General features: G+C 39.8%; 3 protein-coding genes across 7 annotated transcripts; all 3 read right to left on the reverse strand.

Moving 5' to 3' along the window:
* Nucleotides 1–6,274: 6,274 nt before the first annotated feature.
* NRAS (NRAS proto-oncogene, GTPase) lies at nucleotides 6,275–15,310 on the reverse strand. Its single transcript, XM_044005579.1, has 7 exons — nucleotides 15,200–15,310; nucleotides 14,863–14,990; nucleotides 13,183–13,361; nucleotides 11,357–11,516; nucleotides 10,137–10,260; nucleotides 9,671–9,714; nucleotides 6,275–9,569 (listed from the first exon to the last, which is right to left on the reverse strand). The coding sequence occupies exons 2-5, from the start codon at nucleotides 14,971–14,973 to the stop codon at nucleotides 10,141–10,143; spliced, it is 570 nt and encodes a 189-aa protein (XP_043861514.1). The 5' UTR covers nucleotides 14,974–14,990; nucleotides 15,200–15,310; the 3' UTR covers nucleotides 6,275–9,569; nucleotides 9,671–9,714; nucleotides 10,137–10,140.
* Nucleotides 15,311–15,741: 431 nt separating this feature from the next.
* On the reverse strand, nucleotides 15,742–66,149 carry CSDE1 (cold shock domain containing E1). Of its 3 annotated transcripts, XM_044000202.1 has the most exons (21): nucleotides 66,012–66,149; nucleotides 53,638–54,048; nucleotides 45,073–45,222; nucleotides 42,816–43,014; nucleotides 41,971–42,080; nucleotides 41,511–41,603; nucleotides 40,829–40,926; nucleotides 39,862–39,943; nucleotides 38,764–38,892; nucleotides 38,543–38,668; nucleotides 37,447–37,659; nucleotides 32,693–32,833; nucleotides 32,432–32,596; nucleotides 27,216–27,323; nucleotides 26,025–26,200; nucleotides 25,635–25,747; nucleotides 24,112–24,231; nucleotides 21,409–21,587; nucleotides 21,017–21,180; nucleotides 17,196–17,328; nucleotides 15,742–16,779 (listed from the first exon to the last, which is right to left on the reverse strand). In XM_044000202.1, exons 3-21 carry the CDS (start codon nucleotides 45,211–45,213, stop codon nucleotides 16,732–16,734), a joined length of 2,538 nt encoding a protein of 845 aa, XP_043856137.1. In that variant the 5' UTR covers nucleotides 45,214–45,222; nucleotides 53,638–54,048; nucleotides 66,012–66,149; the 3' UTR covers nucleotides 15,742–16,731. The 3 variants fall into 3 exon arrangements, with proteins under 3 accessions (XP_043856137.1, XP_043856139.1, XP_043856138.1); XM_044000204.1 differs by lacking the exon at nucleotides 45,073–45,222; XM_044000203.1 differs by lacking the exon at nucleotides 41,511–41,603.
* An 11,861-nt stretch (nucleotides 66,150–78,010) lies between these two features.
* Nucleotides 78,011–101,349, reverse strand: SIKE1 (suppressor of IKBKE 1). 3 transcript variants are annotated; one of them, XM_044005610.1, is made up of 6 exons: nucleotides 101,092–101,349; nucleotides 100,825–100,930; nucleotides 100,073–100,215; nucleotides 98,982–99,095; nucleotides 91,108–91,166; nucleotides 78,011–80,123 (listed from the first exon to the last, which is right to left on the reverse strand). In XM_044005610.1, exons 1-5 carry the CDS (start codon nucleotides 101,248–101,250, stop codon nucleotides 91,131–91,133), a joined length of 558 nt encoding a protein of 185 aa, XP_043861545.1. In that variant the 5' UTR covers nucleotides 101,251–101,349; the 3' UTR covers nucleotides 78,011–80,123; nucleotides 91,108–91,130. The 3 variants fall into 3 exon arrangements, with proteins under 3 accessions (XP_043861545.1, XP_043861542.1, XP_043861544.1); XM_044005607.1 differs by lacking the exon at nucleotides 91,108–91,166 and having other exon boundaries at nucleotides 101,092–101,347; XM_044005609.1 differs by lacking the exons at nucleotides 78,011–80,123; nucleotides 91,108–91,166 and adding an exon at nucleotides 97,775–97,832.
* Nucleotides 101,350–108,075: the final 6,726 nt, after the last annotated feature.

The raw sequence follows: 108,075 nt of genomic DNA on the forward strand, positions 1-108,075 counted from the left end.
TAGCTTGGGCAATTCACTTAACTTGATCCTCAGTTTCTTCACCTGTAAAATGAGGGGGTTGGACTAGATGACTTCTAGGGTCCCATCTAACTTGAAAACTATAAAAATTGTATGATGTGGTGAGAAAGATGTCTTTTGTATTCAGGAAAGATATGGATGTGCACTATTGATGAATTTACAAAATTTTGAGGGATTTTACTATATTAATTCTTTCATTTTTCTTTCCTGTTAATCATTTCCAATAAACATTGGTGCCAGTCTCTCAAAACGCATCCTTTTCTCGTTAGATAAGTGATTTTATTTCCTGTTACCTGAACAGAATTGCATTTAGCGGAACAATCTAAGGTTGGATAATGTGAGATGTCAAAGTAGTTTCTGTGTTGCTAAGCAGAAGGTGCAGTTTGATTGATGTGTCCACATCGGGCACTTGTTTCTGGAGTGGGGTGGAGTGCTGGGCCAGAGATAAGAGGATGTGACCAGAGTGACCCCCTTGTTTGACTGGCTTCTTGCAGGACGTGCTGGGTGCTGTACAAATCAGTACAAGAAAGGCTGCAGCAGTGTCCGGTGAAGGGACACCCCAGCCTCAGGAGGGAGGACTTACTGGGTCCGGTCCCTGGCTGGAACATTGTTACTAAGCAAGTTTGTACCTCGGAGTAAACTGGTTTGATCAGAAGGGAAAATGACGACAGAATACGCCTGTTTGTCAGACCCCTAGGGAGTGGGAAGAGCTCTGACGTGGCTCCTGGGGGAGAGAGTACTACCAAGTCATAGGAGTCCAGGGGTGAAAGGCCACAGGTTCCCAACAGCTTCAGTTCACATACTATACTTCAAGTATTGCATTTCATCTTACTCTTTGTATAGTAAATGTCAAAGCTCCTCAAATTCCCACATAAACCAAGAATAACCTTCTCTAAGTTCTGAATCCGACTCAACAGCTTATTAAACTTAGTCTCAGCAAGAGACATCAGTACTGCTTATATAAAGGAAACCTCCGATGTAAACTTTTAAAATGTTGGGTGTTTAGCCATTTATAATTCTAATGAATCTCCCAGCTCTCAAGACTGGAACCAACATCTTACTGGATGGTTTTCGGTCTGGCTTTTAAAACTCTTCACTGTCTGGTCCCAACCCAGATTTACATCTAGGTGGCACATGTTTAGAATGTGGGATCTGGAGTCAGGATGACCTGAGTTCGAATATGATCCCAAATACTTGCTAGCAGTATGACCTTGCGCAAGTCACTTAACTTCTTGCCTGCTGCCATTTCTTACTCTCCTCCCAGGGCTCTTGAGGGGATCAAATGAGATATTTGTAAAGTGCTTAGCACAGTGTCTGGCAAACAGTAAATGCGTGCTTCCTTCCCCTCACTCAGTAGTTCAGCCACACAGGCCTTCCTCTGTCCCACTCAAAGTGTTCCATTCCTTGGCTATGTGCCCTTTCTTCTTTTTTTTAATCATAAAAGTATTTTATTATTTTCCAGTTATATGTAAAGATGGTTTTCAACATTTGTTTTCATACAATTTTTAGTTCCAAATTTTTCTCCCTTCCTCCCTTCCCAAGACAGAAAGCAATATGATATAGGTTATACATGTACAATCACATTAAACATATTTCTGCATTAGTCATGTTGTGAAAGAAGAATCAAAACACAAGGGAAAAACCTCAAAAAAGAAAAAAACAACAGCCAAAAAGTAGTAACGGTATGGTTCAGTCTGCATTCAGAATCCACTTTTCTTTTTTCTGGATGTGGAAAATATTTTCCATCATGAGTTCTTTGGAATTGTCATGGATCATTGCACTATTGAGAAAAACCAAGTCTATCACAGTTGATCATCACTACATGCCCTTTCATTGGACACTGAGCAGGCCTAGGAGGCCCGCTCCTCACTTCTACCTCAGAGAATTTGGAGAAAGCACCTACTTGTACAAGAAACCTTCCCCCATCCCTGTGACTCCCCGTGTCCTTCCCAACTACCCTCAATATAGTTTGTATTTATTCTGTATATAGTGATTCATGTACTTGGAGGTTCACATGACCCAGATTTACCCCACAGTCCAAATCCTAGTGGCCATTATTTATCTTTCTCAATGAATTGAGTGCCTGGATCACCGTCTTCCTCTCCACCACATCTCTTGTCCTTATACTAGAAAAGTTCAGGATATAGATTGATGCTCCCTTGACTACCCTTACCTTCCCAATTATCTGCCATGTCTTAATCCTATGTTCTACCTCAGCTATCCAGTAGAGATGGCCTTCCAATTGATCTTGACTTCTACTTCCACATTCATGAATGCTGGATTCCTTTACAGGACCACGGCCTTTTCCTTCCCTAGGTCTTATGACATCTAACCCTATCCTTTGTCTCCACCTCCATTCCTTTCCAGCCCATCACACAGCTCCACCCATACTTTCCTTCCTTCCCTATCTTGACCTGGTGGTGAACCAGTTCAACTTGACCAGCATCCTTTAGTCTTGAATACCTTGCCCCTCTGGGATATGGCCAGAAGATACTTTGCCAAATCCTTATGCTGAATTATTCCCACCATCTACTTCCTTCCCTCCTATTCATGTGCTGCTGAATGTAGGTGGAGAAAATCACAAAAATATGTTGATTTGGTCTGCTATCAATTTAGGCATTTTCATCTCAACTGGGCTCTCACCGCAGCAAAGCAGTCATTTTACTCATCCCTAAAAGCAATTTGCTTTATCCCAGTCTCTACAGTAGCTGTTTTATAATTCCCCAGCTCTCCTCGAGCGACTCACGACACATACTCCTTCACCCTCTACATGGTAGACCTTGCCTCAAACTTAGCTAAAATAACAAAACTGAAGGCTTTTTATGAGAGCTCCCTTTTGTCCCCTCCTCCTATCACCTTATCATATCAGTCTGACATCTTCCTGCCCCACCCCAACGTGACCCTTCTCCTTGCCAAACCTAAATCCCCTACTTGAACTCTTAATCTTTTCCTGTTTCATCTTGTCTTGCAGATTGCCCCACCATCACCCCAACTTTTTCTAATCTTCGGTCCCTATTTACTAGCTTCTTCTCGCCTGCCTATACATGTATCTATATCCTTCTCCTTCTCCATCCTTAAATATTTCTCACTTGATCCAATCATCCCCACTAGCTATTGTCTTTATCCATGTCACACCTATTAATGGTGAATGGCCCCCCAAAACTCTCTCCTGAGTCCTCTCACCTTTTCCCTCTGCTGTCTCATTTGGTTCAATTACCATCTTTATGCAGATCATTCCCAGATTCAATTATTCAGCCTTCATTTCTCTCCTGAGCTATAGTCTCACATCTTGTCCAGAGCAAAACTTTTCTTTGCCCTCCCTGAACCCACCCTGATTGCGTATTTTTGTTATCAGCAAGGACCCTACCATTTTCCTAGTCACCCAGGCTTATAACCTGTGTCATTCTTAACTTAAATAACCAATCTATTGCTAAATCTTGTTTCTACCTTCACAGCATGTTATAGACATAGCTTTCTTTTGACTTCAATAGCTTTCACCCTAATTCAGGCCTTTAGCCTGACTCTCATCCAGGCCCTTAATTGTAATAGATTTCTAATTGTCTCTCCCCACTCCAATCCATCTTGCATCATTCAGTTTGCGAAAGTGATTTTTCCTCAAGTGTAGTTCTTTGTTGTTGTTGTTGTTGTTGTTGTTGCCGGGCAATGAGGGTTAAGTGACTTGCCCAGAGTCACCCAGCTAGTAAGTGTCAAGTGTCTGAGGTCACATTTGAACTCAGGTCCTCCTGACTCCAGGGCCGGTGCCTTATCCCCTTCGCCACCTCAATGCCCCAAGTGTAGTTCTTTACAAATCACCTTCCTACTCTATAAACTTTAGTGGTTCCCTATTACCTCTAGGATCATATATCAATTTCTCAGTCCAGCATTTAGAGTTTTTCACAATCCGGTCCCTTCCTACTTTTCTGGTCTTATTGATACTTTGTTCGTCTCTGTGCACTCTACTCCAGTCCCACTTCATTCCTATTTATGCGCTGGACAGTGAGCCTGGAAACTGTCCCGACTCGATCCACTACAAACTTGTTACATTTCTTCAATCGAACCCTCACTGAAGCCAACAATCCTTTTATACTTTCTTAATGAGCTACTTCATTAACCACAGCAGATGGTTCAATCCTTTTCATCCCTCCACAAGCCTCCCACGGTAACCTCCCTGCCCGCCCCCCCCCCCCAGGTCCTTGTTTATATTTCACAGAAATCTGAAGTGATTCTTTTGACAACTTCCTCTTCTCCCAACACTTTTTCACCCCTGTCAAATGAAGGTGGCTCTTCTTATCAAAGCAAACCCTTCTCCACAGGCCCACAACTGTATTCATAAACGAAGGCTATCATCTTCTATCCTAGAATCTATGATTTTGGCTTTATTCTTAACTAGGAATCCCATGTACTAGATCATCGAAATACAAGGCCTGTAGATAAGAGGATTTCATTTTTTCCACTGGATTTGAAACAATTTCAGTTCAAGTGTGAAGGAAATTTTGTTAATGGCATTGTTTTCAAATAAAAATTGTTTTTTCCCCGCGCTATTTCTTATGGATTGGAATCAATACGGAGCCTGGTATGGGAGGGACCTGTTTCTGCACTACCTGTTGCATACATTTCAGATCCTTTCAAACTTCATCGGAGGAAATGTTAACTTTAGACGCCTCACTGAGGAGAATGGCGGTGGGGTGTGGGGCTTGTTGAAGGGAACCAGAAGCCTTTTTTAATAGATGATCTCTGAAAAGTTGTTTTTTCAATTTAGCTCAATTCCCGCTATTGCAAGAAAACCTTCAGGAGGGGAGAACTTGTTTCATGTTCTAGCCTGTAAAGTCAGTGGTTTCATCTGCTCTTGATCTTGGGCAATTTAACAAAAGGTTCGTAATAAGGGATTCTCTTCCCATGCATATTTATTCATGGCTGTATCAAATAACACGCAGCTGGGTTTGGCCTTTCTCAGGACCTGGAAGGCTGCACATTGGGAGAGCAGACAATCTAAGACACAAAAGGGGCTTTGGAGTTCTGGTCAAAACTAAACAAACTTCTTGAGCTGCATTTTTACCATTTGTTTCTCCAAGTCCAACTCCTAGTTTTCATTCAGGCAATCCGAATTTTCCTAAGCTTTTAGGAGAGCTGTGTATAAACTTCTGGAGATCAGGGAGGTTATCTAGATCAACTTCTTAAACTTTGGGTCTCAACCCCACATGGGATTACATAACTGAATGTAGGGATAGAGAAAAAACAGGCAACAGTAAAGTTACGTACACCTATTTTATATGCCTATATACCTGCAGTCATGTAAAACTTTCTTGGGTAAAAAAGGGTTGCCAGTGGAAAAAGCCCCGATTTAGATCAACTCATTCATTTTATGAATGAGGCAAGGGTAGCACAGGAATGTTAAGCTACTAGTCCAGGGTTTTATAGGTATAGGCACTTGGCATCAGAGGCAAGATTTAAACCCAAGTACTTAGATTACAGAATCAGTGAATGAATAGTAATCTAGTTATTGGATCTGGTTTATTTGATATGCATATAGAAAACCACATCCCCAAACTTAATTCTTCAACTCACATTACATTAACTTTCAATTTTAAAAGATTCCTATCTGCCGCTTTCTTTTTTTTACCAGTTCTCTCTAGAATCTGTGGAATTTATCATCTGTACTCAAAGTAAGCCTTTTCAGTTTGAAGATTGTCTCCATGTTTATAGGCACATTTGTTGAATTTAATTTACAGTCCAACTCAATGACGGAGTAAGCATTCAAGGACAGAAGACAGCCTTTGCTCACAAGCCTTCAGTTTTTGGGAGACTAAACATACTAACAAAAACTTGGTTGATTCTGGGCTCCTCCAGGGCAGGAACTGTGTCACTTTTTCTTTTTTAAGACCGTCTTTCCATCTTGTTCAGGCTGGAAGAGCAGGGCTACCCACTATGGATTGGAAGGGGAGATCTGACTTCTATTTCCTATCTGGGCTGGCATGCCTGTCTTCGGGCCACCTGCTTCCCCATCCCACAAGGGAGGGGAGATGCCATGTTGAAGCCAGGTTTAATGTGGATATCCAATCAGCATAGCCCACCGTAGTTTAGAACTCTGAAACCAAGAGATTCACGAGGCTTGGTTTCAGTCTCCAAAGAAACTGGGATCATTGGCATGCACCACCTTTGACCCAGACTCCTACCCCACTAAGTGGAAAATGCATGTAACAAGACCTATGATTATCCATAATAGTATGTTAGTAGAAAGAAAAAGATTAATAACCAATGAATTTCCAGTTTTATTTTTTAAAAAAATCACTTAACAAGAACAATAACCAACTTTAAATTCAAATGAACAAAAAAGTAGTTTTAAGATGGATTAATTTACAACAAAATCTTCAACTTAAAACATTAGCCCTTTTGGGTAGGACCAAGGACAATAAGCTCCAGTTTAAACAGCAGATTTGCACAATTAATATATTTTCCTGCATTTGGTGGCACAAAAATATATAGGTTATATAACTCCTAATGAGACAACACTCATCTAGGAATTATGAAAGAAGAGTCATAGGAAAGACCTAGGAAATCCCCCTTCCAAGGTCACTCTTGAATTCTGTCACCAGGGATTTGGAAATCTATGCGACAGATACTTTGACATGGAAAATACCACTTTGAAACCAAACGGTTCCTTTCAAAAACAAAATATGAAAAATGTTAGCCATGTGCTGGTAGAATCACAGACTGTTGGGACTGGAAAGGCCTCTGCAGCCTGATTCTATCCTCGCAGAGGCCCAGACGTTTAGTGACTTACTTAAGGTCACACAACTACATATAATTTAGTGGTAATTATGAAAGATAAATTAAAATGCTGTCAGTTCCAAACATAAACCACCAAAACTTAATGTTCACCCCAGTGAATGCCTCTTTCTTCTTGTGATTCTTTAATTCATATTATTAAGCTAAACTACCTCATTTTTTCACTTGTTTCTTATATTCCAGGAGCCAGACATGCTACATTTGGGTTTAAGGATTATGAAAGGTTCAGAGGAAAAGAAACCTTCCAAAGTTAAAATAAAATTAGATTCTTCTTACTGAAATTCAGGAGGGGGAGAAAGAATCTGAAATTTTCCCATGAATATGTTGAATTAAAAAAAAAATCACATCTCATGGGCAGCTAGGTGGCGCAGTGGATAGAGCACCGGCCCTGGATTCAGGAGGATCTGAGTTCAAATCCAGCCTCAGACACTTTACACTTACTAGCTGTGTGACCTTGGCCAAGTCACTTAACCCCAATTGCCTCTCACACACACACACACACACACACACACACACAAATCACATCTCATTAAGATTAAAGATGAAAGAACTCACAGCTTTAGGACAGCCTTTGGGATCCACTGAACAAGTAGGTGTAAATTCTTGTTCTCAATTCTACCTTTCACAAGCCCTGTGCTGTGACGCTTTGATTACCAAGATTCTACACTGAGCCATTTGAATATAAACAGCATTGCATAGAAACAACTTATGGAATAAACAGTGTAGCATCAGCCATACAGGATAATCTATCCTCATAATCTTGAACTCACAACCTTTAACAGCAAATATCAGCTGCAAAAGAATACAAAGTTTATGATAGCTGACTAAGCATTTCACTTGGGGGAAGCTGAACTCTCAGAATTCAAGGTAACTGAGGGGATGTCTCAGCATCCAGAATTATCCATAAGCCATATTTGAAGCCTGACTACCTTGGATGGCTTAACTTGTTCGTAACAGTTAGGTTTATCACCTCGTCCAGCCAGATATCACACCTAAGTTTAACAAGGATCTAATAGGAAAGAAACCATTTGTAAATCTGGATTTTGGCCCAGTTCAGACCAACTGTGCTTAGAACATATTGAAGAAAAACCTTGAAGAGTGAAAGACACACCAGGAGAATGAGACTATGAAACTTGTAAGTGGATGGCTCCCTATGGCACATGGATTGTTCAGTTTGTCTCACATTTTTAAGAGAAAGGCCAGAAGTAGCCTTTCTTACACAGCAGGCACATAGCAGATATTTAATAAATGATGGGCTGATACGCTATGCCTTAACCTAACTGTAGGCAATTCATACAGTAAAAACAACTTGTACACTGTCCAACAAAGGGAACACAGACCCACATAATCTCAGAGTTGCATATACTCAGATGATAAAATTGGCTGGAATTAGGAGTGGTAATGTGTGGCTCTGGCAGAGTTTCTCTTTGCATGGTAATAAATGGCTAGCATTATTATCAAACCCGTGAGCCTGGTCTCATTAGCACCATACTCTAGCCAAGTGAACTAATAACTAGCGAGCTCAAGATGGTAAGGCACACCCTGTCCCCCAAATAATATGTATAACAGTCAATAAAAGTCAGATGAATGTAGTGAGGTTGACAAAAATAAAATTTAGTTGCTTATTATTCATTCTGTTAATATATTGCATTTAACACTTGAAGATCATTGGTTGCACCTTTTGAAGAAAATTTCACCTAAATTATTATAAGGCCTATACAGCTGTAAATGCGCGGTCCAAATTAGCCTGTGATGGCTGGCTGTTTCTTAAGTACTAACTTTTTTTCTGTATAAGAAGAGAAGTTAAATAAAGGAAACACTAACTACAAATTGCACGTACAATTTGTAGGCAATAACTTGGGGTTGGGGTGGGGTGAAAAAGCGGAGACTGAGTAAAAAATAAGTGAAATGATTCTTAAGTATTTCTAGTTTCAGATTTCTCCCTGTAGGTTCTATAAACAGATCGCTGGGAAACCAGACACACCATCTCTGAGATGAAGATATCAGATATCACACAGGCCTGCCGGCCCATCCTATACAAGTGCACTGGCCAGAGACATCTTGTGATGTTCATCTTAATGTATAAAGGTCCTTTTAAAGGTTTCCTCACTGAATAAAACAGGAAAATTCTACAAATCACTTCTAAGAAAAAGGCACTTCATTAGGAAAGGTGTTTCTAATGACATAGAAGCAGAGGAGAACCAGAGTAGACACAAAATTCAGTATTAGCAACAGATACCAGAGCTGAGATTGGAGTAGGCTTTCGTATTTGTGACAGGAAGAGCAGATGACAGGTTAGCATATGTAGCAGATAACATCATAAACAAGACCAGACAGTGACTTCAACAAAAGTTATTCATAAAATTGCTCCAAATAGCAACACGGGTCCAAGTTCAACATCAAAAAAGAAAAATCACCAGCAGTTGGTGTTTTGGAGCTCAAAATGCTGTTTTCAACAGTATTTCAACAGTTTGGTTCTGTTTCAGAGCATGAATTTCTTTTCAAATGAAAAACCTAGAGAAGAAAAAAAAACCCAGCCCAGAGGGAAAAAAAGCCCAGGGAGAAGAAATACTGGTAAGGAGAGGTGCATTTCTCTGGTCAGACAACCAAGTGAGGAGGTAGTTGCTCTGAGAACTTCTCAGGTAGAGAACAGACAAGAGAACACTGTGCTGATCTACTACTGGCAGGGGGCTTCACAGGGAGACTGGAAGATGAGTATTTAATACTTCTCCTCCAGGTAAGTCAGGACCAGGGTGTCAGTGCAGCTGAAACAAAGGCAGAGTTTATGTAAGTGACAGAACTGTGGTCAAGGAGGAAAACATTTACATTTTGGTTACCAAATGACAAATTTCCAAATCTGTCCTACCTCAAAAAGTGGCTCTGTTCTGAGGATGAAATTCCAAACTCTATCTATTAGGGAAAAAACACAACAAAATGAAACAAAAACCGCAACAGGCTGCTTATCTATCATTCTGTAGTCAACAATTCTTTTAACTACTAGGCTGTCATACATGTATTCCTGATGTTAACACTGAAATCATTATTATCAAATACTCATATGTATGTCTTAAAAAGCTGCACTATACACAAGTTCATGCTTCAATGTTCTGGGAAAGGTCACTATTAAATAAAATGCTTCATAGCTTTAAAAGGCTTTTTAAAAAATGGATAGCTAAATAGCAACTTAGAGAAAATCCTAGGTGAAGGGGAAAAAGGAAAAATTTTAAAAAGAAGGCAAACCATAGATGATATGCCCAGATTTCCCATGGTCACTAAGGTAGTTCAGTAAGGCAAATAATCCAACTGCAAATCTTCAGAGAATTTTCACTTACTTGGTTACATGACTGCACATGAAAGACCCAGACAGCCTTGAGTCCCGTCATCGCTACTGTTGAGTTTTTTCATACGGTACTGGCGTATTTCTCTTACCAGTGTGTAAAAGGCATCTTCAACACCCTAAAAAAAGTCCTCATCAGTGATTCTTTCTTCCACACTCTATATCTACATTCTAGCAAGAAGGGAGCAGGGCTTCTCCCTCAATACTGACATAGAATTTCCATTGCTGTGGTGGTTCCTGGTAAAATAAAGTGCTCCAAAAGAGGAACCCTCGAGTGCTCTACACAGAGTAGGCATTTAATAAATATTTGTTGAACTGAACTGAAGATGGCCTGATATTTCAAAGTGTGCAAAGAGGATTTCTCAGGATGACAGGGTGATAACCAAACAAAGATTTCTGTAGCAAAAATAACCAAAAGGGAGGGAAGGGTCATTCTAGGAGTTAAAAAAAATCCCTCTTAATTATAAGATTCCATTCTGGTGGGTTGAAGTATTTCCACTACCATGCCTTTTCTACGCTCTGCAAGAAAATAAGTAACAATTGTTATAAGTGGAGAGGAAAAGACAATTATTTCACTGGTAGAGGGAACTCCCTTTACCCAGGCAGGTTGTTACCTACTCTACATTTTACAGTCCTAGAGAGTTGGAGAAAGCCTGACAGGGCTAGCAATCTTCTCAGGATGGAATGGCTAGAATATGTTGGGGACAGAACCTGAATCCAGGCCCTCCTAGCTTTGAGACTGCCTCTCTATCTGCCTGGCATATCAAAGCAATTGCTAACAGCTCTTTCTTTAAAGCAAAACTGCACTTCCATTTAATTTTAGTCACTGTTGTCATCCACGTCATGAATTAACTCCAGACCAAAAAGAAGTAAGACATAAAAGAAAAAAAACTAGTGGTGATGGAGATTGGGAGAAAGTGGCAATGGGGGAGGTGAGAGAGCCAGACCAGAGACTTGGAAATATAATTGGAATTTAGATTTCAGGTAAAGGTAATGAATTGTTACTAAAAGGAAGACCAACATGCAACCAGTAGTGAGAGAATGCTGCTATTAAACCTAATCAGACTATTCCATCGTTCAAACATCATTCAAAACCCAGAGCAGTAAACAAGGTTGTAATTCCCACTCCCTGTACCCCAAACACACCCCAGGTAATCCCCCTGTGCCATCCATTGTTTGTCCGGGTTATAGATGAAGAGAACAGCCCTACTGTACCTGTCTGGTCTTGGCTGAGGTTTCAATGAAGGGAATTCCATAGCTCTTGGCTAGTTCATGAGCCTGTTTTGTGTCAACCGTTCTTGTTGGCAAATCACACTTATTTCCCACGAGCACCATAGGCACATCATCTGAGTCTTTCACTCGTTTAATTTGTTCCCTAGATAAATGGAACAGGTTTTAGCAGAGTAAGAGCAATCAAGCCTCTACCAGAGAAAAAGCACAGCTTGGGCTACAGATTATATCTAGTTCAGTTTTGCTAAATATTAAGTCTTGCTTTCACCATTTCATCATTTGAAAAAATACCCTCAATAAACAAGTAAATAAAAATACTCATTTCCACTCCCACAACCTCTGCCAATCCAGTTTTCAACTCATCAGGATCCCTCCAGGAACACTTAACTCTTCTTGATATCCAAGTAACTGACTACCTAGCAGGCATCTCACATATAACTGATAGTGCCACAATGAATATAAGAAGCATAAAACAGAGGTCCTATTCTCAAGATTGGTAGAGGGGGAGTCAAGACTAAGGCATCATTTGAGAGTAACCACACGTACCTAAACTCCAAGTAACACGGCACTGTCTTAATACCAAAGGAGTTCAGAAAAAGGAAAGATGACTGGGTGGAGGGAGGTGTATTGAGACAGGCAGAGAAAGCTTCATGCAACAGGCCAGGAAGTATGGATCAAATTTGAAAAGACAGAGAGGAAGGGGGAAAGCATCCCAGATTAGGGGACATCATACAAACAATAGGCACATCCTGCTGTGGAGGGTCACATTACCTAGATACGGAAGGAGTGTGTACTGGGGATTGGTGAGGTGGGAGTCAATTTATGGAGGGTCCAGAAAATCAAGTAGAGTAATGTGTCCCTTTGTCCAGTTATTTCCTCCTACTAGCTATGGTAGGTGAGTGAGAGGCACTGGAAGGTATGAAGTAGGTAAGCAGCACACTGAAAAGAATATTTCTGAAGATGTATTCTAGCGGTGACCCACAGTATAAGATTCTACAAGTATTTCTGCAGGAGTGCCTACATAGCACTGCTAGGCACAAGGGGAAAGAGGTCAGGGCTGGAGGCAGATAGGAGGGGTGAGAAGACTGTCCTACTCGGCCTGCCTGGGATACTACCTTAGATATGTGAGCCTGGCCTAGTCACAGGGCCCTCTGTCCGCCTTAGTTTTTGTTACAGTAGAGAGCTGTAGATGATCTCTAAGGTATACAAAGATGCAGGCTCTCTTCCCCTTCCCCTTCTGCTTGACCTAAAACTATTCTAACAGGCTTTAAGCCCCATTCAAGGGAGGGTTTTATTTTAGTCTTTGTATCCCAAGTGCCGGGCACATGGTAAATACTTAAAAATGCGTGTTCATTTATCAGCTGTCCTAGTTTCATTTTGTTCTCGAATATCCTTTTAAAAATTCAATTTCTCAAAGAATGTTCCTCAGAAGTGGTGCCTATGGGTGAAATCTTGATGATACTCAGGTCTCCATCTCCCACTCTTCCCCAGCAGGCTTTGAGTTCAGGTCCTTTTCATGGGCTCTGTGTGCCCTGGCTCCACAATTCCTCCATTTATATATTAGCACACACTCTAGAGACAAAGGTCAAATCCTGGAACATTTCTACCATGAGCTAACTCCCCAAACTGCCTTCCAATACTTAGTATAAGCCTTAACAGTGCCACTATCTGTTTTCATTTATTCTTTTATGTACCATGAAGCCTAAAGCCATCTCTCTGCTCTAATTATAACACAGAAGAATCCTCTGGGTGCAGCCACAACATGCAACAGCTAAACGTTATCTCTCTAGAATAAGGAACGTTCCTAGTACCTGTAGAGGTTAATATCTGCAAATGATTTGCTATTGTTGATGGCAAAGACACAGAGGAAGCCTTCGCCCGTTCTCATATACTGGTCTCTCATGGCACTGTACTCTTCCTGTCCAGCTGTGTCCAGTATGTCCAACAAACAGGTTTCACCATCAATAACCACCTGCTTTCGATAGGAGTCCTAAGGGAAATAAGTTCAGTTTTTGTTTAAAAACAAAATGCCAGAGTAGAGTTAATGCTATTGCTAAATGAATCCTTACTTGTTTTTGTTTTGTTTTGAGCGGGGCAATGAGGGTTAAGTGACTTGCCCAGCGTGACAGTTAGTGTCAAGTGTCTAGGACCGGACCTGAATTCAGGTCCTCCTGAATCCAGGGCCTGCACTTCATCCACTGTGCCACCCAGCGGCTCCCTCCCTCCCTCCACTTGCTTGGTTTTAAAAAAGAATTCTTTTCTTTCTATCAGGCTTATTTCTTGCAAGCAGTTCACGTGCACCTATATCAAGGAGACAACTTTTAGTGTCAGTGCTAGTACCAAGCTAAAAATGTTACCTTTATGCTGTGACAAGACAAAGACACTCCTAAGGCCCAAGAGGCAGCTCTGCATAGTGTAAGGGGGAAAAGGTGAACTGAGTCCACAAAGCATTTTTCCTAATTAAATTCTGTCTATAACCTCAGACTGGATTTGCTCTTTAATTCCTCCTGTTCAGATAGCACATTTGTGTTTTTCATTCAAAACCACTATCAGTGTGACTCTGATCAAAGAAGGAAGGAGGATGTGGCCAAGAATGATTCTGGGAGGGTTGTCTTCTAGGTCCCGGGTATGGAGAATGTTTCTTCAACAGTGGCCCCAAAAGACACCAAATGAGGCAAGAAAATTTCTTTGTATAGCCATCTATTAATCTTCCCTTAAAGAGGAGACTAGATTTGTGTGCAGATGATAGAAAAATAACTTATAATTGACTGTATCTTAATATTTATGTTTGGAATAGGCGTGTCTCATTCTTGGAATTCAGTTCAAACAAAATAATAAATCACACTGTGAGGGTTTGACTCAGTAGTAAAAGTGAAATTCCCCCATCTTCTCTCCTGGGTCAATTTCACTTCATCCATTTCATCCTGGTTATCTCCAATTCTCTTTCAGGCAGCCTCTAGGGCAAGGAAGGTGGTCCCCTACTTGAACGCTAACACCGGGTACTCCTAGAAGATTTTGCGGTGGAGTGCCCACTCTGCCTATTTTTAACAGCGTCTCCGTCGGAGTCAGTTCGCAAAGCGAGAGGGCAGAGCACTGAGTGACCAGGGCACGGTCCAGCTATAGTGACGCTCGCTTTTCACTACATGCGAACACTCAACAAGCACAGGCTCCAGAACAGTTTGAACCACAAACGGGCAGGGATCGCGCCTCGGCCCCGGCGTCTTGTCCCTTCCAGCCCCCGCGCTGGGGGCTGCGGCTTCAACCCCCCGACCGAGCCCGCCCTTGCTCTCCGCGCGGATACCGCGGCACGCGAGGGGTCTTTACTCAGTTTCCTTTCGGCGGCGGCGGCTCCCGGACATTTCGGCACCGCGCGCCCGAAGCGCCAACGGCAACCGCCTTTGTGCCGCCTCCCTCCCGGCCCGGCCCCGGCCCGAGGCGCCGGGCCGGGGCCGGCCGTCACGCCCGGGGAGGGGGCCTGGGACAGGTCTTACCTCTATCGTGGGATCATATTCGTCCACGAAGTGGTTCTGGATGAGCTGGATGGTCAAGGCGCTTTTGCCCACACCGCCAGCTCCGACCACCACCAGTTTGTACTCGGTCATTTCACACCGGCGAACACCTGCGGGGCGACAGCGGCTTAGCGGGCGCGGGACTCCCCGGCACAGGCGGGCCCCGCGCGCTGCCCGCGACCCCGCCCGGTTCCCCGGCTCCCGGCCCTTGGTCTGTCTCCCGCCCGGCCCCGAGGCCTTTGTCCCGCGTGCCCCCTGAAGTTGGCCAGCCCTTCCCGGGGACGAGGCGGCTGTCGGGCGTCCGGTTCCCGAACCCCACCTCGAGCGCCGCCGCCTCAACTTCGGTCGGACTCAGCCCCACACCCGGTAAATGTGCCGGAGACCCCGGAACCGCCATGAACAGCCCCCACCCGGGGAGCGACACTTCCGGCCCCACCCTCAACGTCATCAGTCCGCACCGACTGAGCGGCAAGCCCCGCCCCAGACACGTGGGGCCGCAGCCGGCAGGTCACGTGAAAGCCCCACCCAGAGCCCCCCCCCCCTCCCCGGCGTGTCGATAATGAAAGCGCTTGGTGGCTCTAGGTTTTTTGTCTCAAAATCAGTAAAACTTTATTCTATTCCATTCTTTCGCCATTAACAGAAAATCGGAGAAAGCAAAAAGTGTTTCGTGTTTACAAAGATAAACGCGGCCTCGTCTCTCAGAGCAGATCATAACTTCAAAACGGAAGGAGGGAAGACAAGGGTGCGGGGCGCCCCTCACCCCCGCCGGCCGGGCCCAGTCGCCCCCGGGCCCGTCCCGCCTTCCCGGGCCCAGGGGGCAGCCGGAGGGGAGGGCACAGATCTGGGGCGCAGACCCCGGGAGCAACCAACTCCCTGGGGGCCTGTCAGACAGACCCATCAGGCCCGGGGTCAGCCTCTTACAAGGCCCTGGGCCCAGGGCGGCTGCTTATAAAGAAAACAGGATTCATTTCAGGCACAACTTTTTTTTTTTTATTTTTTTTTTGTTTTTGTTTTTTAATCAGTAAAAGAAACTGGGGTCTAGAAGCTGCAGTGTCCTAAGCAGCAAGTTTGTGCATCATCCTTTTGTTTTTTAAATATGTTTTAAATTACCACACTGATGGCACACCTCATCCAAATGAAATTCTGCACCATACATACTAATCATAGTAAAGTTATTTAAAAAAAAAAACCCTTAGATATACTCTGGAAGATACTTCTCACTGAAATCTAACAACTTCGCTAAGTGGACTGTGACAAGATTATAAATGAGATATGAAAAATAACATTTTAACATTTGGCCATCAACTTAAGGAAATGGTTTGAATGCTTACACAAATTTTTAATTTTTTAAAAAAGGTAATATAGTCTACCCTCATATGGTCCTCAGAATTAAAGCATAATGAACAGGAAATAACAAGGAAAAGAATGAACTGAGAGCTACGGCAGAACACCTTGCCAGAAGTAATGAAGGTAGAGTATACACAAAATACCAAGTGCAGAATTTCATAAGGTCGACCAGATAACTGTCTATATTTTTCATTTACACAGGCGAAGTAGTTTTGCAATTACCAGTTGCGTTAAATGCACCAAATAAAGCTTCTAAAATTGATACTATAAGGCGCCACCTTAAGTTCTCCAGGCTGCAACTGTGCATAATTTTAAAATGGTTTTCTTAAATTTATTTATTTTTTTTTAAACATAACATGAGGAAGGTGTTAAAACTGGTGTAATAGCTCCATAGAATAAGTATTCCAGATTTTGGGAGGGATGAAGAGGGAGATATTCAGAACCCTTCACCAGAACCCCCCCACTTGATCATATTTGATTAAGTGATGTGCTTTGTAGATGGGGTTAGTCAATGACACCAGCTTGACGGATCTTTCTTTCTGCACCAAATCCCTGTAAAAAAATAACCTTCGTGATTAACTGCAATTTGTAACAGTTCATGGCATTTAGAAAATTAATTTTATAACTAAACCCAGAAACCACCTGCATGCAAGTTCAGTTGAAAATTCAAAATATGAGATCTGTAGTTTTGGCAACTACTGAGTTCTTCCTAGGGGAGTCTGCACAAGAGCCTCTCACCTAACTATAAATTGTACTTTATAACAGAAGCCATAGTATGCTAAGCATATCTTTTATGAAAAACAAATTCCATTCAGAAGCACTGTAGGCCAGCAGTCCACACCCCACTGTGTTGGATGACCCTCCAACTTCATCGAGCAAGTCTTTATATAACCATGGTAGGAAACAGACACTTGGCCTATTGAGTGCTCTGCATCTAAGCTTCCCAAACCTTGATGTTGGCATCATACCATTGAGTTATCTGGTCCCCTTGGCTGACGAAGAACCATTAGGCGAGGAGCACTGGCATCATCTAGAGTGATGCTCTTCAAGCGATTGACCAATCGGTCAGGACGTGGAGCTGCAACAGCCTTAGGGCCTTCACTGAAATACATAGTCAAGAGATCAGAGGAAGCAAGGCCTGGTGAAAAAACAGCAAGTATACTTCTAGATGTACATGTTCTCCATCCTAGTTTGTGGGATTGTTCATTTTAATTATGGGGACCTCTAAATAATGTGGAAAAAATGAGCCAGACAAAAACAGTGAGACAAGACAGGACACATTTGTGGAACTACATGAATCACTAGACCAGGGATTCTTAAACTGGAGTCTGTTAACTTTTCTTTTTTAATATTTTGGTAACTACTTCAATGTAATTGGCTTCCTTTGTACTGCTATGTGTTTTGTTTTATTCATTTAAAATTATTCTGATGAGTGAGATGAGCAGAACCAGAAGAACATCGTACACAGTATCATCAACATTATGTGTTGATCAACTGTGATTGACTGGATTCTTCTCACCAATACAATGGTACAAGAAAGTTCCAAAGGACCCATGATGGAAAAGGCTCTCCAAATCCAGGGGAAAAAAAACAAAAAAACAACAACAAAAAACCCTGTGGAATATGGATGCTGGTTGAACCATACTATTTCTTTTGTTTTAGTGCTGTTGTGTTTCTTTTTTGAGGTTTTTCCTTTTTTGCTCTGATTCTTCTCTTATAACATGACTAATGCAGAAATATGTTTAATGTTATTACATATCCTATATCAGATTACCTGCTGTTTAGGGGGGGAAAGGGGGGAGAAAAATTTGAAATTGGAAATCTTATATAAACAAATGTTGAAAACTATCTCTACATGTAACTGGAAAATAATAAAATACTTTTATCAGGAAAAACAAACAAACAAAAAACCCCATTATTCTGAGATGGGATCTATGAACATTAAAAAAAAAAGATCTTAACCTTAATTGCTGCTCTGGATTGCAAGAAGGGAGACAAATTCCATAAAGGTATAAAAGAGGCAAGGGACAGCTAGGTGACCCAGCAGATAATGCTGGTGGGCCTGGAGTAAGGAAGACTCCTCTTCCTGAGTTCAAATCTGGCCTCAGATTTTTACTAGCTGTGTGACTCTGGGCAAGTCACTTAGCCGTCTTTGCCTCAGTTTCTTATCTGTAAAATGAGCTGGAGAAGGAAATGGCAAACCACTCCAGTATCTTTGCCAAGAAAACTCCAAATTCGGGGTGGGGGTGGGGGGTGGTGTCACAAAGAGTCAGACAGGACTGAAAAGATGGAACAAATAATAAGAGATAAAACAAGTGAAAATAGAAAAATATAAGGTATTTACTGTTAACAAAGGTAAACATAGCTCCATTTTTCAGAGTAGATTATAACCACAAATTGCCTCAGGTAGTTCTTCCTAAAATATGAATTTATCACTCTTTCCAAAGAGTACCTCCCCTAACAAAAAACTAGTATCAAATTCCTGTTTATATTGAGAAGATTCATGAAGCTATGACTATTGATTGAGTTGGCAATGGGGAAAGGGTAACTGGAGGCTAGAAACAAGAAATACAGGTGACATGCAATAAACAGTATATTCTTAAAATGTACTACAGAACTGTAAAGGATTAGAGAAACCTCAAGTGAGAGCTGGCAAAGACCTCATATCACCTAGTCCAATCCCCTCATTTTAATAATGAGGAAATCAGTGCCCAGAAGTGAAGTGACTTGTCCATGGCAATTTCAAAACAAGGTTTTGAACTCAGTTCCCCTAACAACAGGGAGAGAAGTGGAGGATACAGGTGATGCTGAACCCTATTAGGTATCACATGATTGTCTCTTGGGCCTTTCAGACCTGTCACACTCTACCTTTTCTGACTTATTTCACATGACTTCCCTACACACCAAACTTCAGCATAATTGGACAACTTCCTATTCCTCAAATCCTGTACCTGTCTCTCCCAGGCACTCTGCCCCCCCCCCCCCTTAACTTCACCTCCACCTCTACAGGCTGAGCTCAAGTGTCACCTTCTCCAGGAGGCTAAGTGCAGAGACTATTTTCCTTGTCTTTATATCCCCTGTACCCAGACTCAGTTTCCAGCGCATAGTGGGCACTTAATACTAACTGAATAGGCTTAATTCCCCCTAACTGTGGGTATACCCCAAGATTTTGTCCTGGGGCTCTCTTGCCTTTTCTCTATCTTCATTAGCTCCTTTGGGTACTATCATCTCCACGCAGATGACTCATAAATCTATACACCCAACCCAGGTCTCACTCCTGATCAGCAGCAACCCCACATCATTAATAAAGATTTTGAACTGGATTTCCCACGTGGCTATCTCAAATGACATGCTTAAAACAGGTCTAAACGTGGACTTTAAACCCAACCCTCTCCCAATTCTATCTATTTCTTGAGGACACCTCTCAGATCCATATCCTAGACTCCTCACTCTAGGCCAGCTCATATATCTTAGATATATGGCCTCTTGCCATGTCTATTTCTACAACACCCTCATGTCTGTCCTCATCTCTCTATTTACATCCAGGCCGCATCACCTTTTGCTTCGACTACTGCCAGCCTCCTCATTTGTCTTTCTGCCTGTCTTTTCCTTACTCTAATGCATCCTCCATGCAGTTGCCAAAGTAATTTCCATCAAAGAGGGATCTTGCCATGTCACTCCCCATACTCAATAAATTATATTGATTCCCTATTATCTCCAATATAAAATAAACTGTTTTTCATAAACCTGTCCCTTTCTATTGTTCTTACACTTCACTCTCCTCTATGTACTCTGATAGAGTGACAGACACTGGCCTCCCTGACACTCCATTTTCCTACTCTGTGCATTTTTAGTGGTTACCCTCCTGCCTCACCTCCTCCTCCCAGCTTCTCCAAGTCTCAACTAAAATTCCATCTTCTGCAAGAAGCCTCTCTTTAATGCTGGTGCCTCCCCCCTGTGTTAGTCTCCAGTTTATCCTGTATGTATGTATATATTTGGATGTGTGTGTGGGTATGTGTGTGAGGGCTGCATGCCATCTCTCCCCCACCCCCCCAATCAAATCGAGAGCTTCTTGAGGGCAGGGACCATTTTTGCTTTTCTTTGCATTCCCAACACATACACAGTGTATAAATAATATAAACAATAAGAGCTAACATGTACATAGCATTTAATATGTGCAAAGCACTTAATTATTATCTCATTTGATCCTCACAACAACCCTGTGGCAAACAGGTTAAGTGACTTACTCAGGGTCATAAAGCTAGTGTCTGAGGATGAATTTAAACTGAGGTATTTCTGACTCTAGGCCCAGTATTATATGCACTGTACCACTTAGCTGACTATAGTAGGTGCCCAATTAACTTGTTTGGCTCTAAAGCCCTTCACATCTTAGTCCTAACCTCTCTTCCCAATCTATTACAATCTTAGTATAATGACTTTCTGTTCCTTTACACATGGAACTGACTCCTGACACATGGAACTGACTCCTGACTCCTTTTGCACAACCATTCTTCTTGCCTAAACTGCACTCCCTTCCAATTTCCGCTTCATAGAATTCCTTACTTCTTTCAACATGTAGCTCAAGTGCTACCTTACATACCAAGCCTTTTCTGATTTCCCAAATGCTAATGCCCTAACTATACTTTGTATTCATTCGGAATAGATTTCTATAGGGATACATTGTCTCTGCCAATACACTTGAAGCTCGTTTTACTAAACACATTGCCTTGTACGAAGAACTTACTAAGTAGTAACTGAATCTAAAGACCTAAGCAAAGGAGACACTCACCAGACACGCCAGACATTGCAGGCACTGCATTTGCCAGTACGCTGATTGAGAATCACTGAGAATTCTACCTCATCTCCGGCCTGTAGCTCAATGCCATCCTGAACTTCCTTCACATGGAAAAAGAGTTTCTTGCTGTCTCCCACTTCATAGTTAATGAAGCCAAACTGAAACAGAAAGCACAAAACTATTAAGCACATAACCTCAGGGCAGAAGCAGTCCATCACACTTTGAATGAAATACCATGCTCCTTCCTTTCTTATGACTTAAAAAGGTCTCTAAGAAACTATGAGAGACCCAGAGCAAGGGACATAGCTTACTTCACAACTCAACTATCTTGTCAAATTAAATACCTCAAAATCTAGAGCAGAGTAGGATTGGGATTTAGATTTTACCTGATCCTTCACACACTCCACGGTGGCCCGGCGTAGGGGTGTGATGTTGTAAGCCATCGTTTGTGCATTCTGACCCAGGACACACAACTGGAATTTAACACTTTCCCCCTTCTGAAGGCAATCCCCTTTGTTAGCCATCCCGACAATGCCAAATGGATAGACCTCACCTTTCATGTCCCCTAGGAGAGAAACATTCAGAGTTCTGTGTCACTTGTCATTAATCTTATAACTTTTAGCATATTCATAAAAATTAAGTTTTCTAAATAATAAAACATCTAAGAATCTTTAGAATCTTACATACTGAAACTGAAATGAAAGCTAAGCCTGAATGTTAAATCCTTCCAAAAATGTAAGTAGATTTGATCATTGTCAGCATTTTACCAGCAAGGGTTAAAGAACCTTTTTAATACCTCAGTTTATTACTCTTATAACCCTAGATGGTCTTGCTAAGAAGGGTGAGTACACACACAAGGAAAAAAAATCTCTGCTCACTTTTTTGGGGGGTCTGCATGGAGATGAAAGAAAATTGAAATGCTTAGGATAAACTGAAGGAAACAGTTTAGTGTCCTAAATGTCTTCTGTTCTGCCCTGTCTAGCTTGAAACTGAGGAAACCTTAGAGGGTCCCTTATGAAAAAACAAAGCTAGAAAGATCCTAAATAAATGTGTGTGTGTGTGTGTGTGTGTGTGTGTGTGTGTGTGTGTGTGTGTGTGTGTGTGTGTGTGTGTGTGTGTGAAGGAAAAGGTATAGGGAGGGCATAACAAATGAGAAAAAGATCATTTGGCAGTATTAGTCCACTGGTTAGTTATGTTCAATTCATCACCCTCTGCTGTTAAGGCATCCAGTAGCCCTTGCTCTCTCCTCTACAAGTTAGCAGTCATTTTATTCTTTAAAACTTCAAAAGGGAAAAGGGCATGTGAAGAGGGTAATTCAGTATGAGAACACAGTTACAGTTATCTGAAGTCAGCTCAGTCTCCTTGGCAGCCTTCCTCCCAAAATTATAGGTTTAGTTCCAGGTTAATAGTTTGATATTCCTTAGAGACCCGGGCAATAACTGTTTTTTTGGAATACAAGGACATAACTATTGGTTTCCCTTCAAGATTCTCAGATCCCCCAGTCTTTTCTGGCAGTCTCCCATACCTCCCCCACTTCCACCCTTCCATGTTTACAAGGTTAGTTTGTAAACCACTGCCTCGTTTTAGAGGTCCTGCTGCCTCAAGGGCTCTTCAGCACATAAAGAGGAATCAAGCCAGGTTATGGGGTAGGCATCTGGCCACAGCGGCCTGTACCACTGAAGGACATGTCAGATGGCATGAATGGATCCAGATGGAAGAAAACTAAGGCAAATTGGAGGGAATGCTAGGGATCCCACAGCCGGGGGCCAGGGGCGGACACCCAAGAAATCTAGGCTGTCAACATTGAGGCTACTTAAAGATAATAGAAAAACCATGAAAATACGGCATAATTATAAAAACAAAGTGAACTGCTACTTGTAGTTACTCTATACATAAATCATGAATTTGCACCAATGTGTCACTTATTTTAATGTAGCATTAACTTTGTTCATGTGTGTGTAGTCTTGTAGTTTTTATAACAGTCTACTCACAACTTCTAGTAACTTTAAAGGTAGAAGAATTCTTAACGAAAAAAGGGAAGAGATCAAAAAATGAAAATAAGGTATTATGCTACACCAACAAAGAAGTGGTAAGTAGTCAAAGTACATGTAAAGTATAAATGACCACATGAAACCATTCTCCAAGTCACCAAGAGTAAGAAAAACACAAAACAGCCCTGATATGTAAAAAGACAACAAATGATACTGGATGGGGCTGTGGGAAGATGAGCACACTTAAGGCACTGCTGGTAGAGTTGTAAAAATGTCCAATTTTTTACATTTCAATTTGGAAAGTAACTATGCAACAAAAGTGGACTGAATTTGTGCATAACCTTTGACTGAGGAATTCCAGTACAAAACAGAAACAAAAGGGCAATATTTATCAAAACAATTACAGAAGCAAGGAACTGAAAACAAGGTGGACGTCCATCCACCAAATGGGAAATAGACAAAAGTCCTCTGTGAATATGATGGAACATTACCATGCTGTAAGACAAATATGGGAAGATGTGCATGAAGTGAAATGTAAATAGGACCAAGAGAGTATATGACAAAATCAAGAAAGGTGACTAAAAGGAAGGTGAATTCTGAGAAAAGGAAAGAGTCAGCTGAGATCCTGGAGAAACAAGAATGTTAAAGAACAGCCCCATCCTCCTCCAGGCAGAGAGCAACGGTCTAACCAAACAGAACTATTTCTGCCTGTATTTCTTAGTCACCAGGCAAATGTCAAGTGTAAAGGATCAGTATTTTTTAAATTATTTTGTTTATTTGGTTTTTTGTGAGGCAATTGGGGTTAAGTGACTTGCTCAGGGTCACACAGCTAGTATTAAGTGTCTGAGGCTGGATTTGAACTCAGGTCCTCCTGACTCCAGGGCCGGTGCTCTATCCACTGCGCCACCTAGCTGCCCCAAGGATCAGTATTAAAGATAACCTTGGTCCTAGTTTGTTCTGATCTTTCATTTCAGTGAGGTAACAAAAAATTAAGCAAGGCAGCAAGTGCTTTGTTCTTTTCAGCTCAGCACATGAAGAAATCTGAGATGGTTGAAATGAACATATACATGTGAAGGGTGCTGGCAGGGAAGCTCTTACCTTCCTCCACGATCTCAATCATGCCTTGGTATTCAGTCTGGGTTGGATCCACACTCCTCAAGGGGCGGATGACTTTACCCGAGTAGATGGTTGGATCAGCTTCCTCAGCCGTGCCATTAACTACAAAACAAACAGTCCTATCAGACCAGAAAGCTCCACAGACTTACTTCCCAATAAGTGGAGTTAATAAACATGGGAACAAATACCAATCAAGGACAGCAACCACTATTTGGGAAAGGAAGTTCTGAAGCATAAAGTTCCAATCCTGAAGTGACTACTTTAAAATTCAGACAATCTCAAGACATCTTAATCCTTTAAGACCTAATTCAATTGATGGATAAATTAACCTGACTTTAACTTAAAGTGAAAATTAATGATGTTATTGCCTTTGCATAAGAATAAGGGACTCAAAGTATAGTTTTAACTCATTTTAGAAACTGAGCATTAAAAACAATGGTGTTTGGCATTTCCCTTTGAAACTATCTTTACAATAGATTTTATCAAAAGGCAAAGGATTAGGGACAGCAGGTAAGGAAGACAAGGTTGCTTTTATAAATGCATGTGTAAGCATCACTGTATTGTAGTGAAGTGCTGGAGTTGGAAAGACCTCACTTCCAAGATTTTTGTAACAGTCTACTCACAACTTGAAATACATAAAAGATGCAGAACCAATGCTAAGGCATTTTAACAGTCAATGCCTCAGGCACTTGTCTAAAGACCAAATAAAAAGATGAGTTGCTGAAATGTTAAGAGTTACACATCTGCCCTGACAGAGGGAGTTTCCCATTTTGATGAAATTACAGATCTGCTTGTCAAGCACATAGTTTTCAAGAGCTGAATTCTCTGCTCTCAAAGGGTAATTTAATTTGTGTATTTTATCAAGTAACAAAAATTATAGCACAAGCTTTTCATGGGGGAACAATTTTGCTCTGGACATTACCCCCCCCCTTTTTTGCAGGTGTCAAACGTATCTGAGGTCAGATTTGAACTCAGGTCCTCCTGAATCCAGGGCCAGTGCTTTATCCACTGTGCCACCTAACTGTCCGTCCCCTCTGCACATTAATTTTTTTTTTTTGTGAGGCAATTGGGGTCAAGTGACTTGCCCAAGGTCACACAGCTAGTAAGTGTCAAGTGGCTGAGGCCGGATTTGAACTCAGGTCCTCCTGACTTCAGGGTTGGTGCTCTATCCACTGAGCCACCTACCTGCCTCCTGCACATTAACTTTTAAAAAGCACTTGCATGAAAAGGGAAACCAATAGTTATATGAAATGTCCTTGTATTCCAAAAAACAGTTATTGCCCAGGTCACTAAGGAATATCAAAGTATTAACCATGGAACTAAACCCATAATTTTCCAGAAGGAAGTTTCCCTTGATAGGGTGGGTTTGGGGATGTTTGTAAAAGAGTGAAAATGATCCATCCTAAAAGCCCCCACCCCACACTCCCTCCAACCAGAAATTAGTGTTCTTTGGTCTTTCCAATCTACCAAAACCAGTAGCTAAGCAACAGTCTCACAATCATTACCTGAGTGTGTTTTGTTCACCTTTTCCGCACTGACTTTGTTGCCTTTGCCTTTTGACAAGCTGTATTCGACCATGTCCCCCAGTTCCAGGCTATCGACATCACCAGAGAACTCACTGTTGGGGAGGAAGTGATATTCTGAATTAGTGTCAATCACAAACATCCCTCAAAGGAGGAGACAACATTTGTCTACCTGTAGCACCTCTCCAGCTCCACAAAGTCAGCACCTAACTCAATTGGACTGCTATGTTGTTGGCATTTATACAGTCCTTAAATTAAAGGATCTGATAATAAAAAATGCAATTCTTATTCCAAGGCAAAGAATCAGACATGGAGAACCACATAATCTCTAAGGCCTCTTTAATTTCTAACAAGATGAAAAAAATTGCTTACCTGTAATGGAAAAAGATTTCCTTATCATGATTGGCTGTTTCAATAAATCCAAAATTATCCTTCAGGGTTGCCACATAACCCAAGAGCCTCTTGGCATTGGAGTTACGACCTAAAAGTCGGACACAAATTGCTGTCTGCTGACCAGTCCTCTTTGCTTCACTTACACTAAATTCAACCTATGAAAAACAAGGATGTTCATGAATTGTGAACCGTTTTTGACACGCTCGAGATCCTTTGCATGTTCTAGAGGTTGTATTCACTATTATGTCACTATGCTGTCAAGGAAACTTCTCTCAAAATGAACATTCCTGTTTCTCTTAAAGCACAATCCTTCAGTTTTGTCCTAGTATATGATTTTCCTCTCTAACTTTAGATGTGATTTATTAAGGCCCCTGACCAAACACATCAATTTCATCCTATATGTATCTTCCCAGAGGAATGATCATCACTGGGCCTATCCTAGCTGAGCACACTGAGTATCATCGGATGTCTCTGTGCCTCTGAGGACCAAAGGATCCCTGAGATCCTTTACTTCCATACATGTCTTTAATGGCAGTTATGATTTCAAAGCATTGTGCTATTTACTCCTGGAAACCAAGAGTCCCAAGCACAGCTTTCAACTTAGGTTATTCCACCATATTATTAGAAGCCAGACTTTCAGTAACAGAGTTTGTGAAAGTAGGGAAACACTCATGCATGAAAAGCAGATGAGTAACGACTCCCAGAGAAAGGGAAGCTTATGATCAGCAAACTATAGGTGTGGCTCTCTCAGAGTACTTGGCTCTTAGCTCTTTATTTTGAAGCTAATCTGGTCTTTTACATTAAGTGTAGTTGGTTGGAATAAAACCAGTTTATCTTGACTTGCACTACAACCCCAGCTGCCTTCACACTCAGAGATACCTCTGCCCCTGCAGCCCCCTCTTCTAAATGGTGAGTTACTGCTGGAATCTCCATTTAAAGAAGTGTCCAAACCAGCCATGCTTACTTACATGTTTTGTAAGATGGCATCATCTACCAGCCTTTGGCAAGAAGTCTGGGAAATACATAGTTTTTACAATAAAACCAAATGAAAAAAAGAGACTACAAAAAAGGAACCTTTTCACTATCACAATGCTTCATGAGTAACAAGACAGTTTTAAAAAAGAGTCTTGGTACTGACTCCATCCCTTAAAAAAGTAAAGATGTCTTTGCCTTATCTCCTATCTGAGGCGGAGTGGAGCCTTCCAGGTCCTTGGCTTGATATGCAATGGTCAGTTTCACCCCACAGTCATCATACACAATAATTCCATCTTCAGCCTCCTAAAAAGAAAAGTGCCATGGTAAGGTTTGCAAGGTACCAGTGGGGGAAAAATTAGTGACAGGCTATGGGAAAATGAGAAGTCTGGCTCTAGATTACAAGTAAGGAGTCCTTTAGAAAAGGATTGGCATCCATCTGGGTAAGACATTTTATCTAAAAATAGGTTTATAGTATACTAAACCAATTCTTATGGGTTTTTTTTAGTAGGAGGATAGTCTATCTCACATTCTGCTATTTAGGAAGAAAATATTTTAAAAACCAAACATGCTCACACTGCCACTCTTACCTCCCCCCCCAAAACTGGAAAGCCCTTCCCATTCCTCTTCACCTAATGATCAGCATTCTTCACAAGGTAGTTCAAGTTGTAGTTTTCACACAAACTATTTGGAACTACCCATTTACAACATTTATTAGGCACCATGGGTAAGCACTGTGGAATAAACTTTGCAGTAGCTTAAACACAGAGACTAAGAAACATGCAAGTTAACACTTCATAGATCCATATCCACACATAAATAGGGCGCCCATCAGTACAAATGGCAACCCACCCAGGCCTTTTCATCCTATGCAATCATAGTTCATGTGTTTTCACAAGAGCTCCGTTGAAGGATCTACTAAAAATTTAGAAGCTTTTCTTCAAGGTCTTTTAGTATTTTTGTTAACATTAGTATAACATTTGGGTCATCTCTTATCCCTGATTCTTGCTACATAATTAGTCCATCTCCTTTTCTGTAAATACCTGTCATTGATAATGTATATTATACTAGTTCCCATATCAAAATACACTGTTTATACCTCTGGAAAGTATGATACTCCTTGGTAAAATTTTAGAACATATCATTAAAGGGATGATTAGTGAATATCCCCCCCCCCCAAAGCTAGTAACAATATTTTATGCCAGACAAACCCTGGATGTTTTTTTGTTTGTTTGTGAGGCAATTGGGGTTAAGTGACTTGCCCAGGGTCACACAGCCAGTAAGTGTCTGAGGTCTCCAGGGCCATCTCCAGTCATCCTGATATATATAAATCTTGGCATTGGATCCAGATGGCTCTGGAGGATAGTGTGCAGTTGACCATGTGCAGTTATCCCTCACTTAAATCCAATTCACTGTAAGTCATGACATCGCCCCGAAGTCATCATCCTCCAAGAATGAAGGACCAACAACCACCACCCCAGGGGAATGCCCACAAATGTCCCTGTGCTATTTAACATTTCTATCAGTGACTTGGATAAAGACATAGGCAACATGCTTATTGGATTTGCTGATGATATATAACTGGGATAACACACACAGATTGATAATCAATTTTTTAAAAGTGCCCAACAATCTAAAATCATGGGAACAAATTATTTAAGGTGGAATTTAATAGGGTTCAATGCAAAGTCTTTAATAATAGAGTCCCTCAAGAATCAACATTATCAACACCAATATGGGAGAATCATGACTGAATGGTTTTAATGGACTGCAAGATAAATTAGTCAACAGTATCACATGGTAGAAAAGATTCTGGTTCAGGTGTGGATTAGACTAGATGATCCCTTCCAACACTGAGATTCTTTCATTCTGTGATTCTGCAAGTCTTCCTTGGTAGTATACTAAAGTGTACAATTATTATCTTCATTATTCATCTTCCCATGGTCTTTGGGACACTTCCAGTTTTGATTCTTCTGAGATCATGGTATTCTAGGATCAACAGGCTTATAGCATTGCCAGGAGAGTGCTGTTAAAAAGTTGGGTTCAGGGAGCATCTTGGGATCATTGTGATATACAACTTCCTAAGTGTAATCCAGTTATTTTTAAATTCTGGGCCCAATTCTTCATCCAGCTGCACAGGCTGCTTAAGAAACAATAGACAACACTTTTCATCCCTTCTTTTTCCCTTGTGTAGTGGGTTGGGCAGTGACTCTCACTAAGGAGGTGATTCTAGTGGTCCAGATCTCAATGTTTTCTGTAAAAAGTATCTTGTTAAGTCTCTTTCTCAATAAAATCTTATGTCCATTTGAAGAGTGTGGAGAATGTCATCATACTGGCAAAACCCTTTAGGGACCACATGTCCTTGATTGATGCCTGGCTCTTGGCAGACATAGGCACAGCACTCCTGCTAACAACCCAGGAGAAGGTGCTCTATGGTCAGTGCAGAAATGCTGGTAAAGGCTCTCTGCTGTCTTTGCAATTTCACCAGTCTATGTTTTGGGGATAATATGGGATAACTGAGCTTCACATCAAATACTTTGTGGTCTTGTTGTTCTATCCACTTCTTGGCTTATTTTCCCATCATCTTCCTCTGAAATGTTCGGCAAATGAATTTATATTCTAAACTGATACTGTCTTTGTTAAATATAAATTTTCATAAAGAAGTCAGGTATTTAATAGTTTATGGTGTTTCAGAATTTTTTTGGCTGGTGACAAACACCAGTACAACTTTAAGAAATGGTTACCATAGGGCAGTTAGGTGGCACAGTAGATAAAGCACCAGCCCTGGATTCAGGAGGACATTTGACGCTTACTAGCTGTGTGACCCTGGGCAAGTCACTTAATTCTCATTGCCCCACAAAAAACCAAACAGAAATGGTTACCAAATCAATGTCTTTTATCCATTTTCAAGGATAAAAACCATAAATAGGTCACACTGGGACAACTATTATTGCACATAGTATCTTCTCATTTTTATCTTTATAATTTGACAGTGACCTGAACCTCTGGCTCTAACTAGTTAATGATGTAAATGCACACCGGCATTCAGAAATGAACTCTCACAATGATAATTTCCTGTCTACTGAAATGCTCAATTTCATTGGGGTAGGGGTGGTAAATGATGTTTAATGCTTGCTACATCTAGGAGCTTCCTGAAAGAAGTATTCATAATATACAGGTGTGAAGTATCTGAATAATGCACAAGCTGTTGGTTGTTCATTTACTCCACTGAGAAGTCCTAAGCCTTTTTTCCAACACATTTTTCACAGTCCTTTTCCTGTGTCAAACTCTTGAACTGAGAGAGTAGGGTTGCTGTATCAAGACACATGCTGGGGGCGGCTAGGTGGCGCAATGGATAAAGCACTGGCCCTGGATTCAGGAGGACCTGAGTTCAAATCCAGCCTCACACACTTGACACTTACTAGCTGTGTGACCTTGGGCAAGTCACTTAACCCCCATTGCCCCACCAAAAAAAAAAAAAAAAGACACCTGCTGACTGATATAGCTTGTAAGAAACTGTCAGGTTCTTATTAGAACATATGCTTTGCAAAGTTCTCCAATGCTATTTTCTTATTATAGTCAACATAAGAATTAAAAGCAAAGCTATCTTTAGGTACATTAGGAAGCCAACTTCACTATTCGCTTTACTTGCCTGGGGAGAACCCACTGGAGTACAATTTATGTCATTTATATTAAGAATGTCAACATGGCTAATTTCCTTATTCATATTTTAGCAAAAGTCTCATTTTTAGGTTACCAGATTGTTATTTGAAGATTAACTTCAAAAGTGCATGCATGATCTATACGGTGACTTATAATTAGACTGAAAGACTCTATCCCACTGAAGAGTCTAAAATAATGCAGCTCAATTTATATCACTACAGAACATTTTAAAACATTACCAAGGTTTAGAAATAATTAAAAGATTTGTCAGGATTTAAAAAATATTTTTGACATTGTCTTATATTCACATCACTCTAAAGAAATTTTGAAAATATGGAACAAAAATGAGCTGAAAAAGGAGCTGACAAAATTTTGATATTATTCTTATTAGTATACATTGCAAAATGCTATACTTACATATTGAAGAAGTCATAGTGTTCTAGCAAAAAGCAAACCTCTAAAGAGATTATCAATAATTCAACATTTTCAGTTTGTATAAAAATGTTAATTCCATTTGCCGAGAAGTATTATGATCTTGTAAATGTGGAAACAAGTCTAAATTTCATGAAATAATTATCTTTTCTATAACAATTTATAAATAAAATAGCCACTGCTAAGCAAAAAAGAAAAAAAGACGTGTATGATCTTTAGCATTATCTGTGCCCGTTTCTGCTACTCTAGTACCAACAAAGAAGAAAGGGTCCACAAAGTGCTGAGGACCATTTTATACTTTCCTGTTAGTTACAGATCACCACAAAATTCATTACTTAGGACTCAGGACTGAGTTGATAAGCCTTTCCCTACATAGCTGGGATGATGCTTCCATACGTCCAAGCAGCCTATATTCAAAACCTTTACAGCTAGGCAGAATGTCTGAGCTGGTGCTCTAATGCCACATCTAAGGCCAAGAGGCAATGCTAAAATATGACTTTTGTGGGTAAGTAAATTTATACAGCTTAGGATACTCACAGAAGAAAGATAAGGAAACCCATGGCAATCTCTCCTCTGAAAGAGAGCAATTACTGGTTGCACCACTCATTTACTTAATGCCTAGGCAATCTAAGCAAGGAAGCAATCATAATCTGCCTTATAATTTTAAAAGATATTTGTGGGGCAGCTAGGTGGTGCAGTGGATAGAGCACCGGCCCTGGAGTAAGAAGTACCTGAGTTCAAATCCGGCCTCAGACACTTAACACTTACTAGCTGTGTGACCCTGGGCAAGTCACTTAATCCCAATTGCCTCACTTAAAAAAAAAAAGATATTTGTAATAAAGTATTTTTATAATAACATGCATAACATAAAATACATAATATGCAATAAAATATATTTAATCTTGTCTCTCCCAAATAGTTCAAAAACTTCAAGAGCAAATGTATCAGATTCCTTTTGCTTTTCTATGGCACCCGGAGTGGTTTAAACTTAGAGTAAGTGCTCATAGAATTCACTAGATTAACATGCCCAAATTAAATGTCAGTGTTGGGAAACTTACTTAAAAATGTTTTCCTCAAGAATTACTTCATTTTGTCAGCTAGCTAAGAAATAAACAGATCTATATCAATACAAAAATTTGAAATTTCAGAACTCAAAAAAACCCTCCAAAGAGTAAATCGATAATGAACTGTTAAAAATATTCAATACTATATGTAGTACATCACACTGTTACTTTGTTTTACTTAATAAGATATTATTTTGAAAAGACGGGCATGCTTTCTTTATACAAATGTAAGAAAATCCCATCCAAGTGTATTACCTTTTCCTTGCCTTTATTTGGACTAGTGGTTTTGGGATTGGCAAAAGTGGCTTCTTTCTCTATGGTGCCAACAAAGCGGTGATCTGAATGGGTGTGGAATGAAACCGTGCCCTTGGGAAGCTTTTTAATCCGAATAGCATGATTTCTTTGGGCAGACAGCATATCCTACAAAAGAAGAAAGTTTTTTTGGCTCCTTTTGTTTAAATCACTTTTTAAGGTAAGTAAAAAAAAAAAAACAACACAAAAAACTGCATTACTAACAGGAACCACGGTAAACTCTACTTCATCCGAAATATGGAGCTGGTTCCCATCCAGAATTTCACTAAAGTGAAAGAACATGCGGGCATCACGATCCACACACTTGATAAACCCAAAACCATCTCTCATGGCAGCAATCACACCCTAGAACACAAAAACACAAGTCAGTGCCAGTAGGTGAACTTCAGTCAATAAGCTAGACAAAATAAAGTCACTGTCCTGTTTCTGTCAGAAGACATAAGGATGGGGCAGCTAGGTGGCAGGGCAGGCTAGGGCAGTGGATAAAGCACTGGCCCTGGAGCCAGGAAGACCCAAGTTCAAATTCGGCCTCAGACACTTAACACTTACTAGCTGTATGACCCTGGGCAAGTCACTTAACCCCAATTGCCTCACCCCCCCCTCCCAAAAGACATAAGGACAAAAAAGTACAAGGCAATTTTGGGAAGAAGGGGCTAACAGCTGGCAGTAGGGGATAAGGAAAAGCTTCATATAGGAGGTGACAACTGGGGCTGAACTTTGAAGGAAACTAAAAAGGCTAAAATGAAGAGGAAGTGCGTATCAGGAATAGGGATAACTTGTATAAAGGCACTGAGGGGAGAAATAGGATGCTATAAAAAAGGAAACAGCAAGAATACCAGTTTGGTTGGACTGAAGAATAATGTGTAATAAGCTTAGAAAGGTAGCCTGGGGGCAGCTAGATGGCTCAGTGGTTAAAGCACTGGCCCTGGATTCAGGAGAACCTGAGTTCAAACCTGGCCTCAGACACTTAACACTTACTAGCTGTGTGACCCTGGGCAAGTCACTTAACCCCCATTGCCCCACCAAAAAAAGAAAAAAAAGAAATGTAGCCTGAAGGGGAGCTTATGCTTGCAAAGACAGAGAAGTTTTGTATTTGATTTTGGATGTACTAAGGAATCACTAGAGTAACATGGTCAGACTTTTAGGAATATATTATTAAACTGGTAGCTATGTCAAAGATGGATTGGAGCTGGAATAGAATTGAGGCAGGAAGATCAATTAGGAAGCTATTTACAATAGTTCAGAAGAGAAGTGATACAGGCTTTAAGTATGATGTTAGCTGTGTGAATGTAGAGAAATGGAAGTATCTACAAAATATGAAGATAAACTTGAGACTTGGCAACTGATCTGACAGGATCATCTGAAGGATGAAAAAGAGTGAAGAGTCAAAGATGAATCCAATGTTGTGAACTGTAGTGCCTGGGAAATGACTGTACTCAGTAACGACACTCAGAAGAAGCTATTTGGGGGGTGGGAAGGGGTGGGGAAGGAGAGAGAAGAGAAAGGGCTTTATCATGAGCATGGGGAGTTTGAGATACCTCTAGGACACCTAGTTTATAATGCCCAATAAGCAAGCCCCAGAGAGGATAGGGCTGAATATACAGACCTGGGAGACAACTGTTCAGAGATCCTAACAACACAAGGGAGCTTAGGCGGCCTAAGAGAATGTAGTGATAAAAAAGAGCTTAGAACAGAGTGGTGGGGGCTCAGGCACAGTTAAAGGGTCATATGGATAATGATCTAGGGAATAAAAAGACTTATTAGTGGTCAGACTTCTGAAGGAGAACCAAGAGAGAAATTATCACAAAAACCCAGAATGGAGACATTGTTCAGGAGAAGGAGCTCCACGAAAGCTGATGAGGTTAAAAAACAAATTAAAAAAAGAAAAAAAAGATGCCATCACTTTGTAAATTAAGAGATCGTTGGGGGCAGCTAGGTGGCGCAGTGGATAAAGCACTGGCCCTGGATTCAGGAGTACCTGAGTTCAAATTCGGCCTCAGACACTTTGACACTTACTAGCTGTGTGACCCTGGGCAAGTCACTTAATCCCCATTGCCCCGCAAACTAAATAAACAAATAAAAGAGATCGTTGATGATTTTGTCAGGAGCCATTTCAGCTAAGAGATGAGGTTAAGGAAGCCACATTACAAAGGTGTGGGAAATGAGAAGTGGAGCTAACAAGTGTTTTCAGGAGTTTATTTATAAAAAGGAGAGATAAAAGATAACAGCTTAAGGGAAAGCAAAGGTCAAATCAGGGTTTAATAAGAGAGACCTGAGTGTCATTGTTAGCAGAAATGAATAAACCAGTAGATAGGAGGAGACTTAAAAATGGGGGTGGAAAGAGTGATGGTGGGGGCGCATCCCACCTGTCAGAGGAGACAGGCAAGATTTTGTAAAGGTGTAAGCACATGGTAAGGAGAGGGAGGGGGGGCACCAGTCAAAGTAAGGTGATGAAAACGACATCAAGGTCGCAAAAGCCTGAGAGACTGGGAGGGTGGCAACACCCTTGACACTAATAGAGGGACGTTTGGAAGGGAGGAGAGTTTTGAAGGTAGAGATAATAACTTTAGTTCTGGCCATGTTGAGTTTTAAGATGTCTAAAAGGCAGAGATAGAAGAATGGAAGTCAGCAGAGAGGTTAGAGCTGGACAAGATTTTTTTTTTTTGGTGAGGCAATTGGGGTTAAGTGACTTGCCCAGGGTCGTACAGCTAGTTAAGTGTCAAGTGTCTGAGCCCAGATTTGAACTCAGGTTCTCCTGACTCCAGGGGTGGTGCTCTATCCACTGCACCACCTAGCTGCCCCTAGACAAGTAGATCTTAAAGTCATCTGCATAGACCTGGTACTTTAAACCACACACTAACTAATGAGATCAAGTGAAATAGTACAGAGGAAAAGGCCCAAGACAGAACCTTGGGGGATCTCACTGTCAGAAGAGGGCCCAAGACAGAACACTGATGAGGCTGAGGCAAGGGGGCTTGAGGAGTGAGCAGAAAAGTAGGAGATCTAGGAGAGGGCAATCTCACAAGGACATCCAATTCGACATATCCAGGAGATGGAGATTTGAAACCAGAAGTCAAATTAGAGGTCAGAGCTGGATAAAAAGGTCTGAGAATATCCAGCACAGAGAGAGATGATAATTAAATACATGGGAGCTAATGAGATCACCAGGCAAAACATATATAGAAGAAGAGGGCTCAGGACAGAACCTTGAGGTACCCTCATGGTTAAGGAGCATGAAATGGATTAAGATCTTTCAAAGGAAACTGAGGATAGGTCGAACAGGAAATAGGATGGAACAGTGTCACAAAAACCTAGAAGAGAGTGACCAAGAGGAGAATGAGGGATTGGCACTTGGGTCTCTCATTCTTGTTTTTTTGTTTTTTGTTTTGGTGGGTTTTTTGCAGGGCAATGAGGGTTAAGTAACTTGCCCCGGGTCACACAGCTAGTTAAGTGTCAAGTGTCTGAGGCTGGATTTGAACTCAGGGAGTCCTGAATCCAGGACCAGCGTTTTATCCACTGTGCCACCTAGCTGCCCTCTCAGGTCTCTCATTCTTTCTTTTTCTTTTTTTAAAAATTAATTTATTGGGGGGGGGGGGTGAGAGGCAATTGGGGTTAAGTGACTTGCCCAGGGTCACACAGCTAGTACTTGTTAAGTGTCTGAGGTCAGATTTGAATTCAGGTCCTCCTGAATCCAGGGCCGGTGCTCTATCCACTGCGCCACCTAGCTGCCCCTCGGGTCTCTCATTCTTAAACCCTGATTTGAGAAAAGCCATTAGATCTGGCCATTAAGAGATCATTAGTAACTTTGGTGACAGCAATTTCATTTCAATGATGGTGTGTGGAAGTCACAAGTTAAGAAGAGACTGAAAGGAAAGGAGGTAGAGGCATCTCTAATTCGATGGCTTTCTCAAGGAGTTTAACCATAAAAGGGAGGAGAGATATGGGATGATAGCTAGCAGGGATGATAGATCAAGTGAAGGTTTTTTGAGAATGGGAGAGAAACGGGCACGTTCGTCAACAGTAGGGAAAAAGCATGCAGACAGGGAGTGATCAAAGATTATTGCTAAAAAGTAGGGATCAAAGAGGCAATCTGTTGTAGGAGACAGGATCAATTGTGCAGAGGTGTTTGCCAAAGAGGAAGGCAACCCCTTCATGCAAAATGAGAGGAGATAGTGGCAGAAATCATCTGAGCGAAGTGAGATAAGGAACAGGGGAGGAGGAGGAGCTCTCAATTTTATTCAGTGAAATATCTAGTGATTAAAGAGTTGGCCTTGGACTCAGGAAGACTTTGGAGCAACCATCTCTAACCCTCACTTAATCTCTCAGAGTCCTAGGAAACTAAGACAATAACTTATAAAGCAGATCAACATTTGCTTTAGTAGATTAAGTTTTCTCACATATTCCTTTTACCAAAGAAATGAAGTCTAGTTCCTGCCACATCCTTAAAAGTTTCTGCAATATAACCAAATCCCCAATAAACTAAAAAGAAGAATTAACAAATTTTGGGAAAAGTTACATTCTTCATGAAAACACGTTTCAGAGAAACAGTACCTGGGTCCAATCAATAAATAATAACTAGAGTAGAGTAACTTTACAATAACTTTCTACCACAGGAATTTGGATGCATTATTAAATCACATCTGAACAAAGATTTATAACTTAATTATTATTAACTTACTCAACTTCATTTTAACAGGTTGGGAAGCAAGTAATTAATCTTGTACTCATGAACCAGCACTGGAATAAAAGAAACTAAAAAGCTAGAAGGAACTTGCATCAACCCCAACTTTGGTTCTATTGTATTTGCAAGATACATCAAAGTCAAAAGTAATATTCCACAAAAAAACTTAATGTCACCATGAACAATTTCCAAGAACTGTTTTGATAACTAGTCTTGTTGGTATCATTTCCAAATTAAGCAGATAGTACTTGAAAATTAAAGAATAAATAAAACTTGCCATTTCTCTGGTTTCATTAGTGCACTGAAACGTATTGGTGAGAACTTCTATGTTGGTTGCTCGTTCTAATTTGTCACGTCGGTCTGTTGAAATATTAAACCTAACATGGTCACCTTCCAGCAGAGTCACCTTGGATTTTGTGTCTTTGTCTCCAAAAGGAAGTTCTTTAGGAATCACAAAATCTACTTTGATGCGTCCAGGCAATGGATCATTCTGATGAGAAAAAAAGTATTTTAAATTGCAGATTCTCTTTACCATTCTACTTCAAAGTCAAGCCAAAAGAGTGATGCAAAACAGAATAATTTGCCCCAAACTGCCATGTAATTTTGACTGCTTCTGGTGTGTAACCACAACACACTCACAAAACTTTACCATATACTTAAGTAAACATTTTCCTCAAACAATTTCAATTAGGCTCCTGTCCCCTATTTCTTAAATAAGTAATGTGACCTGGAACAGTACTGTTAATTAAACCAAATCAGTTTTCCAAGGAAGAGTTCTGTGACCATGGAATAAAAGCATGGAATAGCAGAAGATAAGAGAGCTAGATAAAAGCCAGAGAGAACTGCATTGGGATCCTTTGGATATTTACTAATTATGTAACTACTGGCAAGTCATAATCTTTCAGGGTCTGTTTCTTAATCTGCTAAATATGAAAAATAATATCACCTGAAAGAACTATCTCATGGAGCTGTGGTGAGGCATATAAATGTATATGTACATATATACCCTTCTACCATGCAAACATTCAAGTATTGTATGAACAACATTGTTACTAGTGTTTTTCCACCTCTCATTATTACCTAACTTTAAGGTAGAAAAAATCCAAATAATTCTTAAGCTAGCATCTAATTCCTCCTTTCTGACCAAATTAAATTGGTCTTAAATAGTCTGAATGGTTTTTCTACAAGTATCAAAAAATTATTGGTATAGTGCTAAATTGTATTCAACAATACATTTCCTCTAAGTTTTTATAGGATAGTATAACTGTACAGACATAGCAGGAGACTTTCAACCACTATTTTACTGAATTTAAAATGTCTGACATCAGGGGGCAGAGCAAAAAATGCAATACCTATTAGCAAAAACTGTTTACCTGGTTTTTATTAGGTACTTTTGGAATAACTTTGGTTACGGTTCCATCAAAATGTTCAATGCTGATATCTTCAAAAATAACTGTTCCTTGAGGCAGTAGTCTGACATCTGTTGCAACTTCTTTACCCTATAATTAGAAAAGAAAAGCCCACAATGTAAATATTTCCTAAGAAATAATGAGAATGACTGGCAAGAGGCTGAAATTTAAATGGATTGTCTTACATTTCTGTCTTTGATTGTGAATTCCACGTCATCTCCAGGCTGTAAGGCTTCTAGGTCACCCTTAAATTCACTATAGTGAAAGAATATCTCCTTTACAACATCACCCCTTTCAATAAAGCCAAATGCTTCCTAAAATGAAATACACAATAGTTAGCACTAACAAAGGAATATTATTTATTAAGAAACTCAGTTTTTTAGAATTTTATGTTGTTGGGGGCAGCTAGGGGGTGCAGTGGATAAAGCACCAGCCCTAGATTCAGAAGGACCTGAGTTTAAATCTGGCCTCAGACACTTGACACTTACTAGCTGTGTGAACCTGGGCAAGTCACTTAACCTTCATCTCCCCCCCCCCCACTAGAATAGAAATATTTAGCATTTTGGCATAAAATCTGATATAAGTGCTACCAATCAAATGGAGAATCAACTTAGGAATGGCCCATTTTCCAAGAAAGCAGCACCTAGTCGGCACTAATCTCCTTTTCATTTTTGCTTTTGCTAGATGGGATCTGTGTTAAACATGCAAGATGGAGGCTCTTCACCTTTTTTGCATCAAAGACCTGCTTTGGTACAATGGTGAAATAGATAGCTCTCAGACCTCCCCACCCTCCTGAAATTTTTAATGGAAGGAAATGCTACATTTTGTTTTAGTAATTAGAGGTTCAAATCAAATTCATGTACTCCATGAAATCTATCTGAGGACTCAAGAAAATGAAATCAGAAATATATGTTTTTATTATGTAACTGAGGAGCACTGAAGAAAGAACACTTAAGCTCCAATTTTGGTTATGTCAGTAGCTAGCTATCTGACTCTGAGTCAATCACAACCCTCCTTAGGTTTTAGTTTGTTCAGTTGTGTAACAAAGGGGTGTGTGTGTAGGGTGGGGGTGGGTGGATTGGATAGATTTTTAAGGTTCTCTTCAAACTCTAAAATAAAATTGCATTTCTTTTTTTATATTATACTTTCAAAATACTAATAAAAAGACATTTACAATTGGGGAGGAATAGAGGAAGATTTTTTTTTAAAGAATGAAAAACAAAGAAAATACAAGTAAACTTTCAAGATCAAAAGAGGTCTCCCAATTTTTCTACTATACTTACCTTCATGGCACAAACTACTCCCTGACAGCGAGCTTGCTTCTTTTTCAACAGCATAATATTACGAGCACTTACAGCACCAGTACTAGAGAGGAAGTAGGTGGGGGAAAAAAGAATAAAGGAGGAGCTAAAACATAGCATTACCTATAATTTACTAATAGCATGAAATAAGAGGAACGATGTAGAATAAAATCTCTGAGGTTTCAAAGAGGTTGACATATCAAAATAACGGCAAAGCTTTTAACAGCAAACCCCATATGTATTACTGCACCTAAGAAAAACTACTCCAAATTTCTAAGATTTAAATACTGGGCAGGTATAAGCCACATGGTCAACAGAAGAATCGCTAAACATGAATCTCATATTTTGCAAACATCTCTTTAAAATACGTCCCTCTTAGCTAATTTCTTCCAAGATAAGTTCTGAATTGGAGAGACAAACACATTTTAAAAAAGCAATAGGTAAGATTAATACAATTTTGAAAACCATTTGACTAAATACAAAAACTAACCAATGAGCTCAAGTTGGGAAAGGATGATTCCAGGAATGGGTCAGATTCATTTTCTTTTTATTTTATAGAGCAGAGAGCAGAAAACAGCTTTATCAATAACACACAGAATTTTATTGTTCTCCCTCTACCTGACAGCCCCTGTGTTGGTAGGGCTGTCAGACACTTGTAGAAAATGAGCAGGACAAGGTTAATCTCTTTTCTAGAGTTTTCCTAAGCCAGAACCAGAGTGATGAAACAGGTCACATGCTAAACATTATTTTCCAACAAGGTAGTATCACTTGAGGGAATCTGGCAATGACTTTTCACTTTATAAACTTAAAGGTCTGTTAAAGACAACTTAAGAGACTATTCTGGAGCTCTACATTAAAATGACAAAACATATTAATTTTTAGAAATTCTTCTTTGACGTAGAACTTAATAAAGTATTGCTTAATGGGAAAATATTCAAGAGGAACTTACTGTTTATTTGTGTCAATTATAAAATTTATCTTATCTCCGGTTTCCAGCTGAGCATTCCCTTCCACGTCTTCAGGGGTGTAAGTCAGATAAAACACTTCCTGTGAATGAACATACTTGCATGACCATATTTGCATGCTACAGATGCGCTGTACTTTCTTAAACACTTAAGACATTGGCATTTAAGCCAAATTTCTTTAGGTATGATGACAAAAAAAAAAAAAAAAAAAGCAAAGCGCTTTCTTCACATAAAAACACACTTGTCTCCAGGGTGTCAAAGGCTTTCTTGACTCTAAAGCTGAGCAGCAGTCAAACTCCAAAAAGATTAAACACATTTGGAAGCATTTGCCCGGAAAATAAGTGTAGTTAAAAAAGGAAAAAAATTTATGTAAGACAGACATACTATTACTGGAGTTAGTGGCTAATATGAATTGTGATTCAACATCAAAAAAATTTTGATTAGGAAGTATTTTGTAAGATTTTTGGAAGGGAACATTTGGGCAAATTAAGAGATTTTTGGAAGGTCTGTTTATTTCTGATTATCGCACTTGAAACCTTTCAGAAACAAAATTTAAAACTGATTTGAACAACTGCAGCTTAAATTTTCTACTTTGAATTTAAAAAATATGCTTATAGATCATATTGGTGGATCAAGCAAAAGTTTAAGAAAAATACACAAGATTACCCCATTACGTTCGTAGCATACACTCCCTGTTGGACTCTGACCCGGGGCAGCTGGAGATTTACTCTCTAAGTTGTGAGGAACAGCGCACACAACCTACCAGTCAAAAAAAAAAAAATTCCATTGCTAATCATTTCAGGAGCAGCACTGTGCAACACAAACGGAATCTTAATTGCCTCTACACTATATGCAGGGATGCATCTTAATATGATCCACAAGAGGATGTTATGCTGCAAAGTTTCAAGCTTACAGTTTGAGGGTTAAACAAAAACCCCAACTGAGCCTTAACGAAATTGGTTGGTTTTGTTTTGTTTTTTTGGCCAAACAGAGGTCAAGAAACCCAATGTTTTTGATAATTATACAGCTCTCTTGCATACAAAAGTGGGGGGTGGGGTGGGGTCCTTCCCTTTTCCATTAAGAAGGAAACACACACACACAACACACATAGAATCAAGCCACTAACTTGTCCATTAATTCGTTCTTCTGGTAGGATTTCTGGTTTAATCTTCACCAGTTTAACAGCAATAGGTTTTCCAGTCCGCCGATCAGATGATACTTCAAATTCAACATCATCTACAAAAAAAGAATGGTTTTCTTCAATTTTTTTTACTTTCAACATGAATGTCTCAGCTAAATGCAATTTTCTGAATAGCTTTTTTTTTTTCTTTTGTGGGGCAATGAGGATTAAGTGACTTGCCCAGGGTCACACAGCTAGTAAGTGTCAAGTGTCTGAGGCCAGATTTAAACTCAGGTCCTCCTGGATCCAGGGCCAGTGCTTTATCCACTGAGCCACCTAGCTGCCCCCAATTTTCTTAATATCTTAGAGAGAATAAAGATGCCTCATAGCATGTATTATTTTAATTTTTCTCAAAAGCAATTGTTTTGTAAAGTCAATTTTCTTCTTAATCCTAAAATGAGCCAAAGGCCTTAATTTATGAGTCATTTTTAGGAAATATCCAGGAAGGATGGAAGAACAATGAATTCATGCACAGGATAGGATGCTTATTTCATTTAAAATATTCCTTCTAAAAACACTTTTTAAAAAGAAATTTTCCAAAAAAAAAAAAAGCAATTTTCACTTTATAACCATTAAGGAATTAACTGTTAGAAAGGAAATGTCAACATATCTCCCAAGTAAATCTGAGTTCAACCATGTACTATGAAAGTTGAGCCTCCTTGTAGTTATAAACAGATCAAACCAAACCAAAAATCTGCCATAGCTCCTCAAACTCCTATACCAACAAGTGCTTAGGAAAATAGGAACTTAAAGTATTGTGAAGAGAATGTTTGTAAGAGTTGACAGATTACCTCCTACTTTTAGCTCCTGCAGGTTGCCATTGTACTGTGAACAGTGGAAGAAAAGTCTAGCTTGACGTTCTGAACACTGAATAAATCCATAAGAGGTCAGCAATTTTTCAATAACCCCAGTTTCACGCAGTGCTGCCGAAGTACCATTGGGGTACCCGTTGTGTCCATTGTTGTGGAGAAGGTTTGGATCAAAGCTCATCTGTTTCAAAGAGAGAGAGAGAAAAAAAATTCAATACAACCGATCTTAAATATTTCTTAATCTAGAAAGTACACTCAATTTAGAAGAACCTATCATTAAGAACCATAAACAGGCAAGAAAAGTTTGTTTTTGACTAAATTTAAAGTCTTTCATTTAACTGAAATGCCAGTTACATAAAAAAGGGATCAAAGATCACAAGCATTGATTTTAGTAGTATTAGCTAATAATGTGTTTCTGGTGATTAAGTTTTCAATCTCATTTCAGAAACATCTATTTTTATTAAATATGTTTTCATAGGATCCATTAAGATTTCTACAGTTCACAACATCTGAAAGAAAATTCTCAGTGTTATTTGTTTTGTTTTGGTTTTTTGGCAGGGCAATGAGATTTAAGTGACTTGCTCAGGGTCACACAGCTAGAGTCAAGTGTCTGAGGCTGGATTTGAACTCAGGTTCTCCTGAATCCAGGGCCAGTGTTTTATCTACTGAGCCACCTAGCTGCCCTCAGTGATGGTTTTTTTCCCCCCACATTTTTTTGGGTGGGGCAACGAGGGTTAAGTGACTTGCCCAGGGTCACACAACTAGTGTCAAGTGTCTGAGGCCAGATTTGAACTCAGGTGTTCCTGAATCCAGAGCCGGTGCTTTATCCACTGTACCACCTAGCTGCCCCCCACTGATGGTTTTTAAAAGGATATTAATATTAAATTACTGATGTAGCTAGCAGAACTGTCAAGAATGAAACAAGATGTGACAGCTCAAACTACTATTTTTTCCCATGAGATGTTTGTTCATGCCCATCAACAATATTCATATAGACTTTTGGAAATGCCCAACATAAATTCTGATTTCAAAGTTTAGTAATAATGCTAATAGCTAGTAAGACATGCAACTTAGGGGTAAGTATTGAAATTAGTAAAGAATGGATTGAATCTTTTACAGAAGACTTATTCCAAAACAGAAAATTAAAGGAAATGCATGCTTTGTAAGAAAAAAGAAAACTAAGGCATTTTCATCTACTTGTGTATCTGTTTCAGAAATAGCCTGAAAGTTTATTCTCCTTGTCATTTTTTTGCTTCTAACACAAGAAAAATAATCAATTTAAAGTCTTAATTCAACGAATCTTAATTCAATGGAATTTGAGGCCTAGTGCTCTACCTGTGAAGTCCTACAAAACAATTTCAAAGTATTTAAAAACCTGTCAATCAATTTTGCCTCATTTGTTCAAAATGTAGAATTGATTCTTTAGAAATTTAAGTAAAAATTCAAAGTGAAATGTAAGTCAACTGAATAGCTGTACCTTAAAAACACACAAAAAAACCTCCCAACCAATCTTGAATCCTTTTTTTAGTCACACTTTATGGATATGAGTCCATCATAACCAGGAAGTAGGATTCAAGTGAAAAGCTAAGCACTATTAATGGAAAAAAAAAGATTCAAACCAAGATTAAACAGAAAGATAAATACTGATCATAGGAACAAAAGGGAATTCTATCTCCTTTGTCTTGGTCCCTTCTCTAGGTGAGGGACTTCTGGAGTATGGAATATTGCATCCACTATCACACATGGTTTCTTTGTCACTTGTGCTTTGCTTTACTTATTTTTTTCCTGTTACCAGGGACAACTCAGGGAGAAAGGAATAATATTGGGAAGTGATTTTGATGTTAGAAAAAAACTAAGTTATTAACTGATGGGAGGAGGGAGTAAATCTTCTACTAGAAATAGTGTTTCAATTTGGAAATAAGAAAAGTCAAGCAGCGTGGAGAATGAAGAAATGATACAAATCATAACCATTAGATGCTAAGCTGCGGGTCTCCTTTCTCCCCAAAAGGGTTCAGGGGAGAACGATGACACAAGACTAATCCCTTTAATTAAAAAAAAAAAGTACTAAAAAGTAACTAAAGTAAAACTGAGTTCTAGTTCAATAAATGGAAAATTCAATCTTAGTGCGTAATGCTTAGGTGTTAGAAAGTGAGTTTGCTGAGATATTATACAAACAAAACGGTCCTAAAAATACATGCTACACACAGACTATGCTGAGAAAGCTACTTCCCTGACTTACAGATCTCTGATACAGGGGGGTCCTCTTCTGCTTTTTAGACCCCGAGGAGGTAGAAGATGAAGATAAAGGTAAAGGAAGAGAAGGACGGGGAGCTGCAGGTGGGGGGAGAGGATCTGATGACACAGTAAAAAGGCTCTCCATCTCAGACAGCTGTGATAACACAGTAGAGCGTTATAACTATAGCCAATATTAAAACAACCTGACATAGTTGACACTGATATCTTCCTGGATCTTCAATGAGGTCTCTGGCTAAAAACTTCCCACTCTTTTTAATGCAATATGAAAAGAAATGACTGTGTTGCTCTAATAATTCTCTTATTTGAAAGCTCTTAAAGAATAGTTTTCAGAACACATTCTTAACTATTTCTAATATAGTTTCCTATCTCAGTATAGTAAGAAAGAGTTGGGGAGTACAGAACCTCACAATGTCCAAAAGCTTTAAGATTTCCTTATACCTACCACTGGTAATATTTAAACCTTAACTTCCAAATTCCACATGGCTCTTCTGTGTGAAAATTGTGGTTAATCAAAGACCTCGAATATCAATGTTAGATTATAACTAAGATAATATACTGTTTAGTAGAGGTGACAGAGATACTACAGACACCATAGAGCTCCCATTTCTTTTCCTGACCACTGGGGAGGGAGGATCAGAAGACAGATGGTAGTAGACTCAGGTCCTAGCTATTTATTTATCAAGCTAGGCTTAATAAATTCCTTAGTTCTCCTTCACAAGTCTGGAGGGATAGGGGAGGACAGAAAAATAAATCCCCCTCTCCCATGAACTTTGCAAGGCCTTGATACTTGGTTAACAATTCTGTACAAAATCTTTATTCACTGCCAAATTCTCTCCCCCCTTAAAAAAGGAGGGGAGGTCCTAAGTTAAAGTAATTAAGTGTATACAAAAACTAAGTTAACTAAAATTACCGAAAACTTATAGTTGTACGATATAAGGCATGGTGGTGCACAGGTCTCTTTGTTAAATGTTATTAGCAAACAAAGTTTAGGTCTCTACTGTTGAGTACTATCAGCCTGACTTAACTAATGAAATATTTTCCATTTTTTCTGGAGAAGCCTAATTTAAAAATAATAGCTTGAGGGCCTGGCCTTTTACGAAGTGTCCAGTAGGATGCAAGCTTCTCAGGAGCAGGGACAGGGACTGTTGTTTTGGTCTTCCTAACCTCAGTATCTAGTACAGTGAAGGACATTTAATAAAATGCATGCTGAAATGTTCAACTGAATTGGGCCTTTCAGCTCTCAGAAAAATTAAAGAGAGTTGGGGTATATGGAGGGACAAGGTGGCATGGCCTGCCCCCTGAGCTTCTGGGAGAAAAGGAAAGAAACTCACCATAAAATAATCTTTCTCAAAGAAAAAGCAGTACAAGAGAAACTGGCTTCTAATGCTCTTACACGTGTATTTTTCAAACTGCAGAGTTCATAGATGCCCTTGTTATACCTTACTTTCGCATGGTAAGGACACTGAGTGCCTGGCTTGGAATCAGGAAGATAGTGACTTCAAATACTGTCTCTATCAGACACTTATTACTGGCGTTACTGGGCAAGTCACAACTTTTGTTTGCCTAAGTTTTCTCATCTGCAATATGGGGATAATAACACCTACCCACAGGGTTGTGAGGAAAAGAAAAAAGAAAACAAACATAGGAAAAGCAGTTGAAGCATTGCAGGATAACTAGCATGAAGAGAAGACTCAGAGGTACGCAATAAAGATCTCCAAATCTTTGCATAGTTGTCTTTAGGAAGAGAGGCCCAACCTTTTCTGCTTAGGTCATAAAGTGGGTAGGAAGAGAAAGATTGCAATATGGCCCACACTGACAGACATCAAGTGAAGAAAAATTGATTTTCCAGAATCAGACAAAGATAATTTCCATGTAACATATCTAATAGTTAAGGTTAATATCTACTACTGTTATGTTGCAACAAGCATTCGTAAAGAAAAGCTGAATAATGCTATCAAGAAAGCTGAAAGCCATTTAAAAATTAGTAGACCTTAAAGGGGTGTGAGAGGTCATCTGGTTCTACCTACAAGGAATTCTCTTATACTATCCCTGACAGATACATTCCCTAGCCTCTTTTAATCCTTAAATCAAGCCAACACCTGACTCCTTTTACACACTGGTCCTAGTTCTGCCTTCCAGAACAAGACAGACAGGTGTAATTCCTCCTTCCATGACCAGCTATTGAGATAGCTATCACACTTCGTGCCATCTCACCTTTAACTCTTAAGTTTTTTCTTCTTCAGGCTAAATATTCATAGTCTGCCTAAGTATTTGTCAAAGGATATGGTTTTTCAGATCCTCCTCATTGTCCTGGTTAGCCCTTCCATTTGTCAACAATCCTTTAAAAATGTGGTGTTGAGAACTAAAGAATTCTCCAGATATGGTCTGACTGGCTGATGCCATATCCCTAAGTAACACAGCTGAAACATGCAGCTAGCCACACGGTTGGCTCTTACTGATCTTGTCAACTAGTATGGTGTGGTGCAATTTGGAGCCATGAGACCTGGGTCTAAATCCTAGCTCTCTGATTTACTAGGTGTGTGTGACCTTTGGTAAATTACACTCTCTCTTCACTCATTTCCTAATCTGTAAAATTATGGAGATGGACAGTTCTCTATTTTATAATCTTCAAATCCTAGATCTGGACCCTTATTATGGCTCTGCCATGATTAACTATCATTTCTCATAGAAACTGTTCTAATCTTTTCCTTCTCTTTCTCAATATGCCTCCTATCTCCCTAGCGTCCACACTTCAAGCAGGTAAGCTATCTTCCCTATATTACAGGAAATACAGAGGTGATTCAATCTAAATTTAGACCTCTCCTTTTCTAATCTCTTCAGTGTCAACCCTCCTTCTTCTTTCTTCTAACCCAGCATCCTGACCAGAACTCTAGACATCATGCCCTAGAGGAGCTGTAGAATTCATATCCTAGGGCCAGACTGTGGAGATTGGGGAGACCACACTAAATAATCTGGGCAGCGCCAGACCAGACCCTATGCTCTTTCACTCAGGTTAGTTTCTGACTTTCCCAGAGTGTCTCCACAGGTCCCTCATACCTATTCCACCTTTCACTCAGGGGAGGGGGAGGAGGTACAAAAGATCAAAATAAACAATACAATTGCTTCTGTAAAAGGCTCTGGGTCAACTAACTAACCCGTTATTTTACTCAAAATCCTAGTGGATTTCCCAGACCAAAGCTTACGTAAAGTTTTTCCTTTATTAGAATGTAAACTTTTGTATCCCCAAGGCTGAGCACTTAAGGTGTCTTTTTTTTAATTCATTCATTCCCTCTTAGGACTTCCGTTCCCCAATGGTAAAATTAATTTGGTAGAGATATATAGTCCCTTCCAGCTGTTTTTCCCCCCAGTAACCCAAGACACTGTCTATTACTCACCACTAAAACTAACAGTCAATCCCTTAGGTCTCCTCCAGTAGCTGGACATAAACCTCTTTCAATTAATTCTCTCCCCCTGATCACTACTAGCTCCTTCTGCCTACGAACAAGCTCAGGGCAAGTGGCCCCAATTTGTAAAATGCCTTCTGTTGCCTCTTTTAACCCATCTAGCTGTTGTCCCATTTCCCCCTTTCACTGCCAAACTTCTAGAAAAAGTTATCAACGGACCTCTTTTTTCAGTACCTAGAGATCAGACCTTACCGGAAAGATTGCAAAACTCATCTAAGTTTAATCTACTTAATAATAATTTTAAAAAAAGGAACTAAGGCCTCCCAAAGTGAAATGACTTCTCCATAAGTCCATGCAAAAGTCTCACCCTAGCAACACTACTGAATCTGCTGTAAATCAGCGACCTATTTCCCAAATACAATGAAAGCCCCACCCCCCCAATCCCTTTACTAGATACTTCTCAGTATCAGAAAAGAAAGTACTCCCCTCCTCCCCAGATGGTTCAAGCAGGTCCTTAAACTGAGTAAGTCCCTTTTTAATCTTCCTTCTCCCTTATTTCTTATATGCAGGCCTACAATTCCACCTCCGTGGTAAAATGGGTAAGAGTGCTGGAGCTCAAATACAGCCTTAGATATTTACTGTGTGATGCTAGGCAAGTGACTTACAGATTAATCTTCCTTATGCTCTGGTTCATGTCACTCCTCTGCCATGTATAAATTATTCTAACAAATGGGAGTATTCTCTATTCTTAAACATAAACCAGGTTCTCAACACTTGAGCTTTTATTGTCAGTCTCCAACATCTAGATGCCCTCTCTCTTCATTTTCACCATTCTTTTTTTTTTTTGGCAAGGCAATGAGGGTTAAGTGACTTGCCCAGGGCCACGCAGCTAGTAAGTGTCAAGTGTCTGAGGCCAGATTTGAACTCAGGTCCTCCTGAATCCAAGGCTGGTGCTTTATCCACTGTGCCACCTAACTTCCCCCCATTTTCACCATTCTTAAAGAGTTCACTTCAAATGCTCCCCTCCTCCAAGAAGTTATCCCTATTAATGCTAATGATTTTTCTCAAGTCCCACAGAGCATTTTCTCTGGTAACTTTAATACACTTGGATAACACTCTGTATTTACTTGTATTCACTAGACCTTAAAATCTAGAGAAAATGTCTCAACTTCCTATCTCATAGTGTTTAGCAGTGCTCTGAACAAAATGGGTTCTTAGTAATGTTGTGTTTTAAGTAATAATTACTTTTAAAAATCTAAAGAGAGGACTCTGTAGTCCTATTAAATTATACCTTGTTGGCTTTGGCCTCAATTCCAGCCTGAGGTAATTCTGAATGTTTGATATTTAATCATCTCCCTGTACCTTATTATAGTTTTATCACTTGGATTGTCCCATAATACATGTAAGACTGCCATCCAGGCCGACACAAATCCTTCGGAGTAATGCTCTTTAGACAGGGTTGTTCAACCATCTATTTGCAAAGTCACCTTAATTATAGTATCATTCAACCCACACTTATCCATCTTCTACACAATCCTTTTAACCAGTACTTAAGATATACAACCCTCTACTACATTTCCCTGATTTAATAGGCTAGTAGAAATATTAAAAAAGGAAATGAGATTAGTTTAGCAATGATAACTTCTCAGTGAACTCATGTTTGTTCCCAGTGATCGGTCACTCCGTTTATGGGCTTGGATTACATTGTTGAAATTTCCAAACCGACCTTTCCCAATGATCACTTAGTTTCCAATCTAATTCCCGCCCCCCTAATTTTCTTAATTCCAATCTTTCTTGATCTCTCTGCAGTCTTTGACACTGTTGATCACCCCTTTCTCCTGCCACTGTCTTCTCCTTCTGGGTCATACCCGGCAATCCTGTGTGTCCCACAGGGCTCCACTCTAGACTTTCTTCTCTTTTATATTTCACTTGACAATCTCATCAGATTCTATGGTTTCAATTATCTCTCTCTGCAGATGGCTCAGATCTTCATGCTCAGTCCTAACCTCTCCCCTGATCTCTTGCTTTGCATCTCCAACTGCTTTCTAGGCACCTCAAAATGCATGTCCCTCAGATTCCTTAAAATTCAACGTGTTTAAAACACAACTCATTAGCATGCCCCCTAAACTCTCCTCTGTGCAACTTCCCAATTACTATAGAGGACACAAGTATCCTACCAGTCACTCAGACCTGCAATCTCAAGTGTTATCTTCGATTTTTTCCACCCTCATTCCAAATAACCAATCAGTTGCCATGTTTTGTCATTTTTATTCCCTATTCCAATTCATTCTCCACAAGTGAAAATAATCTTCCTTAAGTGCAGGTCTGACCATGTTACTCCCTTACTCAAACTGGTGTGTGTGTGTGTGTGTGTGTGTAATCCTATCATCTTCAGGATCAATTATAAAATCCTTTTCTGGGTCTTAAAACCCTTTACAATGTAGTACCTTCCCGCCTTTCCTCTCTTTTCACACTTTATTTTGTCTTTCATCTACTCTACACTGGCCTTGCTGCTCCTCCAACATGTCACTCTTTCTCCAAACCAGGCCTTTCCACTGTAGGCTGTCCTCCATGCCTGAGATGTTTCTCACCTCTGCCTCTCTGCTGCCTTTAAAACTCAGCTCAAACCCTACCTTCTGCAAGAGCACTTTCCTGTCTCTTTACTCATCACCCCAAGCACCCTCCCACTTACACTATGTCATATGTACACATCTGTTTACATACTGCATCCTCCATCACGTGCTCCTTGAAGTAGGCACTGTTTTTGCTTTTGCATCCAAGCTCTTGGCTTGGAACCTGGCATACACTAAGCATTTAATAAATGTTTGGTAACTAATACACTTGTGCTCAAAGATGACAAATAATGGCTCCAGAATCCTAACTCTAAGTTCTTTGAGGACCCTAGGATTTAATTTCTCTGGGCCTCAGGACTCAAATTAAGTAGCCAAGGAATTTCTAAAAATTTTCATTCCTATCTTAGGATTCAGTTGTCTGAATAAAATTTTGTCTTTATATGGCATTTAATACAAGTTTTCTCCTTAGTGATACACAACAGGAGTGGATTTATTCTACATAACACCTGGCTTTGAGCATTATGTAATTTTACCCAATTAGCAGGTCTGTGCCTTCCTTGTTCTCTTGACACCATTTAAAGGGAAAAAAAATCCCTTTCTATTTCTTTACCTTTTTTCTCCAGGCAGTGGCAAATCTAGAATTTGTCTTCCTTAAACCCTTGTACTTTTGTATTCGTCATGCTTCTCATTTGACTTTTGGTTTATGTTGTTGTTGTTTTTTAAAGATGTTTGTGTTTATTTCTAACAGAGTATAGGATATTTTAATACTGTTTCCTTTCTTCACACTCCCCAAATGCTTTCTGAGCAATCCAAATGCATACATTTGGCACTATTTTTAGTGTGCACAGCTCCTTGGGTATTTAAAAAGGAACAAAGGACTTAAGAACTTGGAAAGCAGCTATGAGGTCATATGTAGTCTACCTCCCGCCCCCTTTTATAGACAAGGAAATTGAAACCCACAGAGGCTAACTGATTTGTCCAAGGTCACACAAGTAGTAAGCAGGGAACTGAAATTTAAATGCGGGTTCTCGACCACATGGTCCCATCCCTATAGCTCGGTGTTCTAGTTAAGGTACAAGGTTAGATTATTAAAGAAAACAGAACTTTTTAGTTTGCAAAGACATGCAATCCATATACTATGTAAAGTCAGTTTCTAACCTCTCTCTTTTTCACCCTTTGAAGGTGAATGAATGAGCAACAAAACCAGCTAATATCAAACTTTCAATAAAAAAAAAAGAATTTTTTATTCTTAGTTAAATCAAATGTAGGCCAAGTGAAAAAAGTAAATGGTACTTAACAATTTCAGATAATTACCCAGGCTACTCTCCAATCTCCTCTTAAATTTTGGTACCAATGTGGCATATAAAATGATACCAACCCTCTAGCTATGGTCACATTTTTAAGACACTCTTTCTCTAAAGACAAACTACCTTAAAAAATCATTAACACTTAATAGCTACCAGTCAATTCTGGTCCTCAGCAAAACTGTCAACAATATAACACATCCTATAAATGAGGCCAAGGGGAGGGCCATCAAAAGTGGTTGTTGACATAGCAGTATGGTCTAAGTAAATAGAGGCAGCACGAAAGGGCTGCCCAGAGAAATAGCCCTCACTGGCTGCAAGGAACCTAGATTGGGGGAGGGGGACACTACAGCAACAGAAACAATAGCTGACAGGCCAGAACTATCACAGAGACGGCCATTTTCATCAAAATTTATTACCATGCATCAATGCAAAAAGTAACCTAAAGAACAGCAAAAATTGCTACCTGCTTACTGTCTCTGAAATCCTGAAAGAAGACCTCTTTCTAATGGGAAGCACATTTTAGAACTGGAATAGCAATGGAAACATCAATCACCACAGCACTGAGAGATCGCATTTGATGCCATCTTCTAGATCCTTTGCATTAAATCCAACATGTCAAATGAATGTCCTTTAAATCGATATCCTTCCTGGGCTTCTAAACAAGTAGACTTCCAAACCAGTTCAGGTATCCAAGTACCCACAAGGCTGATAAACTAATATCCATGGAAAAGACTAGAAGGCAGTCCCCTCCTCCGGATTCCCCAAGTTCTTTAAAGTAAAGTGAATTAGCAGTAATAATAGTGTAGATGGAGATACTGCTCCTGAGAGACTTGATGCATCAAAAGAGGTTAGTGTGCATTAATACTCAAAATGTTAATGTGCCATGCATCTAACACAGGTGTGGCCAGAAATGGTCTAACTGCAACTAAAACTGCTGGGGTGTGTGTGTGTGTGTGTGTGTGTGTGTGTGTGTGTGTGTGTGTGTGTGTGTGAGAGAGAGAGAGAGAGAGAGAGAGAGAGAGAGATCTGCAATCCACAGACAATTGAGAACTACAACAAAGTAGCTGAGAGTTTATCAAAGCAACCAAGTTTCAGGAGAATTTTGGAGATATAGTGATAATAATTATTTCATAGATAACCAGATAAAGGTTGAGTGTCATTATAGGAAGACAATGTTAAAGTTTATCTAGCACTAGATAATTTTCAAAATTAGCAATGAAACAGATTTTGGGAAGGTTAATGTAAGTGTTCTTTATGAACTTACCTCGCAGTGATAATCAAATATTGCACTTTCAGTAGTATTTGCTGATTCTTCTTTTTCAGCACACGTTTCAAAGGATGAAAATTTCTAGTATATTTTTAAAAAAAAAAAAAAGAGAGAGAGCGAGAGGAAATGATCTACCAAGCTAATAGAGATCCGACTGCTGCTGCAGCGGGCAATCAATCTCACAGTACAGCACTGAAGAAAACAAAGACTACTAGCAGCGTTGGGAAGTGCTCTTGTGAAGCTGTTGAGTAGGCACAAACTTCTTGTTTCAGATCAAGTGTTGTGTCTTCAGCTTAAGTTTACTCTTCTTTGGTCTTGTTGGTTGTTACAAACGAGGCGTGTTCCTTGCCTGATCTGAACTTGAAGCAGCAGTTTCAGGTGGTAAAGTCTGTTCTGTTACACTTCATACTGTGGAAAAAAGAAAGACATTTAGTATAATTTCATAATGGAATCAAGAACAGCAAAAATCCACACTAGACTGAGGCAACTTGGAAATAAATTCTTGATAGTTTCCAGATGTTTCTTAAGTGTTAATAAACAATTCCTTTTAGTATTACAAACAATATCTAATAAGTCACCCCTGGGATCCTGAAATCAGGGCTTTAACTTAGTTTGGTATAAGTCAGGGTCTTGTACATGATTCTAACATCATTCTATATGCAATTGAGAATACAACAGTGTAGCAGTCTCAGTCATTAAGACTTTCAACTTTAGTGAAATAGCACTTGAACAAACAGGTGAGGAACAGCATAAAGCAGAGAGGATACAAAAAGAAGCAAAAGACAGTCCCTGCCCCTCAAGGATCTTACAACCTAATAGGGGAAACATGCAAGTATATGCAATGCAAGCTATATACAGAATAAATAGGAAATAATTAGCAGAGAAGAGTTGAGAAAGGCTTCCAATAAAAGATAGTCTTTTAGTTCAGACCTAAAGGAACCTAAAAAGGTCAATAGGTGGTGAGAAGGGAGTGTTCCAAGCATGGGAGAAAGCCAGAGAGAATATGGCCACAGAGTGTCTTGTTCAGTGAACAACCAGGAGGCCAGTGCCACAGGAATGAAAAGTATGTGCCAAGGAATTAGGCAAGTCACTTAACCCTGTTTGCCTCAGTTTCCTCCTCTGTAAAATGAACCAGAGAAGGAAATGACAAACCACTCCTTTATCTTTGCCAAAAAAATCCCAAATGGAGCTCTGAAGAGTCAGACTCTGCTGAAATGACTGAGCAACAATGGATTGCAGGGAGGAAATGGTGGTAGGGGAACTAGTCTGGTCAGTTAAACATTTATTAAGTGTTTACCATGTGACAAGAACTATGTTGTTATATAAAGGCAAAAACATGGTTCCTGCCCTTGAGGAAACCACATTCTAAAGTGAGAGACACTTAAGTTATAAGCAGTTTAAATGGAAGGTAATCTCAGAAGGAATGGATTGCCAGTGCGGTGTGTGAATATCTGGTTAGACTTGAGCCAAGTTTTGAGGTATTTCAAGGAAGCCAGGAGGTAAGAGGCAAAGAGAGGGGCAGCTAGGTGGCGCAGTGGATTGAGCACCGGCCCTGGAGTCAGGAGTACCTGAGTTCAAATCCGGCCTCAGACACTTAATACACACTTACTAGCTGTGTGACCCTGGGCAAGTCACTTAACCCCAATTGCCTCACTAAAAAAAAAAAAAAAAAAAAAAAAGAGGCAAAGAGAGAAAGCCTCCAGTGTGGGAGACAACCAGTGAAAAGGCAGAGTTGGGGCAGCTAGGTGGCGCAGTGGATAGAGCACTGGCCCTGGATTCAGGAGTATCTGAGTTCAAATCAGACCTCAGACACTTAACACTTACTAGCTGTGTGACCCTGGGCAACTCGCTTAACCCCAATTGCCTCACTAAAAAACAAAAAAACAACAAAAAAACACAAAAACAAGAAAAGGCAAAGTTGAGAGGTGGAGTGTTGTGTGTGAAGAACAGCAAGGCCAGTGTTACACAGAAGCAAAGCAACGACTGTAGCTTAGTATTTAATAAATGCAAAGATCCAAATTAGTGGCTTTATAACTCATTCTTTGACAAAAATTAGTGGGGAAACTGGAAAGCAGTCTGGCAGACACAAAGTACAGACCATTATCTCACATCCTATACAAAAATAAGCTCCAAAATGATCCAGTACTGTAAGGGGAACATCATAAATAGGTTGGAGACAATGCAATGGTACAGAAGAGTTCCAGGGAACTCATGATAGAAGAGGATCTCCAAATCCAAGAAAAAAAAAAAAGAACTGTGGTGTATAGATGGTGAATGAACCATACTATTTCTTTTGTTTTTGGTGCTGTTGTTTTTTTTTTTCTATTTTGAAGTTTTTCATCATTGCTCTGATTTTTTCTCTTATAACAGGACTAACGCAGAAATAGGATTAATGTTATTATGTGTGTATAGATATAACCTATATGAGATTACCTGCTGTCTAGGGGAGGGAGGGAGAAAAATCTGAAATTGTAAAGCTTGTATAAAAAAAAGTTGAGAACTATCTTTACATGTAACGGAAAAAATAAAATACCTTATATGTAAAAAAAAAATAAATAGGTTGGAGAAACAAAGATATTATCTTGAAGAACTATGGATAGGGAGAAGATGTCAAGAAGGAAACAAGCTTTTATTAAGAGCTTAATAGGTGTCAGGCACTGTGTCAAGATACAACTAAGTGAGGGACAGAGAACCACAAAAGAGAAAACAGACAATGGTGATCACATAAAATTTAAGGATTCTCCCCCCCTCCTCAAACCAACCCAATGTACCTAAATTTAAAAAGCAGGTAACTGAACTGGTCCCTGTGGCCAGCCTGCCAATGCGTCTCTGCCTTGGTATTTTTAACTTTTTGGGGGGGGGGGGAGGGGAGAGAGAATGAGGGTTAAGTGACTTGCCCAGGGTCACACAGCTAGTAAGTGTCAAGTGCCTGAGGCCGGATTTGAACTCAGGTCCTCCTGACTCCAGGGCCAGTGCTCTATCCGCTGTGCCACCTAGCTGCCCTGCCTTAGTTTTTTAAAATATTTTAAAACTCCAAATGTCCAAATTATGGTAACTACTAAAATATCTTTTTAGATTCGATTTCGGAGGCTTGCAGATTAAGGGTAAATTCCAAAAACCTCTCTCACCTTCTAGGACAGTGTGAGGAAGGGGAATGGTCTCCTCTCAATAAGGATAAAACAGCAACCATTCAAATTACACTTCTCAGGACCTGTCTGAGGACAAAGGTTTCAATCCCCCTCCTTCCCCTCCAGCAAAGCAAGATCACATGGTTCAATTAGCCCTGAGCTGGTCTCAATAAGGTCCTCTCCTGGGCTGTGTCCATATAAGGGAAGACTGAAGAAATGTCCTTGTGTCACCTCCCCCATTGGCTAAGAACCCAAAGAATAATTATGGAAATTAGGGTTAGGAATACTGAGTTCTGTTTAGCTAGTTTTTGTGAGTAGATGGTAACCCTTGAGTAATCGACTAGTGATGAAAAATGGGAGGGTCCATTCACCTTAGGGACTAGGGGTTAAAACGAGGCCTGGGAACCTCCATTCCTTGCACCCACCAGCTGCACATTGGGTAACAATAAACGAACTTTTGACACATCACCGAGTTCCTCTCAGAGAGTGATAGAGGTATTACTGCATAAGGAAATGTGTACAAGGGAGATTCAGTAGAAAATTGAGAAATGAGTTGGACTTAATGAACAATCAAGAATGTAAAAAGGAATGTTCATTTCAAAGTTGGCAGGTGACATGGGGCTTAGGATAAATCAGAAGTTTCTCCAGTGAGAGGCAAAACCAAAGATGACCAGATAACAAGACGGACATCTTGAAGACTCAAGGGACTATTAAAGTTTAGATTGACCAACTAGATATCATGACAGAGACACCTAAAAAGGGGAGATAAATTTTGTAGCAGGAAAGTCAATTAGGTATGGCTACTACCTGAAGGAGCTAGGAGACAGAGATAACCCCAAAGGTCAGACCATTTCCAAAAAATCCCCCTAGACTCTCAGGAATACAAGCACCCAAGCTTGCCTCACCCCACCCCAAAAGGGAACTTTCCAGTTTTCCAGTGGAGCTTTTGCCTTCCTTCTGTTCAGGGAGGAGAATGTTTCTAAATCCTCTTTGGGGGTGGGGGGGTCTTAGACTTCTTAGACTACTCCCGTGACAGTAGGAAAAATTTGAGAGGTGTAAGTACGTAGAGATAGGAGAATGGATTTTTAAAAAAGTTTATTTTCTTTTGTAGTGATCGTGTTGAGTGACAAAGGGTTTGGAGTATGGAAAGGTGTTTGAGAAGGGCTTTATTATACTGAAATAAGGATTTGAGAGACTTTTAGAAAAACGCATTTTAGCTATTTAGGAGCGGGATTGGAATGTGAACCTGAACCCCAACCCCCTTGGGTTTCTCTGGGGTTCCCTGATGCCTCTTTGACAAGTGACAGCTGGATGGCACAGTGGATAGAGTAGAAGGCCTAGAGTCAAAAAACTAAATTTCCTGATTTCAAATCTGACCCACACTGTTTGACCCTGTATGAGTCACATAACCCTGTGTGCCTCAACTCCTCATCTGGAAAATGAGCCAGAAAATCCCAAATCTGGTCACTGGTCAGACAAGATTGAAAAGGACTGAACAATAAACAACAAAGAATGTTTTCTTCAGTACCAGCCTCCCCCGCCCCCCCCCAATCAATTTAAACTTACAAAAGAAAACTCAATTCCAGGTACTCACCCCCATCAATTTATCCTATTTTACAAGGCACTTAGTAGGAGCTAAACAAATGCCAATTAAACTTCGATAAAAAAGCCAGCTAAATAGTTATGCTAAAGGCCTTGGTAACAATTTAAGCACCCTCCCTTTCTTTTCCTTCCCAGGATTATGGGTAGAGAGAGTGCACTAGTCCACCCACTTGAAAGTATCCCAGTGAAGTTAGATTAAGAACACAAAAGAACTGATTTGACTTCAGAGAGGATTTTAAAGGAACAAAAAAATTTATGAAAAGGTTAAAGAGCTACCAAGAATCTGGGGAAATTAACTAATCGATATGAATGGTAAAAAAAGAAAAAAAATGCTGGTGACCAATGGCCCTTGGGAAACTTGAGATTTTGAATGTTACCATTAGTGATCATAAATCCAGATTTATCTTGATGGACATTTATTCTGAAACTAAATCATAATGTGGTCTCATTTAAAGTGAGACCTGTTCTCCTGCTAGTCCAACCAGCCTTATTCAGGTGACTTCCCTCCCCCTGAAACATTCTGTTTCTACCTTTTTTCTTTCTTAGTCCTATTCCAAAATTGAAAGGGGAAAAAAATGCCCCCCTGCAATTAAAGTATATTAGTTAGGAGTAAAAAAATCCCCAATTTGTCTGTGTCTGCCCTATTCTGTAGCATAGCTCAGCATTAGTCCTTTTGAATTGTGATGATTCAGAGTCCATAAGTCTTTCAGAACTGTTTTCCTTTAGGGTTATTGTAAAAGTTTTCCTAGTTTGGCTTACTTTACTCTGAATCAGTTCATAAAAGTCTTCCCAAGTTTCTATGAAATTGCCCCTTTGTTATTTTCTTTCTTTGTGCATGTGCTTCTTTCCTAGAGGTATTCCTTTGAGAGGACAGATTTTGAACTGGAAAAAACCTTGAGGGCCATCAAGTCCAACCATTCATTTCATTATATAAATGAGGAAACAGGTCCAGAGTTTTAAGTGACTTGTCCAAAGTCATATAGCAAATAAATGGAAGAACTTGGATCTGACCCCAGATCTGTTGATGATGCTAACATTTATACAGCACCCACTACATAGTAGGCACTGTGCTAAGTCCTTTGTAAACATCTCCTCTGAACAACCCAGTGAGTAAGATGCTGTTATCATCTCATTTTACAGATGAGGAAATTAAGGCAGAGGTAGATAACTTGTGTGTTTTGGGCTAAATTTGAATTCAGGTCTTCTGGACCCCAGGCCCAGGAGTCTATCTAAAGTTCCACCAAGCTGCCTTAAATACAGTGCTCTTTTCACTATAACCCCATCTATTCAAAACCATCAAGATCCAATCCACATAAGAGCTCCTCCTCTCCTCCGAACTATCAACATTCATTTTCTGTATTACTCATTTTGGTACTAAATTATATGATGCTTTGTACTGTTAATTAACCATTTCATGTTTACATCTTGTCTCTCTGGTCAGACCCCAAGCTCCTGAAAAGCAAGGCTCCTACTTTCTTTCCATCCATCCCTTTTAACTTCACACTGTACAATACAGTTCTATATACCTGGCAAGTATTTATATTCTTTTAAAAATAAACAAAACCAAAAAAGACATACATTTAGTATTTGTGAGTATGGTTACTCTTTCAAATGTAGAGAAGCTTCCTTCCTTAGGGTCTTAAATTCAAAAGGCTTCAGATACAGTAGCTTATTCTCTGAAGTTCACTTAAGTTTTAAAATAATTGATCATATCTCATCTTGCTATATTTAAATGGTGTATTGGTATAAAGGACAATATGGTATAATATTTAATATACAACTGCTACTGGGACAACTATAATCCATAGCCTGAAGTTTTAAGTTTGTTTACTATCTTTTTTTAAAGTTCACTCATTAACTTTTTTTCTGTATAACATCTTCATTATCTAATAATACAAGATAGGGGCAGCTAGGTGGCGCAGTAGATAGAGCACTGGCCCTGGAGTCAGGAGGACCTGAGTTCAAATTTGGCCTCAAACACTTGACACTTACTAGCTATGTGACCCCGGGCAAGTCACTTAATCCCAATTGCCTCACCAAAAAACAAAACAAACAAAAAAACCAAAAGGAAAAAAAATAATACAAGATAAACTCAGTATCTTTTTATATAACATTTTGATATTAACAGAATACCTTAATTTTAGGAATCAAAGACACTCAAAATTGCTCTAAGAGACAAAAAGCCCATTTAACAGCAAAATACTTGACAAAATTTCTCATGAAATCCTTTGTGGACAAGATGGAAGTATGTGGGCTACACAAAAAAAATTGCCCAGGAATCTAGTCTGTTCGTTATTAAAAAAAAAAAAAAATTGGGGGGGGGGCCCCCAGGGCCACACAGCTAATAAGTGTCTCTCCTGACTCCAGGGTCAGTACTCTATCCATTGTGCCACCTAGCTGCCCTGAACATTTTTATTTGCTTGAGCAAAGGCATAAATAGCCTGTTTTTCATTTCTGAAGACAATATAATGCTAGAACTAGAATGAACCTTGGAGGTCATTTAGACTAACTTTGTAGATAAGGAAACTGAGGCTCAGAGACAGGGAAATGTCACCTTCAGAGGGTCACAAGCAAGTCATAATTCCAGCCTGGGCTATTTCCAAAACACTCCATGGTGTATTGACAGAGGTAGGATCCAAAAAGATCAAGAGGCTAGAATAATTGGGAGGAGAAGGGAAACATTGAAGAAAATTACATTTAATATGAATAAATACAAAGTCACACACTGAGATCAAAACACCAGCTGTGCAAGTCCTGTTAAGAAAATGACCTGAAGGTTTTAAAGGATTGCAAACTCCAGAGTCCCCCAGTGTGATATGGTAGCCAAAGTGAACATGATCTTAGTCTATATGACCTAGTTGAAGGAGCTAGAGAGGTTCAGCTTGGGAAAGACAAGGGAAACTAGACAGCTGCCTTCAAAGATACAAAGGAAAAACTTTTTAACCGACAGCAGCACAGAATTTGAGACTGAAGGAAACTTAGAGGTCGTTTAGGCTAACACTGTAATTTTAGAGAATAGGAGTTGAGGTCTAGAGAAGTTAAATGACTTGCTTAAAATCACATGAGTAGTAAAGAGCCGAGATGGGATTTGAAACCAAGTTCCCTCATTTCATCCAGCACTCTCCCGGGAACATGTACCTTGGGGAGGTGCTATGTATGGTTCTTACTACGGGAGGTCTTAGTTGTAAAAGGGGTGGGGGAGCAGTAATCCCAGTTTAGTAAGGGTTAGTCTGGTAATTTGTTTAACTGCAACCTTGAATAATAATGCAACAGCAAAGGCCAAGACTGTATGATAGAAAATAACAATTGAAGGCCTGTTAAAATCCCACATAGCTTGAACAGGATTAATCCAATTTGGGGTGCTGTTATTTGAAAATTTCACACTTGTCAGTGACCATCCAAATGGAAATAAAGGACCTGAAACCCAAGGCCAAGATTAATACAGAACCAGTCTTGAGCATTAGTGAAACTTGTTTTGTCTCACTCATTAAAATTCACTAAGCAACAAATTCATCTCCATTTTACCAAGGAAATGGCTTAATGTTTTATAGCACCTTTATAGGAGATTTGACATTTTGTCTTCACTGGATACACATTTATGCCAATACAATAATATCAATCTTCATCTGCCACACATATTTCATTCTCAGTAGATTGTTTTTAAAAACTGGTTTTGAGTTCCAACACTGATTCTGAACATAAACTCACACAAAGAACATTATGCAAAATAATGAAAGACTATGTACCTAAGAAGTGTTTTACTAATAGCCATCAGCCCATTTTCCTCAATTAAAAAATGCTACCATTCTGGAAAACATTACCTCTAAAACTTTTCCCATTATTACCACTTTTTAAAGAAGTTACAGGTTAAATTACTTTACTTGAATCAAACCAAGATAAGCAAGAATCTTATTTTCTATTAAAAAGATGACATTTTAATTTCTTATTAAGCATAACCCCAGTTAATTTAACTCTGGATACTATTTGTATGGCAATCACTTAGGGAGAATTAATGAATCAGTCCACAATCTTCTCAGGCCTTTCACAGAAAGCAGTTTTTCCCCCTCCACTGATGGGGGAGGTTGGGGGGGGGTGTCAAGGAGAAAGACTCAAATGGGTAACAGCAATAGTTTTATCTAGTTTAGGAACCTGGATTTAGCCAAATGTAAAGCCAACACTCCATTTAAATGAAGAGCTGTTACCATGAAACACATCTACCCAGGCTATCAGTACAACTGCCTCTCACACTGTTTTGACAAGAAAGTTCACAAAAGAAAAGGGACACCTTGCATAGGGTAAGGTGATAACACTGAAAAGCTTTTCCATCCCCCTTCCCAATTTTAGAGACCATAAATCTGATACCCTCTATAAATACTAAATTAGTTGATTTTAGAAAGGCTCCTTTCACCCCAATGAAAAAATATTCCTTAAAAATGGGGTGGAGAAGAGAGAATTATAGAGTTAGATAAGGAGAAAAGCAGGGTAGTATATAATCAATAAACACTGGGTTTGGAAATCTGAGAGCTTGAATTCAAATCTTAAATCTGCTACTAAATATAAATGGCCCGAGCAGGTCACATAATAGGTTTTATATACCATTTTAAGGTTTACAATGCAATTCACGTGTTAACTCATTTGATCCTCACAAATCCCTGTGAAGTAGATTGCAAGTATTATTTTCATTTTATTATAAATGGGATAGTGAAGCTCCACTATGTAAAGTGACTTGTCCAGGGTCTCACGGCTACTAAGTAAGTGTCTTGGGCAGTGTCTGAACTTCTGTTTTCCTGACTTTAAGTCCATGCTGACTGTGCCACCTGGCTGCCTCTAAAGGCACTCTCAAGCACTAAGTTCACTGTTGGCTGTGAAAGCAAACTGAGGTACAGCGTGGAAATTTCTGGTCACAGACCAGATGTTTTTAAATCACACCAACAGTAATTCACCTTTGGACAGAAAGACTGATATTTCCTAAGTAAAAAGGATATATCATGGGCCCTCTAATTAAGATTAATCTAGAATATTCTACTTAATTTAAGGCTCATTATGAAATATGTAGACCTCTGGGAACTTCTGAGAATACTTCAAGAGAGGTGGGCAAGAATTAGGGGGATAAAAGTCAATTAAGCAGAAACTGGAAAAAACAGAAATAGCAAGAAGGGAGAAATTGTTTAGCCTTATTTTAAACAACCTAACAAGACAGAGAAATGTCTTTAAAGAAAGAAAAGAAAAAGGAACATGCTGAAGATAAAATGCTTTATCTCACTGTAGAAATTTCACCACTTAAAACATTTACACAGGGGCGGCTAGGTGGCGCAGTGGATAAAGCACCGGCCCTGGATTCAGGAGTACCTGAGTTCAAATCCGGCCTAAGACACTTGACACTTACTATCTGTGTGACCCTGGGCAAGTCACTTAACCCCCATTGCCCCGCAAAAAACAAAAACAAAAACAAAAAACATTTACACAGAAAGCAAGCACTTATGTATATGATAACATGAGGAGGGAGGAAGCCATAAGAGATGACACATGCTCTGGGAACAATGAAGGAATCTTTCAAAAAGGATTCTCCTCTTTGAAATCAGGTCCCTCAGATTTGGTGAACTTTGATGTTCAATTTTTATGTGAAGATAGGAAATAGGAGTGGATAATCAACTCTTTAAAATGTGCTTTTTAAAGAACACATATTAAAAACTTCATTTTATAATATACTTTCCAAAGAGTTAATACAAGAGGCATTAATCCAAAGGGCATTTTTCTATCTCAGTCTGGCCACTTAAAATTATGGCCTAAAGTTTTTTGGGGTGTGCGGTGAGGAAAGTGAGAGAAAACCACGGTAATCTTTTCTTCTCTTTCACTAAAATGTGGCTGCACTTTTAAACCACGCCTTTTAGAGGTCAAACTTAAGACAGTTAAAAAAGAAAAAAAGAAAACCTATCTTCTGGGTCTCAGTCAGATACTTTACTTTTTAACTCAGTTGCTATAAATATCCGTCCCAATGCTAAGCATCCAGAGCAGCTGCAAAACCAAATACTTAAGACCCAATCATCCATTTATTTCTGTAATCAGGCTCAAAGAAAGCAAAAAGAAAACAATGCTGTAATATAGGTTTTTCCGATGTGCTGACATTTAAATCTCTGGTTAGCTTCCAAAGACCACAACTATTGTACTTAAGTATTTTGTCGACAGCTTGTCTACACCCCAATAAATATAGAGACATATGTGTTCATATAGATATATTTTTGCCGATGAACGGAGTTTTAGTTGCTCGTTACCTTATTCAGAGGGCGTCGTTACCAGGAATGGGGCCAGCATTTAAACGGGCCGATCTTTAGTTTATTCCCACCAACTTCCATTCAGTAATTAGTAAATTCCAAGGTTCTCTGAAAAAATATTCCTCACGGTCCCAGGCCACAATTTGTCTCCTCTTAAATGGGGATGGGGGGTGGGGGATGCAAAGTCTTTTAAGATACACTGTTACAAGGTAATTAACTGCCAGAGATTTGTCAGGCTAGATTTGCCTAACTAAGACGTGGGGAATGGGAAAACGAAGTAAGGGAATGTCTTGGAGTACTTCCCAAGCCCAGAACGAGTTTTGCTAGGCAGGACCACCTCCGCGTTAGAGCAAGGATAGATATAAAAACAAGAACCGGAGGCATTAAGCCGATTTCCTGGTAAGACGGCCACTAGGGGAGGGACAGTCCAAACGCCGCCGGCCCCCGCGGAGTCGAAGCTCCGGGAGGCCCAGCTGCGGGAAGAATGACGAAGCTAGGCCGCTCTTGCACAACATGGGCCGCGCTCTTGGCACCACAGCGGCCGCGGCCAACCATAAGCCCCAAGCGGGAAGAATGCAGAAGCGCCCCCCGCACAGGTGACAGGGGCGGGGACCACGTGCCCGGGGAGTTCCGGTGAGCCGGCCTAGGGCCCCGGCCCGGCCCGGAAAGTGCTCCGGGGGAACGGGAAGCACACAGCCTCAGCCGCCTCGGCCTCCCCGGCTCACCGCAGGAGGGGGCGAGGTGGTAGCGGCCCCCTAGCTCGGGCGGGGGCTCCGCTGCCACACAAAGGGAAGGCACCGCCGCCGCACTGCGCTCTGGGACTCGTAGTTTGGTCCCCGGGTGGGTACAATGCTGGGACCAGCGGAGCCGGATCCAGTCCAGTACCGGGCCCCATCTCAGCTGCCGCTGCCGCTCCCAGTCACACAAAGGATCGCGCCGCTCCCCCCGCCCCCGCCCGCCGGGACTTGTAGTTCCAGTTCTTAGGCCAGGCCGCAGAGGGGGTTGGCAGCGGGACTACAGTTCCCAGCAGCCTCTGCGTCCGAGCCCCGCACCCTCTGCCTCCATCTTGGCTGCGGTCGGAGCCTCCATCTTCGCCCCCCACCCCCACTTATGCCGCCCCCTCCCCCCGCCCGACCCCGGTTCCCCAGCCGCAGCTCCCCAGCCCGGTGCGTGGTCCAGGCGGTTGGGCTCCGAGAGGGTGGTAAAGCCCCAGACACCGGGCTCGGAAAAACGGGAGGGGCCTCCCCCTTAGAGCTCTGGGGGGGTCCCCATTCTCGACCCAATAGTCCCTCCCCTGAGTCGTAGTTTGGTCCTCTGTCCCTAGCCCGGTACCCTCCCGCTCCCAACGGGGTCCCGAGGTCATACTCACCCCAACAGCTCAGCGCCCCCTCTCCAGCGCCGCCATAAGCAGCACGGCCCGGTACGTAGGAATAAATCTCGCTCCTCTCGCGAGAGTAGCGAGCTACGAGCGCGTGCACGGGGAGGTGGAGAGCCTTCATGCTACGCTTGCGCAAAGAAGCCGAGGGACGCCGACCTGTTTGTGTTTGCCCGTAGTTAAGATGGCTGCGGCGGACCTTCCCTTCCTGTCCCTCCCACGTGCTGCAGACGGCCACTTTTGTTTACTGATTCCACAGGGATGCTATAGGGGGTCTTTCGGCTTCCCCTGTCATCGCCTGCTACATGACATGTAGGGCTGAGAGATCAGGGGTAAGGCCATAGGCACGCCAGTTCTAAGGCAGACCCAGGAAGTTGATATTGACAGCCTCTGGCGTCCGCGCCGGGCCCGTGCGGCAACTGCCCGTGGGTGGCTAGGGGCCCCTCTCCTTGCAGCCCATTATAGTTCTCACTTAAGAGTTCCGTACCATACTGTTCACCTGGTTAGACAGTCAGGGACGGTGGTCGGGCAGGGAAGGACTAACTCTTAAAGGAAGGATTGGTTGGTGGCCTTGTTGAGTGAGACCAGAGCCCCCCGAAATGCACGGTTTGTCAAGGAAGGGCTAATTTTAAAAAGATTCCCTCCTGGATAAATAAAAAGAAAATGAATGGGCAGCCGCGTGTGCCATCCACAGACCTGACAATGCATCGCAAAACTGGGGACAATCGCGTATAGTTGAGAGGGAGGAGCGTCCCTATCAATAAAACAGACTCAGGCATGGAGGACTAAGAATGAAATGGGGGCCGCTAGGTGGCGCAGTGGATAGAGCACTGGCCCTGGAGTCAGGAGTACCTAAGTTCCAATATGGCCTCAGACACTTAATACTTACTAGCTGTGTGACCCTGGGCAAGTCACTTAACCCCAATTGCCTCATTTAAAAAAAAAAAGAATGAAATAGAGGCCAACTGTGTTTCACAGTTCTTTTCTGAGTGTCTGGCAAGAAGTTCAATAAGTGTGATACTGAGAAGGGATGTAAGGTAAAGCAGCAAAAAAAAAAAGAAGGAGCTATAAATATAGCAGGTTGTAACTGAATTAGGAAATAGGGCTAATGTCTATAATTTCCTTTCTTGTCTCCCAAAAATCACAAGTTTGAAAAAACATAACTGGCAGAGCCCAAATTAACAAACTTTAATCAAGTCAGGCTGGTGCTAATACCCATAGTAAATGTTTCACAGGCAATTTTAAACTATAGTTATTTTTTTATTTAAAATTTTTTTTACTCTTTTTTGGCCGGGCAATGGGGGTTAAGTGACTTGCCCAGGGTCACACAGCTAGTAAGTGTCAAGTGTCTGAGGCCGGATTTGAACTCAGGTACTCCTGAATCCAGGGTCGGTGCTTTATCCACTGTGCCACCTAGCTGCCCCCTAAACTATAGTTATTTAGCATTCAAAAAGTCTGAGATTTCTTCTGTCTATATAATATAGTTTCACAATTTAAAAAATCAGAATTCAACCTGAGACACAACAATGCCTCTTAACTGGAAAACTTTCATGCCCATCTTAATTTTAAAGAATATCCCTTGTGCAGCAATGTTAAGAGACATTTTATTATTTTTTTTTATTTTATTTTTTTTTTTAGTGAGGCAATTGGGGTTAAGTGACTTGCCCAGGGTCACCCAGCTAGTAAGTGTTAAGTGTCTGAGGCCGGATTTGAACCCAGGTACTCCTGACTCCAGGGCCGGTGCTCTATCCACTGCGCCACCTAGCTGCCCGTTAAGAGACATTTTAAAGGCTCTACTCTTTACGTACAATCAGGAAACAAGGCACTTTATTAAGTGCTGACTTTATGCTGGGCACTTTATTGGCCGGGCACTGGGGATACAAAAACAAAGAATTCCTCTTCAAGGAGCTTACATTCCAAAGGGAGAAACAAGTAAATGTCAGTCAGTGGAGGCTCATTTATAAGTGCTGACTTTGTGCCAAGTACGGAGTATACAAAGAAAAGAAGAAACAGTCCCTGCCCTCAAGGACCTAAACAACTATGTACAGACCATGTACAATATCAACTGGAGATAATCAACAGAGGGAAGGCACCAGAATAAGAGGTATTTGGGGAAAGCTTCCTATAGAAAGTGGGATTTTGGCTGGGACTTGAAGGAGGCCAGGGAAATCTGGAGGGTACATATGGGGACGGAAGGAACTGCAGGCATGGGGGACAGCCAGAGAAAATGCTGGGTGTCAAGATATGGAGTGTCTTGTACAAAGGACAGGAGGGAGGTCACTGTCACACGTGTATATCCATAGACTTAGAGGCACACATATCTATACATGCATACCTATATATGCTGAATACAAATGAGTTAAAATACAAAGAAAGGAGTTTGGGAGGAAGGCCAAGAACAGTTCCAGGTAGAAAGTAGTACTTGAGCATTTTGAAAAGGATTCCTGATGCAGAGAGGAGGGGAGTGCAACACACTCATAGGGAACAAGGTGTGCAAAGGTGCAGAGGCAGGAAATGAAATAATTAATGTACAACATTGGAAGACATGCTATGAAGGGCTTTGAAAGCCAAACAGAGTTTTTATTTTAGACTAGAAACAATAGGAAGTCACTGAGGTTTACCAGGAAGGGGAGGATGACAAAGTTAGATCTCCACTTAAGAAAAAATTACTTTGGTAGCAAGGTCAGGGATGTACTCTAGAAGGGACAGACTTGAGCCAAGAAGACCAGTTAGGAGGCTGGTGCAATAATCTAGGGGCCAGCTGATGAGGGTGGTAGCTTTGTAACTAGAGAGGAGTCAGGTTCAAGAGGTGATATGGAGGTAGAAGTGGCAAGATTTCAAATAAGACACATGGATTGGATATGTAGGGCAACAGAAAGTAAGTTATCAAGGATCGTGCTGAAGCTATGGCTTTGACAAAATAAAAAAGTTTGGAAGAGAGGCAAGGTTTTTGGGGGAAAGATTAATGTATTCTGTTTTGGACATCTTAAGTTTGAGAAGTCTCTGGGACATCAGCTTGAAATTTAAATGTGCAGAATGTAAACATGATTTCAAACCAGCTATTTTGGGCCCTTTGTGGAGTCCTTACATGGAGAACTTCACTTCTGATAGGTTTAATTCTGGACATTCCCATCTAACATTACAGAGACAACTGCCTTGGGCTCTTCCACTAGAAACAAGGTCATGTGAAGCTGGGCTAAAAGTAGAATCAGATCTGAGAGCATACATTCTCAAATATCACAACGTAACACATAGTAGTTCCAAACCAAATTCTTCCTATCTTTTTTTTTAAGAATTGTTTATAAAGAAGAAAAATCGTAACCTCTGATATCATCATCATTCTGAGGATACCTAATCCTCTTTCAAGGAGTTTAAAAGATATTTAGGTTGTTAAGCTACTTCAGGAAAGGCAGAGACAGCGTATATTTGAATTAAACCATAGATCAAGGGCTCATAAGGATCATTTAATCCAGCCTCTCATTTATAGACGAAGAAACAAGGGTCCCATGAGGCTCAGTGACTGACCAGCCAACCAAAGTCCCACAGTTCCTCCAGGCAAAGCCAATATTTAAACAGAGATCTCTGACTCTCAATCTGATGCCTTTCTATTGGGTTGTAGTTACTGTTTAATTGTATTTTCCCTAAAACTATGTTCTTAATGTAATTTTGCTATATGTTATCTTGACAACTCAGATATAAGTTTTCATTTTTTCTTAAAACAGATAAATCCCACATAATTTTAAACTAATGATTTGGGGAGATTTTATTCGGGTTAATTTTTAAAAAATGGAAAAATGTTACCTTATGCAGATAGTCACAAAATCACTGAAGGTGGATCATTTTTTAAAATTACAATGAACATTTTAACACTACTATATTAGGAAAACCAACATCATAAAAAAAATTTTAAAGCATTTTATTTAACTAAAACAATAAGCTCAAATTTTTAAAAAATGAATTATGGACATTTTCCTTCAAATTTTACAGAGGCAACTGGACTAATACTAATCAGGGTCTCAACTACACATATTGTACCCAAATTGAGAGTTTTTTGTTTGTTTTTTTCAGGGCTATGAGGTTTAAGTGACTTGCCCAGGGTCACACAGCTAGTAAGTGTCAAGTGTCTGAGGTCGAATTTGAACTCAGGTCCTCCTGAATCCAGGGCCAATGCTTTATCCACTACGCCACCTAGCTGCCCCAAATTGAGAGTTTTAAGGCACATATTTGGCCATATCACTTCTCTACTCAGGAAGCTTTAGTGCTTCCCATTAAATATAAATACAAATTATTCTGGCATTTTCAATCTACACAATCTGGCTCCAACATTTCTTTTAAAACATTCATTCCGCTCCATATTCTCCAACCAAACTGCTCTACTGCTGTTCTCAATATACAACATTCCAAAAGTTGCATGAGTTTTTTTAATGAAATCTTTTTTAGAAAATTGGTTTTTCAAAATTAGTTATTTACACTGAAGTAAGGAGGAAAAGAGGGAAATGTCATTATAGATAAAATGCAGAGAAAGTTTTAGAAAAATATGCTCCATGACAGCTCCTTTTCCTTCTTTGTAGCCATAGAACCCAGCTAGGTGGCACAGTAGATAAGAGCGCTGGTTCTGAAGTTGGGAGGACATGAGTTCAAATGTGACCTCAGACACTTACTAGCTGTGTGACCCTGGGCTAGTCACTGAACCCCAATAGCCTAAAACGTCTGAGGCCATCTCCAGTTGCCACAGGATCCAGATGGGTCCGGAGTAGAGCTTGAGACTGGTGACTCTGAACAGCCCTTTCTCACTTAATTCCAATTCACTGCAAGTCTTAATATCCGTCATGGTCTTCTTCAAGAATGAAGGACAAAAAACAGGCCCTAGAACCCGATATGGTGTTTGGTGCATAGTAGGTGCCTAATACAAGTCTGTTGAATTGAATTTTGAGCAGGAGGATAAAATAGGAACGTGACTAGATCAAGGAAAATTTCAGTTAAAGGGCAAGATTCAAATCAGGTTAGGCGGCTTCACTCTTGACCTCTCTAGTAACAGTTGAAAGCAAACAAGACACTGTATCAAGTCATTCATCCAGCAGTATCCCATGTCAATCCAAAGCCTCACAACTAGAAGGAGCCTCAGAAATAATCAAGCGCTGGGGATTTTTAGCCATTTTGGACAGTCTGGTGAAACCTACGGATGCCTTCTCAGAAGAATGTTTGTCTTCAGAATTGAAGACAATTTTAGTTCTGTGTTTAGCTTAGGGCCTGTGCACCCAAGATTAGCCCAACCCCTTCATTTTACAGATGGGCAAACAGGTCAATGAGGCAAAGTGAGACACTGTTCATTGTACTACTCTGATTGGCTGCGGTGACCACCTCAAAACAGGGAGGCAAGCCGCCTCAGGAAAGGGGAGGGGGAAGGGGCAATCTTTTCCTGGGGATGTCCTGGAGAGGAAGTCAGAAAAAGTTGATCATTAAGGAAAAGGAGATATTTATCAACTTGTCTTGCATTCGTTAAGTGCCTACTCTGTTCACTACTGTTTCATTACTACAGAAAAACATGTGAGTTGATAGAAATGGATAATGAAGGCCCAGAGCTGAACAGGAAGAAGAAAGTAGGCCTGGACTCCATTTTGGAAATTATATCGCATTTTCAATGACTAAATGAAACGATATGTAAAACCTTAAATGCTGTACAACGTGAGTTGTTTGAATTGTGATTTTTCAGTGACAAGCTTCTGTTGGAAATGTCTTTTTCTAGAGATGTTTTCCATATAATAGCAGCAGCTAGCCTTTCTATGGGAAGGAAAGGTTTGCAGAGTTCTTCCCAAATATGATCTCATTTGATCCTCACAACAACCCTGTGGGCAGGTGCTGTTACTATCCTCGTTCTATTGTTAAGGAAAGTGAGGGAGACAGAGGTTAAATGACTTGCCTATGTCTATGAATCATGGAATACCACTATTTTAGAGGAGTATACATTGGACATGGAGAATGGGGACTGGGCCTATAATTGGATTAGCATAGGGATCTCTATCAATGCAGATCGGCACCTTCTCTGCAATTTAGCAGTTTGAGGCACTGAGCAATGCTGTGACAGTCAGGATGTGAGAGGCAGGTCTTGTTGGCTCTTAGACCAGGTCCCTTTGCACTTAGACAAGTTGCACTTAAAAAGAGCTACACATAGGAGATTGTTAGTGAACTGTATGACTAGAAAAGGAGACGAGCTGTTCACATGGCCAGAGTGAGGGACGATATATGGACAGGACAAGGGCAAGAGTCACAAAGACAGAAGACTACACCGCTAAAGAACAGAACCCACATTGATAAGACTACCCTTCATTGACATAGGCACAAAGCACTGGGAATAAAACAACTAAAACAAAAAACCAACCCTGCTGTAAAAGAGCTTATATTCTTCTGTGGGGATACATGTGTACATACAAACAAATGCCAAGTTATTTGGGAATAAGGAAACACTAAAAATTGTGGGATAAAGAAAGGCTTCTTTGAAGAGACTTCTAAAAGGAAACGGTAATAATGATGACGAAATTTATAGTGTTGTAATATTTACAAAGTACTTGCAACACATTATTTCATTTGAGCTTCAAAATGTTAAGATAATGGATTTTGCTTTTTGTTTTTGCTTTTTTACTTTTGTTTCTTTTGCTTTCTTTTTAACTCAATTTTGTAAACTAAGTGACTTTTCAAAGACATTTTAAGTATATGTTGTGGGGCCATCGGGCCTCAGAAACTATCACAATTTTTTTTTTTTGAGAAAACCGTCAGTTTTTTTTTTTATGGGATTCTGTTTAAAAAAAAGGTTATTGAAACCTATTGCTTGGTTTATCAATGAACATATTGAATATTGAATCTTGATGATTGGAGTCTTATTTCTTTTTGATAAATTGTTTATCACTTTAAGTATCTGTTACTGTCATACTAGATAGAGAATTCATGTATAAGATAATGTGTTTACTTGCTCAGAGAGGATTATGTAATAATGTCTAATATTATCAGCTTTTACATTCATTTATCATTTATATGTCATTATACTCTGGGTATGGTTTGGAATTATTGTATCTATTACAAGTATATCCTCATTTATGCAGCATAACATGCATTTTTACCATCACACTGTCTTTGGTGAATATAAGATTTATGAATTATGGAAACTTATCATTTCAGAGACTAATTGCTCTTACAATGAGCTTGATGCAGGCCCTGGAGAGAATATATGTACAACAGGAAGAGAGACGGGTACACGTAAGTCCATGGTTTGCTTAAGCTGGCAACTATGTAGACCACAATTGCTGGACACAGTCCAGTTTCTTCCTCTCTCCCTCCTAAAATAACCTAGTTTAACTTAACTTGTTTTCTTTTTCTTTCACTCAGTCTGATGGCATGGTCAGAATCCATCCAACTATGGCCTAGCACAAACCATGAGATGTGGTATGATAACCTTTCCATAACATTTTCAGGTGTCATGAACACATTACTAAATTTGGCTTTGATCCAGACACATGGTGGTAAGAAGTGTTATAGATTTCATAACTACCTCAACCCTGTAGTATATAAAGGAGGGGAATGTAATGGAATGTAATTAATTTGATCATTGACAATGCTATGCTAAGGATTAGTAAAAATCCAGCAGTTCAACAGCTAAAGAAGTGGATCCAGCATTCCAGACCAGAGTCCATTTTGCTCCTGACACCTGACAACCACTCCAAGAAGACAAGAGCTCAGAGACTTTACATGAATAGTTTGGTTTTTTTTCTCCTTCTGTTATTATATACATCATCTGTAACATGTACTCTCCGCAGAGGCCCTCCCTTTGCAAGACCAACGTCAAAGTGTCTCATCCATAAGGGACCTCCCCTCTGGACAAAACTTTTCTCTCTTCCTTTTCTATATTGCTATTTACATGTTGTTTGTTAGCATAGGGTGTGTTTCATCAAGGAACACCCTGTTCCTACAAGAAACAAAGGGGGCAATGTGTTAAGATAATGGATTTAGCTGATACTTAGGGACCCACCTGGAGATTTAAACTGATTGAATTAGATAAGGCAACTGACTGTTGATTGCTTACTAGATTGTAAGCACTTCTAGCTGGTACTTAAGAAAGTAATTGTTCTCAGAAGTTAACAACTTTGAACTTTGACCACCTTCGGGCCCAGTGAACCATTCAGCTAGAAGAACCTCCCATTTCTCAGAGGGGAACAGCGGAGGCTGAACTCGGCCTCTTTGGCTGCAAGAGATCGTCATGGTGGCAGAGGATTTTAGAAGTGGAAGCTAGGAAAGTTTAATATCGCCAGGTTATAGGAACTCTGTTCTCAATCTTTCTCTTTCTTTTACTATATTTCAATAAACCCTTAAAAAACCTAAATTTGTTTATCAGTGATTTTAGTCAGTTTCCCCCCAAACTGGGGAGAAAGATTAGAACCCACATTTAGAATTTTAAAATACACAAAAACAACCCTATGAGGTAGGTATGTGATATATAACTTACAGATAAAAAAGTGGCTTAGAGATTGTGACTTTGTTCTTACTCTCACACCAAGGAGATGGCAAAGATGAGAGTGGACCTATATGAAACACCTACTCTGCAAAGTGTCATATAGAGAGAGCTGGTCTCAGTCAGAAAGATCTGGGTTCATGTTTTACCCTTGATGCAGGTGGGCTTTTGGAATCCAGTTACCTTGGACTTAACTACCTTGTATTTCTTTATATTATTACTTATATACCTATGCACTTCCTTGCTGTCTACCCTCTCCTTGCCCCTCGCGCCTGCCCCCCCCCCACCCGCCAATGTCAGCTTCTTTTCAAGGAGGACACATTTTATTATCTTTAGACATCCGGTGTTTTTGCTTTCTGTGTATCCCCAAGATACAGTGCCTAGTATACAGGAGGTGCTTAGTAAATTCCAATTATTCACACTGAAGTGAGGAGTGCAAGAGGAAATGGAGAAAATGTCATTATAAATGAAATGCAGACTTACTAGAACAATACTAATTATGCTCCACAACAGCTTTTTAAAAAAATCTGTTAAGGGCTAAAATTCTAGCTAAACTGTCTAAAATATCTAATGAGTGGTCGCCAATAAATTATAAGCTTTAGCAAGAGTTAGACTTTTAAGCATTTATTAAGGAGAATAAGAATTTGGTAAAGAGAGAGAGAAAGGCCTAGATTTCTATCTATTAAAGGGAGAGCACATTTTTAGCTCCCTTCTCCACCAGAGTCCAGAGGAAAAGAAGCCCGAGACTGAGCGCCAGTCTCTTCCTTCCTCCTCCCACTAGCCCGCGTCACTTCCTGACTCCTGGTCTTGCCCTCAAAGACCTTCCCTTCATGGGCAGAACTCCTCTACAGTAAGTATCCAGCAGGTGGCGTTATTCCAATCGTTACAAATCTTTGTAGCCCTTTAACCTAACATAGCATTTGGTACATAGTAGGTGCCTAATAAATCTTTGTTGAATTGAATTTTGAGGAGGATGAGATAGGAACATGAATAGATCAAGGAAAATTTCAGTTATAGGGCAAAATTCAAATTAGGTCAGGCAGCTTCACTCTTAACATCTCTAGTAACAGTAGAAAGCACGAAAAATGTTGTATCAAGGTATTCATTCATCCAACAATATCCCATATCAGTTCCAGTCTTAGAGATCACTTAGTGCAAGGATTTCTAGCCACTCTTGGGTTCTTGGCCGTCTATTGAAGCCTAGTGGGGCTTCCTCAGTAAGGAGAGTGCTGATTTAACTGGCAGATCATACATCAGGAAAGACTTCTGTTGGAATTGGCACCTGAGTTGAAATTTTAAGGAAGCAAGAGATTTTGCAAGAGTTGAAGTGACATAGGACTGTCTTCCAGACATGGGGACCATTTGTACAAAGGGGTAGAGACACAAGATGCAATGTCACATATGGGGAACAAGTAGCTGGCCATTTTGATAGGAATGAAAAATGTGTGAAGGGGTGTAATAGAAAATAAGACCAAAAAAGTGGATGGGAGTCACTATAGATGGAATTTATACTTCATTCTAGAGTTTTGAGCAGTGGGGGTAGGAAGTGGGATGGGATCACTAATTTGACAGCTCTTTGGAGAACAGATTGTGGCAGGGAGATTGGAAGCAAGGGGGCCTATCAGGAGACTTTTGTAACAGTCAAGGTAAGAGATGATTATCTTAACTAGGATAGAGGCCATGTGCAGGCATGTAGAATTCATAAGACTCGGCAACTAATTGGCCATGGGATTTATGAAAAAGGAAAAAAAGTCAAAGATGACTCTGAGGTTAAGAGATTTTCTGACCAGAAGGATGGGTTTGAAGATACTGGGTCTAGTTATGGGGATGCAGAGTTTGAGATGCTGATGGGACACCCAGATGGAGATATCCAGCAGGCAGATGGCAATATATGATTGTAGTTCAGGAGAGAGATGAGGGCTGGTATACATTTGTTAAATGATCTGCATGGAGATAATAGTTAAGTTAATGGGACCAGTTGAGATTACAAAGAAGACCAACCACAGAGCCGTAGGAAACACCTCTAGTTAGAGGGGTGGAAGATAAATAATGATCCAACAAACGAGACTGAAATTTAACCAGACAGTAAAAGAACTATAAGAGGACTGTATCATAGAAGCTAAGGGAACAGAAGCATCCAGGAAGGAGGGGTGGGACAATGTTAGACCCTGCAGAAGCACTGAGTGGGATGTGTACTGAGAAAAGGCCAGAAGATTTAGCACGTAAGAGAGTGTTGGTAACCTTGAGGGAACAATTTCTATTGAGTGGTGGGGTTGGAAACCAGAAAGGAGTAGATGATAAGAAGTGGTAGCAAAAGTACAGGTGTCTTTTTAATGTACTCCTTTGTATAACGTATGTCTCTCCCATTGGAATAGAAGTTCCTTGAGGACAAGGTTTGTTTTTGCTTTTTCTTTGTATTTCAGGTACTTGGTAGGTAGTAGGTAGTTAAACATACCTTTTAGATCCATTTCAACAGCAACCACTTCCATATTATTTCCAAGAACTGGATAGGTGGTCAAATTTGGAGTCAGGAAAACCTGGGTTGAAGTCTTGCTTCTAACACATTCACATTTTATGAACATGGAGAACATTACTTAACCTCTCAGACAGCCTTCTAATATTGAACATTTCAGCCAGGCTGCCAATCGACATCATTGAAGGAGCCTTCAGACAAAGAGTTCCTCACATTTATGAAATCATAAATGAAGTACTTCACTCCCTTCCATCACAAAATTGTCACACGCCCTCGTTTCCTGTAAATATTGATTTGTCATGGGAAGAGTGTCAGTTTACTACCTGTGGTCAAAGTATTGTACATTCCTAAGATAGACACATATTCCATTTACAAAAACACCCTGTTAGAAAAAGTCAATTTCTTCAAGAGGTTCCATATGCAGATCATTTCAGGCAGTTAATATGTGGGATGAGCAATAGATTGGGAGGTGGCACAGAAAAAAATATTTATTTTTTTAATTTTTTTTTAAATTTACAGAAAGTAACATCCATTTTTAATATAACACTATTAGACTGGATATTTGTGGAGAATGGCTATCCAATCACTTAATAAATGGTAAATTTCAAAAAATCTGGCATACCATGGACTTCTAAGAAACCGAATAGCAATTAAAACATGGGCTTTTTAGAAGGAGTAGCTTTTCTAAGCAAGTTTCAAACAAACCTCCCACTGAACACAAAACAAAGTCTGAGTCAGAATCATGGGCAGTAGCGAGCTTTCAGTGGCAGAATGATCTCAGGTGCCCAGAGTGAGCCCCCATCTAGCCCACATTCCTCAATTTTATCCACAAAGATATGCTTCCTCATTTTTCCGATCTGAACATGAATTAGCCACAAGGAGGTTGCCAAATGGTACCATCACCTTCACTTCCATCTGGCTTTATGTTTTCTATCTTACCATGACATTAAAACCAACTTGCATGTTAATATTTTTCATGTGTAAAAGCTGAAAATACTGTAAATGACTTTGAAACAGAAACCCATTTCGAGCCTTTATTTTATTTTATGTAGGGGAGAGAGGATAAAACCACTCACTGTACAGATTTATTTAACCTGAGATGTAAAGAGCTCTTTCAAATGGCTCCAGCAGTAGAAAACAGATGACAAGAGAATCACAGTGTAGTAAACACCATGTTATACACCTTAACAAGTAACTTGACTTTATGCCAATGAACAACTCCATTAAAATAGGACTACGGTCAGTTAAAGAAAGAACAGGGTTACCTATCTATATGACTCCAAGTGGCACCAATGGCATACTTTAAGGCATTAAAGTTGGGACTAACAGTTCATTTGCTTTTGGATGAGAAGATACACATTTAGCACAAAGGGACAGGAGTACTTTCAATAAAAATGGTATTCAGATAACCAAGAGCCAGTTCTCAAACCATATACTCCTGTCCCTCTAAATGCCATCCACAGGAGAGATAAATTGGCATCACTGGGACTCAGAAACACTGGATTTCTGGGGGACATTTTGATCTTGGAGCTGAAAGTAAAATGCTGTGATAATAGCAATAAAATTCTTTGTGACTGTGCAAAAGAAACCTATCACAAAACACTTGACAGTAAGGTCTTTTAGATAATGTACTGTTCCTCCACGACACAAAGCTATGTTGAGTGTTTTAAGAAGGTTGGACTTCTTATTCTGAACCTCAACACTTTGAATACTGCTTCCTACAGGTGGGCTGAATTTCCAAGAGTAGTCTGGGGAGTAAGATGTGATAAGGAAGGTGGCAACTACATGGTGGGAAGATGAGACAATATTTACAAGAAATATATTACCATGCAATACCAAGACACATGGTAGAAGAACTTGATTTTAAAACCAAAGAGGTTAAGCAACACCATCAAATGATCTTCAAGTTAAGAAACCAACAGGAGACCCTCAAGAAATGCTATCAAACTAAAAGGTTGTGCTAATAAGAGTATGTTTTTCATGGGCTGGATAAGTGTTAGGAATTGAAGTAGAAATCATCAATCTCCCCAGTTGGGAATTTTAATTTAGAATTTTTCTCCACCAGACTCTTTGGGGAAAATATCAAGGTGAAAATAGCAAAGCAGGAATATAAAGAAATCCCTGTCAATTCATGGGAGAGGTGGGAACTTAAGCACCACACCTGTATTCTATTTAAGAAAAGAAGTAATTAAAAACTGGAAGTGGAAAGGTGTCTTAAATCTGGATGGCTGACTTCCAACAGGTTAAAAATATTAGGCAGACAAGGTTGAAAAACAGACTCTACACAGTTATTAGAAAAAAAATACTTTAAGCCTTTGAACTGAGTACAATATGAAATACAAGATTAAAAAACAACATGGTTTTAATCATATTACAGTTTTACTAAGTCTGACATAAGACTATAATTTTCAAGTATATTTTCTTGGGATTGGCTATAATGGGTACTCTCAAAATAAGAGTAAGGACACTAGGTCACAAAGCCCCAATTCCTAGCACCACAGAGTTTTAAAACATTAGAGAAATTGAATGACACTACAAATAGATGAACTGCTAGTTTTGCTCTATGTAAGAATATTATTCAGGCTAAATTGCCAAAATCTAGTTCCAAACCAAATAGCTCTAAGTTGTCATACTTCTTTGTTTGGAATTCCATTTCACTATCTTAATGTAAATATGATGGCTCACAATGAAATGTTCTACTTGTTGGAGCTATGAAAAAAAAAACACCAACAAACAAGATGGAAACATAGTTTGGATAAACTGAGGTCCCCAAAATGAAAAAGCAAAAAAGTCATCTCCTGGAAAAAGGTGGGGAGACAGCTCAATGAAAGTCACACTTTCACCAACGTATCTGAAGAATATTTGTAAGAAGTAGGCTTTGACTAGCCATCAAGCTGCCGCCTGACACTTCTGGCCCCAAATTCAACCTGAGGCAGGAAGATGACACCGAACAGACAACACACAAAGAGCAAATAACTCCCAACTCCCTTCCCTGCAGGGTGCTCTCCAGCAGTTGTTCAAAAGGTGAGCATTATTTGGTGACTTGGGAAGCACTCTCCATTGAGTCTTCCTTCCTCACCTGGAGAGACTCACTACTGATGGACAACAGTTCCCGAAGCTCCTTGTTTTCAAGCTGTAAAACAAAAAGTTGTTTGGACATTTCATCTTTTGTTCCCCTAGAAAATATCACCAAACACAATCTTTGGGGCCAAGGATACAAACTTTTCATTTTGAAGAAAGAATGGGCTCTGACCAAGGACCAAACTTGAGACCTGAGGGATTGTGCATCCCTGGCAAAATCAGAAAGTGACACTCCCTGTGTGTTTTTGTCCATTAGAATCTCTGAGCTTTTACTGTAATGTTACTTGATTTATTATATAAATAATCCCTATGTGCCATAGAAAATGGAAAACTTAGTGCCAGAAAATATGTGCATTTATTTTTAAAAAGTGATTTTTTTTTAAAAGAGTACCCCTTGTTCTAGCCTCTTATTCTGGGCAACAGCCTACTTTGCTTACCTCAGTTTTCTTCCACTGAAGATTTCCTATTAGAAGGTTGACATTTCACATCAAAATTAGGCTTTTTCTCCCCCTTTCTAAATGTTTTCTTGGTGGTTCCCTTCACCTCAGTTATACATGTCTGAGCTAGAAGGGGCCTTAAAGATCATCCAGACAAATCTACTTAGCTAAACTCTTTAACCTGGCATTCAAGACTTCCATCCTACCACCACCCTACCACCTTCTTCTAGGCCCAGCTCAAAGGTCATTTTCATGAAGACTCAATCCCCTGCATTTTCCAATAAGAAATGATCCATCTATTTTTTAGGATCTCACAGAGTCACAGGCTTCAAGTTAGAAGGAGGAACCAACAAATCCAACCCATACCCCAATTCGGTTTTCAATTAAATAAGCACTTCGTGTAAGGGATTCATATGTGGGAGGCACTACACTAAGTGCAGGATACAGACAAGTGGAAGCATCCCTGTGCTTAAGTAGCTTACATCCTACTGGGAAGAAGGAACAAGCACATCAAAATACATACTGAGCAAATACATGGTAACACAAAGGGCACGAATCCCTTATCCGACTTTTGCTCAAAGTTCTCCATGGATGGGGAAAGCACCACTTTCTGAGGCAGTTCACTAGCACTCTAATTACATGGCATTTTCTCCTTACGTCAGTCCTAAATATGACTCTGTGCATCTTCCCCCTGAAGCTACACAATAGTGAGCCTCATCTTTCTTCCACCTAAAAACTCTCTTCTGATTACTAGATGGCAGTTGCCTTGTTTCATCCCACTCTTCCTTCTCCTGGGTAAATGTCCCCATTTCCTTCAATTGGTCTTCACATGACACAGTCCTAAGTAGCTGTAAGTTGTCCTACTTTTTCATCTTCTATGACACTGCTCTCTCCCAGCTTCCTTAACTGACTAAATGATTCTCTTCTGTGCCCTTTACTGGATCATCATTCATCTCCCACTCCCTAAGCACAGATGTCCCCCAAGTATGTGTTTAATAAATGTTGGCTAATTATCCTAGGTCACCATCTCCTCTTTATCTATACCCCCTCTCAAAGCAATCTCAACAGCTCCAGTGGATTGAAAATTGGAACATTATCCCATCTCCAAGGCTAGGCTTCAGATCTATCACCCATTTTCCATAATCTTTCAGATATCACTGACAATAACTTAGCAATCATGCCTACTAGTTCTTTCAGAACTGGGGGGTGGGGGGGAAATGTAGTTCATTTGGGCTAGGTGACTTGAATTCATCCTGAAGAACAAGGTGTTCTCTAACTCCTTATTTATACTAGCTACAAACTCTATTAGCCATTTTTGTTCTTTTTCTCAGTCCAAAGGTCATTCTCTTCAGTACAGAAAACAGAAGTGTAATAAGGATTAGTAATTACGATATAATTAAAAAGTTCTGACCCCTCTTTTATTATCAGTCTCAACTGCCCCGAGCAGCCATCTGCCCTGGGCTTTTCCCTTTAACTCACTACAATTATTTAAAACAAAAATAAAACTTTTTTCCCCTTGTCCCTAGATTTCCTTGTCAGCCTGAGCTCTTTTGACCTTACTATACTTGTACCATGCTTTTCTATTTATACTTTGATACCTGCCCTTCCTTTCATCTTGTGTATATGAGAATCTAAGATCCTCTGTATATGGACAAGTCTCTGCATACAATGTTTTTTTTCTTTTTCACTAGAATCTTTGCCTTTGTACTTTCAGAATTTTGTTCTTCAGTTTTCTATCTCCCCTTGTTCGACTTAGCCAACAGAATTTTAGTCCACTAAGTCCTATTTTTCCTTCCTTTGAGCCCCTTGAAATCTGCTCTGCCAAAATCTTGGGTGTGTATTAGATTGTGCCCAGCTATCTTTTCTATCACAGACACTACAATTTAGTGGTAAGCCCTTTTCCACCAGGACCTATCAGTTTGTGATGAAATAATGAGATTTAGCAGATACTCAAAGACCCACCAGGAGATTAATCTAGACTGACTGAATCAAGTGAGAGTGATTAACTGCTGATTAGCCTACTTCAAGTTAACTGGATTGTAATCACACCTTGAGAACACTTTCAGAACCAATGATTTGGATGATGCCAACCAATCAGCTTGAAGCAGTGTGTAAGGACTGCCTCTGTTCCAGAACTATAAAAAGCTTCCACAGTCAGCTTTCTGGACAGTTCCTGATTAAAGTAGGCTCCTGGAGGAGGACTTGAGGAAGAACCCAACCAGGCTGGAACTCTATGTGAGATAGGTTTTTTCTTAACTTTCTGAACTCCTTGTGAACACCTGTATGCTTTAATAAATGTTTAATGCCCAGAGACTGGTGCTGAAGCTTCTAATTTAAGGCGACCACAATTTAGATTTTAAACATCACAAGTTCTACCCCAGAAACTAGTTCTTCTCTGTTGATGAGAATCAGATGCTGAATAGAAATTCTTCTTCTTCTTGATGTCTCTACCCTTTGAACAATGAAATGACCATTAAGGCCAGCCAAAAAATTATTACTTGGTCTACTTTTGGTAAAGAGTGCTCTAGTAGATATCTAGATAATTAAAGTTTTGCCATCATTACTACATTATGCCTTTGTGCTAGGCTTGTTATCTGTTTTCAGAACTAATCTGTTTTGTTATTCTGTGCAGGATTATCTGTGGCTTACTTTTATTTTTTTTAAGTCTTGCCATCATGAATCCTTTAGAGTTGTCTTGGATCACTGTATTGATCAGAGTAGCTAAGATTGCCTAGTTGATCATCTTTATAATATTGCTGTTATTGTGTACCATGTTCTCCTGGTTCTGCTCACTTTACTTTGCATCAGTTAATATGGCTTCAGTTTGTTCTGAAACCATCCTTCTTGTCATTTCTTATAGCACAAGAGTATTCCATCACAAACATATATATATATATATATGATATACATACATACATATATATATGATATACTCTTTTTTTTAAAGTGAGGCAATTGGGGTTAAGTGACTTGCCCAAGGTCACACAGCTAATAAGTGTCAAGTATCTGAGGCCACATTTGAACTCAGGTCCTCCTGACTCCAGGGCCAGTGCTCTATCCACTGTGCCACGTAGCTGCCCCTATGATATACTCTTTTAAAAAAAAGTATTATTTTTAACTTGAATTTTTTAAAAAATTTTCAGTTCTGAATTCTCTTCCTCCTTCCATGCCCTACTCCACCCACTGAGAAGGCAAGTAATGTATCAATTACAAATGTGAAATCATGCAAAACATGTTTCCATATTAGCAGTGTTGAAAAAAATAAGCAAGAAAAGTAAAGTGAAAAAATTATACTTAGATCTGCATTCAATAGTTCATCAGTTCTCTCTCTGGAGGTGGATAGCATTTTTCATCATGAGTCCTTTAGAGTTGTCTTGGTTCATTGTATTGATCAGAGAAGCTACAATTGCCTAGTTGCTCATCTTTACAATATTGCTGTTGCTGTGTACAATGTTCTGGCTTTGCTCACTTCACTTTGCATCAGTTCACATAAATCTTCCCAGGTTTTTCTGAAATCATCCTGGCCTGTCATTTCTTATAGTACAATAGTATCCCATCATATGTGGCATACTCTTGATAACAGTCATGCTTCTGTTTCAGTCTCCATGATTTGTACCTATTCTACATTATTTGCTTACCCTGGTTCCCTGAAGTTTTTTTACATTAAATATCTTTTCTTCTACAATGCTACCTACTTTCTCTTCAGGTACCTCTTCTTCTCCCCCTTTTATCTATATGGTTGATTTTGAATAAGGTATAACCAGAATAATATTCTGGTCTTGGGTCTCATATGACCAAATCTCAGTAATACCTATGTGATGTTTAAAATCTAATCCCAGTAATGCAGGGGAGGGGGCAGCTAGATGGCACAGTGGATAAAACACTGGCCCTGGAGTCAGGAGGATCTGAGTTCAAATCCAGCCTTAGACACTTGACACTTACTGGCTGTGGGACCCTGGGCAAGTCACTTAACCCCCATTGCCCTGCAAAAAAACCCAAAAAAACCAAACCAAACCAAACCAAACAAACAAAAAAATCTAATCCCAGGGGCAGCTAGATGGCTCAGTGGTAAAGCACAGGCCCTGGATTCAGGACCTGAGTTCAAATCCAGGCTCAGACACTTGACACTTACTAGCTGTGTGGCCCTGGGCAAGTCACTTAACCCTCACTGCCCTGAAAAAAAAGAAAATCTAATCCCATTATTTTATCACACCTATGAGGCCAAATCTGCTGCCTTATATTAGAAGTTTGTTTTCTTTCTTGCCCAAACTTTGTGCATGTGTATGTAAACATTTGAGAGTATGGGCCTGGCCCTTTTCTTGGATTTTTATCTCTTATGAACCAATCCTGTGAACCAATGGATGCCTCAGTTACTAATCTTTTTCAACAACAGCTATACCCTATGGTTAGAGGTGTCAAACTCCTGAATTCAAAACTGCCAAGGCTGTGGGAACCAGATTAACATGTCACTGGGAAATGTTTTAACAAAACGAAAATACAACACAGATAATGTTAATTTGTGGTTTTCAAAGGCTAGCTATATGCTAGAGTTTCTAGTTGAGTTTGACACTACTGTACTATAGTATTTACGTTGGTGGCTATGTTTTGGGTAGTTTTCTCTCTCTCCTATCACTTTTGTTTTTTGCAGGGAAAAGAGGGTCAAGTGACTTGCCCAGGGTCACACAGCTAGTAAGTGTCAAGTGTCTGAGGCTGGATTTGAATTCAGATCCTCCTGACTCCAGGATCAGTGCTTTATCCACTGTGCCATCTAGCTGCCCCCTCCCCTGTCACTTTTTTTAAGTGACTTGCCCAGGGTCACACAGCTAGTAAGTGTCAACTATCTGAGGCTGGATTTGAACTCAGGTCCTCCTGACTCCAGGCCCAGTGCTCTTATCCACTGTGCCACCTAGCTGCCCCTTCCCCTATCACATTTTTTTTTTTTTTTGCAGGGCAATGGAGGTTAAGTGACTTGCCCAGGGTCACACAGCCAGAACATGTCAAGTGTCTGAGACTGGATTTGAACTCAGGAACTCCCGAATCCAGGGCCGGTGCTTTATCCACTGCACCACCTAGCCGCCCCCTTCCCCTATCACTTTTAATTCAGTTTTTAGGTCAACTGTTCTTCAAAACTACACAAATCCAAAGTTTTTTTAGATGGCACTCAAGGGATTTACAACCTGGCTCCAAATTTCCTTTCCTGTATTATATTACACAACTACTCAATAGGAACCTAATACTCTAATCAATCTAGACTATGAACTTGTTTCCTGAAAAGACACTGACTTTATCACTTCTTTACCTTTTATTCATGCTTTCTCCACTTAGAATTCTATCCCCTCATCAATTCCTAGAGAAACTACCTATCCTTTAAGGTCCTACTCAGATTCCCTCTTCTCTGATGGCTCCCAGATCATCCCAGCCAGCTCTTCCTTTCTCTGCTCATTATAGCATTTAGTTTATATAAGTTATGTGGAAACCATAATATGGTCTTGTAATATAACTGCATTATTTCACTTTATTATCCTTCCTGTGGTTTATGCTCCAGACAAACTGGACTACTCATAGCCTGCCTCTGAACTCTCATTCAGGTCCCACTTTTCTAACCTCTATGCCTTTACCTACAACTTCCCTATACCTGAACTGCCCTCTCTCCTCTTTTTCTGTTGAAATTTTCTTTCCAGATCCATATCAAATGCTTGTGGCCTTGAATAACATTATATGTACCTTGCTTTAATGTGTGTGTTACAGACACAGACACATACCCCTTCTCTTCCTGGAAACTGATTTATCAAAGTTTTCATGTCCCTTGATCAGAACCTCCACACTATCCAGCAATTATATAAATGTTAATAACATTATTTGTACCTTTCCTTTGCATAAATATATAGAAGATACAAAAGTTATTCCCATTTATATAATGTAAAAAATTATATATATATATTATATATATATACATAATCGTACATATATATTTATATGTATCTGGCCTCAGACATACACTGTCTTGTGACCTTGAGCAAGTCATTCAACCTCAGTATTCTAGGAAACTCTCTAAGAATATAAGTTTCAAGAAGGGTACTAACATGCATTGGCAGTTTCCTCACCAGGGAGTTAACTATTTCAGTGAAATCATAGACCAGTCCCCATCCGTGTCCCTATGTATACAAACACACAGACATGTTCATTGTATTTTGAATGAAAGTTTTATTATATTATTGTACTACATGTGTGTGAACTTGTGAAGGGCTGGCCAGAGTGTCGGGATGTTCTGAGTTCAAGTCCTGCCTTTGAACCATCCTACCTTTGTGACCATGGATAATTCACTTGACCTCTCAGTCCCCAGACAACTCTCTAAATGGATAAATTGTAGAACAGTTTCTGATTTTAACTGGCAGAGGAACTTTCCTTCCACCAGTGAATTTATAGATCTGAACGGGGGAGGGGGACTCTTTTTTAACATAAAAACTCTACTCATAAGAAATCCTTAATAGATGTTAGTTGAACTGAAATTGGTTAGTCACCTTTGCTAGCAGGCCCGACAATTCAATCCAAAAACCTTGTTAAGGAACTACTCGCTCACTGTATGAGCTCCTCGAATATGGGGATCATGTTGTGTTTTTGTCTTTGTATCCCTTCTACTTCATACCTATTTCAGTGGATCTGTGACCTCATCAAAATGATCCCCTCTCCAGTAGGGAAAATTGCAACCCATCCAACCTCTTTCTCCATGACTCTTGTCCTTCTCCCCCAGGCCTCTTAACTGGGACTAACGGAGCACATAAGCTGACTCTGCTCTTGCTACCTGACCTTACTTCCTTGGGTAGTCATACACCTCTGATATGTTCTACACAGCTCTTTGTGTGCATTTTGTTTAGTTATGTCTACCATACAGCATTCCAGTGTTATATGGATAACTACCATTTTGATATCACTGAAGTTCTATTTCAGGATTTGTGGTCATATGGTCTTACTGGAAGAATAATGGTATTAAAAAGATATGCATGGAGTTTGGCCCCAAAGAATGTATGAGAAGGCACTACCTCCTTTTTAGATTTGAAGACAATGAGTATGGAATGATGGAGGTGTCAGACATTTTTGACATGTTGGTTAATTTTGTTATAAAGGAGTAAGGAGAGGGCAGTGGGAGATGCTGAAAATGTAAAAACAAAAGATATTAAAGTTTATTTTGAAAAATAAAACATGCATGGTATAAAATGTAAGTATGGTAAAAGTCTAGATATGGGGTTGAAGGCTAGATTAATTAAGGACAGTTTCATAAAGAAGAAAAGATTTGAACTGGTCCTTGAAGTATGGGTAAACTTGGATAGACATTCAATGCAAAGGAATCAACATGAATAAAGGCACAAGTAGGAATGAACATATGTTAAGTGAAATCAATATGACCACAATGTAGGGCATCTAATGTAAGAACTGGGAAATGAGTTTGAACAATAAGGGTGGAGTCAGATTATGGATGACCTTGAAAGGATAGAGTTTAGACTTGATGGAAAGCCTAAAGGTGATATGATAAAAGCAGGATTTTTAAAAAATTTTGTCTGGTAGTAATATGGATGAATGGATTGGAAAGAAGAGAAACTGAAAACAGGAAGATCAGCAGGAAGCATGAAGTAAGGTTGCTTAAATCATTGTGGCGGAGTGAAAGGAATAGCTGTAAAAGACATTTTCTTTTTTTTTTTTTGTGGGGCAATGGGGGTTAAGTGACTTGCCCAGGGTCACACAGCCAGTAAGTGTCAAGTGTCTGGGGCCGGATTTGAACTCAGGAACTCCTGAATCCAGGGCCGGTGCTTTATCCATTGCACCACCTAGCTGCCCCCTGTAAAAGACATTTTCAAGTTTGTACCCGGTGACTGACCAGATACGGGGGCCTAATGAATTAAGTATGAATTTAAAATTTGATAAGCTAGACTAGACTGTAAGCTTCTTGAGGACAGAGACTAGATCTTATACTTCTTTGTATCATTAGGATCTAGTCCCACCCTACAGATAATAGGCCCTCAATAAATGTTAATGATTTGAGAATAACTGTGGCATTGACAGAAATAGAGACAATGGAAGGAGGAGATAATTTTGGAGAAAAGACAATGTCTTTGGTTTTGGAAATGATTCTAAAATAGTGATAAGAACACCCAAGTGAAGGCATCCAGGATAAGTTAGAGACCTGGCATTGGAGTGGAATATGAAGGCAGAACTTGTAGCAAAATGATAAAGGGCTTTTTTACTTTAATTGCAGATATCAGCAAAGGCTTCCTTGTTCTAGAAAGTTACACTGCATAAAGGAGTTGCTGGTTAAATGAGATATTGTTTTGTACGATAAATGTGTAGAAAAGTCTGAATACTAATGAAATACAAATTACTGAATATTTTCACAGAAACATAGCTTTGTTACTTTGAAAACAAACTGTTAAAATATTTCTAGATATAACATATAAAGTTCCTATTGGGTCTGTCTTTAAAAAATAAGTGGCTCATCTGTAATAAGTAGTATCCACCAGAATAGAAATAATGGTCTTAAAAATAATTTTCTTCAGTTGGTTAGACATGCCTCTATAATTTCATTTTCTTTTCTTAGGTCAAGGGTAAATTTAGAAAAATAAGTTTCAGCTCAGCCCTGGTAGAATTATTCCTGATTCAAAAAGAATAGTCTAAATTAACAAGGCTTTATTATGAACTTAAATGCTCCATTAAATGTAACGTTCTCTAAACTAACTGAGGATAACTCAGCCTGTTACCTTTCTAAGGAAAAAAAAATGCAACTGTCATGACAGCAACAGCTGTATGACAAAGGTAAGAAGGACCACGCTGTAGAAGAGACAGCTGACTTTAGTCAGAGGTTTGAGACCAGGGCTGAAGTCTGCCTATGACAGCCATGGGTTATGTAACCCTGGACAAGTCACTTAATGTTTCACGGGTTCCACATAACTCTCTATTACTCTAGATTATAGAACAGCTGCTGATTTGTATTGGTAAAAGTTATTTCTTTAACAGGTGTTCTCTAAATAGGTTTAGGCCAAAACCCAAAACCCTTGCAGAGGCAGGGAATTATATAACATACCCTGTTTAGTAGACTATCTCTATTTTATATGACAAAATATATGCGTTAATATGCCAAAACCCAAACTTCTCAGGGAACAATTAGGTAGCTAATTTTTGTTGTTGAGGCATTTCAGTTGTGTCTGACTTTGTTCTTGGCAAAGATACTGGAGTAGTTTTCCATTTCCTTCTCCAGCTCATTTTTTCAGATGAAGAAACTAAGGCAAATAAGGTTAACTGACTTGCCCAGGGTCCCCCACCTTCTAACTGTTTGAGGCTGGATCTCAACTCAGGAAGATGAGTCTTCCTGACTCCAGGCTTAGGGGCTGCCCAGGTGACTCTTAGTTAGCTATATAACTAGCATTTAGGTAGCACTTTAACATTTGCAAAAAACTTTAAAAATATTATCTCATTTTTTCTTTATTATAACTCTGGAAAGTAGGTGCCATTATTAATTCCAGTTTATAGGTTAGGAAACAGGCAGACAGGTTAAGTGACTTGCCCAGGGTCACACAGCTAGCAAATGTCAGAGGCTTTATTCGAACTCAGGACTTTCTGATTGCAGGCCCAGTGATCTTTGCCCAGTGTACCACAGAGCTGCACAGGATCACAGAACTACTTAGTGTAAAGTGTCTGAGGCTGAATTCAAACTCAGGTCCTCCTGAATCCAAGGCTGATGCTTTATCCACTGTGCCACCTAGCTGGCCCCGATTAATATCCTTTCAAACACAAACAGGCCTACTTAGAAATCCTTAAATAATGCCTGCATGGAACTTGTATTCTACAAATTTTATTTGCATCACCTCTCTGTCAGGGTGTGGGTAGACTTCCTTACCATTGGTCTTTTTTTTTTTTTCCTTTTTGGGTGGGGCAATGAGGGTTAAGTGACTTGTCCAGGGTCACATAGCTAGTAAGTGTCAAGTATCTGAGGCTGGATTTGAACTCAGGTACTCCTGAATCCAGGGCCAGTGCTTTATCCACTGTGCCACCTAGCTGCCCCCTATCCTACAAATTTTAAACAAGCACATTTAGAAAGGAGAAAAAGATGTAGTCTTAGCCTAATCCTACTGCTAGAAATTGCATTTAAAGGATTAGGTAGTCTCTAGTTAATCTAGCTGAGTATCACAACATTGACATTTTGCTTCTAGCCACCTGAGTGATGAATTTTGTTTTGTCTTTTTTTTAGTGAGGCAATTGGGGTTAAGTGACTTGCCTAAGGTCACACAGCTAGGAAGTGTTAAGTGTCTGAGGCCGGATTTGAACTCAGGTCCTTCTGACTCCAGGGCCGGTGCTCTATCCACTGCGCCACCTAGCTGCCCCTAGTGATGAATTTTTTAAAGTGCACCTCTTTGAAGTTCTTTTGCATACTCCTTCCCAACAACTGACTACCCAACAATTGACTTATTCTGCAATTCTGTTCTTTCCTTCCCTGAAATATTTAGTTCAGCTTCTTTGACTGTTTGTTAGGATTCTTGGACATTCACTGCAAAAAGAAAACTCTTGCACAAAAGAATACAAAGCAACTTCCCTTCTGTGATCAAAACTCACCTTGTGCTGAACAGGCCTAATAGCTATGGCCAAGAGGAGCTTTCTATTAATATAATTGACTGGCAGGAACAGAAACAAGAAGAGAAAAAAGATAGGAAATTAGAAAACAGAGTTCACTATGCTCCTCTGTAGAAAATATTCACGTCAGCCATGAAATCTCCTATAGATAGTTTCTTCCTAGGAATCATTAAGCCATAAGGGCCCTGAGAACAGCAATCAGTCAACTTCTATTTTAAAATATTATTTTTAGAAAATGTGATTAAGAGATTTTATGCATTCTAAAGTGTTATTTATTTAGACTCAGGCTCAATGTTCAAGCCAAACTGAACTACTTTATCTTTCTTGAAAAAGGTGTCACCTTTTCATTTCCATATCTATAAGTAAGCCATCCTCTAAATTCAAATGTATTGCCTCATCTGTCTTTCAGAATCCATAATTTCCTATAAGGTTCAACCTCCTCTGTGAAATTTTCACCAATCACCACTACAAATTATTAGTTTTCTCTCTCCCTCTTCAAATATTCCTAGAGCTCTTTCTCTGAGCTCTCCTTTGCTCTTTTCTCTCCTACCCTGAATTATACTTGTCTATGTTAACATTACCATCCTAGTATAATTTATATAGTGACTACTTCTACCTCAGAACTGCACCAAAAACCAACTAGAAACTTGTGAGCAAAAGGAAAGGGGTACATGAATACAAGCAAACGAAGAGATTCTCAGTACAACCACATAAAGGCTCCAGATGCATGTACCCAAAAGTCTCTGTGTCCAAAAGAAGCAAGAATCATAGACCGCCATAACAAAGTTCCAGGGAGTTAAGAAACACAAAGCTGGCCAACCACTCAAACCAAAAATCCAGCAGAGGTAGTGTCTGGCTCTGCTACAAAGCGCTAATTCAGGAATAAGCCTGGAGAAATGAAAAAAGCAAAGAAAGCTACAAAAGGATTATTTGTAGATGGAGATATAGTCTCTCCTGGGTAGGATTTTAGGGTAACAAACATATAAAAAATTAAACAAAAGTTCTTCAGGAAAAAACTGGAAGGAGAATAAACAGCTTAGGAAATAAAATGGTAAATTTATTCAAGTAACAGAATCCTTGAAAATTAGAATAGTCCAAATAGAAATCAATAACTTCAGCAAGAAATATCAAAACAAAATCAAAAGTCTGAAAAAATATAAGAAAATGAAAATGTGAGGTGTCAAAAATTACTAACTTGGAAAAAAAATCAAGGAGAGATAATTTAAGGAATCACCAGACTCCATCAAAGCCATTATTTTTTTAAAAACAAAAAAAAGAAACTTTCATACTTCATTTCAAGAAATCAGAAATTAAAACTGAACAGCTCTATTAGAACTCTATTAGAGTGAATCACAGAAAGAATATATCCTCCTGAAAGAAACCCCAAAAGGAGAAGTCCCAGGGAATGTCATAGCTAAAATCCAAATTTTTCACACCAAAGGGAAATACTACTTGCATACAGAAGAAAGAAGTATTTAGAACCAGTCAGAAAGACACAAGACTTAGGAACTGCTACCAAAATTAAGATAAATATATTCCAAAAGGCAAAATATATGAATTTACAACCAAGATTAACTTATCCTGCAAAACTGGATATAATCTAATAGTGAAGGGAAGGGGAATCTTTAATAGAGGACTTGTGATGTTTCTGATGAAAAGATTAGACCTTTAGTGGGAACTTAAAAACACAAACACGAGAGTTAAGAAAAACCTAGAAAGGTAAATTTATTTGAGCAATTAGAAGGGGTTGTATGATGATACAGTCCCAACATTCTAATATGGAAAGGGGGAAAATTAAACAAGTGTCTTTCAGTACCATAATGCCTTTATCATATTGAGGGAGGCAGATAAAAGAACAGAACCTGGTGTCAGATTGGTTCTATTCTGAGAGTACTAAGAGGAAAAAGAGAAGGAAGTGTAAGAAAGGAATACATTAGTGTAGAAAGAAGGGGTGGAACTTGATGTTTCTCATAACTAGGATATGTGAGAATTATGGTGGAAGCTAGGCGGTGCAGGGGATAGCACACTGGCCCTGAAGTTGGGAGGCCCTGAGTTCAAATGTGACCTCAGACACATATTAGCTGTGTGACCCTGGGCAAATAATCACTTAGCCCCAATTGCCTTAAAACATCTGGGGTCATCTCCACTCATCCTGATTATGTATCTTGCCACTGGACCCAGATGGCTTTGGAGGGGACAGAGTAAGGCTGGTGACTTTGCACAGCCCTTCCTCAATTAAATCCAATTCATTACAAGTCATGACATCTGTCATGGTCCTCTTCAAGAATGAGGGACAAAAAACAACGTGAGAATATATAAATATGAAGGGGAAGGAGGAATGGTCATGAACCTCTTATCTGAATGGGTCAAAGGAAGATTGAACACACACATACACAGAAACAGGAAGAAATAAGGCGAGGTGGGGGGGGCGGGGGTGTAGTTAAGAGTAAGAGTCAAAAATAAAACAAATTTCTTGATCCTAAAGAGGGGAATAAAAGAAAATAAAAGCCTGGAAGATCCCTCTCTTTCCCATTATACATATACATCATCAATGGATATACATCTGAGGATTACCAGCATAGATGATACTTGAACTCATGGGAGTTGATGGGATCACCCAAATGAGAGTAAAGAGGGAGAAAAAAACAGGCCCAGGAAAGATCCTTGTGGGGTGTCCATGGTTTCAGGGTAAGATGTGGATGAAGATCCAGCAAAGGAAACTGAGAAGTGTTCAGATAGGTAAGAACCAAGAGAAAGCAGAAAAACCTAGAAGAGTATCCAGGAGAAGAGGGTGACTGACAATGCCAAAGGATGCACAGAGGTAAAAAAGGTTGAGGATTTTAAAAAAGACCATGAAATCTAGCAACAAAGAGATCATCAGTAACTTTGGAGTGAAGTTTCAGGTAAATGATAATGCTGGAGCCAGATTGCAGAGGGTTTAGAAGTGAATGAGAGGAGAGGAAGTGTAGAGGAAGTGTAGACAGCTTTGTTTTGTTCCTTGAAATCTCATGGAGTCATTAGTTTCTACTCAATCAATTCTAATTTTTAAGGAATTATTTTCTTCAGTGAACTTTTGTACCTTTCTTCTCATTTGGCTAATTCTGCTTTTTAAAGTTATTTTTAGTAATTTTTGTGCCTCTTTTAGCAAGCTGTTCTTTTTTTTTCCATAATTTTTTTGAATTGCTCTCATTTCGTTTCCTAATTTTTCCTCTACTGTTATTTATTTTTAATAATTTTGGGGTTTGCTCTTATTAAAAAAATCTTTCTCGGGCAGCTAGGTGGCGAAGTGGATAGAGCACCAGCCCTGGATTCAGGAGTACCTGAGTTCAAGTCCAGCCTCAGACACTTAACACTTGATAGCTGTGTGACTCTGGGCAAGTCACAAACCCAATTGCCTTACTAAAAATAAAAAAAATTAAAAAAAAAAATCTTTCTTTAGCTCTTATAAGAATTCTTGTTGGAATTGTGTCCAATTTGCAACCCCCCTGTCCCTTTTTTCAGGCTTTGCTTGTAGCTGTTTTCATATCATTGTCTTGATTTTGTGCCTTGAACTTCCCTGACACCATAGTAGTTTTTTTTTTAATGGTTAGGTTCTTTTTTTGTTGTTTGCTCATTTTTCTAGCCTATATTTTGATTTTGGGCTTCATGTTAAGAGTTCAGTTATTTTCACAGTTAGTTGGGTGGGGAAAGGTGTTTGTAAGTTTTCAGTGATTCTAAAGTGGAGTGATCCAGATGGGTATGGTTACTGCTCCACTGCTCTCCTGTCCTGCATTCTGGTCCTTACCCAAGAAGGACCCTGCTTTCCTTACAGCAGCAAGTTGTAAGGAATTAATTGTGATTTGGGGTTTCTATGACCCCATCTTTACTTCATAATGGTCAGACTGAAAAGATGTAATCTTGAAAAGCCTAAGAGAAGATGGGTGTGTACTTGATGAGATTATAGAACAAACAAAAGGAACTCTGATCAGATCTGTCATGTATATTAGGTGGGACTGAATAACACAAAGAACATTTATTGAGTCAAAGTATCTAATAAAGTACCTAAGCCCCACCTAGGAGTTCCCCTACACCACATGGGCCTGGCCAAATTATAATGGGGACAGCCCAGGGGTATGTTGAACCAATGGAAGACTCAGCATGGCTAAGAACCTCCCTTCCTGTGGGAGACGCAGGAAAGGGGAAGAGAGAGCTCAGGGAGAAACAGAGAAAGAAAGAGGAGCTGGTGGTGGTTGACCTTTGGACGGAACCAGGAGACACTGCACAGCTGATTCTCCTTGGAACTACAGATTCCAGGTGGTGGTGAGTTTAAACACAAACAACGGTTGAACAACAGTTGAAGCGAGGCTGGCTCTATAGGCCAGTCCAGCTGGAAGCAAGTTTAGGGTTTGAGTCAGTTTTTGTTCAAGCCAAGCTGTTCTGAGTAGCTGAGGAAGCAGAGCTTATTCGAGGTAGCTGGGGGCCTTTTTACCCTAGAGATTTAGATTCTAACCATCTGGGAAGTGGGACATATTTTTCCCTTTCTCTATCCCCTTTCTCATTGTCCCTGGCTCTATTAATTTCACTTATGTTGTAAATTTTGTTCCCATTAATAAAACCTGATTTGTTTGTGGAAAAGAGGCTGTTAATCTCCTTTCTTATCAGTCTGAGAGAAATAACTAAAGAAAAGGCAATTTGGAAGAGAGGAAACTGGATCTAGAGGTCTCCCATTATTTTCTGAACCCCAATATTATGGCGAGCTGCCCAATTAACTCTCCCCATACTGAATTTGGCCCATACAAAGTACTAGTGTTCCTCTCTGCCTTGGAACTGCAACAAGGCCCCTGCACTCTTGTAAGTGAAAATTCTCCTCCACCTTTGAACCATAGCTCAGAAGTAGGTAATGGGCAGTGGAACTGCCAAATAGTCCCTAGCTCTGCACAGTGCATGCGAAAGGGTTCCTTGTAATCTATTTGTCCAGTCCCCTTACTGTCTCTGGATGGTGAGGGTGCCTAGAATTGTTGCTGCTGCTGCTGTCTCCAAGGCCCATACCTGGCACTGCTGTGTGCTGTGCTATTATGGTCCATCCCCACTGCAGTGTCACAGACCTCTGACCTAAGTAGTTTGGGGCTGGAAAAATGTCTTGCTCCGATCTTTTGTTGGCTATGCCAGTCCAGAATTTGATTCTCTGCATTATTTTAAAACTGTCTGGAGGGTAATGTTAGGAGAGTTCAGCTGGAATACTTCCTCTAGTCAGCCATCTTGGCTCTGCTTCTATAGATAGCTTTTTCAGAGTTTAGCCCAGAAGGAAAGAGAAATATACAAGACGACAGCTAGCAGGGATGGTAGGACTGAATGTAGTTTTTTTTTTTAAAGGATACAAATGTTTGTGGACATATCTGTAAGCAGTATGGCCAATAAACAGAGAAAGATTCAAGACTAGAAAGTAGAGATATCAGGGGAGCAGTTTACTGAGGAAGATGAGATGGCACCAAGGGTACACATAAAGGGGTTTGTCTTGGTGGACCACCTCTTCAATTGAGATATGTGAAGGAGAACGATCACATCTGAATGATATGAGGAGGCAAGAAAGAGCTCTGGGTGAATGGCCTCAATTTTTGGAGAAATATAAGACAAGGTTCTCAGCACAGAAAAGGGGGAATAGGGTACTATGGGAATTCTGAAGAAGGATAAAAAGGTTTGGAAAAGCTATGATGGTAAGTGGGAGAGTGAATCAATTAGGGAGGGGCAAAAGGATTGTCTTGCTGCAGAGGGGACAGTTGAGAATTTATAACATGTTTGTAGTAGACTATTAGCACAATTTTGTGATTCTTTTCTAGTTCCACTTAGTACCATGTGAAGAGTGAAGCAATATATAAAGTTAGAGTTTAACAAGGTATGATCAGTGATAGGAATGGGGTGGGGATATGAGGACTTGAATGTAGAGTTGAACAGATTCACCAAGTGGTTGAGAATGGAAAGAAATTCCAAAGAAAGGACAAATAAACAGGACACATTTGAAAGTTTGGTATGGAATTTGTTATATACCATTTAAAAAAGCAAATGGTATGAAATTGGGTCATCCTTTCATATACTGGCCTCATTTTGTGTTCTGCTATATATGTTAAAATGTTTGTTAAGGGACAGAATTTTAAAAAAATTAAGTAAAAAGAACAACACAACAAATAAAACTAAATACTGTCAAATTATTACTTATCCTGGCCCCGACATATAAGTGAGGTGGGAGACAATAAATGTGGAACACTATATATAATGACTGACTTTTTTGATAAGTTGGTTAGTTTTGCTAAACTTTTTCCTTTTAAAAAAATGTTATAAAGACTGCTTGGGGGAGGGAGGAAAAGGAATATGTTGATAAATGTGGATGATTTTTTAAAAAGATATCAATAAAATGTGTGTTTTTTTAAATAGAAAGGCAACATTAAATTCTTTTTACTTTTCCTACTTCCAAGGTGAGATATTTTCATGTTCAGTCCAGATGACAAATTTTAAAACTTACTTTTTACCTGCAAAAAATAACTCCATTCAATCGAACTATCATACTATATTACTATTTTATCCTGAAGTACAAGTTGTATTAGCTTTCACAAGCTAAAATTATCAGTTCCTCAAAAGTAAGAACAGTACATTTTATTTCTTTCACATTCCTCTATTCTTGCAATTAGTCAAGGATTTACTGAATACCTTCCAAGTGTCCAACACTGACCATTCTGTAGGATATATAAAAAGAAAATATTTGTTGAATGAATATAACAGGAGGTCTCAGAGAAACATTTAGAGTAAAGTAACTGTACAGTTCTGACCTGTAGGGAGGAAGGGGAATGTTTTATTTTTAAAATCATTCAATTTAATTCATTTAAACAAAACCTCTACTAAGGTGCCTAATATATGGAAGATAAAAATGAAATAATTCCTGCCCTCAAGCAACATTCCACTAGAGAGATTCAGAATTTGTAAAAGAAAATGCAAAGCAGTTTCAAGAGAGAATGCCAATAACAAGTGTGATTAGGAAAGGCCTGATGAAGGTAGTAGTGTGAGCTTTGATAGAAGCTGGCAATGAGATGAAGATAAGGAAGTAATGTATTCCAAATAGGAGGGGATCAATTCCAAGAGTTGGAATGTGACATACAGGGAACAGCTAAAGTGAGTGTGGAAAGGGAAATAACATGAAATAAAACTGAAAAAAATAGGTGGAGGATATTTGTAGAGTTCTTTAAATGCCAAAAAAGAGAGTATGTTTTCTATAGAGGACATAGGGAGCCATCAAATATTTTTGAATAAGGGGTATGTGGAGAATGGATTAGAGAAAGTATATCTGGAGGTAGGGGTATCAGTTAGGAGGCCACTGTAATAGTCTATCAGAGCATATAAGGTCCTCAATTAGGGTAGAGCAGAGTAGGGGGAAAAGGGAACAGATGGAAGAGATGCTACTCCATTGTTTGGCCACAGGAAGCACTCAGTGGATCCTTGATTAATGACAGGTAGGAGAGAGTGAAGAGAGGAAGGGAGAATCAGCAACACTTGACAAGTAACTGGATTTGTTTGGGGAAGTCATCATTTTCTCCAAAATGGAGAATGTAAGTGACTATAAGGAAGTTAGTGCCCTCAACAGTAACTGAATAGTTTGGAAGAGGAATGAATTTGGGGTGGGGGGTGTTAAAGATAGCAGGACATAATGAGTTTGAGATGCCTACAGGACAATTGTGGAAATATTCAGTAGGCAGTTAGCAACATAGGACCAGATTTCAGGAGAGAGATTTAGGCTGGATTTGAGATTTGAGAGTCATCTGCTTAAACATCACTGAGGTCATATGACTGAAAGATGATACACTTTTCCAACAGCAAAAATAATATCTTACCTCTAGTTGAGCTAGTTTTTCCTGAATCTTACAAAACTGGTCATCATCCACTTGAACAGCTTTCCTCATCACTTCTCCCATTTCACAGATTCTATCAATCTGACTTTCAATTTCCTGTTAAGATATTAAGTATATTAATTCTGCACTGCCCTGCAGGAAGAACAACAAACAAAACAAAAGGTAAAGTATTTATGAGAAGAGTCAAGGAACATGATCCCACTTAATCAAAAAGCACTCTAGGGGCAGCTAGGTGGTGCAGTGGATAAAGCACCGGCCCTGGATTCAGGAGGACCTGAGTTCAAGTCTGGCCTCAGACACTTGACACTTACTAGCTGTGTGACCCTGGGCAAGTCACTTAATCCCCATTGCCCCGCAAAAAAAAAAAAAAAAAAGCACACTCTCATCTCACATATCCAACCAATTGTCAGAACTTCCCATTTCTATATGTCCATCTCTCCTGTCTAACACTCTTTTCCCCTGATCCTGGGTACTTCAAGGGGTCTGTCTCTGTCTCATACTATATTGTATTCTATGTCAAATGAATTTAAAAGTTCCCCTATTGGCTTTCCCCAGATAAGTGACTAATTCCTCAAGTACATGAATAGAAGTTGTATTTCTTTCACTCTCTCCTCCCTCCTTCATTAATAAGGATTAAGTACCTCCCACATGGTCAAACACTGTATACTATGAAGGAACTTGAAAAAAAAAAACTTTCTGAATGACTATAGAGAAGTTCTTAGAAACACTTGACATCAGTCAGGGTAAAGTAAACACAGAGCTCTGACCTACATACACAGTTCAGAAGAATTCAGTATTTCTATTATTAATTCTTTTTCATATTCACTACTCTTTTGTGTTATAGAATCATAGGAAACACAGACCTCAGATCAAGGCTATTATTAAACATTACCAATAAAGTGATAAATATGGAAAGAAAAAAAGATAACTTTTCTTAAGGAAAAAAATCCTATTATCCCTGTTATTCTTATCCTTTAAACTTCTTGATAAAGCTATATAGACGGCAAGAAATTTATAAAAACAATTTCTAGATTCAATTCAATTTAATAAATATTTATTGTGAAATTTCTTACTAAAGAATGAGATTGGTGCGCTTTCAAGACAGGTTCAGCATCCACTGCTTTTTTAGCAATCATTAATTGTAGCATCTGTTTCCTGTACTTGCTCATGATGAGTTCCAAAGCATCCTGGTGTTCTTCCAAGGAAATCCACAACTCTATCAAAGAACAAGTGAAGTAAACTGGCAGTGATATCAGAGACAGTGTAGCCCCTCCACCCCATCTGATACCAGTAACACTCGACGACGTATTTACATAGACTAGTGATGCCTATAATTTTAGAAGCTGTGCTAGCCAATGGTCCATGCATTACAAATCAAAGCATCTCAGGTTCCCATTCAACGAAAATTTATGATACCATATGGCATATATATGTGTAATATACACATATTTAAATTCAAGTATATTGGAAGTCACTGCTTTAGAATATCAAACTGAACTTTCAGAAAGTACTGTCCTTAGAAACAACTCATATCTGTCAAATATGATATAATCTTTATAATCATGAGTTTAAAAAAAAGACTTCAATTGTATTTACTGAACTTAAGACGTTTCAATTACCTGACAATACTGAAAAGGATCACCTATTAATTGGTGCTAATTTCTTACAAAGACTGTTATTTAACAAGATACTTATTAAAATAATTTCGGAGGCAGTGCACCAAATTCTGATTCCTTGTATGGGGATAAATAAACTAGCTAAAACTATCCTTTTCAAAGCGAGGCATTTTGGAGAGAAACGGGGAATGAGCTATGGCTAAACCAACCTCGGTTCTCCTGCTGCAGGTCTCTAATCTGCGTGTTCTCTTGGGACAGCAGGATGTGCGGTTTGTATTTGGACATGTCCTTCAGGTCGGCGGCATCCTCTTGATACTGGTTAAACAGACAGACCAACCGCCACAAAAGTAAGTCTACCGCGGAGGACCGGAAGGGCCCGGAGCGGAGTCCGAGTCATAGCGGACAGACTCCACCCCGAGCCCTCCAGCTCCCACCTAGCCCCTGGGCCTATAGCGGCCCGCACGGCCCCGCCTGACCTGGTCCGGCAGCGCGGCGCCCGCCTCCCTCATTGCAGCCACCCGCCGGTGCAGGGCGGCCGACTGATCCACCAGGGACTCGGCGGCAGCATCGTGCTCCCGCAGCCGCTCCAAAAGCGTCTTCGCGTCCGTCAGGATCTTCTCGATGGTGCAGCTCATAGCGAAGCCTCGGGGCGAAGCGGGCCCCGCAGCGACGCTAGTCACAGATTCCTACGCCGCCGGTTCCGGGTCTTCGCCCACAGCGGCTGACGCCACTTCCGTAAACGAAAAAAATCTGCGCCACTTCCGACAATCCCAAGCGAGTCTTTCCCTAGCCCCGCAGATACGGCGCCTCGGCCTTGCGCCTGCGCCTGGCACTCTTGCCCGCCCGCTGAACCGTGTTTCCTAGGAACCGGCTCTAGCTTTCCTGGGAGGGGGCGGGGCTTAGCAATGTATAGCTGGGGAAGGGCTTTCTCTGCACCTTCTTGCGCCAGCCATTTAACTCTCTCAGCCTCGGTTTCTTGGCTGTAAAGAAGACATCACATGGCAAAGAATTCGAAATTAAGGGGATGCCCATCAGTTGGGGAATGGCTGAACAAATTGTGGTAGGTGATTATGATGGAACACTATTGTGCTATAAGAAATGAGCAGGGGGCGCAGTGGATAGAGCACCTGTCCTGGAGTCAGGAGTACCTGAGTTCAAATCCGGTCTCAGACACTTAACACTTACTATCTGGGTGACCCTGGGCAAGTCACTTAACCCCAATTGCCTCACTAAAGAAATGAGTAGGATGCTCTCAGAAAAACCTGAAAAGACTAACATAAGCTGATGCAAAGAGAAAAGTACTGTATACAAAGTAACAGCAGGATTGTAAAATGATCATCTGTGAATGACTTAGGTATTCTCAGCAATACAATGATCTGAGACCGACTCTGAAGGACGTATGATGAAAAATTCAATCCATCTCCAGAGAAAGAACTGATGGTGTCTGATTACATGTTGAAGCAAACTTTTTTTAAAGTTTATTTTTCTTGAGCTTTTTTTTTCTGTTTTCTTTCACAACCTAATATGGAAATGTTTTGCATTACTACAACATGTATAACATTGAATTACTTTTCTTCTTAAAGGGGGGTGGGGAGGGAGGAAGGAAGAGAATTTGGAACACAAAGTTTTAAAAATGGGTGTTAAAGGGAGCAGCTAGGTGGCACAGTGGCTAAAGCACTGGCCCTGGATTCAGGAGGACCTGAGTTCAAATCCAGCTTCAGACAATTGACACTTAACTAGCTGTGTGACCCTGGGCAAGTCACTTAACCCTCATTGTCCCACAAAAAAAAAATAGAAAAATGGGTGTTAAAATTGTTTTTACGTGTAACTGGAAAAAAATTCTTAAAAAAAGAAATAAAAGAAAATGACAAAAGAAAAGAGGACATCATGCTTCCAGATTCTCTCCTGTGATTGTCAGTGATTACTGAATATAAAGCACCTTGGAAACCTTAAAATTGAATGCAAATTATTAATATTAGTATATACTTATATATAATTGGTTTTCTTTTTAATTATATGTATTTTGTTTTATGCATTTGAAAACATTATTCAGAGAAAGGGGTCCATAGATTTCACCAGACTGACAAAGGGGTTCATGACACAAAATAGGTTTAGAACCCCTGTTAAAAATGTAGAAGCTGTGCTGGCCAGTGGATCCATACCTTACAAATCAAAGTATGTTGGATTCCTGTTATCAAAAAAAAATTATGATATATGTGGCATATATGTATATGTATATACACACATATTTTAATAATTTCTACAAATTCAAATCCCCAGTTCTTATTTTTGCTGTTTGCAACTTATTTGTCAGTGGCTTCTTTGAAGTCAAAGGCCAGCCTCTTAATGATCAAACTCAACCATGAGGCTATGTTGTCCTACTTGGTGAGAATTCACTATTTTTAGCTACCCAAGCTTTCATCCACCAGTGCTCCTCCCCAGCAGTCTTCGTGCCATGCTGTCCTTTGGTCCAGACCTCCAGAGACAATATGGTGGAGGTGCTAAGCAATTCAGCATGGCACTTCCTCCCTGTGATTGTACAGTCCTGATTCATGAGAGCCTCATATCATACTCAGCAAGAAGTACTCTAAAGAGGTGTTCTACCCCTTCTTTCTGTAACTTAGTATCAGTCATCAATTCAAAACCAACATTGCTTCTGGAAATGGCATGACAATTGGCTTCCCTGTGGCTCTGCTCATCTTCCCTGTAATTTCCAGTCTGAAACACCCTTCCCTGGTGCCACCCCTCCCCAATGTTCACTATCTATCTCTATTAGAATCTAGGCTTCTGGGGGGGGGGCAGGGAATTGATTCTCTTTTGTATTTGTATCCCAGCACTTAGTACAGTGGCTGGTACATATTAAACCCTTAAAAATTGCTTTTTCATATATTCATTCTTGAAGATTTGATATTTAGGAGGATTTTTTAATATTGAGGGCAACTGACCTCTAGAAAAAAATTAGTTGAGACCTATAAATAAACAACCTAGTATATTTTTAAAAGTGAGACAGAAGACACAAAATGTTAAAAATTGATCTCTCTCCTTGGGGAGGTTCAATCTCTTGGTATCAATCATGACTTCTATTTTGATGATTGCCAACTTTCTCCAGTCCTCTTGTTACTTAAGGTCTACTTATATTCCATTCTACTTAATAAGTATTTATTAAGTGGGTAAGATGTGCCCAGTACTGATCTAAGTGCTGGGGATTACAAAGACAAAAATGAAAATTGTCTTTGTCATCAAGGTGTTAGCGTGTGGATAAATAAATAGAAGTATATGTAAAATAAATAGAAATTACTGTTGGCAGAAAGGGGGCATGGCAGCACTAGATAAGGGATCAGGAGAGGCCTGAAGCAGATGGCACTTGAGCTCAGCTCTGAAGAGATTCTGAAGGTAAAAGTGAGGAAGGAAGATATTTCTGACATCACTGGCAGCTGGTGCAAAGGCATAGAGAGGTAGAACACTGTTTCCTATGGGAAACAATTGAAGGAGATTGTGTGATGTGTGACAAGAAGGAATAGAAGGCACTTAGTCTAAAAAGATGAGTTGGAACTTGATCATGAAGGGCTGGATATGCCAAATTGTGGACTTTGTAGTTTATTCTAGAGGCAAAAAAGACCTTGTGAATCTTGTTTCCAACTGCCTCAATCAGATTGAACATATCTAAAACAAAACTTCATATTCCTCTCAAACTAGCTTTCAGATATGAATAGGAGATGAATTCTTAAACAAACAAGAGGCAGAGGCAATTAAAAACATAAAATAGATTAATTTGATTGCGTGAAATTAAAAGACTTTACAAAACAAAAAAAATGCATCTAGGATAATAATAACAATAACTAATAGTAGCTAACATTTATTTAGCACTAACTATGTGCCAGGCACTGTGCTAAGTGTTTTATAAATATCTCATTTGATCCTGGAAGGTAGGTAGGTACCATTACTATTTCCATTTTGCAGATTAAGAAACTGGGGCAGACAGAGGTTAAGTGACTTGCCCAGCTAATAAGTGTTTTCTTGGTGGGGCAGAGCCAAGATGGTGGAGGAAAGGCTGTGACTCCCCCAAGCTCCTGATAAACGCATCCAAACACTCCAAAATAATGCCATAAAACAACTCCCAGAGCAGCCTAACCCACATAAGAACAGAGTGAGACTATTTTCCAGTCAAAGATGGCAACTGGGATCACCTGCTATTTGGGCTGAGAGAGGAACATAGTATGTGGTGTGGACCCAGCCCAGAACAGACCACCTTGGAGTCTTTGATGCCAGTGGCTTCTTCTGAGGCTCGGCTTGCAGACTGGTGAGGGGGTTTGGTGGTTGGCTGGGGTGAAGTGACTACAGTCTCTGCTGGAGTTGTGGCTAAGTGCCCAGGTTCTGATCCAGTGGGCTGAATCAAGTGGTGGCGGCCCAGTGGGGGAGGGGCACAGGCACACCAGGCTTCCAACCATAGAGAATCAGATTTCAATCAGAAATCTGCTTCCAGATTGAGATGAGTAGGCAAAGAAAGCAGCAGAAGATAGAAAAAAAATTGGGGGGGGGGAGGGAAAGCAGACCAGAATACACTCTCAGAAGAAGATAATAACAAAGTCAAAGCTCCAACATCCAAAGCTTCCAAGAAAAATATGAATTGGTCTCAGGCCATTGAAGCACTCAAAAGGGACTTTGAAGAGAAAGTAGAGAAAGAAGGAAGATTTAGAGAGGTGGAGGAAAGAATGGAAAGAGAAATGAGAGTGATGTAGGAGAATCATGAGAAAAAGGTGAACAGCTTGAAAAGCCAAATGGAAAAGGAGGTACAAAAGCTTTCTGAAGAAAATAATTGCCTAAGAATTAGGATTGAACAAATGTAAGCTAGTGGCTTTATGAGAAACCAAGATACAGTAAAGCAAATACTGTATAAAAATAATAATAATAAAAAATAGAGGGCAATGTGAAATATCTTATTGGAAAAACAGCTGACCTGGAAAATAGATCCTGGATAGATCATTTGAAAATCATTGGTCTACCTGAAAATCATGATCAAAATAAGAGTTTAGACATCATCTTCCAAGAAATTGTCAGGGAAAATTGCCCTGATATTCTAGAAGCAGAAGGTAAAATAGAAATGGAAAGAATCCATTGATCACCTCCAGAAAGAGATCCCAAAAGGAAAACTTCCAGGAATATTATAGCCAAATTCCAGAGCTCTCAGGTTAAGGAGAAAATATTGCAAGCAGCTAGAAAAAAGGAATTCAAATACTGTGGAGCTACAGTAAGGATAACACAAGATCTAGCAGCATCTATATTAAAGGACCAGAGGGCATGGAATATGATATTCTGGAGGGCAAAGGAACTGGGACTACAGCCAAAAAATCACCTATCCAGCAAAACTGATTATAATCTTTCAGGGGAAAAAATGGGACTTCAATGAAAAAGAGGACTTTCAGGCATTCATGATGAAAAGACATGAATAGAAAATTTGACTTTCAAATACAAGACCCTAGAGAAGCATAAAAAAGGTAAACAGGAAAAAGAAATCACAAGGGATAATAAAATATTAAACTGTTTACATTCCTACATGGGAAAATAATACTTCTAACTCATAAGAGCTTTCTCAGCATTAGGGCAGCTAAAAGGAATATACTTAGCGGGCACAGGTCTGAATTGAATATGAAGGGATGATATCTGTAAAGCACTTATTTTTTGTTTATCCTTGTTTTTTGTGGGGCAGGCAGGGTGGGATGGCTTATGTCTGGGGCCAGATTTGGGTTTGAGGCCTCCTGGGTCCAGGGCTGGTGCTTTGTCCATTGTGTCACGTAGCTGACCCATGATGACATCTCTAAAATAAAGTTAAGGGTTAAGAGGAATGCACTGGAAGAAAGGGAAAGGGAGAGGTGGACTTGGGAAAAGTAGCTCACAAAAAAGAAACAAGAAAAAGCTTATGGAGTGGAGGGGAAGATGGGGAAGGAGTGGGGGAGTGAGTGAACCTTACTCTCATCAGAACTGGCTCAAAGAGGGAATAACATACACACTCAAGTGGGTATAGTATTGTGTTTTGCCCTGAGGGAAAGTGGGAGGAAAAGGAGATAAGGGGTGGGGGAGAGGCGAAGGAAGGAGGGGCAGATTGGGTGAGGGGGCAGTAAAAAGCAAAACACTTTTGAAGAGGAATAGAGTGAAGGAAGATAGAAAATAGAGTAAATATCAAGGGAAGGGAATAAGGTGGAGGGTAATATAGTTAGCAATAGTAATTGTAAAAGAAATGAAGAGCAGGATGATATCAGAAGGACATATGAAAAATGCAAACCATCAACAGAGGAAGAACTGATGGTATCAGAATACAGATTGAAGTATAATTTTATTTGTTAGCTTTTGTTTCTAAAGTTATTTTATCTATTTTCTATCACAACCAGACTAATGTGAAGATGTTTTGCATAACTGCACATGTATGACTTATGTTGAATTGCTTGATTTCATAAGGAGGGTTGAGGAAGGAGGGAGGAAGAAAATTTAGAACACAAAGTTTTAAAAAATCAATGTGCGGGGCAGCTAGGTGCCGCAGTGGATAGAGCACCAGCCCTGGAGTCAGGAGTACCTGAGTTTAAATCCGGCCTCAGACACTTAACACTTACTAGCTGTGTGACCCTGGGCAAGTCACTTAACCCCAATTGCCTCACTTAAAAAAAAATCAATGTGAAAAAAATTGTTTTTAGGTTTTTTACATGTAACTTGGGGAAAATTCTAAATAAAATTAAAATAATATTTTAAAAAAGAACGAATGGGAGTAACAAAGGGGCCCTTTGAAAAAAGAACAATTACTAGACAAGATGAGTGGTTGTTATTTAGCTTGATACAATAAAATTGGTTTTGCATCTTAAAAAAAATTGTCTTCCTGCCTCCAGTATTCAAGATATAGATAGTCAACAGAAATATGTAAGATCAAAGGCCATTCTTTAGAAAACAAATGCAATGCATGTGAATAAACAATTCTCAAAAGAATTACAAACTATTAACAGCCTTATGGAATGATGTTACAAACCACTAAAAGTAAGATATGGAAATCAAAACAACCTTGAAGTTTACACCTAGTATACTGGCAAAGACAACAAAAGATGAAAATAATCAATGCTAAAGGTATTGAAAGACAGGCACACTAATGTGTTTTTGATGGAACTATTAATTAGTACAACCATTCTAGAAAGCAATTTGGAATTATGCAATTAAAGTAGCCAAAATCACCAAACCCTTTTGCCCAGAGATTTCCGTGCTAGACATATGCCCCAAGGAGCTCACTGACCAAAAGGATCCATATATATCAAAACATTTACAACAGCATTTTTTGTGGTAGCAAAGAACTGGAAACAAAAGTTGATGCCCATCATTTGGGAATGGCTAAACAAATTGTGGTAGGTGATTGTAATGGAATATTATTATACCTAAGAAATGACTGATAAGATGACTAGAGAAGAGCAGGGCAGGAATGATAG

This window comes from Dromiciops gliroides, chromosome 4 (genome assembly GCF_019393635.1).
Source record: "Dromiciops gliroides isolate mDroGli1 chromosome 4, mDroGli1.pri, whole genome shotgun sequence".
NCBI lineage: Eukaryota > Metazoa > Chordata > Mammalia > Microbiotheria > Microbiotheriidae > Dromiciops > Dromiciops gliroides.

Coding starts and splice junctions, on each gene's coding strand:
- NRAS (XM_044005579.1), bottom strand. CDS start 14,973: ATGACCGAGTACAAACTGGTGGTGGTCGGAGCTGGCGGTGTGGGCAAA. Junction 13,362..14,862: donor AATATGATCCCACGATAGAG/GTAAGACCTGTC, acceptor TATTTCCCTTAG/GACTCCTATCGAAAGCAGGT. Junction 10,261..11,356: donor CCTCAGCCAAGACCAGACAG/GTACAGTAGGGC, acceptor GACTTTTTTTAG/GGTGTTGAAGATGCCTTTTA.
- CSDE1 (XM_044000202.1), bottom strand. CDS start 45,213: ATGGAGAGCCTTTTTACTGTGTCATCAGATCCTCTCCCCCCACCTGCA. Junction 38,893..39,861: donor GAGTAGTTTGTGCCATGAAG/GTAAGTATAGTA, acceptor ATTTCATTTTAG/GAAGCATTTGGCTTTATTGA. Junction 17,329..21,016: donor TGCAATGTCTGGCGTGTCTG/GTGAGTGTCTCC, acceptor TATGTATTTCAG/TGAAGGCCCTAAGGCTGTTG.
- SIKE1 (XM_044005607.1), bottom strand. CDS start 101,250: ATGAGCTGCACCATCGAGAAGATCCTGACGGACGCGAAGACGCTTTTG. Junction 100,931..101,091: donor GCGCCGCGCTGCCGGACCAG/GTCAGGCGGGGC, acceptor CTGTTTAACCAG/TATCAAGAGGATGCCGCCGA. Junction 80,124..98,981: donor AAAAACTAGCTCAACTAGAG/GTAAGATATTAT, acceptor TTTGTTTTACAG/CTTGAAAACAAGGAGCTTCG.